The 119,090-nt window shown below is 50.4% G+C and overlaps 7 protein-coding genes across 9 annotated transcripts in view; 3 read left to right on the top strand and 4 right to left on the bottom strand.

Moving 5' to 3' along the window:
* Nucleotides 1-21,916: 21,916 nt before the first annotated feature.
* Nucleotides 21,917-39,959, bottom strand: SHPK (sedoheptulokinase). Of its 2 annotated transcripts, none has more exons than XM_040243732.1 (7): nt 39,558-39,959; nt 34,461-34,602; nt 29,031-29,214; nt 28,107-28,259; nt 26,366-26,541; nt 24,001-24,201; nt 21,917-22,675 (listed from the first exon to the last, which is right to left on the bottom strand). In XM_040243732.1, the coding sequence occupies exons 1-7, from the start codon at nt 39,831-39,833 to the stop codon at nt 22,263-22,265; spliced, it is 1,545 nt and encodes a 514-aa protein (XP_040099666.1). In that variant the 5' UTR covers nt 39,834-39,959; the 3' UTR covers nt 21,917-22,262. The 2 variants fall into 2 exon arrangements, with proteins under 2 accessions (XP_040099666.1, XP_040099667.1); XM_040243733.1 differs by lacking the exon at nt 39,558-39,959 and adding an exon at nt 36,984-37,325.
* Nucleotides 39,960-40,202: 243 nt separating this feature from the next.
* CTNS (cystinosin, lysosomal cystine transporter) lies at nt 40,203-58,526 on the top strand. Its single transcript, XM_040243734.1, has 12 exons — nt 40,203-40,310; nt 43,190-43,269; nt 46,920-46,998; nt 49,624-49,708; nt 51,861-51,964; nt 52,082-52,213; nt 53,128-53,227; nt 53,317-53,436; nt 54,448-54,618; nt 56,393-56,510; nt 57,110-57,224; nt 57,580-58,526. The coding sequence occupies exons 2-12, from the start codon at nt 43,209-43,211 to the stop codon at nt 57,626-57,628; spliced, it is 1,134 nt and encodes a 377-aa protein (XP_040099668.1). The 5' UTR covers nt 40,203-40,310; nt 43,190-43,208; the 3' UTR covers nt 57,629-58,526.
* A 909-nt stretch (nt 58,527-59,435) lies between these two features.
* Nucleotides 59,436-64,607, bottom strand: TAX1BP3 (Tax1 binding protein 3). Its single transcript, XM_040243735.1, has 4 exons — nt 64,460-64,607; nt 61,172-61,291; nt 60,673-60,750; nt 59,436-60,400 (listed from the first exon to the last, which is right to left on the bottom strand). The coding sequence occupies exons 1-4, from the start codon at nt 64,496-64,498 to the stop codon at nt 60,263-60,265; spliced, it is 375 nt and encodes a 124-aa protein (XP_040099669.1). The 5' UTR covers nt 64,499-64,607; the 3' UTR covers nt 59,436-60,262.
* Nucleotides 64,082-65,634, top strand: EMC6 (ER membrane protein complex subunit 6). Its single transcript, XM_040243736.1, has 2 exons — nt 64,082-64,877; nt 65,065-65,634. The coding sequence occupies exon 2, from the start codon at nt 65,111-65,113 to the stop codon at nt 65,441-65,443; it is 333 nt and encodes a 110-aa protein (XP_040099670.1). The 5' UTR covers nt 64,082-64,877; nt 65,065-65,110; the 3' UTR covers nt 65,444-65,634.
* A 2,232-nt stretch (nt 65,635-67,866) lies between these two features.
* On the bottom strand, nt 67,867-83,195 carry P2RX5 (purinergic receptor P2X 5). Of its 2 annotated transcripts, XM_040243729.1 has the most exons (13): nt 83,021-83,195; nt 79,195-79,345; nt 78,481-78,552; nt 78,133-78,208; nt 77,947-78,043; nt 77,603-77,683; nt 77,196-77,334; nt 76,580-76,716; nt 76,041-76,134; nt 75,862-75,927; nt 73,611-73,693; nt 72,546-72,707; nt 67,867-71,204 (listed from the first exon to the last, which is right to left on the bottom strand). In XM_040243729.1, exons 1-13 carry the CDS (start codon nt 83,155-83,157, stop codon nt 71,135-71,137), a joined length of 1,365 nt encoding a protein of 454 aa, XP_040099663.1. In that variant the 5' UTR covers nt 83,158-83,195; the 3' UTR covers nt 67,867-71,134. The 2 variants fall into 2 exon arrangements, with proteins under 2 accessions (XP_040099663.1, XP_040099664.1); XM_040243730.1 differs by lacking the exon at nt 72,546-72,707.
* A 6,203-nt stretch (nt 83,196-89,398) lies between these two features.
* The window catches only part of ITGAE (integrin subunit alpha E), a 61,921-nt gene continuing 32,229 nt past the window's right edge, over nt 89,399-119,090 (bottom strand). Inside the window, exons 13-31 of the mRNA XM_040244444.1 lie at nt 118,408-118,553; nt 117,891-118,031; nt 117,002-117,238; nt 115,873-116,003; nt 115,241-115,371; nt 113,143-113,306; nt 110,922-111,050; nt 108,874-108,947; nt 104,686-104,818; nt 103,043-103,141; nt 102,269-102,348; nt 101,382-101,459; nt 100,815-100,878; nt 100,623-100,730; nt 97,176-97,232; nt 96,759-96,854; nt 94,953-95,048; nt 91,992-92,102; nt 89,399-91,153 (exon numbers count right to left, since the gene is read on the bottom strand). Of these exons, the coding sequence (XP_040100378.1) occupies nt 91,058-91,153; nt 91,992-92,102; nt 94,953-95,048; nt 96,759-96,854; nt 97,176-97,232; nt 100,623-100,730; nt 100,815-100,878; nt 101,382-101,459; nt 102,269-102,348; nt 103,043-103,141; nt 104,686-104,818; nt 108,874-108,947; nt 110,922-111,050; nt 113,143-113,306; nt 115,241-115,371; nt 115,873-116,003; nt 117,002-117,238; nt 117,891-118,031; nt 118,408-118,553 (2,171 nt within the window). The 3' untranslated portion in view covers nt 89,399-91,057. The remainder of the gene's footprint in view (nt 91,154-91,991; nt 92,103-94,952; nt 95,049-96,758; nt 96,855-97,175; nt 97,233-100,622; nt 100,731-100,814; nt 100,879-101,381; nt 101,460-102,268; nt 102,349-103,042; nt 103,142-104,685; nt 104,819-108,873; nt 108,948-110,921; nt 111,051-113,142; nt 113,307-115,240; nt 115,372-115,872; nt 116,004-117,001; nt 117,239-117,890; nt 118,032-118,407; nt 118,554-119,090) is intronic.
* HASPIN (histone H3 associated protein kinase) lies at nt 97,157-100,393 on the top strand. Its single transcript, XM_040243725.1, has one exon. The coding sequence runs from the start codon at nt 97,437-97,439 to the stop codon at nt 99,780-99,782; it is 2,346 nt and encodes a 781-aa protein (XP_040099659.1). The 5' UTR covers nt 97,157-97,436; the 3' UTR covers nt 99,783-100,393.

Below are 119,090 nucleotides of genomic sequence, written 5' to 3'. Positions count from 1 at the left end.
GGCCTTAGGAAGCATCACTATGAACAAAGCTAGTGGAGGTGATGGAATTCCAGTTGAGCTATTTCAAATCCTAAAAGATGATGTTGTTAAAGTGTTGCACTCAATATGCCAGCAAATTTGGAAAACTCAGCAGTGACCACAGGACTAGAAACAGTCAGTTTTCATTCCAATCCTGAAGAAGGTTAATGTCAAAGAATTTTCAAACTGCCCCACAATTGCACTCATCTCACATGCTAGCAAAGTAATGCTCAAAATTCTCCAAGTTAGACTTCAACAGTACATGAACCAACAACTTCCAGATGTTAAAACTGAATTTAGAAAAGGCAGAGGAACCAGAGATCAAATTGCCAACATCTGTTGGATCATAGAAAAAGCAAGAGAGTTCCAGAAAAACATCTACTTCTGCTTTATTGATTATGCCAAAGCCTTTGGCTGTATAGATCACAACAAACTTGAAAATTCTTAAAGAGATGGCAATGCCAGATTACCTTACCTGCCTCCTGAGAAATCTGTATGCAGGTCAGGAAGCAACAGTTAAAACTGGACATGGAACAACAAACTGGTTCCAAACTGGGAAAGGAGTACGTCAAGGCTATATATTGTCACCCTGCTTATTTAACTTATATGCAGAGTACATCATGTGAAATGCCAGGCTGGATGAAGCACAAGCTGGAATCAAGATTGCCAGGAGAAATATCAATAACCTCATATACGCAGATGATACCACCCTTATGGCAGAAAGTGAAGAGGAACTAAAGAGCCTCTTGATGAAAGTGAAAGAAGAGAATGAAAAAGTTGGCTTAAAACTCAACATTCAAAAAACTAAGATCATGGCATCTGGTCCCATCACTTCATGGCAAATAGATGGGGAAGCAGTGACAGACTTTATTTTCTTGGGCTTCAAAATCACTGCAGATGGTGACTGCAGCCATGTAATTAAAAGATGCTTGCTCCTTGGAAGAAAAGCTATGACCAACCTAGACAGCATATTAAAAAGCAGAGACATTACTTTGCCAACAGATGTCCGTCTAGTCAAAGCTATGCAGTAGTTATGCATAGCTGCATGGATGTGAGAGTTGGACTGTAAAGAAAGCTGAGCACCGAAGAATTGATGCTTTCGAACTGTGGTGTTGGATAAGACTCTTGAGAGTCCCTTGGAGAGCAAGGAGATCCAACCAGTCCATTCTAAAGGAAATCAGTCCTGAATATTCATTGGAAGGACTGATGCTGAAGTTGAAACTCCAATACTTTGGCCACCTGATGCGAAGAAATGACTCATTGGAAAAGACCCTGATGCTGGGAAAGATTGAAGACTGGAGGAGAAGGGGACGACAGAGGATGAGATGGTTGGATGGCATCACCGACTAGATGGACATAAGTTTGAGCGAGCTCTGGAAGATGGTGATGGACAGGGAAGCCCAGTGTGCAGCAGTCCATGGGGTCACAAAGAATTGGACGTAACTGAGTGACTGAACGGAACTGAACTGGGGCTGAACATTTAGACTTTAAGTGATTCAGGGCTGATGGGCCTCGGACATCTGAAGCCCTGGAGTTATACTGGGAGCTGGTGCCAGCACCTATGGCTATAGTCTTGTGTCGATACTGTTCTCTACTCCCTAACCTCTGCTCCTACTCTTCCCCTCCCAGCTGAGCATCGCCACTCCCTGGTACCCAGTGATGTCCCACATCTCAGGGGCCTTGACCTCCACGGTGCCGCCACGTGCAGTGCTTTTTCCTCCTTCTCCTCTTGTCCAAACCCTGTCACCTCTCAGATGCCACCTCCCACTGATGCCACTTCCTCACGCCCCTGACTCTGCACTGATGATGCTCCCCTCCCCCTCCAGGGTGGCCCAGCTCCTTTCATCCATCCTCATGACCCTCTAAGCACCACGTCCCTGCAGTCTAGCGATTTCTACCTGTGGCTCTCCCCCCTGCCCTGTGAACTCCTGGGCAGCAAGCTTGCTTGATCCATCTCTTTCTGTAAAAAAGCTGTGCTGGGAAATGAGCAAGATCAGATACAGACCCTTCTAGCTCCCATTTCCAAAAGAAGTTAGAGGAATTTATGTTCCAGCAGCAGCTGGATTCTGGAAAAACAGCCACTGAAGGAATGGAAGGCTTCTTCAGCCTGCATGGTCAAGTAAAAGTTCAGGCAGTGAAAACTCAGAGCACGTGGCTGGACTGTGCCGATAGATCAGCTGTGATCTGATGCACAGATTCATACAGGAAAAAAGAAAGGCAGCCTCACCATTTCACAACCTGTGCGCAGGACAGACGCTGACTGTCGGCTCCATTCCCCTCCTGCCTGTTGTTTTGCATTCAGGAGGGCCTGAGTCTTTCTCTGATTCATCCATCAGGTAGAAACCTTGCTGCAGGAAGTATGCCTGGCCACATAAAGCCGCACTTCCAACCAACACCCACGTGTGCATCCCATCACTCAGCCTCCATCCACTGACACTACCAGGTGGCCAGCCCAGTGCTGGGGGCACAGAGAGGACCAAGACTCCATCAGAGACAGAAAGCAGGGGCTGGCTGGGGCAAGGGGAACCACAGGAGGGCCCGGAGTGCCGAAGACAGCATCGTGGAGGAGGTGACAGATGAGCTGGGCCTGGAAGTGAAACGAGGCTGGGCTGGGACTAGGGGAGAGGATGAGGAGCCACAGAGTAAGTGATGAAGAAGAAGCCAGTGGGGTCAGAACCAGATGGCTGTCGGCCTTGAATGCCAAGGAGCAGGATGTTATTGCTCAAATGGCAGGAAGCCATGAGAAGCTTCAGAAGCAGGGACACAAGTCACTGTCTGTGCTCCCGGAGACAACTTCCCATCAAGACCTGTTCGTAGTGTCGGGGAGCATATTGGCAATTAAAGCACAGGAGGCTAATGAGAATGAGAGTAGTTGATGATTTAAGCGCGTGCTATGCGAAGGAAAGCACTGCTCTAACCCTTCACGTGCACTCGTTCACTTTATTCTCACATCTCTAAGAGGTAAATGCTTTACAGATGAGGGAACTGAGGCACAGAGCAATTATATGACTCACCTGAGATATGCACAGTTAGGGAAACGTGGAACCTGGATTTGATCCCTGGCCCCAGAGCCTCTCCAGCACTCCACCACCCTTCCCAAAGGCTCAGGACGCTTTCTCAGCCATTAAACTCAGCCCCAGACCTCACACTAAGACCCAGAGGCCAATCAAACCTGGGCCTCCCAGTCCTGGGGCCAGATAGGTGGGAACAAGGCTCTTCCACTCAGCAGCCCCGATTCTGTAGCACCCTCCAGCTCAAAACAAGCATCCTACAAAGCTGAAAACCTCAAAACAAATACAAATAAGGCCCAGGCCATATGCCAGGCCTGGGTCTCCCAGGAATGTTTCCCCTTGGACAAGGCTGGCTATAGAACCAGGAATAGACCTGCTCCCCAACTAGCAGCTTTAACAGCCCAGCAAGAGAGCGCTCGTTAGCAGAAGCCACCACAAACCTTTCAATGATGTTGTTTTTTACAGCTTTGCCTGTTTCTCTGACTGGTCCCGATCTAACCAAATGCGGTAAGCATGAAGCAGCCCACACAGCGCTCCCAGTCAGTCAGCAAATTCTGAATCTGCCCCGCAGTGCTGCACCTGATTCCCTACTGGAAACCAACCTTCTCCCTGGACAGAGGGTGGGACAGGAACTAAAGGGTCAGTTGCTCTAGACTAGGAGGGTGAATCGGCTTCTCTGGCAGCTCAGATGGTAAAGAATCTACCTGCCATTCGGGAGACATGGATTTGATCCCTGGGTTGAGAAGATCCCCTTGAATGGGAAATGGCAACCCTCTACAGTATTCTTGCCTGGAGAATCCCATGGACAGAAGAGCCTGGCAGGCTACAGTCCATGGGGTCACAAAGAGTCAGACATGACTGAGCGGCTGACACATTTAAGAAGGTGAACAGGGACAAAATACTTGGCACTGCCAGGCCTGGGCTGTGCCCAGCACGGAGCCCCAGAGCCATGCACCTGTCAGAGTCAAACGCGCTACAGAGACGGGGGCATGTCCATGATTTAGGGGTGTTTGATGGAGATGGTGGTTCTGTTTAACACAAGATTCACAAACTCACCAATCTGGACTGAAGGGTGGTCTTGAGAAAATGACCCTCCCAGCAAAGACCTGGTTTGGCTTCAGGGTCTTTCTCAACTCCAGAGCCAGGAAGGACACTGCCCACCAGCCGGGACAAGCCTCCCTTCCTCTTTCCGCAGTCTAGGTGAGACATCCTGGAATATAGGTCTCCCCATCACCTCTCTGCCCAAAGCATTCCTCTGCATCTGGCCTCCCTGCAGGCCTCTGGGAGCCGGTCCAGGGCCCAACCCTGATCACACTCACCCCAGCATCCTACCTGAGTATTTCCTAAGAAGGGATGCAGAGCTGGGGACTTTGCAACCCATGGATGTAGAGCTGGAGGAACCCAACCAAAAACAGAGGTTAGACCAGAATCCAGGGCTCCTTCCTTCTGGCCCAGAATTCCTTTACTTCAGAGAGGACTACACACTGAATCCTCCAGACACAAACCAACTGCCAGCCTCTGCTGCAGCCAAAGCCTCTTGGCCCCAGGATGCCCCTGGCACAGATAATATCAGCCTCCATTGTCACTTACCAAGTGCTCACGACTAGCCAGGCCAAGTGCCCTACTGTGCCACAGCCTTTGAGGAAGCCACTGTTATCACCCTCAATTTTCAGATGAGCCGCCTAGAGGCTCATTGAATGACCCATAGTCACACAACTAGAAAAGGCACAGCCCAGCTTTAGACGGCTCACTGTGCCATTTCTGAAAGCAAATGTCTGCACTGGCCATCCCACTATAAAAGGGACTTACCAGCTGGACGCAGGCACACCCCAGACCCGGCAGGTGCGGCAAGCTTGAAGGCTGTTGTGATCCAAGGGAGAGCTGAGCTGGTATGGCGAGAAGAACCGCCCCTGCCCTGCCTCCGTGAGGGTCCTCGGCCCCTCCCCAGGCCACGGCTGCTTTGACTGGCAGGGACGGGCTGTGGGTATGCTCTGGCAATCAAAGAAAATGTTTCCAGCAACAGTAGCAGCTGCAGTTGCCGAGGTTCCGATTCCCAGAGGACCCCAAAGCCTTTCCCATCATTTTTGCCCTTTTTTCAGAAACCACTTAGCTGCTGCCCCTCCTCCAACCATGCCAGGGCTACAGTGCACTCAGCCACACACAGCCCAGAACCAGCTAGAGCTGGTGACTTCAGCTCTCAAGGAAGGAGGGAGGTGCTCAGGCCTCCCAGACCCACTAGCCTGGCAGACAGGGCGGTCTGGGGTAACAGCTCGACAAACAGCATGACCGGAGATCTCAAAGCCAGGGCTCTGACACTGCTCCATTTCCCAAGTGCGGACGGAAAGGAAAGGGTCGCGTCACCCATCACACAATCCTGACCTGGCAATCAGGGGCCTCCTGGTTTTGGGTGCTGCCTTTGCCACCAACCCTGAGTGACCCAGAGCCAGTCCCTGCCTCTCAAGGGCCTCTCATTCCCCATGTGCCCAAATCTGGGGTAGGAATGGCAGCAGGAGCACTTTTGGGTCCAGCCTTTCTCAACTGGAGTTCCTCCCGGAGCCACGGAACACAGAAAACGATGAGGGTTTATTTTCTGTTTCCTAGTATGACCCTAAAGGAACAGGAAAAAATTCATCATGTCCAATAGGGCTTAATTCCCTTCCAGAAACTGCCTGAGGAAAACCTCCAAGTTTTTCCCAGTGTGCATACCTTATAAGGTTGTATAAGTTTCCCTAGGGCTTCCCAGGTGGCGCAGTGGTAAAGAATCTGCCTGCCAACCCAGGAGACGTGGGTTCAGTTCCTGGGTTGGCAAGAGCCCCTGGAGTAGGAAATGGCAACCCACTAAAGTATTCTTACCTGGAGAATCCCATGGACAGAAGAGCCTGGAGGGCTACAGTCTATCGGGTTGTAAAGAGTCGGACACGACAGAATGCTCACGCAAAGTTTACACAGGCTGCAGCCCCAAAAGCCCGAGAAGCTGTCCTAGCAGCTACCCATGGGAACCCTACAGGACTCCAATAAGTTTCGGGGGAGACACAGCCTGAAAAGAGCAGCCACATGCCAGAAAGGTCCATTGCAACAAGCTCTGACCCCTGAGTCAGGATGGAAGCGCAGACACTACATGGGTCCTGCATGACTCTCTACAGTTTACCAAGAGTTCTTACCGACCCCTTGCCCAGGCCACGCCATAGCCCTACACGGCAGGAGTGTGGAGCTTGTCATACCCACGTTACAGACGAGAAATCTGTGACTTCTAGCAGTTAGATGACTGCCCAGGTCCCTGCCTTGGTCGGGCCAGGAAGCTGGGCCCATTCCACTATGCCCTACCACGTCCCCTGCTTGCACACTTTTTCATGTATATCACTTGATAGATGCTATTTTAACTTCAGTTTAAAAGAAACTTGGAACTAATAAGGACCTAGTATAGCACAAAGAACTATTCTCAGTACTAGTTAATGACCTATGTGGGAATAGAGTCTAAAAAAGAATGGATGGGACTTCCTTGACGGTCCAGTGGTTAAGAGTCTGCACTTCCAGCGCAGGAGATGCAGGTTCAATCCCTGGTCAGGGAACTAAGATCCCACATGCCACATGGTGCAGACAAAAAAATTAAATAAATGAATAAATCAATAAATAAGTGCGTACGTATGCATATAGAACTGATTCACTTTGCCCTACAGCAGGAAGCTAACACAACACTGAAAGTCAACTGTACTCCAATAAAAATTAATTTTTCAAACCTGAAACTTGGAATTCATTCTTTTGATAAAACATGTATGACATAAGTTACCATTTTAATAACTTTTAAGTGTACAGATCAGGAGTATTCAATACACTTCAGTATGGAGACTGTGATGGGCCGACACTGGATGAGGTACAGCCCTGGCTCACACACAGCCTGGGCCCAGCTGGGGTCCCAGCCGTGGGCAGCCCCCGGGCACAGGTGGGACACACCTGGGAAAGGGGCTGAGAACACTGGCCAGCCCAGGAGCAATGTTCAGGAAAGCGGGGGAGGGGAGGGAAAGGGTTACTCCTCTCCTCCAGGCCCGTCCCCTTAGTCTCCAAAGTGATTTCTGTCTCCGGTGAGGACAGCATGGTTCACTAAAGGTGTTCTCTTCGCAACAGAGGCACTGAAAGTTGGCAACATCCCGGAGCCTACGTGGTACTGTGCATGCTCCGAGAGCTGCAGGAGGAATCCCGCCCTTCTCTTCCTTCCCTGACAGTTCCTTCTCCACCTCCTTGGTCTCTTGTTGCCAAGCCCCTTCTTGCCACACAGGGACCCTTACCTCCTCCTTCTCTGAGATTCTCACCCCTCCAAGATCCCATCTGGTATTCCCAAGATAGTGACTCCACCTGGGGGTCCACCCCAGCCCTCTCCCCTGAGCTCTGTCCCTGCCTCCTGGAATCTCCAGGTGAAGACCCTGAGCACCTTCCCCTCACTACCTTCCAAGGTGGCCTCCACTCCCCCACCCTCCATATCCCCTTCCCTCCATGCTCCTGCCTGAAAGGGCACCATCTTCCTTCAGGTCACCAAGCCCAGCATCTTCGTCCTCTCCTCCTCTGCCCTCGCTGTCTGGGCTAAGGCAGAACATCTGAAAAAGAATGGATGGGACTTCCCTGGCGGTCCAGTGGTTAAGAGTCTGCGCTTCCAGTGCAGGAGATTCAGGTTCAATCCCTGGTCAGGAAACTAAGATCCCACATGCCACACGGTGCAGACAAAAAAAAAGTAAACATCATCCTGATCTTGCCCGCTCACCCAACAAGGCCCAACGCCTCCACCTGGCACCCTGAGTTCACAGCCCCAGTCCCCTCCACCACTGTGGTCCACCCCTCCTATCACCTAGACACACCTCCTCTCCAGCCATGCTAATGGTGCCTGCTCTCTGCTCAACACCCATCCCACTGGACCCAGGTGGCAGGTGAGACCTATAGATGCTGAGATTCTATCATTCAAATCCCACCTCCTCCAAAGGATGCTTTCCTGGGACTATTGGTGCATCTGATCACAGTGCCAACAATGAAGGCAGGCAGAGTGCCTGGCACTGGGATAAGCAATTTATATGCACTATCTCATCTGACCCTTGCAAAATTTCATGAGGTGAATACAACTTTGTGCCCACTTTATAGATGAAGCAATGAAGAGCAGACAGGCCGTGCAAACTGCCCAAGGACAGGGACAACTGTCTCCCCTGGAGCTTCCTAAAACTTGTACTGCACTTTAACTTCTCTGATGTTTGTATCTGACTTTGCAGATTTCAGTGGCTCCAGGGAGAGACAGTCTCTGACATCCATTTCCCTTCTCCAAGCTTAGCTCCATTCCTTTCCCAAAGGTGCGTGCTGGCCTGGCCGTATCTGAACAGCGCCTGCCCTGAGTGGTTCCACTAAAGCTCATAAGACAGCACTGGGACAAGACCTCAGGACTGAGCCTTGCCACCATCAGTGTGGTTTCTGAGTCATTATTTTGAAACACAATGTTCTTGGATCTATGTAATGATGTATCCATTAAAACTCCTTGTAAGTACATCATGTTTTTGTAAGGGCGCCCCCTCCAAGTTCCAGTCTGATGGGGACCAGAGGCAGCACAGAAAAGCGCTGGAGGTCTCACAGCACATGGTTGAGCCCAGTCTGGTGTGGCCTAGGCTAAAATTACCGGCATCCCTTATGGCCTCAGTTCTCTGTCCATGTTACCACCATGGGGCACGCTGACCCCGGCAGTGCAGTGGCTCAGTCATGTCTGACTCTTTGCAACCCCAGGGACTGCAGCATGCCAGGCTTCCCTGGCAATGGAAGACCCTAGCACTGGGAGACTAATATATTTTCTTCATTTACCTGAGTTCCTCTCAGATTCGAACCCAGACTTTCTGGCACAGCTAAAAACCAGCAAACTCCCCTGTGCTAAAAGAGCCTGTGTGCTAAAGTCCAGACCTGTCAGCCTGGCACCTCGGGAGGAGCCAGGTGGGAAGCAGGTGGTAGACCCTGCCCAGAAAGACTAGGGGAGGCACTACTGTAGGTGCCTATAATACCCAAGGTCAGTAACGACAGTACTAGTCTTGTCTCGAGCTTTCTAAATCCTGCCCTAAGATTTCTAAATCTCATCCTGATTTATGGGTCTTGCCTCCCAAAGTTTGAATGGCTTCAGGGTCCCAGATCCAGAGGGAAAACAGCAAACCAGGAAGAAAACGACCTTCTTTTCTGCATTTGGTCGGTGCGTGAATGTCCCCAGGGACCCTCATGAGTCAGCTCCCGTGGAGGATGGGGATCTGTGAGAGGGGTCTGCAGACACAGATGGAGCTGGCCATCAGAGCTCGGGAGGGAGCAGACACCTTTTTGGCTCCCCCCAACTGAGCCCTGCCCTGCAGAGCTGGGGCCCTGGGGAGCAACCAGAGCAGAGCGAGAAGCAAGAAGCGGTTGGAGGGTCAGGGATGAGGGCAGCAAATGGAGGCAGGAGGGAAGAGGCCCGGCTGCACCAGACGCCAGCTGCTTGAACTTAGGTGGTAGCTGAAGCTCCAGGCCTGCTTCTTCAGCCACAAAACAGATGAGAGCACCTGCCCAGCCTGCTTTCCGGGGTTTTGCTGGGGATTAGCGGGGATACGGATGTGAATGGGCTCTGTGAGCTGGTACAGCTCTGGGCAGCCCTGGGGGTTGTACATCTCATTATTTCAACCCGCATCTGCTGACTGCTAAGCTGCATCCGGCCATTAGCTTGAGGTAGTGACTAATTGTTTTCTGGTGGAAAAAAAAAAAAAGATTTCCTTAATGTTTCATGAGTCACGCAATGAACATCTCTAGGCCAAGAACATCTCAGTTTAGAGATGTAGCCTGCTCATCTAATCACGCCTGAGAAGCAGTCAGGCAGAACCGACCTTCCTTCCTGAAGCTCACTATGTGGTTTGTGAGCCCAGAGCGGTGAAGAGGGTGAATAAGATCATCTGTACCCTCCAGGAGGCTGGGATGGATAAGGAGGGAGACCTGCTGCTAGGCTCTCTCTGATGCTTACAGGGTGGGGCTCCCTGTAACCGACACAAGCCTGGGGCCAAGAGGTCATACCAAGAGCAAACACTGAGCAGTGTCCTGGAGGCTGTCGTGTGTGTGTGTGTGTGTGTGTGTGTGTGTGTTAGTTGCTCACTCATGTCCAGCTCTTTGTGACCCCATGGACTGTAGCCCGCCAGGCCCTTCTGTCCATGGGATTTCCCCGGGCAAGAATACTGAAGTGGGTTGCCATGCTCCCCTCCAGGGGAATCTTCCTGACCCAGAGATTGAACCTGGGTCTCCTGTATTGCAGGCAGATTATTTACCATCTGAGCCACTAGGGAAGCCCTGGATACGGTCGTCACCAGTGACAAATACGCTGCAGGGGGACTGCAGCAGTGACATCAGACAAGGCACAGGGCTCTGCCCTGTGAGGTGGACATCAGCCCAACTTCAGATGCAGGAGGAGGAGAAGGCAGAGAACACCTAATAGGGACCCTGCCAACAAGGGACTTTCTTGAGAAAAAAAAAGAAATACAGGGAACATGAAAGACACATAAACGTCATGTGCATGTAGCCAGAGGCCAGGGAGCCAGGTGGGGGAGGTGTGGCCCTGGGAAGGGAGGTGAGATCAGGAGAGCTGGCGTTCACTCCTCTGCCCCTGGCTGGTTCTGGACTCACCATCTCTCACAGGCTGTTTTCTTGGCCCCTCTAACTGGGACCCACCTCCTGTAATACCCAGCCTCCAATTCAGAGTCCATGCTGCTGGCTATTCTCCTAAAGCCGGAGAAGCCCCAGTCGGCCCCCTAACCCCGCTACAAGGAGAAAGTCCAAATCCTCAGTCCGGCAGCCACCACCCTTACCAACATTCCTAGCCACCACTCCCACGACACCCTTGCATTTGCCCTACAACCAGGTGACACAAGACAGTTCATCACACCCTGGTCTGGCCGATCCCTTGAATATAAATACATTTCCCTAGCCAGACCTCACTGCCTAGAATGCTGAAGAATGTGGGCTCTGGGTTTGGAATCCTAGCGTTGTGATCTTAGGTAAGTTACTTAACTTTTTGTGTCTCGGTTTCATCAGCTGTGAAACAGGGATAATATACTCACCTTCTAGGATTATCATGACGATCAAATGAGTTCAAGCAAGTAGAGTCTAGATTAGCTTCTAGTCCATCATAGGCACTCTAACTGGGGTTAGTATCGATGGACTGAAACTCTCTGAGGTTTGGTTCAATGTTGCTTACGTGAAGAATGAATTGCTCCTCCTCTGGGCATGTGGGTAAACCTGTTATGGCATTTATTTCATTCTCTAGTGATGAGAATTTGACAACACGTCACTGTGCCTGATAGAACCCCCAGTGCTGAGTAGACGATTCACCTGGGTCTATGCTGTTGATTTTTCAGGCACAGTCTCTACCATAGCTGTAGCGGTCAGGGAAAAGTAAGTGAAGCTGTGGTAACAAACAGCCCCCAAATCCCAGCAATATTAAACATCAAAGGTTTATTTCCTAGTCACACCTCGAGTCACTCACTGGGTGAGGACTGTACACCACATTGCCCTCACGTGGGACCCACGCCAGCAGAGCCTCCTCTCTCAGACACCCGGGATCACCTACAGCAAAGGGAAGGGAGTGTGGCAAATCTCAACACTTGTTCCAAAGGGCTTCTGCCTGGAAGTGACACACTTCAGGAGAGTCCGTTCCTAGGCAGGTTTATAAGAAGTCTGGGGTCCCTGAGGAGGAGAAAAGGTTCCAGAGCCCTTGAAAAGGAGAAAGGGGTGTGGGGCTCTCAAGGAGAAAAGGACAAAGGTTTATTTCTACATCACTTTGTCTTAGTCAATATAACAATGTATCTTGCTAGAGGACATGTTTCTCCTTAACAAGAGCCTTCTGACTAATCCTGTCATCTTGAAATGTATATGATGGGAGTGGGTCTGGTGAGACCTACACGTTGTTAATTTAAGATGTATGTTGTGGGAGTGGGTCTGGTAAAAGTATATAAGGCCTTGATAAGACTAGCTGGGGGCATTCTCCATCCCCCTTCCGATGTCTATGTCAGATTTCTCTGTCCCTTTTCACTGTAATAAAACTCTGCTATACAAAACTCTTGAGTGATCAAGCCTGGTCCCTTGTCCCGAAGCTAAATCTTCTTCTTCGGAGATCATGAATCCAACGTTGTTCAGCTTTCATCTTGGGGGCTCGTCCGGGATCTTCAGGACAAGGTAAGCACAGTCAGAGCTCTATTCTATCTGCTTTCTCAGTATACATGTTTTCTGCTTTACTTTACTAACTCTAAGGTGTGTTTGTGTGAATGAATGACACACCCTGCTTGAAGTAAGTGATGAGCCCTGCTCTGTGGTTTTGTGGTGGCTGGTAATGACTGAAGGCAGCCCCCAAAAGGGGAGCCATGTTGGGGGTTTCTACCGACCTGCCAAAGCTAAGAGACACCCAACCTCCCTGAGAGGGGAGTGGCCAGAAATGGGTGAAGTGTGTGTACTGAACTTTCCTTTTTTCGGTCACCTTTTCCTGGCCTCTTTGATCACTTCATAATTTTGTGGGGAATTAGAACTATTAACCTAATCTTTCAGATCATAGGCTTTCAAGGGACCTGTGATCCATGCCATTACAGTGTACTTTTACTTAGACCCCAAGCTTGGTAGTCACAGGGAATCCAGACTTGCTAGGAGCACGTTCAGGAATGAGGCAGAACTCTAGCTCCAGCAGCAGTCTCAGGGCAAGGCAGAGCTCTAGCTCCAGAATTGTTTCTCAGGCTAGAGGTCACTTCTGGCTGTCTGCCTCAGGGGCCAGCGCCCTGAAAGTGAGTCTGTCACGGCTTTGCCTCCGATCTATGTGAATAGAAGCATTGCTGGTGACCATGAGGTTTTTGAGGACCCAGATCAGGAATTGCAGGATCTGGTCAGATTGGAAGTGCAACGGGCTTCTTCTAATGGTAGTGCTAGCTCTTAGCAGACCGGAGAAGGCTCTCTGATGGCTTCTCTCTCAATTTCCTAGATACTCCTTTTGTGGGTGGAAATGACCTGGAAGGATTGGTCCTAGTAGCTTGAGGACAAAATTCACTTTTTCCTCACTGGCCAACCCTTTTAGCATCACATTACTGGCCTGGTGACACTCGGAAGGGACATCTTGCTTGCCGTTTATACCTTTATGACTCACCATTTCCACTGCAGTCAGGACTGTACTCAGGAACGAGCAAAGACACGTGTAAGAAGGATGCTTACCCTAGTAGTCCTAGCTTGGGAAACATTCCAGAAAACTACTCTTCTCCACCCCTGGTGGCATCAAAGGAAAAGGGCAAATCAAAGGTCTTGGTGGTAAGGAACTAAATCAATCTGGGATGCCATCTGCTCATCTCCTAATACTTGGTGCATCTCCACCCCGCCTCAGTGGTAGAACCAGGAGGGACTGGTAAGGCACCTGTGTCGGTAATGGACGGACTAAATCTGACCAGGGAAGGAAAGCTTTGATGGAAAGTCTGTCTACACCCCCATCCAGAGGAGGGAGGGAAGCCTCAGCGGAAATAAGCCATGGCTGTGGATGGCGTTTTTTCCTCTCTTACAGATGGGAGCTAGCAGTTCCAGAACCACTCCTTTAAAAATGTATTTTTTAAAAAAAACTGGGACAAGTTTGATTCCCAGAATTTTTTTTTTTAATTCACACCTGATCTTCTCCTGTGATACTGAATGGCCACTGTAGCCTTTGGAGGATGGGGAATGCTGGCCTGTTGAAGGATCTCAATTACAAAACTGTTTTACAATTAGACCAGTTCTGTAGAAAGTAATGAAAAGGACATCTTTTTTGGGTGTTAGTTCTAAAATATCTTGTAGGTCTTCATAAAACCGTTCAACTTCAGTTTCTTCAGCATTACTGGTTGGGGCATAGTAACTGTGATATTGAATGGTTTGCCTTGGAAATGAACAGAGATCATTCTGTCATTTTTGAGATTGCATCCAAGCACTGCATTTCGGACTCTTGTTGACCATAATAGCTACTCCATTTCTTCTGAGGGATTCCTGCCCGCAGTAGTAGATATAATGGTCATCTGAGTTAAATTCACCCATTCCAGTCCATTTTAGTTCACTGATTCCTAGAATGTAGATGTTCACCCTTGCCATCTCTTGTTTGACCACTTCCAATTTGCCTTGATTCATGGACCTGACATTCCAGGTTCCTATGCAATATTGCTCTTTACAGCATCGGATCTTGCTTCTATCACCAGTCACATCCACAGCTGGGTATTGTTTTTGCTTTGGCTCCATCCCTTCATTCTTTCTGGAGTTATTTCTCCACTGATCTCCAGTAGCATATTGGGCACCTAATGACCTGGGGAGTTCCTCTTTTGGTATCCTATTATTTTGCCTTTTCCTACCGTTCATGGGGTTCTCAAGGCAAGAATACTGAAGTGTCTTGCCATTCCCTTCTCCAGTGGACCACATTCTGTCAGGCCTCTCCACCATGACCTGCCCATCTTGGGTTGCCCAGCAGGCATGGCTTGGTTTCATTGAGTTAGACAAGGCTGTGGTCCTAGTGTGATTAGACTGACTAGTTTTCTGTGAGTATGGTTTCAGTGTGTCTGCCCTCTGATGCCCTCTTTTAGAACTAACACCCAAAAAAGATGTCCTTTTCATTATAGGAGACTGGAATGCAAAAGTAGGAAGTCAAGAAACACCTGAAGTAACAGGCAAATTTGGCCTTGGAATGCCTAATGAAGCAGGGCAAAGACTAATAGAGTTTTGCCAAGAAAATGCACTGGTCATAGCAAACACCCTCTTCCAACAACACAAGAGAAGGCTCTACACATGGACATCACCAGATGGTCAACATCGAAATCAGATTGATTATATTCTCTGCAGCAAAAGATGGAGAAGCTCTGTACAGTCAACGAAAACAAGACCAGGAGCCGACTGTGGCTCAGATCATGAAATCCTTATTACCAAATTCAGACTGAAATTGAAGAAAGCAGGGAAAACTGCTAGACCATTCAGGTATGACCTAAATCAAATCCCTTATGATTATACAGTGGAAGTGAGAAATAGATTTAAGGGCCTAGATCTGATAGATAGAGTGCCTGATGAACTATGGAATGAGGTTCGTGACATTGTACAGGAGACAGGGATCAAGACCATCCCCATGGAAAAGAAATGCAAAAAGCAAAATGGCTGTCTGGAGAGGCCTTAAAAATAGCTGTGAAAAGAAGAGAAGCGAAAAGCAAAGGAGAAAAGGAAAGATACAAGCATGTGAATGCAGAGTTCCAAAGAATAGCAAGAAGAGATAAGAAAGCCTTCTTCAGCGATCAATGCAAAGAAATAGAGGAAAAGAACAGAATGGGAAAGACTAGAGATCTCTTCAAGAAAATTAGAAATACCAAGGGAACATTTCATGCAAAGATGGGCTCGATAAAGGACAGAAATGGTCTGGACCTAACAGAAGCAGAAGATATTAAGAAGAGGTGGCAAGAATACACGGAAGAACTGTATAAAAAAGATCTTCACGACCCAGATAATCATGATGATGTGATCACTAATCTAGAGCCAGACGTCTTGGAATGTGAAGTCAAGTGGGCCTTAGAAAGCATCAATACGAACAAAGCTAGTGGAGGTGATGGAATTCCAGTTGAGCTGTTTCAAATCCTGAAAGATGATGCTGTGAAAGTGCTGCACTCAATGTGCCAGCAGATTTGGAAAACTCAGCAGTGGCCACAGGACTGGAAAAGGTCAGTTTTCATTCCAATTCCAAAGAAAGGCAATGCAAAAGAATGCTCAAACTACCACACAATTGCACTCATCTCACATGCTAGTAAAGTAATGCTCAAAATTCTCCAAGCCAGACTTCAGCAAATGTGAACTATGAACTCCCTGATGTTCAAGCTGGTTTTAGAAAAGGCAGAGGAACCAGAGATCAAATTGCCAACATCTGCTGGATCATGGAAAAAGCCAGAGAGTTCCAGAAAAACATCTATTTCTGCTTTATTGACTATGCCAAAGCCTTTGACTGTGTGGATCACATAAACTGGAAAATTCTGAAAGAGATGGGAATACCAGACCACCTAACCTGCCTCTTGAGACATCTGTATGCAGGTCAGGAAGCAACAGTTAGAACTGGACATGGAACAACAGACTGGTTCCAAATAGGAAAAGGAGTATGTCAAGGCTGTATATTGTCACCCTGCTTATTTAACTTCTATGCAGAGTACATCATGAGAAACACTGGACTGGAAGAAGCACAAGCTGGAATCAAGATTGCCAGGAGAAATATCAATAACCTCAGATATGCAGATGACATCACCCTTATGGCAGAAAGTGAAGAGGAGCTAAAAAGCCTCTTGATGAAAGTGAAAGAGGAGAGTGAAAAAGTTGGCTTAAAGCTCAACATTCAGAAAACGAAGATCATGGCATCTGGTCCCATCACTTCATGGGAAATAGATGTGGAAACAGTGTCAGACTTTATTTTTGGGGGACTCCAAAATCACTGCAGATGGTGACTGCAGCTATGAAATTAAAAGACGCTTACTCCTTGGAAGAAAAGTTATGACCAACCTAGATATCATATTCAAAAGCAGAGACATTACTTTGCCGACTAAGGTCCACCTAGTCAAGGCTATGGTTTTTCCTGTGGTCATGTATGGATGTGAGAGTTGGACTGTGAAGAAGGCTGAGTGCCGAAGAATTGATGCGTTTGAACTGTGGTGTTGAAGACTCTTGAGGGTCCCTTGGACTGCAAGGAGATCCAACCAGTCCATTCTGAAGGAGATCAACCCTGGGATTTCTTTGGAAGGAATGATGCTAAAGCTGAAACTCCAGTACTTTGGACACCTCATGCAAAGAGTTAACTCATTGGAAAAGACTCTGATGCTGGGAGGAATTGGGGGCAGGAGGAGAAGGGGATGACAGAGGATGAGATGGCTGGATGGCATCATGGACTCAATGGACATGAGTCTGAGTGAACTCCGGGAGATGGTGATGGACATGGAGGCCTGGCATGCTGCGATTCATGGGGTCGCAAAGAGTCGGACACGACTGAGTGACTGAACTGAACTGTAGAAAATAAGAAAAATGGGTAGAAGTGCCATATGTGTTGCTCTTCATCTCTCTGTGATACAGGCCAGACTTGTGTCCTAAGGGTGCAGATTTCGGTGTGAAAATTTCAGCTGCCTCCTGTTCTCTTACTTTGCTCCCAACTGAACAGGCTGAGAATCAGGGCAGCCTTTCGGGAGGGGTTGCCTCAGTCTAGGTAGAAATTCAAACAGTTCCAATTGTGGTCGAGACTATTTAGAGGGTCCAAAGGGTACCGAGAGGCCTTCAGAGGACTAACTTTACGACCTTATTGGAGAGATATAATGCATGTCTTGGGACTGACGCTGACTCCTGACTTGAGAGCCTGAGTTTTGGGGGAAGCTACTGTTTTTGGAGATGAATGGCTTGAACGTGAGACAGGGGAAAGAGGGTACATGAAACAGCCCTCCTCCCTACTGGGAGCCAAGCGGTTCCCATAAGTGTGCTAGACTGAGACTATAACATGGTTAAAGGAAGGTAACATCAGAGTCACTTTGTCAGATGTATTCTTGAAGGACTCAAGCGAGAGTGTGCTAGGATTTTAGACTATGCTAAGTTGGCTGACGTAGAACAGGGAGAGAAAGAAACTCCTGGTAAATTCCTAGACAGACTATGAGAGGTTCTCTGAAAGTTTACTAATGTTGATCCTGAAATTGCAGAAGGAGGAATAATAATAAAAGATAGATTTCTCACTCAGTTGGCTCCAGATATCTGCTGTAAGCTACTAAAACAGGCATTTGGACCAAATCAGTCTTTAGAAAGAGCTGTTGCAGCTGGCTCAGACAGTATATTATGGTAGAGAATACGAGGAGGAAAATAGGAGGAAAAAAAGAACCAGGCAAAAGACTGAAGCCCCCAACTAATGGCTGTTAGATCCACTCTGAAACAGCCTGAGAGAAATGCCCAGAGGAACCCAGGTGAAAAGGGACAGGCTTGTTATTACTGTGGAGAGGAGAGGCATCTGAGCGGGGTTGCCTTCAGGCTTCTAAGCAGCCCCTCAGCTCCATGTCCAGGCTGTAAAAGGCCACAGCTGAGAAGAGACTGCCTTCCGAGGCGTAGGCCCCAGCGGTCAGACTCTCAGGACAATCAAGACTGAACGTGCCCAGGGGTCCCCACACAAGTCCCTGTCCTAATAACACCTGAGGAGCCCTGGGTGTTAATAACTGTGGGGGACCAATCAGTCGGTTTTCTTTTGGACACTGGGGCAACTTTCTCTGTGCTCACTGACGCCCCTGGCCCACTTCCCTCCCAATCCACTACCACAATGGGACTGTCTGAATGAGCCAAACATTATTATTTCAGTTTTCCTTTAAGCTGAAACGGGGACTCTGTGCTGTTTTTTCATCGTGTCAGAGTCTCCCTCACCCTTTCTGGGTCCAGACCTCTGTTTTCATGAATATGGAACTCTCTCTTTTTAGCTGAACAAAATGTAAAAGTGTGGGCTGATGAAAAAACTGAGTTGAGCACAAAATACTGTTCCTATTGTTATCAAGCTCAATGACCCTCACTTATTTCCACATCAAAAGCAGTATCCACTAAAGCCCAAGGTTAAGGAATGGGCGAAATCTTACTGTAATGACTTCTCATGATGCAAGTGGGATCTTAAACTCTAAAGTTCAGAGTGACAATGGTCCACCTTTAAAGCTGCTGTAATTCAAGGGGTGTCAAAAGTTCTAGGAATAGAATATCATCTACACTGTTCCTGGAGACCCCAATCTTCAGAAAAAGTTGAAAAGGCTAATGACATTATTAAGAGGCATCTGCATAAGCTAACTCAAGAAACACAAGACAGTTGGTTTAAAGTTTTACCCATAGCTTTAATCAAGGCTTGAACTGCCCCAAGAAGGGGCTGTCTCTATGACAGACTGTTTTTGCACACAGATATTGTTATATATCCTGAAGCCTTAGAATTAACTACGTGACTCAGCTTTCAGCTTTTCAACATCCTCATCAATTGAAGGCTTCCCATGGTGGGTTTCTCTACTTCAGGGAAAGGACTTTCTTCAGCTCTGCAAATACCTTCACCAACAACAGTCATATGTGATGCTCTTCTTGATCTAAGATATCTAAGATTGCTGGGAGAAGTATCAATAACCTCAGATATGCAAATGATACCACCCTTATGGCAGAAAGTGAAGAGGAACTAAAGAGGCCCTTGATGAAAGTGAAAGAGGAGAGTGAAAAAGTTGGCTTAAAGCTCAATATTCAGAAAACGAAGATCATGGCATCTGGTCCCATCACTTCATGGCAAATAGATGGGGAAACAATGGAAACAGTGTCAGACTTTATTTTGGGGGGCTCCACAATCACTGCAGATGATGATTGCAGCCATGAAATTAAAAGATGCTTACTCCTTGGAAGGAAAGTTATGACCAACCTAAATAGCACATTAAAAAGCAGAGACATTACTTTGACAACAAAGGTCCATCTAGTCAAGGCTATGGTTTTTCCAGCAGTCATGTACAGATGTGAGAGTTGGACTGTGAAGAAAGCTGAGCGCCGAAGAATTGATACTTTTGAACTGTGGTGTTGGAGACGACTCTTGAGAGTCCCTTGGACTGCAAGGAGATCCAACCAGTCCATTCTGAAGGAGATCAACCCTGGGATTTCTTTGGAAGGAATGATGCTAAAGCTGAAACTCCAATACTTTGGCCACCTCATGCAAAGAGTTGACTCATTGGAAAAGACCCTGATGCTGAGAGGAATTGGGGGCAGGAGGAGAAGGGGATGACAGAGGATGAGATGGCTGGATGGCATCACGGACTCAATGGACATGAGTTTGAGTAAACTCCAGGAGTTGGTGATGGACAGGGAGGCTTGGCATGCTGTGATTCACGGGGTCGCAAAGAGTCGGACACGACTGAGCGACTGAACTGAACTGAACTGAACAATCCTAAGATGGACTGGTATAACGTATTGTACCTTAACTATGGACATAATGTGACTTTTAATTTTGATTATGTTTTAATTTGGTTTAATTACTCTTATGCCTTACATCTGTAACTGTAAAACGGGGTTTGTTTCTAACCGTCTGAAAGCTTTTAGGTTACAAAGGGTTGTTCAAGCTCCTACAAGTGCCACAACCTCCTCCAACTGTTACTTGAGGCCCCTGGATCAGAGACCCTCAATATGAGAGTTAGGAGAATATGTTGCCTCAACAATTTAGTGATGATGACCCTCAACAGCAGGAAGTAGTTATGGAATGAAAATGGTGCCCCTTTCCCTTGGCAACATAATTCTCCTAAAAGAAAAGAGGGGAATGAGAGTCAATTCCTAGGTAGGTTGATAAGTCTGGGGTCCCTGAGGAGGACAAAGGGGCCTGGGGCTCTCAAGGTAGGGGTCTGGAGTTCTCAAGGAGGAGAAAAAGACAAATGCTTTTTTCTTTAAGCCCAGAGCTGATGGTTACACAACAAAACAACTCATCTTGCTCAAGGATATGTTTTCCCTTAAACTCTGTACCAATGTATGATTCTGTACCATCATGACAACAATGTATCCTGCTTGAGGATATATTTCTCCTTCTTGAGAACTTTCTGACTAATCCTGTCATCTTAAAACATGTATTATGGGAGAGGGTCTGGTAAGATCTTTCTATTGTTAGTTCTAATCTTGATATCTTAAAATGTATATTGTGGAAGTGGGTCTACAAACTTGAGACATTCTTTCGGTTTATTGCAATAACCAAGTGAAAAAGCATATAACTCCCTTCCTAAGACTAGCAAGGGAGGCACTCTCCATCCCCTTTCTGATGTCTATTTCAGAAGATTTCTCTGTCCCTTTTCACTGTAATAAAACTCTGCTATACAAAGTCTCTTGAGTGATCAAGCCTGGTCCCTGGTCCCGAAGCTAAATCTTCTTTGGAGATCACTAAACTATCACTTCTGTTGATGTTTCACTGACAAACCAATCAGGTGGGAAAGTCCAAGCCTACTTTGTGCTTGATCAGGATGTTGACAAACAGCACTAATGACCTAGTTTCTCAGCTGAGGCTCCTCCTCCTTAGGCTGGTACCTCCTAAGCATGGGAGCAGAAGGGGTGGTCTATTACTGCACACTGGAGAAATGAGGCCCCGGCAGCTGTACCCAAACTGCTGCAGAGGCTCCAGGCCACCAGCAATAGAAATAGCAGCAGGACTGCTAGCTAACAAGCTTGGACTGTGCAAGGCTCAGCCCTGAGAGATACAGTGGACATGCAGAAAGGGGACAGAGAGTTTCAGTGCTTTGCAGGGTACCTATCCAGCTCCTGATCCTATATTTACAGTCTCCACCCAGAGAATCCTGGGAATGCAAGACAGGCTGCCTCCCTGACGTCGGCTCCTCCCGATGGACAGGGCTCTCTGCTATCCTTTGGTACATCCCGAGGTGCCTTCTCTCTCAAAATGGAAATTCCATGACTTTCCTGAGTGGTCTGCAGCCACTTGTCTCAGTAGAACTGTGGGGCAGGCAGGGCTTTGCATGGGACAACCCACAAATGATTCCCAGAGCCATGTCCAACTTCCCCAATCCAGTCCTGCAGCAGTGCCAGCCTGGGGCATCAGGACAAGGGGTTCTCTCTGCTTTCTCTCTGGCAGGAGCACACGCAGCTGCAACCCTCCCCTTGGAAGGCCTCCTGGGGACATGCAGGGGCAAAAACACATTGCTGCACAGACACACTCCTAGAAAAGCGTCTTTCTGCTATCTGGCCAGACTCTTGGAAACAATATGCCTGAATGGTGCGGCTATACATCATCTGTCCCCCTTGCTGGTCACGTCACCCACCTTTCCTTCCCTCTTCTGTGCCTTCAACCAGCTGTGTTGTGAGAACATAGGACGGGGTGTTCTTAGTTGGAGCCCACAACCACCAGATTATATTTGGTGTCTGAAGCCCACATTTATTTCGCCTACAGATGAATCACAGGTGACCCTGTTGACCAGGATGCTGGGTTACCATTCCTTTTCCTTCTCTCTTTCTCTTTCCTTCTTTCTTTCTCTACATTTGCAGCCAGCTCTCGGGTGAGTTTCAGAAGGCACTGATTTGGGATCTGGTTGATGATTCTTGGCTGCATTATGAGTGTGTGACTCTTGAGGCCCCAAGAACAAGCATTGCTTAAAAGCTGCCCACAGAGCTGTCCAGGAAAAGGATGACCCCCAAGATCGGGTCAGGGACGTTAATTAGATAAAATTTGCAACAGTCCTCTGGCCAACGAGTGTGCTAGGACTTCTGCTGGCTAAGGCTTCTCTGGAGCATGACCAGAGCGGCCCCCACAGCTGCGTCTACATCCTGTCCGTAGGACACTGGCAGAGGGAATGCCCTCTGCACCTCCTGCTTCAGCACTTCGTTCCTGGACAGTGCACTCCCACTGCCGATCACCCTCTCCACGCCCCACTCCTGGAGCTGCCCAAATGGAAGCATCGAGTGCAGGTTCTGAATGATGCCCCTGCACAGGGCCCGGGTCACGTGCCCCAGGGAGAGGTCAGAGGAGGAGATTCCGGTCACTGAGGCCAGCTGGTCTGGCAGGTGCCTCTCGCCCAGCACTGTTGGAGTGATGGTCAGGCAGGTGTCTCTCTGCTGGACAGCTGCCTGGATCATGCGTGAGTATACCGTGGATTCTTCAACCTCCAGGCCTGCCAGGGACAGAGAAGGTCGTGTGAGTTCAGGCACCCCTGTGAGTGCAGGCTATAGAGTTCCCAAGGGGGCAGGAATGGGTTGACATGCTGCCCTTCTTCACTGTAGGGGGCTGCTTCCTGGCTCAGAACTCACACAGTCTGGCTGGCTGTGCTCAGACCCAGACCCCAGCCAGCTCTCTCACTGCTCACCCCAACCCAGCCTTCAGGGAGAGAACTTACATGCTATGTGAGCCCTAACCATCCCGCAGCTGTGGGATGCTTGCTCCCAAGTGGGCCAAATGCATACACTGATCAGTAAGTATCATCACAGCTGCTAGTAGACTTATTAGTGGTGTCAGAGAAATCCCAGGACAACAGTCTAGCCTGCCCCTCAGCAAAGGTTGAGAACCATCAGTCTAGACCAGAGCTTGGAGTTCTGAATCACTCAAGGATCTTATTAAAATACAGCTTCTGGCTCAGTATGCCTGGGATGGGGCCTCAGCTTCTGCATTTGTCATCAGCTCCCAGAGGAAGCCAGTGCAGCTGGCCTGAGGACCATGCTTTTTGAGTAGAAGGTTCTAGATCAGTGCTTACCACCAGGTGAGAGCATCAGAATCACCTGGGGAACTTTTAAAGACATATTTTATTCACTTATTTGGCTGTGCCAGGTCTTAGTTGCAGCCCGTGGGATCTTCAATCTTTGCTGTGGTGTGCAAACTCTTAGTTGTGACAGCATGTGGGATCTAATTCCCTGACCAGGGATTGAACCTGGGTCCCCTGCACTGGGAGTGCAGAGTCTCAGACACTGGACCACCAAGGAAGTTCCACCTGAGGAACTTTTACAAAATTCCATGCTCAGGATCCCCCTTCCCCAAGTCAAATATTCACCATTTCTAGGGATAAAAATAGCGCTGAGAACCTCCAACCAAAAGCCACGGTAGAGTCTCGTCAGTAACACATTTAACTCCTATGTGCTGCAACTAAGACCCAGTGCAGCCAAATAAGTAAGGAAAAAAAGAAATAAGGCAAATCTCAAATACATGGGGCCCAGAGGCTTATTGACCCATAAAGTAACACAGTGGGGTGAGGGAGAGCTGGCAGACTATCAGGATACTCCGCAGTCAAGGTTAGGAGTAGTACTCTCAAAAGAGAGTAGGCAACGGCAGCTCAGAAGATGAGAGTAAAGAAGGCTGCCAGCTCAGATCCCTACAGAAGGAAGGAAGGTGCCAGAACCTGGTTCCGTCTGAGACTTGAATCTAGAAGTTTATTGCACATTCAGCACCAGGACACTGCCACAGAGACAGGACAAGCAGAGAACACACCCCTGAATGGACCACCCTTACCTAGATCTGCCATCCACTGGACCAGCATGTGGACAAACGTGGCCAGCACGTTGCCCCCATTGAGTGACGCTGCCACAGCCAGGTAAGTCCTGTCGAAGTATGGGAAGTAGGCAACTGGGGCTGCGGGGTCTGCAGTCTGCGCTGGCTGGAATCCTGAAGGCATGGAGGCTACCAGCTGAACCGAGGTGCTGATGTTGAGAACTGGGGTCCGAGGAAAGCAGAGGTTAGGCCTGTTGGGCTAACTCAGAGGCTACAAGTCACAGTGGGGCTGGGGAAGTGTGCCACAAATTTCTGGATACTCCTCCTTTCAGGAGGCAGAGACTAATTGAAATAAATCAACTGGACTTCCCAGGTGGCACTAGTGGTTTAAAAAAAAAAAAAAGCCTGCCTGCCAATACAGTAGACACAGGAGACAGGTTCCATCCCTGGGTCAGGAAGATCCCCTGGAGAAAGAAATAGAACCACCCACTCCAGTACCCTTGCCTGGAGAATCCCATGGACAGAGGACCCTGGAGGGCTACAGTCCATGGGGTCGCAAAGAGTCAGATGTGACTTAGCAACTAAACAACAACAAAGGATAGTACTGGTCAGTTTATAAACTAAAGTTTGAATTGTAATAGTTCTAACTGATGGAGGAAAAAAGATGTGATGACAAAGAAAACCCAAGTAAGATGAATGTATTCTCTGTTCCCCTTGATAACAAGGCAGGGCTCTCAAAGTGGGCCCACTCAGCCTGGTTGCCCTGAGGATCAAATGAAACATACACTCTGCCAACACCTTGCTGGGGCAGGCAGGCCCAAAGTCCAAGGTCTACTCCACCCCAGGAGGGGCAAATGACAGCCCCCAGACCATATCCAGCCTGGCCATCTGTTTTTATATGGCCTAGGAGCTAAGAGTGGCTTTTGTATATATATATCATTTTTAATGATAAGTTTATTGAGGTGTATTATAATTCAAATAAATTCACCATAAAATGCACCCTTTTCAAGTGTGCAGTTCTGTGCTTTCTAGTATATTCCTTTATGCACTGTTTATAGTACATACACAGGTAAACATCACTGTGATCTAATTTTAGGACATTTTTACCACTCTGGAAAGAAATCCCTTACGGTTTAGCAATCAACCCCCACTCCCAGCCCCTGACAACCATGAACCTTCTTTCTGTCTCTTTGAATTTGCCTATTCAACTCTGGACATTTCCCAGGAATGGAATCACACACTATGTGGCCTTTCACTTTCCTTCCCATGTTGTAGCATGTTACCTCTGTGGATATACCACATTTTAAAAATCCGCTTATCAGTTGATGAACATTTGGGTTGTTTCTATCTTTGGCTATTATGAATAAGGCTGCAGGGAAAAAATTGTGTACAAGTTTTTGTGTGGACACGTGTTTTCAAATCTCTTGGGTAAACACCAAGGAGAGGAATTGCTGGGTCATGGTAATTCCATGCTTAACTTTCGGAGAACTGTCAGACTGTTTTCCAAAGGGACTGCACCATTTTACAATCCCAGTGGGATATTCTTACCTTTTTAAATGGTTGAAAAGAAATGAAAAGAAGAAGACTATTTCATGAGACATGAAAATTTTATGAAATTCACATTTCAGCCTCTATAAATAAAGTTTTATTGGAACACAGCTACACTCACTCACTTATGCATTAGCTAAGGCTGCTTTTCTGCCCCAACAGCAGGTAAGTAGTTGTGGCAGAAACTAAATGGCCCACAAAGCCTGAAATATTTACTACCTGGCCCTTTACAGGAAAACTTTGCCAACCCCTGCCTTGGAGGGCAGCCTCTACCTCACTGTGACTCACACGAATACAGGAAAATCTGCACTTCTAATCAAATCCAAGAGAACTTGCATTGACACACACACAGTAACAAAAACCCTAATCTACTCATCTGTTTCCTTGGTCAGGGAGACACACAGAAACCAGCTAACTAGAGAGAGTCGTTTTCCTCACCTGGCCCTGGAAAAGAAAGGCACTGGCTGTGCTCAGGGCAGAGCTCTTCCTGCCAGACGATAAGCTCCCTGGGTAGGGGCTTCACCTGTAGGGATGATGGTGGGGTTTTTTGTTTGTTTGTTTTGTTTTTTATTGGACTAAGAGCCTGTGGGCTCTTAGTTGCAAGATGCAAGATCTAGTTCCTTGATCAGAGATCAAACCTGGGCCCCCTGTATGGAGAGCACGAAGTCTTAACCACTGGACCACCAGGGAAGTCCCGAAGGTATTTTTCATGTTTGCAGGACAACAGTCAAGAGGACATTGAGACGGCTGGCTATGTGTGCCCCTCAGACCCTCACACAGAGCTGAGGCTTATGAGGCCCCAGTAGAGACTAGAGGAGAGAACCAAAGAAAGACTTACCTGCATCGGTCTTTTGGGCCATGCAGGAATAGACGGAGGCCTGCAGATCACCCAAGGCCACGCCCACCTGTGTCCCCCTTGGGATCTCAAACCAGGCCTGCGAAGTTCTTCCTGCCACACTGCCAGGCTCCGCTACATCTGGGAGCAGCTGGACGGGAAAGCCGGCGGCCCTCAGTCTGCAAATCGAAAGTGGACAGCCTGTCTACCTGGTACTGGCTCTTCTGTCTCCTGTTGCTTCCAGGAAACTGAGCAAAGGAAAGTGCCTTGGGACACGCGTTCAAGAAGAGAGGGCAGAATCCAGTGTTGGTACAGATGGCCCTTTTGCCTTTGTTTAAATCCATGAGATGTCTTGAGTTTTTTAGAGTGAACACTGGCTTTCAAGAGCTTGGGATGGGCCTTCCAAGGAAGAACATAACCAGTTTAAGCAGAGGTGATCGGAAAGGATTGGCTAAGAAGCAGATCGGCATCTGGCCTCCTGTGTTTGAGGGGAGCACAAACACTCTGCGAAGGGGGGCAGTCAGAGTTTTAGAGCCAAGTCACAGTTGGTTAGCACAGGCCAAACCAAAGTCAAACCCATCAGTCTCCTGAATGCCAAATGTAGTCACCACTCAGGGTTAGTGAACATGGGGCTGTCAATTTCATAAAACATGCTAGAAAGTCCTTTACCTGAACTACCAGGCGCTTTTTGTTTTATTACAGAGCTCAGAATTGGGGACCTGGAGGAAGTGAATTTATGGACCTCTGGACCTGAAAAGGCAAATGATTGTTTCAAAAGAATTTAAAAGGTATCCCTCAAGCCTACTCCTTCCATTTCTTAACCGTACTTTTAAATATATTATGATAAAAATTAATTTTAAAAAAGAAAATGCATTTAAAATATTATCAAAAACAGTCAAATACCTATAATAAATTTAATAAAAGATGTAAAACTCTATGCATACAAGCTATTATTAAAAGAAATTAAATATTAAAAATAAATTAAATAAATGAAATGCTTTTAGAGGTGTGTGTCATAAAAAATATATATATATATATAAAATGGTGGTGGGAGGGATAGTTAGGGAGTTTGGGATGGACATGTACACACTGCTATATTTAAAATGGATAACTGGAGGACACACAGTTTTCACGGTCAGGAGCCTGCCGTGTACCCCCTTTGCCTGACAAAGCAATAAAGTTATTCTTTTCTACTTCAAAAAATAAATAAAATAAAATGGAAAAGCAACAAGGACCTACTGCACAGCACAGAGAACTCTGCTAAATGTTACGTAACAACCTAAATGGGAACATAATTTGAAGAAAAAATAGGTACATGTTTTTGTATAATTGAATTACTTTGTCACACACCTGAAACTAACACAACATTGTTAATCAACTATACCCCAATATAAAATAGAAAGTTAAAAAAAATAAGATAAAATAAAATTTAAAAATGAAAGTTGTTGTTTAGCATCTATGGGCTGGGTCTGGGATTCAGAAGGAACCGGGGAGTGCACCCCAGGCCCGGGCAATGGTGGAGGAGCAGGAGAGCTTGGCATGGTGGGCAGCACCCTTCCCCAAGGACTTCACTTACAGTCCGGCCCAACCATGCCCAGGGGCTGGAACAGGCTGGGGGCTGTTGGAACCTGATTCTTGGCCTCATGGAATCCTCCACTACTCCCAGATGGGAAAACCCCACTGAAGCTCCCACTTCAGAGATTCTACCTTTCAGCCTCAAGCCAGCTTGCAAGGGTATACTCACATCTCCAAGTTCCAGCTTTGGCTCCTGGTGTTGAAATAGCCCCAGCTAGCAGCATTTTGGTCGGACATCAAGGGTCTTGCCAAGCCGCACAGCATGGCAACCACATAGTCATGGATGGTGCCAGCTGTATCGTAGGACTTGAGGAACTCTGGGCTGTTTGTCACACCCAAAACAATTCAGCGTGGTTTAATATTGACTGAGAAGCACGAGCCGCAGCTAACTGAGGGCAGTGTGGACGAGACATGACATAACTGGGCAGCGACCAGAATCCCACAGGCTACAGTCCCCCACAGCCGAACTTCCCAAGGTGAGGACCTCCAAAAGCCTCCAAGCCGAGCTGGCCGGAGTCAGCCTTAGGGGAGGGTATTCATAGGAGGTCATATCATGCCTGGGAAAGCAGGACATCAACCATTCTTAGCAGTGCTGAGCCCACTATGAACCCATCATGTGACCATTGGCAACTCCCTTACCCTCTCTGGCCCCTTCTTTTCCCCTCTGGGTTAGAAGCAGATAACCAACAAGCCCCCTCTGCAAAATGAAGAAGCAGTGGTAGAGAAAGTCTAGGTCTTGAGACTGTACCCTGTGCAGGGCCACGCTCACTAAGGGACAGTCCAGTGTGGAGTGATGCTGACCGGCTAGAGGTACAGCTCCCTGGCCACTCTCCTGCATCAAAATCATAGTGCTTGGGCTCAGTTGTATGGAGCGTAGCCCTCCAGGGTCCTCTGTCCATGGGATTTTCCAGGCAAAAATGCTGGACTGGGTTGCTATGTCCTTCTCCAGGGGACCTTCCCTGACCCAGGGGTCAGACCCACGTCTCCTGTGCCTCCTGCACCGCAGGTGGATTCTTTGCCCACTGAGCCATCAGCTAGCCACTCTCATTCCCCTGAAAATCCATCATCCGATTCAAAGAACAGTCGTCCGTACCTATTTTTCAAAAGCCAGAAGATGGTTGCACAGCCAAACCCCGTGGCCACGCTGAGATGGGACTCCGGCTGGGGCAGAGAAGCCAGGAACTCGCTGCTACACCGGCCATCCTGCCACGTGACCAGGTGGCTCACAGCTCTAGGCTCGAACACAGGGGCGGCCTCTCCCTCTGTCCATGCACAGCCTGGAAGGAAGATGAGCAAAAAAGGAGAATAGGGCAACTGATGGGCAGCAGCATGTCCTTGAGACTACCCTGCTAGTGAGGTTACAGGACAGACTTTATCACCCAGGACAATGCTTTATTCACACACAGGGGTCCTAGCCAGGACCCAGAAGAGCAGGGAGTGGATGGTCCTAGAGATGGTTACAGTGAGTGAAGTCAGTCAGACACAGGACAAATATCATTTGACAGCGCTTATATGTGGAATCTTAAAAAAAAAAAATGGTACCCATGAACTTATTTACAAAACAGAAATAGAGTCACAGATGGAGAAAACAAATATGGTTACAGAGGAGGAGGGGAAGGGATAAATCGGGAGGTCGGGATGGACAAATACAAACTATTATATATAAAACCAATAACTGGGGACTTCCCTGGTGGTTCAGTGGCTAAGTCTCCATGCTCCCAAAGCAGGGGGCCTGGGTTTGATCCCCGGTCAGGGAACTAGATCCCACATGCGGAATTAAAGATTCTTCATACCACAACGAAGATCAGAGGTCCTGCGTGTCACAACAAAGACCCGGGACAGCCAAACAAATAAACAAGATTTTTATTTTTTAAAAATACATAACTAATAAGGACCTACTGTATAGCACAGGGAGCTCTACTCAAAACACTGTAATCAACTATATGGGAAAAGAATCCAAAAAAGAGTGGGTATCGGTATATGTATCACTGATTCACTTTGCTGCATATCTGAAACTAACACAGAATTGTAAATCAACTCTACTCCAATAAAAGTTATTTTTTAAAAAAAGAAAAAGAGCAGGGAGGTGGTCACAAATGTATGCACCTGAACCTTTTTAAGTTTCACCTGGAAAATAGGAGTAAGCGGGCAATGGGATGGCCCCCCCTTTAGGGTAATCTACCCTCAAAGTCACATTTCTGCCTAAAGCTGGGAGTCTAACCCCTGCACTGAAGCTGGACATCTGCAGCTTTTTTTTTTCAACCCTTTTATCTGCTTCCAACACTCTTTTGACCCTTTTTAAAAAACTTCTAGGACTATCATTTTTATTTTGTCTGTGTTATAAAACAGAGTTCTTACCATGTACCAGGGATTGTTCAAAGCATTTTCAAAATATTAATTTATTTAATCTACATATTTGCCTTACAACATATGTGTGATAAGAGCTCTAGAGCACAGGCTCAACAGTTGTGGCTCACAAACTTAGTTGCTTGGAGGCATGTGGAATATTCCCAGATCAGGGATCAAACCGGTGTCCAGGGAAACCCCCAGGAACAGTATTTTAAAAAACCAATTTTCCACCCCCTTTGCCAACTCTTGACATTCTCAAACTGATTTCTCACAATCCACTGAGAGGAGAAATGACTTCTCACTGTTATTTTCATCTGCATTTCCCTAATTAATAGTGACATCGAGCATCTTTTCAAGTGCTTATTAGCTATTTGTACTTTCTCTTCTAACATCTGCCTATTGGTTTCCTTTGCCTATTAGTCTACAGGGCCATTGGTCCTTTCTTTGTTACCCATTCTTCATAGGCCCCCAGCTTCATCCTTTGTCTACTATACACTGCTGAAAATTTTCTCCCTGCCTGCTGCTGGCCTTTTAGCTTGGTTTTATGATCCCCACTTGTCTCCTGCCATTACTGAGCCTGAAAATGGAATGTGGAAACTGGCATAACCACAGGTCTCTCAAAAGACACTAGTCATTCCCTGTCCTCTCCTCCAATGGGCTCGCCTGTGCCCTCATGGAGGCACTTAGCTCCCTGCTCGGGTTACTGGTGCCCGTCTGTGCCGACCACCTTGAGTGAGCCCTGGCAGAGGAGGGCTGAATCCCCATTCCTATGTCTCCCATGGGGCCCAGCAAGGAGCCTCAAGTATTGCAGATTCTGAAATCAAACCGAATTATGGCCACTGTTAAAAGCAGAACAACTTGATCTCAAATAGGATTTCACTCACTCCGCTAAGCGGGTTATCATCATGGTCAAATGGTGGCTCTCCTCCTTCCCATAAACAGAAACCAAACCAAGCAGGTGGGCGGGCGGGCTCCATGAAATATTAAGAAGCTCTCTCCACCCATATGGATGATGGTTTGTGTGGTTGTTACAGGGTCCAGGAGATGGGCAGAAGGGAAGGCGTGTGACCAGACCACAATCATTAGATCTCTGCTGTCCTCTCTGGGAAGGGTTTTAGTATTAAAAGGACGTTTATTCTCATTAATGCAAAATTAAGGAGTTTAAAAAGCTTTTACAACCTAGACTCTCCCCGAGAGGTCAGCACTAACACCATGACCAGCCTTTGGCTCTTGCTACTGATTGGAGCCAAGCAGCTCCCGCGGTCCCTGCTGGCCTGAAATGGGCAGACAATGGGAAAGGAGGAGGGGGAGGGCCTGGGCTGACTTCTGCGCTTATCCAGGCCCATCCTGGGGACTGATCAAAGGCTGCATCACCAGACCTCGGTCAAGCTGCTCAAAGGCAGGTTGCCACTCACTTGTCCCAGGGGAATCGGAATCACTGATTCTCCAGGCAAAGGAGGGGTGAATCCCATGTTCAGATCTTAACTACAATCCCTCCCCCAGTAGCCATCATCCTCTGCTTAAAACACTTGCAGTAAAATGTTGATATTTTTGAAGCTGGGTGATGGGTGTCTGTTGATTTATAACAACACTGTTCTCCCTACTTTTATGTCTATGTAGAACATATATATATATATATATAATTTTATTTATTTATTTATGGCTGTGCTGGGTCTTCATCGGAGCTTCCCTGATAGCTCAGTTGGTAAAGAATCTGCCTGCAATGCAGTATACCCTGGTTCAATTTCTGGGTTGGGGAGAGTCCCTGGAGAAGGGAAAGGCTACCCACTACATCACGGGTTTTTCTCCAGGTGCGGACAGCGGGGGCTGCTCTTCAGTACAGTGTATGGGCCTCTCATTGAGGTGGCTTCTCTTGTTGCAGAAGCACAGGCTCTAGGGCAGTGGACTCAGAAGTTGTGGCCCACGGGCTCGAGAGCACAGGCTCAGTAGTTGGGGTGCACAGGTTTAACTGTTTGGCAGCACGTGGGCTCTTCCCGAACCAGGAATCAAAACCATGTCTTCTGCATTGGCAGGTGGATTCTTTACCACTGAGCCACGTGGGAAGTCCTGAACATTTCAGAATTTTTAAAAATTTTTCTTCATGCTTGCCATAACAGAAACTCACAGCTTCCTCCAGGAGCCTGATCCTTCCTTCCTTGGACATTCTGTTGGGCTGTTCCTCCCTTCGTTGAGCTAGTGTATCCTTGTGTGGCTCTGGTCCTCCCAGAGACCTTTCAAAGTTCAGGTGTCTGAAGTCAGACAGACTTGGGTTTGAAAGCTGGAGTCACCACTTGCTGTCATGTGACCCTAAGCATATTATTTTATAATCTCTCTGAACCTCCACTTCTCATCTGCTCAAGAGGGACAATAATGTCACCTACATCATAAGGATGTTGGGAAAATTTGATGAGATCACACAGGTAACGCCCTTAGCTCCGCACCTGGCATGCAAAGTGCTCGTTGCTGTTTTGCTGGCTTAATTCCCCTCCTGGAGGCCAAACAGAACAAGCCACCCACATCTACACTGTGGCAGACCTTCTGAAATAAATACCCAACAAAATAATGCTTAGCAACGGTGCCCATGAAAAGGACGTGGAACTGAAAATTCACGAATATCTGTGATGATGTTAAACAACAAAAACCATGCTCAAATGCAGAAAAGTTTCCTCTGTGTCTTGATATCTCCTGCAGCTACACTAATCTCTTGGTGTTGGCACTGATGCTCCGAGATACTGGTACAAAGAAAGAGAAAGCTATGAAAAAAATCCACTCGACTGAATCCAACAGAGAATCAGAGAGGACTCACTCTTCACCCTCTCCCTGTTCATAATGTGTGAGTGGACAGTTCAATTTATTACATCTTTGAACAGGACAGGATGCTCACAAAACGCAAGAGGACAGCCTGACCCTTCACAGGGAGTCTTTGGCAGCACGTTTCTGGTTCCTGGTGAGACAGAAGATAGATGAGCCCCAGGCTGAGCAGCTGGAGTTTGTCCCCTGTAGACAGACACTCCAAGACGAAGATAAAAGCAGGAGCGAAGGGGAGCTGCACCCTGCTCAGATAAAAGGTTAATAAGAGGCCGAGACTTCCCTGACAATCCAGTGGTTCAGACTCCGTGCTTCCAATGCAGGGGGCACAGGTTTGACCCATGGGAACTAAGGTCTGGGAACTAAGATCCCACAATCCCACATGCCTTGTAGCCAGAAAAGAAAGAGAGAGACCACATATTTCTCATTCTTGAGGTCAAGGAGACCTTCCCAACTACACAAGCGTAAAACGGCTCCTCAGGGGTCAAAAAGGGAGAGAGTGCCACCCCATAGTAGGTGATGTCAGCATTCCCATAGGCCTCTTCCCTAGAATCCACCTCAGCTAAGAGATGAGCATGCACACAGGGGAGGACCCTGAGATAAACTAAACATGGCAAAGCAAGGTGATTGGCAGCCAGAGGAAACCAGAAGAAATGCCCCATATAAGTGATTCAAACTACCACAAGGGCACAACTCTTTCCCTGAGCCCAGCTGTGCATCTATCCACACATACCCTTTTTCCTCCTAGCAAACAATGTACTTGTTTCACTACTTTTTGTATCTTTGTGGAAATTCCTTTCTACAAAGCTGACAGACCAGGACCTTGTCCCTGGCTATGGGTCTCGGGGCTAGGATTCAGCTCTCTCACTGCCTCACTCTGACTTCAGTCTCTGGGCAGGGAACCAAATTCCTGCTTTCAGCCGTGCCACAGGCTGAGGCCATCGAAGACCACAGGGTGACTGCTTTTGCTTTGTTTTGTTTCAGTGTGGACCATTATTAAAGTCTTTATAGGGTTTCCCTGGTGGCTCTGTGATAAAGAATCTGCCTGCAATGCAGGAGACAAGGGTTCGATTCCTGGATCAAGAAGATCCCCTGGAGGAGGAAATGGCTACCCACTCCAGTATAATTGCCTGGAGAATTCCATGGACAGAGGAGCCTGGCAGGCTACAGTCCATGGGGTTGCAAAAGAGTCCAACAGGACTGAGCAACTAAACAACAACATTGAACTTGTTACAATATTGCTTCTGTTTAACACTGGGTTTTTTTGTCCTGGAGGCATGTGGGATCTTAGTCACAGAACAGGGATAGAACCCACGCCCACAGGGTGACTGTTAACAGAACATGATTGCCCCCAAGCCCAGCATACCTTGGCCTGTTTTCCAAAACACGACTCCATGCATCTGCCCTGACACGCCGATGCCACAGACCTTCCGTAGCTGCTGCCGGGGAAGGGCAGCAAGACACTCGTGGAGGGCCTGGATGATTCTCCTCACATCCTGTTCTTGCCCCTGGAAACAGAATAGGACATGCTGGGCAGAGGCACACACACTGGGAGGAGAGGAAGACAGAGGCGGCAGGGACTTCCTGCGTGGGGGCTGCCTAGCTAATTCCCCCGAGGTCACTTCCAGGACCTGCTGACTGGGCCTCAAGGGTGAAATGTGGGCCCGAGGGGTCTCCACCACCTCCTCCTGGAGTAGGAATGTGGTGGGTAAGGTTCCACTCCTCCCTTTACCAATGAGGGAGGGCTTGACCCAGGTTTGATCCCTGGGTCGGGAAGATCCCCTGGAGAAGGAAATGGCAACCAATTCCAGCATTCTTGCCTGGGAAATCCCATGGAAGCAGGAACCTGGTGGGCTACAATCCATGGGGTCGCAAAGAGTCAGACACGACTGAGCGACTTCACTTAGAGATGAGGAGCCACTGCAGCTCAAGTTCAACCAATGGCCAGACTCTGGCCCTTGCTGTGGAACAGTCTGAGCTGAGAAAAGTGCTGCCCTGCCCTACAGGCACTTACAGTCCAGCCGTGCTCTGTGCTGTGCTTAGTCACTCAGTCATGTCTGATTCTCTGCAACCTCATGGACTGCAGTCCGCCAGGCTCCTCTGTCCATGGGGATTCTCCAGGCAGGAATACTGGAGTGGATTGCATCCCCTCCTCCAGGGAAGCTTCCCAACCCAGGGATCATACCCAGGTCTCCTGCATCGCAGGTGGATTCTTTACCAACTGAGCCAACAGAGAAGCCCAAGAATACTGGAGTGGGTAGCCTACCCCTTCTTCAGGGGGTCTTCTGGACCCAGGAATTGAACTGGGATCTCCTGCATCACAGGTGGATTCTTTACCAGCTGAGCTACCAGGGAAGCCCTATAGTCCAGCAGGACAGGAAGGCACAAGAAAGATGCGCTGCAAGGGGAAATAAGGCAAGGTACCTGGAACGCTGGGGTAGAAAAAGGATGGAACACAGCAGGAAAGATGTAAACAAGAGAACTTTCCTAGGGACTTCCCTGGTGGTCCAGTGGCTAAGACTCCGAGCTCCCAATGCCAGGGGCTCAGGCTTCAGATCTAGTCAGGGAACTCTATCAAATTTGCCACAGCTAAGAGTTTGCATGCTGCAACTGAAGATCCCTCATGCCACAACCAAGATCTGGTGCAGACAAATAAATAAATAAAAATTGTAAAAATAAAAAAACTTGTAACTTATTTTTTAAAAGAAAGAGAAGAAAGGCTTCCTGGACTAAAGCACCTGACATGAGGTGCTAGTGGTTGCTTCTGATCACATTCAGGCAGGCATTTCCTGAATGTGCTGAGGGGGCCAGAATTTGCTCCACGGGCAGTGCAGGCCTCCCCTCCTTGGAGCTAGCACTTCGTCTGTCAGCTGGCCTTGGGCTGTGGCAGTTCTTGGCTCCAAACAGATATGACCAAAGGATTAGAAAGAAGGAAGGTGAGGAGGGGTAGGATGGAGCAAAGACTGAGCAGACAGCACAGAGCATTTTCTTGAGGAGGCAGCCCCACATCCTAACAAGCCTCTTTTTTTGGACTGAACCACTCGGCGTGGTGTGGTCAATTAACTAGTCAACCCTAAAGGAAATCAACCCTGAAAGTATTCATTGGAAGGACTGATGCTGAAGCTGAAACTCCAATACTTCGGTCACCTGATTCAAAGAACTGACTCCTTAGAAAAGACCCTGATGCTGGGGAAGATTGAAGGCAGGAGAAGAAGGCAACGACAGAGGGTGAGATGGCTGGATAGCATCACCGACTCAATGAACATGAGTTTGAGCAAGTTCTGGGAGTTGGTGATGGACAGGGAAGCCTGGTGTGCTGCAGTCCATGAAGTCGCAAAGAGTCGGACACAACTGAGCAACTGAACTGAACTGAACTCGGCATGAGGGATCTTATTTCTCAGACTAGAAATTGAACCCGTGCCTCCCGCAATGGAAGTTTGGAGTCTTAACTACTGGACTGCCAGGGAAGTCTCCTAACAAGACTCTTTATGCACAAGAGACTACAGGAGAACTGACTGGGCAGTAAAAGACAGGGCAGAAAGAGGCTGCATAGATGAGCATGATCCCCCAGGAGGGAAGAACTAAGACAGCAGGCAAAGGAAGAAGGAACCAGGGAAGAGACATTTGTTTACACCTGCCCTGTCCAACACAGCAGTGATTAGCCACACAAGGCCAGTCCACATTGAAAACTACACACCAAATTTCAGATTTAGTAAGAAAAAAAATAAAGCACAATCTCTCATTAATAATTTCATATTATTACATATTGAAATGATACATTTGGATACATTGGGTTACATAAAACAGGCAATGTAAATTAATTTCAGGGTTCCTTTTTACTGTTTTTTTAACGTGGCTGCCAGAAAACTGAAAACTACATGAGACTCACATTTCCATTGGACAGTGCTGGTTTACAGAGTTCCCATGTGGCTGTCAGATGGTGCATGAACCCAGAACAGAGAAGCTGTTCTCTATATGGGCCCAAAGTGGGTGAGCTGTGTGGATAGGGACAGCGGAGGAGGGGAACAGGCTGGATGGAGTGAAGACAAGGAGGCAGTCAGTGTACAGCGAGTTTTAGTGGTGAGTGTGACGGGGGAGTAGTTCTTGGACAGACAATGGGTACACCCACAGTGTAATAACACAGGTGCTGCCCCCATTCCTTGGTTCGGAATATCAAGTGGTCTAAATCCAGATCAAATCCTAGAGCTTCAGATTGGAGGGAAAAAAAAGAGCTTAAGAACTCATTCAACCCTCCTCCTCCCCACTCCTTTTACAGAGGGGAAAATGGAGGCCCAGAAAGGAAAAATTAATAGCACAGAAAGCGTTGCAGAGGGAATTTCCTGGCAATTCAGTGGTTAGGACTCAGCACTTTTACTGCTGTGGGCCTGGGTTTGATCCCTGGTCTGGGAAGTAAGATCCCACAAGCCATGCAGCACAGCCAAAGAAAAGGGGGTAGAAGGAGTTTCCCTCAAAAATCCAGCTATTTTAAATCTGCAAAGAGCTAAACGTCTGACCTTCCACATAGTTGCCAAATTTGGCCATGGAGTACACAATCCTTCTAAAGAGTAAGAAATGTGGACAGGAGGATGGAACAGAACTATCAGGGGTTTCTATAGATCAGTAGTTCTTACTCCAGGGATGATTTTTGTCCCCTAGGGGGCATTTAGCAATATGGAGATATTTGGGGGTGTTGCAGCTGGGGAGGAGGGTTCTACCAGCTTGCAATGGGTTAGAGGCCAGGGATGCTATTAAATAACCTACAACGTACAGGACAGCCCCTCACAACAAAGAATCATCCTGCCGTCTAGTATCAACAGTGCCAAGGTTGAGAAATCCTGCTCCAGGTGAAATTACAGTAGTGCTGTTTGTCCCAGAGCGCAGCACACATGCAGAGGATGCAAGGGAGGCGCTATTATGAACATCTCCTAAGCCCCTCCTTAGGCAGGTGTGGAGCACTGGGTGTGCCTGTAAACAGAGAACAGCATGCTGAACACTGGAGGAAGTGGGGAATGTGGCCCTACGTCTAGAGCCAAGAAGTAGCACTATCTCAAGAGAAAAACGGCGCTGCCTAAAACCCACTTCCTGGTTTCTTGGCTCTGCTGCTCACCCCAATGGGGTCCAAGCTGACGTTGCCTCCATGTCAAGGTCCATGAAGTGAGATAACGATACTAAAATGCCCTGATGCTCCAACCAAACTAATTTTGAAAGACTCTGTGAAAATGTGCTCCTGAAATCTTTATCCTCTGAAGTGCTTCTGAGCAAGATGGACTCTGGGGACTCCCCTGGAAGCCCTGTGGTTAGAACTCTACACTTTCACTGAGGAGGGCCTGGGTTTGAACCCTGGTTGGGGAACTAAGATCCAACATGATGCAAAATGCAGCCAAAAAAAAAAAAGATGGAGTGTGAACCCTAAAGAACTGAGACCAGTTATGCAGCAAGAGCTTGTGAAAAACAAAGTTCTTGGGAATGGGGTTTGGCTCAGAAAATCGAGCTTTGTGGCCGGCAGTGGCCATAGAGGTTATCTATTTCAATTATAAGAACAAGCAGAGATCCAGAAAGTCATGAGGTTACAAAGAAAGTTCCTTGATATTAATTTCTATTATCAAAGAATTGAACATTGAGCTACCTTTTTCAGGGAATTAATGGACTCCATCTCTGAGGATTAACATCCTTTCTGCACCCACCTCTTACAACTGAGCACACTGTGGTGAAATTCTCAATTTCTATCTCATAGCTGGCAACCTACTCCAGTACTCTTGCCTAGAGAATCCCATGGACAGAGGAGCCTGGTAGGCTACAGTTCACGGGGTCGCAAAGAGTCGGACACAACTGAGCGGCTTCACTTAGTCACTTAGTCACTTAGCTTTCACAAGACACTAGTTTTTGTGCAGAAATATCAATCTGAACTTCTCAATGTCAACCTGTCCTAATGTCTTTCCTCCAAGCTCTCTCAGCCTTTGGGGTCAAGGAACTTTTGCTAGCCAAATGTTTGAGTTCCTCCACCCACAATCTATAGCTGTGGGATGAGAGAGGGGCAGGTTACACCTGGTTTTGCATCTGATTTCTCAAGGAAAACCCAGACACTGCCCTAGGAAACAAACTGAATCCTGAATTTGAGGACACGGGGCAGATGTGAGGAGCAGAGAGCCACAAGAATGAGAAGGTGGCCTGAGATCACTCCATAAGCAGGAGAGCAATTTTCCCGCAGGTCAGGGTACAGAAGGTGAAGGGCAGAGAGCACGGGGATCTAGCGCCAAGGGCAAGGCTTCCAAAGAAGGCTCAAGAGTGGCTAGATCGGTGCCAGCAGGTGGGAAAGCTCCTGGGAGCAGAGCTATCGAATCGAGGGAGTTGCATCAGGCAAGCAGAGATCAGGCAGGCTGGAGCAGTCAGGGAGACGTCATTGAGGAGGGAGAGGGTGTCCGGAGGCTCCCGGAGGCGGTGCGGCTCCAGGGAGCTGCCTCACCTGGGGCCCCGCCGCCGCGCTCTGGGCCGCCGTCTCGGCGTGCGCAGCCCGAGCACAGCTCGCCAGTACCACGAACCCGGAAGGGTCGCCGGGTGCGGCCTCCACCAGGGCCGCCTTCACAGACGTGGTGCCCAGGTCGATGCCGAGAGTGACAGATCGTGCAGCCATGACAGCGTCCGCGCCAGCACCCTTCACCCTGGACCTAGGCGCCGAGGCGGGCCCTCGCCTGCCAATCTTTCCAGCCACGCCCAACACACAGAATTCTCGTCTTCCCATTGGTTGAGGAGGGCTGAGTTCTTCGCATTCCGCTCGACGGGCCCCAGTTACAGGCGGAGCCGCGGGGAAGACGGGACCTAGAGCCCCCGCTCCGCAAGGCAGGGCGTGCAATGTTGGCCGAGGCTTCAGCTTCGCTCTCCAAAGTATCTCGGAGTTCCCGGACAGGCCCTGGAAGATTCGAGAGCCCTTGTGGCCCTAACAGTGACTTAGCCCTCCCATATACCGGAGTCCCCATCCCTGCCGAGTTGCCTGAGCCCCTCCGCTCCTCACCAACCCCCAGGCGTCTCAGAGGCCCAGGAAAACTACAGCTCCCAGGTTGCATCGCGCCGAGGCCCGTAGTCCGCGAATCAGGCGGCTCGGGTCAGGTGACTTCTGCCCAGCCCTCACGGTATGTCAAGCCGGTCCCGGGAAGCGGGTACAGTCCGAGACGACTGCCTCGTTCCATCTGGTCGGTGCCCTGAGCCTAGAGGACCTCAGGTGAGAGCCGACGCGGCCCCGACAGCCTCCCGCGCCTTCCCCGCCTCATATCCCAGGCGGACCCCCTCAGGTCCAGAGACTGGCACAGCAAGTCAGTTGGGCAGCCTGCCGAGCATCCAGCCTCCCCCAGCCGCGCCAGGGTTCCTTCACCGACCACCAGTCCCGGCCTCTCGGTACCGGACAGCCCCCGGGTTGAAGGGCTCTGGTAGTAGCGAGCGGAGACAGGGGACACCGGGCTGCCAGGATGGTTTGGGAGGCTCCGTTCCAGTGCAGGTTAGCGCCTCTTCCCCGCCTTCTGCTTAGCTGTCGCTTGAATCCGGTGGCAGAATTTGCAGATGGCTTTCCAGAGGGGAGACACTGAGAGGACAGACCACTTCAGAAACTCTTTTTGAGGTGCTGAGCACCGGCCTGGGCTCCAAGGGGAGTGGGGCGGACGAAACCCCCCTCCGTTTTCCGGGGCTTTCAGTCTGGAGGAAGCGAGGACTACTGGGCCCTGCCTCTTTCAACAATGTTGAGGAAAATAACAACGTAGGCCTTGTGAGAGCTTGCTAAGTGCCCTCGACAAGGGTTGTATTTATCAATACTTTAGAACATTGTTTCTCAACCTTTTTTTCTTACCAACCTCTCCCTCTTGAAATTGTAATACTGCTTATAAAAGGGCTATGGACTTCCCAGGTGGCTAGTGGTAAAGATTCCACCTGCCAATGCAAGAGACACAGGAAACGTGGGTTCAGTCCCTGAGTGGGAAAGATCCCTTGGAGGAGGAAATGGCAACCCACTCCAGTATTCTTGCCTGAGTAATCCCATGGACAGAGGCAGGCTACAGACAGTCCATGGGGGTGGCAAAGAGTCAGACACAGCTGAGAATGAGCATGCATGCATGCATGAAGGGGCCACAAATTGTGCTTCATTTTTCATCTACATCCTGTGATTTAGTTTCCACTGCCCCTGTTTTTACTTTAGGAAATTGGAGCTTGAGGCGGTCAAGTAATGCCCCAAAGTGGCACAACTAATAAATGGGGAGCTCGGGTTCAAACCTGTGCAGTCACTCTCCAGGACACACGTTCCTTGCCATTCTCTGTTACTTCTCCAAGAGAAGACGATCTAGGGAGTTCCAGATGGTGGAACAGGCAACAGAATTAACCGGATACCTGACCAAGTGAAGCTGCCTCAGGAGACCCCTGACCCCAGGGAGCCCTGGGGAGGGGATTGGGAGTGGGAGACTTCTTGAAGCAGGTGGCATCTGGGGGAAGCCTAGAATATAGAACTTACATAGGAAGAGCAGCATGCCACACAGAGCCCATCATGATGAAATTCTCCATTTCTACTTTGTAGCATTTGGAAGAGACTAGTTTTTGTGTAATTATTAACTTGATCTTTTTCGAACATTTTATTCTACCACATATCTCTCAAGGTCTCTATCTCTCCTGTTGTCTTTCCTCCCACGTGAGTCAGCCTTTGGGACCAGGGAACTTTTGTTGTCCAAGAATTTGAGGTCCTCAGTCTACATTCCACTCCTGTGGAATGAAGGAGGAGCCAGTTAGGCCTGATTCTGCACGTCTGAGTCCTCAAAGAAAAACCAGAATCTGCCCTGGGGGACAGACTAAACCCTGAGCTTGAGGACATCAGCAGGTGTGGAAAGAAGAGAGTGGCAAGAAGAGGTTGGGCGGAGGGGTCATTCCATATAGACCAGAGAGCAATTTCCTGCAGGTCAGCGTACAGAAAGCAGAGGAGAAGGGAGCATGGGAATGCAGGGCCAAGGACAAGGCACCCAGCAGAGGCCAGAGTGGGGAGACGGGTGCTGGAAGGTGGGAAAGCTTCTGTACACTACAGCAGCATGTAAAAACCAAGTTATGGATGTTTACGCTGATCTGCCCCATCCTGACCTTTGGTTCACCTCTCATGCGTGGGGGTTATGGGTACACAGCAACCCATCTCCTTCACTTAACCGATAAACTGCTCCAGGACTGATCTGGGGTTTGTTCCACACCAGGTCCCCTTTGTCAATGATCCCTGCTGGTCCCAGAAAAGTGACACCTGTCAAATGAAAAAGTCCTAATCAAGAGTCTGTTGGTGGCATTAACCTATAGACGCTTCTCCCAGGACAGGAAATAAAGTTAATTTCCTTAAGGTTTGGGGGCTTCCCTGGTGGCTCAGTGGTAAAGAATTTGCCTGCCAATGCAGGAGACTGGGGTTCGATCCCTGATCCAGGAAGATCCCACATGCTGCAGAGCAACTAAGCCTGTGTAACACATCTATTGAGCCTGTACTCTAGAGCCCAAGAATTAAAACTGTTGAGCCCACGTGCTGCAACTACCAAAGCCTTCGCACCCTCGAGTCTGTTCTCCACAAGAAAAGCCCCCATAATGAGAAGCCTGCACACCGCAACAAGAGCGTAGCTCCCACTCACTGCAACTAGCAGAGAAAAACCAGCACAGCCAAAAATAAATAAAGCTATTTAAAGAAAAAAAATTTCCTTAAAGTTTACAGGTTCATGGATATCTGACTACAGTTTTTTAATATCTTCTGAAAAATAAAAGAACCCCTAGCCAATAAGGCTGCATCTTTCTTTCTGTTGTCTAGGTTGCACAAAACAGTTGAAGAGGATAAAATTCAGCATTTGTCCACTTCCTCAGGGTAGGGCCTTACACAACCCACTGAGCCTCTCAGAGCCCATTTCCCCACATATCAAAGAAAGATGGATCCTCTCTGGGGTCCTCTTTTCCAAGCTGGTGATGCAAAGCCTGTGAGGTCACAGGTGTGAAGTGAAAGTCCTTTATGAACTGTCCATGCATGGTTCCAGGTGGCTTATTGCCCACTTGTTGCTAGGCAGATCGACTTTAACCTGAACTTCTCTTCCTCTTTGTGTTTCTTCCTAGTTTATCGAAATCAAGGAACATGATAAGGAGGTGGCTGGTTATTTTTATCCTTTTTCCCCTGCAGCTCATAGAGATATGTGGTAAGTCTAGAAATGGGTTATCTGCTGTGTAGAGGGAAATGGAGGAGGTAGCCTTACTTATTTGCAGCCAAAGGTTTAGGACCATCCAGGCAGCATGTGTCCATCTGCTCTTGGCTAGGTGGCCACCCAGGTAGCAGAACAGACCGAGGTCTGGAGTCCAGGAGTTTTACAGGGAGCCAGATGGTTCACAAATAATTGACTTTCTGCCCCGGGGGCACTTTTCCCTTTTCTGTATCACCAATGTCAAACTGTGGAGCTCCAAAAATCTGGAATAATGTCTGTAGAGAAGAGCTTGTGTTCCACCCCATGGACCTCACAGAGTGACCTATGGGTCCTGGGAGATGCTGCAGAAGCAGCTGAGGTGGCCACCTTGTTACCTGGTTCTGCCAAGCAAAGACACATGAGGAGCCTGCTCAGCATCCCCTGGTAAGATGACAGAGCCCTTCCCTTAGAGAAAGAGAAACTGGGCTCAGCAGGGCTAGGGGCCTTACAGAATCTGGGCTGGTTGTCGAAAAACACATCAGGGTGTGTGTATCCTTATGAGGCGTGACCTTCAGAGCAGGGCCTTTTAAAGGCCTGTATCATACCATCAATTTTCCATCGCCCAAACATTGCTGAATTTCTTTCCATGAAAGCTGTGTAAAGCCTCCAAGGACACCAGGCCCATTATTTTTATCATCTGGCTGTTGTCAAAAACCATATATAGAGACGTCCCCGGCAGCCCAGTGGTAAGAATGCACACTTCCATACAGGGGGCATGGGTTCGATCCCTGGTTGGAGAACTAAGATCCTGCATGCCACTCAGTGAGGCCAAAAAAATCAAAATAATTTTTTTTTAAGTACATCTTGGAAGTTCCCTGGTGGTTAGGACTCCCTACTTTCACAACCAGGTCCCTGGGTTCAGTTCCCAGTTGGAGAACTAAGATTCCATCAGCTTCACAGTGTGGCAAAAAAAAAAATCAAATACATCTTAAAACCCCCAACCAAAGTTTCCAAATTAACCTTGCACAAACTATGCAAACCCTTGTCAAAGCTTGCCAAGAACTATGCAAAGTGGTTCCACTGCTAGTCATTTGGACTCTTGAGTCTCTGAGCAAACACTGGTCATCTGATCAGCTCTTCCAAGTTTGTTAAACAATCAGTCATGTTACTTTGCAGTCACACCTTGTGGGGAATTGCTTGTGGGGAAGCAATTTCTGAGAAGAGGTTTCTTCCAAGAAAGAAAGAACACCATGGAGCCTGGTATTCTTCAGTACAGATGCTAGAGCCCCAACTCCAGACCTGCTGGGTCATATTCTCTGGGATTAAGGCCCAAAGTGTGCATGCATGCACCTTGGCTTGCTTTAAATAAAGTTCCATTAGTCATGCTAATTCATTGCCCTTGGAAAGAACAAGTTTAGCTGCTACTACTTGATTATACAGAGGGCTAACAAGTCCAGAGAGGGTAGAAGTCTCTCCCAAAGTCACACAGCCACCAAGCAACGAGACTGGGACCCCTGCTGCATTGTGTCACTGAGTCTTTTATCCTAAATGTCATAAAGGAATAGTCAGAAACTACCATAAAATCGAGGAGTTAGAATTGGGTTTCTGACTTCATTCTGCCCTGCCTGTCTTGTCTTTGCTTTGGGGAGTGGTCAGGGAGGTGACTCAGTGGAAAAGGCTGATGCTGGGGAAGACTGAGGGCCGCAGAGGAAGGGGGCAACAGAGGATAAGATGGCTCTATGGCATCATTGACTCAGTGGACATGATTTTGGGCAAACTCCAGGAGGTGGTGCAGGACAGGGAAGCCTGGTGTGCTGCAGTCCATGGGGTCGCAAAGAGTGAGACAGGGCTGAGGGACTGAACAACAGAGAGGGCCTACGGTGAGCTCACTCACCTTCAGTGTGTTTTGCCCCTGCTGGCTGTGGGTGGACCCTGGAAGTGCTGCCACCTAGTGGCAAGGACCTGAGCCCTGCACCCGAAGCTGCCCTAGGTTTGCATCCTGCCCCTACCATTTCTGAGCTGTGTGGACGCGACACTTCCCCTCTTGCGATTCTCTGTTTTCTTCTGTCTGCAGTAGGCGTCATGTTGCCCACCTCTCACTGGTGTAGTAATTAGAGAACGGCAGTGGCTGGTGTGAAGTGGGAGAGATGCCAACGAGGATTCATTTTTAAAAAGCAAAGGCTCTTCTTGGAGGAGCCTTCAGGGAGTCTCATTTGATTATTCCAATGTGGTATCCAAAGCCTCCTGCCCCGGAGCAGACTCTAAAATGTGCTTTTCTAGGATACTATGTGATGCCAGCTTCCTAACTGCCTCCCATCTTGGGCTAAAAGGCGTCCTTTGAGGACAGAGCCTGCACCTGCATCCACACGTGGGGCTGGCAGGGAGAAGGTGGCTCAGGTAGAGTCTGAGAGGCCCCAGGTCCCAGAGCCAGGCCCCAGAGTGTGAGTTTCAGGCTGGCCAGTTCCCTTGTGAGAGATGAGTTTACTCTTCCTTTTCCCTGCCTCTTCCCCATTTCCCCCCTCCCCTCCTCTGCCACTGGCCCAGGTGTCTAGCCAGAGGAAGAGAAACTGCCAGGGAGGAGTATTGAGAAGGAGCTAAGACAGTGGAGGTCAAATTAGGGAACTTTTAAATTCCTTCTCAACCTGAGCATCTAAAATTTCATTTCTTCATCTTCTGCCTTTGAGGGGTCTGGGGAGGGGAAGACCTGGGCCTCACCTGCAGCCACAGCCTCCGGAAGGAACCGGAGCTCATCAAATGGAGCACCTGCTTTCTTCTGTGGGCCCCCTTCCCAGCCCAGTCTAGATTCCCGATCACACCTTAGGCTGTGAGTCACCCTGAAGTCTCTCAGGTGAGGGAAGTGAAGTAGACACACCTGGGGTGGGGGCAGGGATGGGGCAGTGCGGCCCAGAGAACAAAGGAAGAGTCCAAGAGAAGGTAACTCCTGTGGCCAACTGCCCTGGAGTGTTTGGCCTCCCAAACCTGCTTCCTCCTTCACCCCAGCAGCCTATCTGTCTACCTCTTCCTGAGTGAACATCTTAATGCCAAGGAGAAATCTCCGGTAGTGAAACTGTGTTATCAGTCTCCCCCAGGTCCCCAGCAGGGTCAGCCTCCAGAAGGGGATCAGTGAATGGGGTGAGCTGGGCTTTTACAGGGAACCAAAGGCGGTTTTTTAGAAAGAAGTTAACTGGGCCACAGGTGTCTCTCTGAAACTACAGGAAGGGGCAGGACTGGTTCTGCAGGGCCATTTTAGCTCCACGAACAGAGGAAACCCTTGTGCTTTCCATCTGAAGAGGTGGTTTAAGTCCACGTGTTCTAATCCCAGATCATGGCTGAATTCCTTTGGGACCAATTTTTGGGCTCCGTGGTTTCTATTTCTGGGTGACTCCTGCAGACCATTAGAGCTCATCTGTCGGGGAGGAATAAGCTCCAGCATCTCCTGGTCAGGCCTGTGTCTCCCTCTGTCTCTAGCAGGAGAAGGAGAAAGTGCATAAAGAGGGCATTTCCCGCCCAGTCACTTAATTAGCATCTCAGAACCTCGGGAGTCTTCGCCTGGGGGATAGAGGTGGTTATGAAGCATAAGTTCAAGTGTCAGGGCCCCTCCTCCCAGTGTCTTGTGAGCCTGAGCTCTCAGTTGTAACGACTCATGTTATTGATTTGGGTTGTTCCAGAGTCAACAGTTGATTTCTCTGTACCTCCCATCGTGAAGCTGGAAAACGGAAGCTCCACCAGCGTCAGCATCTCCCTCCCGTAAGTTTCCCAGGCCCAGCTCTGTCCTCGGCCCAGCCCGTTTGCCCCAAGGCTGGTCAGGGCTGACCCCTGCTCACTATATTCATATTTTAAGTGTGATGCCCTTGCCTCTTCACATTAAGACAAGCCAGGGAAAGACAGGCATCGGCCCTGGGCTGCAGATTGAGGTCCCAAGGTCTCTCTCTACCCCCACAACTGATGAAACCTTGTTTCTGGTGGGAAGGGGAAGATACATGAGCCTTTTTCTTAGCTCCTTGAGTGACCAGCAGTTGATGCTGGTCCTTTGCAAGGCTCTAAATATTTGAAGAGAGTCCTGAAGATTGCTAGTGGAGGTGATGGAATTCCAGTTGAGCTATTTCCAAATCCTAAAAGATGATGTGAAAGTGCTGCACTCAATATGCCAGCAAATTTGGAAAACTCAGCAGTGGCCACAGGACTAGACAAGGTCAGTTTTCATTCCAATCCCAAAGAAAGGCAATGCCAAAGAATGTTCAAACTACTGCACAATTGCACTCATCACACACACTAGCAAAGCAATGCTCAAAATTCTCCAAGCCAGGCTTCAACAGTATGTGAACCATGAACTTCCAGATGTTCAAGCTGGATTTAGAAAAGGCAGAGGATCCAGAGATCAAATTGCCAACATCCATTGGATCCCTGAAAAAGCAAGAGAGTTTCAGAAAAACATCTACTTCTGCTTTATTGACAATGCCAAAGCCTTTGACTGTGTGGATCACAACAAACTCTGAAAAATTCTTAAAGAGATGGGAATACCAGACCACCTGACCTGTCTCCTGAGAAATCTGGAGGTCAGGAAGCAACAGTTAGAACTAGACATGGAACAACAGACTGGCTTCAAATTGGGAAAGGAGTACGTCAAGGCTGTATATTGTCACCCTGCTTATTTAACTTATAAATGCAAAGTACATCATGCGAAATGCTGGGTTGGATGAAGCACAAGCTGGGATCAAGATTGCGGGAGAAATATCAGTAACCTCAGATATGCAAATGACACCACCCTTACGGCAGAAAGTGAAGAATTAAAGAGCCTCTTGATGAAAGTGAAAGAGGAGAGTGAAAAAGTTGGCTTAAAGCTCAGCACTCAGAAAACTAAGATCATGGCATTCAGTCTCATCACTTCATGGCAAATAGATGGGGAAACAATAGAAACAGTGACAGAGTTTATTTTCTTGGGCTCCAAAATCACTGCAGATGGTGACTGCTGCCATGAAATTAAAAGATGCTTGCTTCTTGGAAGAAAAGCTGTGACCAACCTAGACAGCATATTAAAAAGCAGAGACATTACTTTGCTAACAAAAGTCCAGATATCTAGTCAAAGCTATGGTTTTTCCAGTAGTCATGTATGGATGTGAGAGTTGGACTATAAAGAAAGCTGAGCACTGAAGAATTGATGCTTTTGAACTGTGGTGTCGGAGAAGACACTTGAGAGTCCCTTGGACTGCAAGGAGATCTAACCAGTCCATCCTAAACGAAATCAGTCCTGAATATTCTTTGGAAGGACTGATGCTGAAGCTGAAACTCCAATACTTTGGCCACCTGATGCAAAGAACTGACTCATTGGAAAAGACACTGATGCTGGGAGAGATTGAAGGCAAAAGGAGAAGCGGACGGCAGAGGATGAGATGGTTGGATGGCATCACCTACTCGATGAACATAAGTTTGAGTAAGCTCTGGGAGTTGGTGATGGACAGAGAAGCCTGGTATGCTGCAGTCCGTGGGGTCGCAAAGAGTCGGACACGACTGAGCGACTGAACTGATTGGCTGACTGACTGAAGGTTGGGAGAAGGAGCCGAATTACTTGGCAGCACTTTCTGAGATGACATCCAGCTCCCTTGGGTGGATCCCACTGTGCAGCGCTCCCAGTCAGCCTTATCTGAGAGTCTCTCCAGCTGCTCTCTGCTGGTTCCCGCACAAGGGTGCCCACCTAATCCAGATTGTGCCAGAGAGCCCACCTCCTTTTTACCCTTCCCTGCTTTCCCCAGCTTGTGCCGTCCAGCCATGAGGATGCCCCAAGATGAAGATCTGGAACCCTAGTGGGTTTTTTTTTCTCCCCTCTTTACCCTTCTCCCTTTTCCTCACCTCTCCTAGGATGTCTGATCTTAAACCAGAGTTTTGGGACCATGGCGTCCTAAAAGACCTGCATCCCATCCCCAGATACTGCCACTTCTGCACACTGACACCTTGTAAACACAACACATCATCCCCCTTAGCACAGAATCCTTGAGCAGCCTCCCACCCCCTTCCAGATTAACTCCAGGCCTCTAAGCCCAGACTTGAGCCCGACAGGCTGCTCCCACTCCGACATGTCTCGTCCCTTTCTGGGGATACTGCCTGGCCCTTCTCAGAAGTCTTTCCCGGGAAAGCAAATGCCATGGTCCTGTCGGCCTCGGAACACCTTGTGTGGCATTCACAGACTATTTCCCACCAGCTGTGTTCTCACTTGGCCAAAGGGACCCCACCTCTCAAACCCCCAGGGCTAAGCACATAGCCCTATGTCACCCTAACTGCCTGAGATATGCCAGGCCCACCACAAAATCCAGAGGGCAGGTTGAGACCTCAAGGAGTCCAGCTTCTCAGCAGTAACCAGACTCTTGTCTTCCACAGGCGCCCTTTAAATGCAACCTTGGTAATCACTTTTGAAATCACATTTCGTTCAAAGAATGTTACTATCCTTCAGCTCCCTGATGAAGTAAGTAATGAATCTTAACAGAATGGGTAGAAAATGACTAGATAACAAAACACATTTTAACTAAGTGCTTGTGGAAGTAGGCCAGCTTGTTTTTATACGGGGGGCTGCCCCTGACCTGTTATTCTAGAAATCTCTGATTTGGGGCTTTGTTAGTCTCTTTGACGCTGGATGTTTTATGCTGTCAAGATGGAATTAGGAAGATGATGGTAAAAAATGTGAGGCAGAAATGGTTCTGAGAATGTAGAAGAAATTCTTAAGATGATTTTTTTAAGACCTTGCTCCTCAAAGAGCATCCATGGATCAGCAGCATTATCTCTGCTCTAAAACTGTTTTTAAATTTTATTTTAATGGAAATATAGTTGATTTACAGTGTTGTGTTAGTTTCAGGTGTATGTACAGCAAAGTGATTGTTATATATACACACAAATATATATTCCCTTATATATATTCTTTTTCAGATCCTTTTCCCTTATAGGTTATTACAAAATATTGAATATAGTTCCCTGTGTTATCCAGTAGGCCCTGGTTGGTTATATATTTTATATATAATACAATACTGTGCATATGTTAATCCCAGACTCCTAATCTGTCTCTCCCCCTTAAAACCTTTTAGAAATACCCCATCACAGACCTACTGATTAAAAATCTGCATATGAGTAAGAGTCCCCAGATGATTTGGGTCCACATTAAAGTTTGCAAAGTTCCCTTCTGGGATTCCATTGGTTGAGTGTCTGGAAAAACCAGTGCCAGAGGCTGTCTGGCATAATAGTAATAGCTATTTATAGCCTTTATACATTTATATTCTAATAAACACTGCTTCCACCTAACGGAGGATTCGAGCCAATTACCAGGCAACTTGATTTTTTTTTAAAATCAGTAGGGAGGGAAAAAAAAACAGATGAGAGATAAACACAGGAATGAAGATGAACACTGAATGAAGTGGTAGCCCTGAGGCTCAGCAGAACGCCCTGAGTGGTTGTAGAAATGGGCTGCAAATCAGCTCTGAGCCCCTGAGCAAGCCAACAGTATTGACACATGATCAGATACAGGGCAGATGCCTAGTTCCAGAAGGGTCTTGGTGGCCACTTAGAAACAGACAATGTTGCCAGCAAAACCTGCTAAAAGTAAGAATTGATGAGGATAGGAAAATAAGAGCCGAGAGCTCTTATTGTGAAAATGAAGCTCACAAGACAAGACACTGGCCACGAATTGGATCCCAGGCTTTGCAGCAGCCACTTGCACCATTTCAATTGTCCTGCCAAAGCCCCCTGATTTCAGGGGTTAAGAGCCAACATACATGTTCAGGCATCCCTGAAGAAGCCACTGCAACCCAGTGAGCCACATCTTCATGGAGCCCACGACACCAGTGGAAGGTGGGGCCCGGGCATGATCCAGGGAACAGAGAGATGGGAGTAGGGGGACAGTGTGATCCAGGGAAGGTCTCATCCCGCTCCCTGCCTCACTCAGAATTCGAGACCGTCAGGAGGCATGATGGGGAGGCCAGATATTACAGGCAGGCCTCCAGTTTGTTACAGCAGAGCTTTCGACGGACATTGGACAGAAATGAGAGTAAAGGTGTGCTCCCTGCAGTGTCTGCTGTGTTGCATCTCTTTTGGTTTGTCTCTTGGCAGCCAGGCTGGGCGTGGGGCAGACATCTCTCTGTGGATCTGGAAAAGCCGTCCACAGTAGAGGAAGTCGAGTTAATAACAGTCATCGCAGGGTAGTAGTGACGGTAAACAGTTCACCGCTTGCCGTGTCGGTGCCGTAAGCTTTACGGACATCGTGTCGTTCAGAGTCACCCTGTAAGGTAGGCTCTTGTGTTATCCCCTTTTACAGATGAGCAAACTGAGATCAGAGCTCAAATAACTTGTCCAAAATCAAATACCTAATGAGAGGAAGAGAGCCCTCCCACCTTCCCTCAGAGATAAGCCAGGGGAGGGAGGGCCCTTCTGCTCATGACGTCTAACACTGGAGTAGGGAGAATTCCGGTTGGCCGATTGGCCCAACATTTCTCCCTCCTGTTAGGAAGCTCCTAAAAGGCAGGGGCTTGTGTGACCTGTCCCTCCATTCCCTAGTGAATAGCTTGGAGCTGGATGTTCACTAAAGGTCCCAATAACTATGGAGCTCTGGGCCTGATTCAGTTTTCTAACAGGTTGTAGTGCCTCCCGGAACAACAAATTCCTCTTTCCGAGTGACATCTCAAAGTGTTGGACAAGTTACCACTTATCTGCATGGAAATCATTCCAACCAGACCAGGTAGGACGGCCTCCACCGGCGGGGGCCCTAAATGATGAGGAGGGAGCCAGTGCCGGCGCGTGGGGTTTCTTCCCGACACCCAGCCCCAGCTCACCCCGGCCCCCACATTCTCTCCAGCCCAAGGATTCGCTTCTTGGTGATCCACAGCAACATTGTCAGCATCATAAACCAGGTGATCGGCTGGATCTACTTTGTGGCCTGGTCAGTCTCCTTCTACCCTCAGGTGATCACCAACTGGAGGCGTAAAAGGTAACCCATGGAGCTGTACAAGCAGCTTCACTTGGGGCCAGTAGGTCAGGCATACCAACAAAGCTGTAGGCAGCCTGCGTTCCGACTTAACCCTCTGCTCGTCTGTCTTCCTACCCACCCGCCCCCACCCCTGCCTTTTGTTTTTATTTTATTTTATTTATTTTGGCTCCCCTAGGTCTTTGTTGCTGCACTGGGCTTCTCTCCAGTTGCGGCGAGCGGGAGCTACTCTCTGTTGTGGTGCTTGGGCTTCTCAAGTTGCTGAGCACAGGCTCTAGAGCTGGGTCTTCAGCAGCTGTGGCCCATGAGCTTAGTCACTCCTGGGCATGTGGAATCTTCCTGGACCAGGGATCGAACCCATGTCCCCTGTACTGGCAGGCAGATCCTCATCCACTGTACTACCAGGGAAGCTCCTGCCCTTTCTTAAAAGTGGTCTGATGTGAAAGTTCTAAGAGCCCACATAACAGTTGCAGTGCTGGGCATTTGGTCTTTTGCCCAGTTCAGCCCCTCTCTCTGAAAGCAACCAAATGGGGCTTCTCAGTTGAGATGGAGAAGGAGCTGGGGGTGGCGGGGGGGTCCACCCACAGCTGCTGTGCTCCTGGTCCCTGCGGCCCTGGAGGAGTTCGTGTTAAGTTGGAGAAGAAAGTTGGCCCACCTTGATTTTAAAGACCCAGGCATCAGGCACAAGGCCAACAAGGCGTGTGGGCCTCTGAGGGGCTGCTGAGCTGGGAGCCAGGGTGGGAGGCACTTCATCTCTGCAGGAGGCCTCCAGACAGCCCCAGGAGGAGGAGGGGGTCAGATGGCGTGGGGTGGGCATGGAGGGACTGAGGACTGTGCTCTCCTTGGGGAGCTCTGTGTCCTCCGGGCCCCCAGGCTCCCCCCCAACCCTGCTTTGTCTCCCCATCCCTCTCCCCCAGTGTCGTGGGTCTGAGCTTCGACTTTGTGGCCCTCAACCTGATGGGGTTCATGGCCTACAGCGTGTTCAACATCGGCCTCTTCTGGGTGCCTTCCATCAAGGTACAGCCCTGCCCGCCCCTGCAGCCCCACCAAGCTGGCCGGCAGCCAGGCCGCCCCTCACCCCCCAGCTTCTCCCCACCCCCACACAGGAGCAGTTTCTCCTCAAATACCCCAACGGCGTGAACCCCGTGGACAGCAACGACGTCTTCTTCAGCCTGCATGCGGTGGCCCTCACCCTGGTTGTCATAGTGCAGTGCCTCCTGTATGAGGTGAGCTGCGACCCTGGCACCTGCTGCAGCCTGCGCTGCCCAGGCCCCACCTGCCCTTTTACACAGGACACGGAAGCCCCCTGGAAGGGAAATGTGTCCGTCCACTCACATCTGCTTCCTGGATCATAGACCAGACGACCCCATGCTGGGCCCTGTGAGCCCAAACCCTGGGGCGCCCCCAGGTCTGCGGTGAGGGACACAGAGGGAGGCAGTGACGACCCAGCAGGCTGAGAGCTGAGTGGGCAGGGAGAACACAGGCAGTTGGTAGGCCCCACGACTCAGCAGGGAGGAGGGGGATGGAGGGCGCTGAATTGTGGTCCATGGGATGAATAATGTTCTGTGGTGATGGGGAAGAGGGCCAGGGTGGACCACCCCTGCAGGGGGACAGACCTGTGAAGCCCAGGGAGCAGCTAGAGGAACCATGAGCAGGTGGGTGTGGCCAGGATGGCCACGTAGGGAGCAGGAGGGGGAGTCTGGGCACAGCTGTGTCGCTGGAGGACCACCATCCACTGTCTCAGCAGGGAGGGACGGTGTTAGTTAGCATGTGTTTCAGGGCATCATTGATGCCGCTATTCTCTTTCACTTCCCCGTGGGTGCACCACTTCCCCCCGGGAATTCTCTTCCCACCTGCAAGGTCAGCCAGGGTTGCTCAGCCCCAACCTTCACGAACCTTCTGGATTTTCTTACCCTTTGCTGAGAAGGTTATATGAGGGAGGCCTGCTTTGGGGAATGGTACATGGGTGGAGGAGAGATTCCAGAGTTGAGCAGGCTCCCTCGGGTGGCTGAAGGAGCCTGGGCTGCAGTGAGGTGCCAGGCCTCCAACGTGATGGGGGCCAGGTCCTCACATCCTTCACTGCTGGTGGATTCTGAGAGGGACCCAGTTCTACAGCATGGGAACAAGAAGCAAAAGGGCTCTGCTAAGTCCAAGAAGGATGGAACCAGAAGCGCTCTCCACACCCCACCCCCACCGCACCCATGTCCCTCCCCTCCCCCTCCCCTTCTAATCCCCAGCGAGGCAACCAGCGTGTGTCCTGGCCAGCCATCAGCTTCCTGGTGCTCTCCTGGCTCTTCACGCTCATCGCCCTGATCATGGCTGCGGTCGGGGCAACAACGTGGCTGCAGTTTCTCTTCTGCTTCTCCTACATCAAGCTGGCAGTGACGCTGGTCAAGTATTTTCCACAGGTACCTCCGAGGTCTGCCCGCCTTTTCCCATGGCTGTTAGCATGAGAGGGACACGGGTCTCTTGGGGGCAGCTTCTGACTGGGGCAAGGAGATGTGGGTTGGAAAGCTACTAGGAGAAGGCCAGCGAGCCCAGCAGGAGTGGGACATCACACCAAGCCAGCCATGACCTCTGCCTGCTCCTCCCTGGGCCCAGGAATCCCATGGGGAAGTTGCTGGCACTTCTCTGACGCACACTCACCTCTTGAGAGTCAGGGGTCATGTAGGTCACTCTCGTCTCTCTCCTTTGCCACCTTTCTAATGACTTCAGTCTTGCCCGCCACCCTACCACCGCTGCCCATGACCACCAACTGATGTCCCTGACAAGCCACAGCAGGATACTGGGGAGATGAGCTGGGAGGAGGCAGCCCACCAGCACCCAGGGTCCTCCTTGTGGGCCCTCACACACTCCCTCGAGTGCTCAAGACAGTCCTACTCAGACTCAGGGACTGAGAGTCATACACAGCTCCTGCCACAGCCAGAATGGCCTAGGACCAGTTCAGGTATGAAAGAACTGACAACCACAGGCTCTACTCATGAATCTGGGACCTCCTTTAACTCACTTCCCCAGCACAGGGAACCTTTTGTTCCAGGGACTCAGGAAGGAGAACGTTTTGGCCAGAGTCAGGGCCAGTCCCCTGGAGGGCATGGGAACAGAGCCATACCCTTAAGGATCAGCAGGACTCCGTCCCATGGACCGGGCAGGAGGGGCCACCCCAGGCCAGTGCATTCTGCACAAAGGCACTGTCAGAGGAGGCCTTGCTGGTGGAGCAGTGTGAAGCTAGGAAGGTGGGATTGGGGCCCAGGGGGCTTGGGAAGGAGGCTTCAGAGTAGGGGAAGGGCCTGGGGTAAGTAGGGCCTCAGTCCTGAGTGTGGGAAGCCTTGGGCCTGGGAAACCTGGGAGGCAGGAGCCTCAGTTGGAGATGTCTAGGACCATCCAGGACTGGAGAGGTGGCAGCAAGCGTGAAAGACAGTGGGAGAGGGCCAAGGAGGGGACCTGACAGGTGGCTGGCTGGGAGAAGATCACTTCAGAGGCCAGGCCGTCCCTCGGGTGGTGAAAAGAGCGGTCACACAGAGAAGCCCAGAAGGGGCTGGTGTTGGAGGAAAGGTGTGGGGCCCTGATACCTGGAAGAGAAGTGATGTCCAAGTGGACTGGACCTGGGAAGCCCAAGGTGGAAGCCCTAGTCTCAGCAGGGCTGGGGAAGGAGTTAAGTCCACCCTATAGGTGGGAAAACTGAGGCTAGGAGAACTCAAATCACTCTCCCAAAGTAACACAGCTCCCAGGGTGAAGCTGGGATTCCAAAGTAGATCATCGGACCTCCCAGGCTGTGTTCATAAGCCCAACAGGAAGTCCAGGCTGAGTTTGGGGAGAATCTCCATTTGAAGGTGAGAAGAAACAAATCAGAGTTGCCTGAAAGCCAGGATATACGGAAGGATGAAGAAAATGGAGAGACAGCATCCACACACACCCCTCTTCCTCCTCCCATCGCCCTGGCTGGAGTGGGGAGTTAGGAGCGGGGGCCAGGGAGGAGAGCTCTGTTCGCTTGGCTCACAGAGGAAACCCCAGGACCCGCCCAGACTGTGCCTGCAGCTCCGAGTCCAAAGGTCATTGTGTTTGGGGGGCTGAGGTCCAAACAGAGGAGTGGGAGGCATGAGAGCCACTCTTGTTTGGACATAGTCACAAGGTGCAGGAGGCCGCCGCTCAGCCCCCTCACCGCCCTCTGTCTGTCTGGCCCAGGCCTACATGAACTTTCGCTACAAAAGCACCGAGGGCTGGAGCATTGGTAACGTGCTTCTGGACTTCACTGGGGGCAGCTTCAGCCTCCTCCAAATGTTCCTGCAGTCCTACAACAATGGTGAGTCAGCCAGCAGGCTGCTGCCCACCTGGACGGCTGGAGGCGCAGGGCGGTGGGAGCAGGGCTTCCTGGGAACCACCCCTCCCCCACTCTGGAATCCTAGCCAGTCCCAGGCCCCTGGGTGAGGCTCACCTAGGGGGCATTTCTAAATTTACTTGGCTGCGTCCTTCCCAGGTGGTGCAATGGTAAAATATCAGCCCGCGCTGCAGGAGACCTGGGTTTGATCCCTGGGTGGGGACGATCCCCTGGAGGAGGAAATGGCAACCCACTCCAGTATTCTTGCCTGGGAAATCCCATGGACAGAGAAGCCTGGTGGGCTACAGTCCATGGCGTCTCAAGACAGACACAACTGAGCACATAGCATGGTGTGTGATCTTAGTTCCCTAACCAGGGATTGAACCTGCATTCCCTGCACTGGAAGGTGGATTCTTAACCACTGGACTGACTACCAGGGGATTTGACAGCTAGAGGATTTGTGGTTTCCTGGGCAAAGGAGGGAACCCCCACTCCACCAACTCCCTGAAGCCCCACTTGCTCCAGCTGTTTGAGAAGCAGCCACCCTAAAACCACAACCCATCCCGTCCCCTCTGGCTGTTTAGACCAATGGACACTGATCTTCGGAGACCCGACCAAGTTTGGCCTCGGCATCTTCTCCATCGTCTTCGATGTTGTCTTCTTCATCCAGCACTTTTGCTTGTACAGAAAGAAACCAGGGTATGACCAGCTGAACTAGCTCCCTGGGAACCAGTGGAAAGAGCCCAGGCCCAGGCCCTGGTGGGGAAGTTTCCATCAGGAAGGCTGGAGAAGCGGTCTGGAGAGCTGGGCTGGCTCCGTGCGGAGAAGCACTCTCTTCCTCAGGGCCAGACGCCTTAAACTTGAGCCACCCTGCCTTCATCTTGGACTCTCCCAGGCCAGGGAGGACCCTCCCTCTGGGATAGGCACCCTGACTGTGTGCAGAGATTAACAGCTGGTGACCCCTCCTGGTCTCCCCAGAGGCCTGTTGCCCCGGGCCTTTCCGGTCGGGCGCCTGGCCCTCCTGCATCTTGATGCTACATCTGTTTTCTTTAAGGCTTCAGGCAGCACACAGGGCTTCTGGCAGCCGTCCCAGGCGGGACTGAGCACTGAGCTTGGAGCTGAAGGCCTTGCCCCGCCGCCCAAGCAACCAGTGTTTCTGGGAGCGGCTTGAAGGACTGACCTGGCAGCTGGGAGAGTCAAGGGAGCCTTGCTGCCACTGCTGTGTTCAGAGACCAAGCAGCCAGGTGCTGTGCCCGATAGACCCGCAGGTGTTGGTGTTGGTGGCAGAGGGGCCAGGACTTCGGAGTTAGGCGCTGGGGCGCCGCCTCTGAAGGCTGTGTTCTCTGAGCACTCACTGTGCGGACACATCCTACATCCGGGTGGCCCAAGCCAGGCTCTCGTAAAGAACCAGTATTTCCAAACCTTGAGGTGCCCAACAGATTGGTTCGGAACTGAGCTCACATCCAGCTCTCTCCAGATCGTCATCACACTAACGCGCCATTTGGGATTTTTCAGAGGGATGCTTCGGAAGTGAGTGGCTTACTTTCCTCTGCCTCTGCCTACCTCCACTTTCCCATATTCAGGCCCCGCACGCGCTCCTTGCCCTGAGTTTGGAGGACAGGACACACACGTAAACACATACACACACACCAGTCTGTGCCTTGCTGCTAAGTCACTTCAGTTGTGTCCGACTCTGTGCATTAGAGGCATGTTAGACCTGCCCAGTGGTGAGAGCAGCCCCTTCCCTCACTTTCCCAGACTCCGACCTGAGACTCCCCAACTTGCGGCTGTTCCAGAGCCTCAAAGGACTTGAGACCACCTCACACACTCCTTGTGGGCCCAGCCTGATCCCAGAGCTCCTTCCTTCCCACCCCAAGCAGTCGTCCTGCCTCTGGCAGGAGGGGAGGTAGATGTGCCTTGTCCATACCTCAAGCTTGTCGATCCATGAGATGAACGAGGGGCTTCTGTCCTCAATTAAACCTGATTCATTTCCTCTCTGCACACTGAGCATTTGCCAGATGCAGGAGGCAGGTGTGTTGGCTTCCGAACCAAGTCCTTGGGGCTTAGGGAGACAGCCTCAGTCATTCCACCGTAAGGAAGTGCATGGGATTTCGAAGTTCACCAATCCCAAAATGGCTGTGTGCCAACCCAGTGTATCACCAGGGGAGCCCTGCTGGGCGGCACTGTTGGATGCTCAGGGCCAGGCTGGTCCCACAGGGACCGTTTGCATGACCAAAGGCGTGGCAGTCCGGCTGTGTGGCCGTAAGCAAGGGCTAGATGCGTTCTTTAAGGGTATGTGGGAGAAGGGGCGGGGAGGGGGTGGTAAATCTCCCAGGTTCTTCCTCTAGCCAGCCGTACTAAGTGTCAAAGAATTTAGGGACTTGTTTCTCTAAAGCAGAAAGTGCAGCCTGACCAAGCCCACATGCCTGATTTATTTGGGCCACCCAGTGTGTGGTTGGGTAACACACGTTAAAGATGGGAGATTGCAAAAATCTGACTTGCCTGGGCTAGGTGGGTCCATGAGTGGCGGCAATTCCCAAAGTCAGTATTGCAACCAGTCCTGGGCCAGGCAGAAGGCACAGTGCCCCCCAGCTCACTCCCATACCATCAAACCACAGCCTGCGTCCCTGGCATGGATAAACCAAGTTCTTTTATGTCTCAGGGGGTGCGCGTCTGCCCTTGGTGTCCATGAGGCCCCTTCCTGATGGGAGCTGAGGCTACACAGGGGTAGTGGGGGTCTCCCTGGCCCAGTTCTAGTGAAGGGACTCTCAGACATTGCCACAGAGCAGCCCTGGCCCAGTACAGCATCAGTGGGTTTGCGAATAGATGGGCTCCATCCATGGCCAAAGCCCTCTGACAATTCACCCCCAAATATCCCTCCCCCGTGTCTCAGCAAAGACCCCTGATGAATGAATTCCAGCACTGTTTATTGGGCACAGGATGTAGGGCAGCTTCCCACTGCCCCATTTCCACAGTAACCAAAGTCAGGCCAATGCCCTCACTAACAGTAGCTCCCACGTGTGAATTAGTAAGCTTAAATTCCAAAGTTGAACTGGCACCTCCAAAGAGTGAGATAAAAAACACTTTGTATCAAAGCTGTGATTAAAAAAATAGAAAAGTTAAACCCATAGGCATAGAGAAAAATGGCAATCCTGAAAACTGCCCTGAAATGTTACCCTCATCTAAATCCTGTAAGCCAGTGAACCCTGGGGGAGGCCAGCGCCCCTTGGGGGGTGGGGGTGAAATGGGGTGACTTAGGAGCCTGCCTGGCCTCCATCCAGGCAGACCTTCGTAGTGTCTCTGGCAGTGAATCGAGTCCCCTCGGGGGGATGCAGGGAAAAGCGTGGGGCACAGGCACTGTGGAGCTGAGAAACGGGGGCAGGGCCAAGCCCTGTGCTTCTCAGCTGTGTGGTGCTATCAGGAAGTGGGGCCCCTGATCACCTGGGCACTACTGTGGCCAGGCAGCAGGGTCTGGGGGCTGAGACTGGCCACTGCAGGCTGACTGTGACTCGGCTCCAGGCCCTGTTGCCAGTCCTCAGCATCCAAAGGGGAGAAATGGTCCCAGAGCCTTGGGCCAGTAGGGGGAGAGGGGATCAGGCCGGGCCAGGTATCCGCTCTTGCCCTTCTGAGCGGGGACCCAGCAATGAGCAGAAGCCAGGATGAGAGGCAGACAGAGCATGGAAGTGGTGTCACTGTACACGGGGTGGGCAGGCACAAGTCGGGGACCCTGGCAGCTGCTAGGACAGCATGGACTGCTGCACCGCCTTCTGCAGCGACTGCCGCGTAACCAGCAGACGCACCACCTCCTCTGAGCGCTTGGTGAGCCGCTTCCGGGCCTGGTCGTGTGTGACCATGGTCATGTCCCAGCCGTTGACCTGGCCCAGGGAGAGAACACAGCCCACTTCAGGTCGCTGCCTTCCGGAATCTGAAAATAGGACTGGCTTTGGGGGGCCTGGGTCACCCAAGCTGCTGTCCCTGGGCTGGGCACGTGCTCACACACACACGAGGGATCCAGCACAGGTTCCTAAACTACTTCGGTGTGTCTCCCAGGTGCCCAGGGGAGGTAGGCAGGGGCGGCCCCACCACCCCCAAGGGCTTTACACCCTCCGGCACAAGCCTTGTTTTCCTCTTTCGGGACACTGGTTACCTGCATGATCTTGTCCCCGATCTGCAGCCCAGCAATTTCCGCAGGGCCTCCTTCGGATACCCGTGTGACGTAAATGCCCTGGGAAGAGGCAGCCCACGTCAATCCCTGGGGGTCACTGGACTGGCCTCCTAGCCATAGAGCAAAGCCCAGCAGAGCATACTCCTAGCCATCTATCCCACACCCTGGCCATGCTAAGACACCCAAGGGGGAAGTAGGGCAGCCCCACGGATGCTCCAACCCCTGCTGGCCACCTGAGCTCCATCTGAGCAGGCCTTCCTAGTGCTGGGAGGGCTGGGAGGCCTACTCTCCCCCACCCCACCCCTAGTTACTCCCATCAGATCATCTCTTGGACCTTCCTTTTTTTTCTTGGACCTTCTTAAGAGAGGACCATTTGAGAGAGATGAGGTCTGCTCCTTCCACAAAGGCCCAGGAAGCAAAGAGCCACTATCTCAGGCCTCTGTGCCCCACAGAGAGGTCCCCAGATCCTAGTCCAGCTCACCTTGTCTGTCTTATCTTCTGAGAAAGGGTTCTGGGAGGGATCCTGGTCAATTCCACCTCCAATGCTGAAGCCCAGAATTAAGTTCTCACCTTGACGCAGCTTGTGAATTTCAACTCTTTGCTGGCAAAGATGAAAAAAACGAGTTGGGGATGAGCAGGTATGGAGAGCAAATGGGGTCTGTGACCCGTGCAGCAGCCTCAGGCGGCTGGGTAGCCATGTCCTGGGGGAAGGGCCCAGGGCCTCCTGCAGGAATCTAGCTGGTCACCAGGAATCTAGCTGGTCACGAGGCTGGGAGGCTGGGGGATTGAGACAGAACTCAGCCATACCAGTCCACCCCCACAACCCTCCGTCCCAACCTCTCCCAGCTTCCTCTGCCTCAGGCACCAGCCTTCCTCACACATGTTAAGCCAGGCTGCTGTGGCTGCTCCGGATGGGCTCCTGTGTCTCAAGGGAGGGACCACACAGGGCAGGAGTGGTCGGGCCCTGAAAAAAAATGCAGGCACCTGGCTGAGCCAGTTCAGATTGCTGAGCCAGCCCTGTCCAGGGCAAGCCAGGAGATGCTTCAGGAAAAGCAGAGACCGGACTTGCACAGAAAGGAGGAAGGGCTGTCCTGGCCAAAGGAACAGGAGCAGAGGCTTGAAGGTGCTGTGGATACATGTCCACGAGACCGGAGTGTACAGTGCAGGACAGGAACTGGGAGGTGAAATGAGGCTGAGCCCAGATCAAGAAGGCTGGGAGGACAGGAGGGAGGGAGCATCTCCCTAAGCCTCAGGCCCTGACTTGTGCAGTGTAGGAAGCGGAGAAGGGATCTAGAGCTCTCCCACCATACTCTGAGGTTGGGGGTTCCCATCTGTGCCAAGCTTCTTTCAAAGTCCTCAGCAGGCACCTCCGGTCACCAGATGCTGGGAGCCAGACCAGACAGCCCCACCTCCAAAGTTGAGTCTTAACAGGAAGAAGGAAAAAAGCAAAAGGTGACTGGATCTCGACCAGAGGGGCTTCAGGAAGGAGGTACCATTAGCACCAGGCCTTGGACTGACCAGGAGTTTGGCCACTTGATCTTGATTCTGGGCCCACTGGAGCTCTTAGGAGTTGGGGAGGGCTGGGTGATGGTAGATGGTGGTCAAATTTGATGCTAGAACAACCACTCAGGCAGAAGGGGAACAGATGTCTCACCAAGGTGGGATATAGAGGCCAGGGGACAAGAGCCACTAAGAAAGTGAGATCCACAGATTCCAGGGACTTCGCTGGTGGCCCAGTGGTTAAAACTCCTCACTCACAATGCAGGGAGTCCCGGTCAGGAAACTGGATTCTACAGGTCACAACTAAGAGCCCACATGTTGCAACTAAGACCACGCGCAGCCAAATTTAAAATAAAATGAAAAAACAGACTCCAGACTACTTGTGGCAGAAAAGCATCAAGGGAAGCACCGGGCTGACCACCTGGCCTGGCTGAACACCACCTCCCAGATGGGGACCCCAGAGGGGAAGGAGCATGTTGAGCTGGAGAGCCAGGAGCGCTCCAGGCAGGGGTCCAGAAAGCAGACCAGCCTACAAAGCCAGAGTTCAGAGGAGAAGCCAAAATGTTCACTACACGGGAGAGGGCATGGGGTAGGGAGGAGCTGCTTCCACCCCATCCTGGATCCAAGACACAAGAGGGAGAGGCCAGACCCCACCCACCGTGTTCAGACATGTTCCTAGTATGAGAAGAATTGGAAGGCCAAGGTCCTAAAGCTTTGAGGAAGGCCCAGGGACCAGCCATGACATGTGAGAAAGGGGTTGTAGGAAGCGTGACACCTGTGGCCCATTGGACCTAGGTCCTCGTGCCCAAACGTGTGCGCTCCTCCAGGCCCACCTCCACCTCCTCTGACATACACCTTTGCACACCTTTGACACTCTCCAAGGTCAGAAAAAAGTACAGGCTCTAAGCCTGGGAGAGAAGTTCCCGTCACTGATTTGCTAGGCAAGGTCAAGCAGGTTACTGCCCCTCTATGCTTTCCCACCTACGCCCATTTTTTTCCCCCCCAGCTAAGGAGCAAACTTGACCCTTTCTCTTTAGGGCAGCTAGAGAGCTGGGAAAAGAGGCTGGTGCAGCCAGGGTGAAGCTGAGGACTGCTGTCAACAGGTCCTGGAGCTGGTGCTCTAAGCTCACCCTCAAATGTCAGCTTTATCAGTGGCTCCCTGGTCACACCATCTAACTGCAGGAGTCCCCAGCACTGCCATCTGAAATACTGTAGCCAGTCCCAGGCCCCAGGGTTGGGACTTCCACCCAACCTGCTCCCTGCCCAGAAGGCATTTCTTCTCAGCGAACCTGGTTCCTTTCTGAGGGCTTCTTTGCACAACTAGGCATGACCAGACTTCTCTCCCAGGGACGGGGGAGCCTGGTGGGCTGCCGTCTATGGGGTCGCACAGAGTCGGACACGACTGAAGAGACTTAGCAGCAGCAGCAGGCTTCTCTCTAGGTCTCAGTTTCCCCACCTCAGCCACAGAATGGGGCCTGCAGGTCCCATCCGGCTGTGGCATTAACATCCGGCTCTAATGTCCCCGCCTGCCTTTACCTATTCTAATAGTACTTGGCACCAGAGACGATCCAAGGGAGGAGAGGAGGGCCTGAGCGGACCCCAAAAGGTCTCCTCAGGCCCCAGGTGCCAGCTAGGGGATCTGGACTTTGCCTCAAGGGCTGGGAATCCAGGGAAAGTTCGATCAGGATCGAGCCCGTTGCATGAACCTTCACTCTGGCCCGGGCGGCGGTGGGTCCGAGAAGGAAGGGCTGCACAGGAAGGGTGAGGGTCTGGCTGCTACGCTGGCCCCGGCCACCTCCACCCCACCAAGCCTCCCTCTGGGCGGCGGCGCCGGCTAGAGCGGAGGAAGCACTTCCTCATTCCAGAGGCTGCGACTCATAGACGTCGGGGCCGGCGCCCGGCCCTCGCGGCTGCCCAGCTGGGGACACAGATCCAGGAAAGGGGCGCTTTTCCAGACTCCCACAGCCGGAGCTTTTCTCCTCAATCTTCCCTGCCCCCGGCTGGCTGAGAGAAGTACAAAGCGCCAGCAGTAATACGCGGGGTCTGGCCTGGATCCTGGCTCTTCAGGAGGTTTCTGGGTCCCAGGCACTCCTGTTGCATGGCTGGGGAAGACCGCGGCCCGGCTCAGGCAGAGCGGGAATCGGAGCTCTGGCTGCAAGTTTGCAAGAGCCCCGCTCGACGCTCTGTCAACCTGTTTGGGGTGTCAGTTTACCTATCTGCAAAGTGGGGGCAAGCCAAGACGAGGAGGAGCCCGCGCGAGCGCACTCACCACCACGGCGGTGACGGGCTGGCCCGGGACGTAGGACATCTCGACCCCAAACTTGGTAACCAAGCGTAGTTTAGAGAAGCCCTCAGCGAAAATCCTCGCGGCCGCGCCCTCTCTTGGTTAACAAAGGCGGCCCAACCAGGCCCGCCCCCTTATGAATAGTTAAGAAGTCTCCGGCCAATCACCGACCGGAGCGCTGTTCGGCTTTCGGAAGTCACGGCGTGTGCGCAGAAAATCAGGGAGCGGGTGGAGCGTACGCGGGGCTACCACTGCGCATGCGTCGCAAGGCTGGCACCGGGTCCAGGCGCCTGCGCAGCCTGGGCCGTCCCAGCATCCTCCAGCGCAAGATGGCGTCGCGGGGATCCGTACCCGAGGCTTTCTGAGGGAACGTCGAGTGACCGCGTCCGCGGCTGGGTTCCAGGTAACTGAGCGAGTCTGGGCGGGAAATGCAGGTGTACCGCCGGCACCCCGAGCTCTCAGCCTTCTCAGCATCTTTCGAAGGTCCGAGACCGAGGGGTGCGGGGTCTCGGCGGCCCCAGGGGGAGGGGCGGCGTGAACCCAAACTCGCCATGCTCGGGGCGCCACTTGTAACTTGGTTCTCTCCGCAGCGCCGCGTTGCTCCACGAGAAATCAGGCTGAGCCCGGGAGGGTGCGATGGCCGCTGTGGTGGCCAAGCGGGAAGGGCCGCCGTTCATCAGCGAGGCCGCTGTGCGGGGCAACGCCGCAGTCCTGGATTACTGCCGGACCTCGGTGTCGGCTTTGTCGGGGGCCACGGCCGGCATCCTCGGCCTCACTGGCCTCTACGGCTTCATCTTCTACCTGCTCGCCTCCATCTTGCTCTCCCTGCTTTTAATTCTCAAGGCGGGAAGGAGGTGGAACAAATATTTTAAGTCGCGAAGACCTCTCTTTACAGGGGGTCTCATCGGAGGCCTCTTCACCTACGTCCTGTTCTGGACATTCCTCTACGGCATGGTGCACGTCTACTGAAACGGGGGCAGGGGATGACTTTTTTTAAAAAACCAGATCGGGAGGACTGTTGCCAGAAATTAACACCGGGTAGATTTACCTAGTTTTTAAATTGTTGGAATCGCTGCTTGTTCTGTAAAGTTATAAATAATTTATATCTGAAGACGAAGAGCCTGTACAGTTCTTCAGATTAAATGAAGCGTGAGACCCTTTGTGGAGTGTTTTTCCCAACTCTCTTAGTGCATAGCCCCTGGCTGTCAGGGGGTGCAGAATCGCTGATACTGACTGGGAGAACTGGGACTGGGGCCTTAGCTTTCTGTCTTGATTCCTTACATTTACGCATAGGGCCACCCAGAGAGAGGATGAGGACCTAAACAAGGAGAGAACTTACCGTTAACATCCTGAGAACTAGTAACAGTTACAGTGTCTCCTACAGGGACAGAGGAGCCGGTCAAGCTACAGTCCATGGGGTCGCAGAAGAATCGACTTGGCAACAACAAATATGCCAGGCATTGTACCTTGTACCGTCTACACTTGTTACTTTTCTACACTTGTTATTTTACACTTGTAACTCAGTTGCTAGGTGCTGAGTTCCTCAGTCATGTACCACTCTTTGGAACCTCATGGGCTGTAGTCCACCAGGCTCCTCTATTCATGGAGTTTTCCAGACAAGAATAGTGAAGCAGGTTGCCGTTTCCTTCTCCAGGAGATCTTCCCGATGCAGGGATCCAACCCAGGTCTCTTGCGACTCCTGCATTCACAGGCAGGTTCTTTATCACTGTGCGTGTTGCCTCCCTGTGGGGGAATCATCACCGGTCCCCAATAGGTGGAGATAGTCTTATCACTGTACTCAACCAGGACTGCTACCTGATGTCACAAATAGATTATGATAAGAACTATGAAGAGAGTAAAGAGGAGCCCCAAACCTAGTCCAGATTATTGGAGGGGGTTGGGGGTGGGCGTGGGGTAGCTTCCTTGAAGAAATAACATTACAGTTGAGACTCAAAATTGTGGAGAAGGGGCTTACATGCAAGAAAGTTCATGTGTGAGGGCGATTGGGAAGGAAGGTCTTTGGCCTGGGTCTGCAGTTAAGAGGCTATGAGGTAGGCCACAGTGGGGAGTTCTGCTTTCAAACCAAACTTGGGTCTGCCCACCCATGGGCGCACAATACAGCTAATCTGCTGACGCTGTTTATCACAGGCAAGAAGCAAGGAGACCAGGCAGCTAGTGCTCAAAAGGCCTAGAACTGCCCACCAGCTTTCAGGGAGAGGTTTTTTTGAAATAGGATGGAGAGGGTTTCAGGGTGCGTTATTAACTTGAGGACATTCTTCTGATTGGTTGTTCTTGAAGTGACCGGGAGTCAACACCATCAACCAAATGGTTATAACCCATCTGGGGTCTATGTGCTTATGGGCAGGATGCAGTTAACTTCCCCCTGGTGAGGGTTTCCGTATCTGCTTAACAGCTCAAAAAACATGGCTCAAAATATTATCTATAGCCCCTGGGAAGAGTCTAAAGGTCCTGGACTTAGTTATTATTGGCCTAACTATTGTTATTGTCTTGACTGTTTTCATTTCTTTCTGCATTTTCTCACTTCTCTGATGAAATTAATTCTTTGGAACTCAGGGAAGGCTCAGAGGCAGAAGTTTCTACAGACAGGAAGCAGGTAGAGAACAGTCTGTCCTGGGAAGGCCACATAGGCTCTTGCTCAATTACAGTTTGACCTTTATACTAACATATAAGGGGGAGCCTTTGAAAGTTTTAGTTAGAAGTGATGTGATCAGATTGGAAGTTTTAGAAAAAGAATCAGTTTTTGATCAGAAGGGGACCTGAAAGCTTGAAGCCAAGTCCCCTTTCACAGATAATAGGTGGCCTGTGACCAACAGCGGAGGCCCAGGCCTCCTGAATCCCATTTGGGTTCTGTACCAGATGCTTTCACATGAAGCTAAGAAGTGGCTAAGGCGATAGCTTTGCCCGTGTCTCCCAGGGACCACCTCTTAACTCTCAGTGGGGAGGGGTCGGTCCTGACACTGAGTAAGAGGGAAGCAGAGTGAGTCCTACTGGTGAGTAAATCAGTGATCTGATTTACTTAACCTTTCCTCTGTTGCTGGACAGGAAGATTGTTTGAGATGCTCACTTTTATAAAAAAATAAAATACAGCAGAGCATGTCTGTATCATTTTGAGGGAGTTTAATCTACTAGAGCAGAAGCTAAAAACCTGATTTTAAATGCTAAGTACCAGTTTTATCAGTGCCCTCCTGGTCCTTTAATGTTAGCGCATTTAAGAAGTTTCCTTACTTTAGTCTGAATTTCTCTGCAAAGACAGGAAGGACGGTAATACGTTGCTCACTGTTCCTTGTGTCTGCCTCTTTTGGTCATGTCTTTACATTTTCCTCTAAAACATGGGATGTCCATGAAAATACGAAAGATAAAAAAAGAGCACATTTAAAGTTAACACCTTTTTATTGTCTTATAGCCAAATTAAAATGTCAGAGAATGCATGTATTGGGCAAGACCCAGAAAATGCTTGCCATCCTCCCTGCTTTAATTCTGCGAACGGGCCTAAGGGGGAAGAACTGGAAGAAAGGTGTCTTTTGTAGAGAGCATTCTTGGCTCCCCTGGAGAATATGCTCTGAGGAAAGTTGTACCACTTGGGGAGGAGAGGAGCAGGTTGGAACCAAGTAGACCAGACATCCAAGATGCCTCTCCACGTGGGGTGAGGTAAGGACTTCCTGGGGCACTCAGAGACACCTGGAGGAAGTCACATTCCCCGTTTATGACTGGTCCCCCAGGGGGCCAGCTAGCCATTGAGAGAGGAACTGATGGGGTTGAGCGGGGAGCAGAAGGGCATCCATCATGGATCATTCCTGATGACCCTGCATCAGGAGTAAGGGCACTCTGCTCTTTCAGTGGCTGGTCCCCATCATGTCACACCAATAGCACTTAATTTAAAACTTCCCTGTTGGCCAGCATCATGGTACTGCAAAGGCATGGAGTAAGTCTGATTGTCAGGAAGACATTAGGCAGATGGCTTTTAGGCCAAGGCTTGAACATAACCATAGACATTTCCTGTGATACTGAGATGTCAGCATGGACAGATCTGAGAGGCTGGCGTGGTCATCTTCCTGTGCCGAGGGAAAGGGGCTTTCCCAAGTGTGAAAAGCACTCAGACTTCTGCGCCTCTTCTTCCCCCTTCAGAGGCAAGATTATGCGGATGGTGGGGAGAACTGTGCAAAAGCCAGGGAACTGGCTATGTGTGACTATCCAGAAGCTGTGATGGGCGTCACAGGGCCATCTGTGCATGGGGCTCCTGACATCTAGTGGGGAAGCCACCAGGAAGGTTTTGCTGGACTTAAAGAAACAAGTCCTCTATAGCAGGAGGTTTAAAGGGGCAACCCTTAAAAGCAGTGAATGCCCACGTGATGAGACCGTCACAGAAGCTGCTCCAGGCACACTGTTCATCCAGTTCTCGCTAAGTCCTCCTCATGTGTTTTCTACGTGTGGGTCCCTGACCTGGATGCTTCCCCTTCACCTGGTTAGCCTGCTACTAACCTTTCAGATTTCAGCTCACATGTCACTTCCTTGTGGAAACCGAGGCACGCCTCACTGAGGACTCTCGAAGCATCCCGTCCTGTTTGTGACTGGTGTGTGACCCCTAGACACTGGGCACCTGGGAGCAGAGGCCGTTTCTGTGCCGCTCGCCACTGCCATCAGCATTTGTCCAACACACGACACGAGACGCACTCAATAATATTTACTGGCTGGATGAATAACTGTAGGAAGACATTTCCATTCCGGTATAAAACAAGTAGCACAACTGTCTGCAAATTATGTGGCTGCTGCCAAGCGATTCCAAAAACAGGTTAAAGGAAACTAGACCAACTTGTAAGCGGCTGGGACCCCTGCCCTTTGAACTCCCTTCCAGACATACAAATAACACGTTGTGTTATTAAATCCAAGGGTTTGCCTTAGAGAGGAAGGAGACACCACAGCAGATCACCTGCGTTTCTCACTTTGTTGTCAGAGCAGTTTGGGCTTACTGACAGGTCGCCTGGCAGCCCAGGGGGAGGAGCTGCTTGCTCTCCAGGGGGTCCTGTTCTGGGGACCACGCCCCTCTGACCCTCTCCTCAAAGGCCCCAGCGGAAGGGGGCTTACTGCCCACTCTGGGCAGAGGAGAGCCAGGGTCCTCACAGAGAGAATGCTTCCTGGAGGCAGGGCAAGTGCTCAGACAGCACCCGGGCTCGCGGGGAGACAGGCAGCACTGCAGGCCTTGGCCGCCGGGTGGTTCCAACAACAGTGATGGAGCTCTAGGCCCTTCCCCTTGCGCAGGGGCTCCCCAGCCCAGCACATTCCATCACATCCAACAGCAGGGACTTGGTCTGACTGCAGGTGGCGATGTTCATTTCCTGAGGGAAGACATGAGTCACCCAGTGGATTCTCAGCAAGCCTGGTGAGCCACTTGGAATTGGTAGCACAGGTTGCCTCAGAGAACAGGGGTGGAAGAGAAGCTTTTCACTTCCTGTTCCTCTGTAACTCTTAAATTTTGAATCATTTAAGTATGACCTACTTAAAATAATTTCAATGAATTGAGCCTAATGTCACTTTCCCAGGGCAGGGAAGGAGGGAATCTGCTTGCTCTCGAGCTAACGAGTGTCAGTGTGACCCGGAAATGGACACCGCCCACCAAAGTGGGCCTTTTCAGAGCCAGGCCTTGCATATCCCCTCACGCACTGCTTCTCAGCATTCCACATGCACATGGATCACCTGGGAACCCTGTTGGAAGGCAGGTTCTGATCTGGGGGATGAGGGAGGGGCCTGAGACTGCATTTCTAACAAGCCCCTAGGTGATGCCAGTGCTGCGAGTCCACGGACCACACGTTGAGTAGCAGTGCTTTACAGCGACTGAGGGAGGGGGTCAAGGACCAGCTTACTTAAAACTGTTTCCACTTGACACTGAGCACCATCCATCATCTCATTATCCCTACAGATGGGGCCTTAGAGAGAGGAAGGGAAGCCGAGCAGGGAAAAACAAGCCCAACAGAACAGCAAGGGCCCAACCACACAGGCAAGCACATCTCCCATCGAGGGGAGACGCTGTCCCCCGGGCTTCCCGAGGCCCTCCTCCTCCTCCCATGGCTGGCTGCCTCCTCACAGGTCCAGTCCTTTAGTCCTTTCCTGGTTGCCTCCTTGGCCACCTTTAAATTTCACCCCTGGGGGCAAGACCAAATGTCCGCTTGGGTGTTGACCAAGGCCTTTCTCTGAGGAGCCATCATTTGCTCTGAGGATTTCAGAGCTAATGGTACAGGTCTCAGCTAGCGGCTGGAGTCAGGCCAGAGTCTGGGGCCCAGCTGTCACGTCCATCAGCTCCGAAGGGAATTAGATGAGTGCTCCCCTCTCTGAGGGCCAGGTCAGTGTCTCATTCAAGCATCTTTTGGACAGGGCTCAGCCCACAGCCGGCATCTGAAGCTGCTTACCACATGGATGAATGAGCAACTGGATGTGCTTTAGGGCCTCTTCTGCATGAGCCACTGTGTGTACTGGGAGGCCCCCCCCTCCCCACACACGTAACAAGAAGCTAGTAGCAAGATCCCAAAGTGCAGGAGAGGTGCCCTCCCTGGAAGCCTGGTCCCGTGTGGACGACGACGGGACTCTTCCCACTTCAGAGGTGTGGACACTTCTGCTCCCAAATCTGCTCTCAGCCAACATCTCTGGCTACGCCTCCACGGTCTGCAGGCTCTGCAGCTGCTCCACATTCACCTTTCCATTCCCCTGGTGGCGGGACCTGTGTGGGCAGGTGGGGGCACACAGGACGGCTGGGGCAGGGATGGTCTCCCTCAGGGCAGACTCGGCCCGCAGAAGCTTCTGGCAGGCAGCGCTGCAGACGGTGAGCGCTGGCAGAGAGCACAGTCTGATGCTGGGGCTGAGGCCTCTGGAGCTGCACCAGCAATGAGCAGCAACCACCTCGGGGTGGGGGCCCTCCTGAGCCCCGCCCCCCCACCCGCAGCAACAGGTGAGGCTTGCCAAGACCAGTCTTCCCTCTCGCACATGAGTGCAGGCAAGCACCCAGGAAGTGGCACTCAGCTCAGGGAGCATGTGGGAGGGCTGCTGGCACAGGCCTACCCGGCAGGTCCCCCAGCTTCTCCCTCTCTTTTCCCACGCCTCTCCCTACTTGCCTCCCCTCTCGTCCTGGCTCACTTCTCTCTCTCCCCCTGCCCATGCTCAACTTCCCACTGGAGGCTGCCCATCACTGAGTCAGCAGAGAATGAACGCTCAAGGCAGATGGCACCCAGCCCGGGTCAGTGAACCCCTCTGACACAGTTGACAGGAGAGTCAGGGAACCCTGCTCACTGAGCCAGAGGGGCCCCTGTGTCCAACACCCCTGGATCAAAGGGTAATCAAGCCCAGAAAGGGCCAGGCGCCTGCCCAGGGGCACATAGTGAGGCAGAAGCAAAGCAAGGCCCAGGGCTGCCTCCCTTGCCAGGCTGCCTGAGGCAGCATTCCAGGGAAGGGTGGCCTGCAGGCCACCTGTCAACACAACCACCGCCATCCTGAGGCTTGGGCAGCTCCAGAATGTCCACATCAGAGAGGAGCTTAGGGGAGGCAGCCCTGACAGGAGTAGAGGAAGGAAGGGCTCAGTAAGGTCAAATAACCTGATGGAGGACTGGATTCTAGGAGCACACTGCCCAGGTTCAAGTCCCAACTCTGCCATTTACTAGCCGTGTGACTGAAGCAAGTTACTTGACCTTTCTGTGTCTCACTTTCCTCGTTAGTGAAATAGGGACTGTTAGTGTCCATCTCATTAGGGTGCTGAAATGAGCTCCCAGGGCTCCGTGCAGTGCCCAGCAGAGGAAGCCCGAGTGCATGTTAGTGCATTGCTGCTGTAGCGCTGGGGCAGCATGGCAGCAGACAGGTCCGTGGTCACCGGGGGTTGGGGGGTGACGGGTCGTGGAGGAGCTAAAGCGCCAACCACCAGCACCCCTCCTCCCAGAGCCCAGCTTGGATGGGCTCCGTGAGGTCCCCGGCACCCTGCCTTGTGGCCAGCTCACCCAGAGCTGGGAGCGCAGTGGCAGCTGGGCCATCTCCACAGGCCTCCTTCCTGGCCCTTGGCTGGGCAGCCCCTCACCTGGCAGGCTGGGGGAGCTGCCCACACACACAGCCGTTCTCCTTCTGGGCGCTGCCTTCATCCTGCACCTCTGGCTGCTCTGGCTGCTCCGCCAGCCCCTCTGCGTCCAGGGCCACGCTCTGCTGTGAGGATTCTGCCATTTGGGCGAGGACCTCTAGGTCCCTGGGCAGGACATGACCTGTTAACCCTGGCCCGGAGGCCCTGGGCGTGACCCCCTCCCTGGGACTGGCGTGCCACTTGCCCTGCAGGGGGCACCCCTCTTCCTCCAGCAGCTCTGCAGGGTGGCAGGTGCGGTCAGGGCTCAGGGCTCAGCCTGAGAACCAGGGCTAGGGGTCAGTCCAGGTAGAGGAGGCAGGCTGGCCCCCTGTCCCATCCCAGGGTGTGGTGAGACTGAGGGAGCACCCAGTGCCTATCCCAAGCCCACCAGCTGCAATTCCCCATTCCCATCCCATTCCTCCAGAAAGCCTCCCCCAAGGCCTAGGCCAGAGCCCCTTGCCCCGTCCTGTCTGCCCAGCTCTCAGGACTTCCCACTCACACTGTAGTCCGCTCTTCTGAATACACACACACAAACCCCACTGAGTCCACTGCCCAAGAGAGCCTGGAAACAGGCCTCTGTAGTGAGGGGTAAGGGGGACTCCATTTATTTTTCCTTCCTTTACCACTCCAGCTTCCCTCAACCCCAGACCCCCAGGACCACCAAGTCCAAGAATCCTAAAATTACAGGTGCTGGAAGACACTATGTAAACCAACACTCCTGTCTCACACAGAGAGAAACTGAGGCCCAAGGAGGCCTGGGGAGACAGTGGCAGAGCCAGGCCTGAAAACCAGGTCTCCTTCCCGTGGCCTTTGGTGGCCTGCTGGCTGCTCCGAAGCAGAATCCAGTTCTGTAGAGCTGGTACTGAGAACATTCCACCTTCCCCAGCCCTTTCAAGACAGCTCCCAGCATTCAGCCCTGCCTCTACCCCACAAACATCAACAGAAAACCAGGGTCAGGGTTCTGAGCCATGGAGGGAAACACCGACCTAGTGGGCTCCCCTAGGGCCACTGGGAGGAAGCATAACTGACCTCACTTCCTCGTATTTCTTGTCGCGATAAAAGTGGCTCTTTTTGATGAAGTAGATGAGTACCAGGTCACAGAAGAAAGACCCCTGTAAAAGAGTGGAGGTCCCTGACTCAGTGCGCCAGGCCACTTGACACCAATAGATAAGGGCGCTGAGCTCAGAGGCTCCTTTGTCCAAGGCCACAAAGCCAGCCCACGGTGCAGCCAGTTAGCCTGTGGTCCATCTGATCTGTCAGGCCAAGCACTTCCGCACTACCTTGACCCCTTGGAATCACATCTTCAGCCATTGTTTGCTCAGCGCTCACCAGTGCCAGGCACTGCCCTTGGGGTACAGGGAGAGGTAAGAATGACACCCTTGGGGGCCCCCCCCCCCCCCGCCGCCTCAGGTGCAGGAGACAAGCATGTAAGTGATGAGCGACCTGTCCCATGATGGGAAGAGAAGCAGGGAGAAGATGGAACTTTCCTCAGCCTGGGAGGGTCCTCTGGGCCGAGTCTTGAGTCTGAATTGGATTTTATTTAAGACAGAAGGAAAAAAGCTCAGCAAAGAACCAGCTTGTCATGCCTGGGAACCCGGGCAGGACATCACATGGATTGGAGGGTATCTGAACAAGGACACCACAGCAGGGGCCAAGGAAAGAGGACAGGGCCTGGGCTAACCCAGCAGACCCACTGACACCTGAACATGAGCTCTTCAGACCAGACCGGATGGTGCAAATACCGGTCTCCTCCACCAGAGGACAACTCCACCCAGAGAACAGGCGGAGCGGGTGGGAGAGGCCTGAGGGACAGTCCCACAGGTGAGCCTGGTTCTCTGACCCTGGGCACTGGACACCTTTTCTTTTTTCCCCTCCAGATGGCAAAAGGGTTATCAATGCATTGTTCCATAGAGAGCACTCCTCCCACCCCCACCCAGCCTCTGCCACTTTTCCTGTTATCTTCATCCCACAGTATGTCCCCAGATGCCCATGTTCTGATATATGCACATCATAAGAAAGAGGCCTGAACATGGCCCCTCTCTACATATGCACACATACAGGGCTCCCCAACAATACTGTCTGCAGTCAAAGAGTCATTTGGGGCCCACTTTCATCCACTGACCCATCTCTCAGGAGCATGGCCTCGTTGAGTCCTGTTAAAGGACATGGTGTTTCTGGTCTCAATAAAAAGTCAGTCCCAGGTCCTCCTGCCGGAGAGGGCAATGGCACCCCACTCCAGTACCCTTCCCTGGAAAATCCCATGGACAGAGGGCCCTGGTAGGCTGAAGTCCATGGGGTTGCTGAGGGTTGACACGACTGAGCGGCTTCACTTTCACTTTTCACTTTCATGCACTGGAGAAGGAAATGGCAACCCACTCCAGTGTTCTTGCCTGGAGAATCCCAGGGACGGCAGAGCCTGGTGGGCTGCTGTTTATGGGGTCGCACAGTCAGACACGATTGAAGTGACTTAGCAGCAGCAGGTCCTCCTGGAAGCCTCCAGGAGAGCTGTTGTGACCTCCTGGGCAGAGGAACCAGGGACAAAGCTGCCAGAAATCTCAATAAGGGGCTCACTGGGGTGGATGCAAGCCACTCACCGATAACTCCCTTGTCTTTAAAAAACTTCCAGAAAAAAACAAAGGGGCATGAAAGGTCAGGAATAAGCCTTTCCCTGCCCTCCAGTGCTACGTCCCCTCCTGTGGCCCCTCTGCCCAGCTGAAGTTCAGAACAGACCCGAGGAAGGACCACAGCCCGACTTTCCCTGCCTCTCATCTTTTTAGTCCCTGTGATTCACAACTCGGGGCAGTCTGGCAATGCCTGCAGACATTTTTGGCCAGCACAACTGTGGGGGAAGTTGCTTTTGACACCTCATGGGGAGAGGCTAGGGATGCTGTTAAACACTCTACAACGCACACGATCGCCCCACAAAAAAAGTTATCTGGCCCAAAATATAAATGGGGCCAGGGCTGAGAAGCCCTGTATATCGCCGGATCTGCCTCTTTTTAGTGGAAGTGGAGTCAAGGCTGTGGAGGATTCCGGAGAACCCCCAGCTGCCGAGCCACAGGCAGAAGCCTCTAGCTCTGGAAAGAGAATCTTAGGCAGGCACTGACACGCGGGGGCCACCAGAGAGGTGTGAAGTCCCAGGAAGCCCTCTTCAGCCCCGTCCCACACTGACCTCCCCAGCTCTGATTTCTTCTGGAGCGCTGGGACAGCTCCCTCCCCTGGGCAGTGCCCCCTCCCCCTGCGGTGCTCAGAGGGTCAGGGGGAGGGGAGAGGTACTCACCACTCCCATGAGTGCCACTCCTGAGCCCACATTGATGATCGTGGGGATGATGTTGAACTTGCCGGCCTGGAGCAGGGAGACAGGGTGAGGCGCAGCGGGGTTCCCAGGGGCTCCACCAGAGCCAGCCCGGACACCCCCACATGGCCCACCCTCCTGGAAGGGGAGCCTCACCCACACACCTTGCCATTCACCATCACATCAAAGCGGATCCCGTAGGCTTTAAACAGCGTGCGGAACTCCACCCCAGCTGCATCTCGGTAGTACTTGGCAAACCTGGGGGAGACACGGCCCAGCCTGCCTAGGCCTTTCCTGTTTTCAGTGCAGGCTCGGCTGCCTTGGAGATTTGTAAACCCACCCACCCTGGCACCTTGGCTCTCAGCAACCCCAGGAAAGGCTGGAGACCCTCTTGCTTATGCAACATTAAAGGTTCGTTCAGATCTTTGAAGTTCTTGCCAGACAGTCCCCAAAGGGTGAAGGCTTTCCCACCACTGCTGGACCAACCTGGGGCCACCAGGCACTGATGGACCTGACCCAGCCCTCTGCTCCAGGGCAAGTCCAGAGCCATGAGAGGTCCTTCTTTCCCAGAGGCACCCTGGCTGCCTCCCTGCACCTCCCACTCTGACACCCAGCCCCAGGAAGGGGTGTCATAGCGCTGGCACCCAGGGAAGGACAGGAAATGTGGACAGGGTCATAAGGTGGCAGGCTTAGCGCCAGTTACCTGAAGTTGTACCCAGAAGAGATAGAGTTTCCTGAAAATCTGTTGTCCAGACGGTTAAAGTAATAGCGAGGGTAACATTCAGAAGGCGCTTTATCAAGATCACAGTCCCATTCAATCTGAATTCCTATCACACCGCCCTTGATGCAAAAGAGACATGAATCAAGGCACAGAACTTTCTGGAAGTGGGCAGAAGTCACAGGCCAGCTCGTCATGGAGAGTTCGGGTAAGGGCTCAGCTCCACTGCAGCATCCTTCCAGGAGGATGGTGGAAGGCCCAGGGTTCACCTTTCTGGAGTGGCTGAGAAAAATGCATCACCCACAGCCCACATCTCCTGCTCCATGCCCCAGGGAGAAGGGAATGACCAGAGCGAGCCCCTACTGTGGCACTGGCAGCTCACAGCAGAGGACTTAGAACCAAACGCAGGTGCGAGTGTGCCCCTCAGCAAGTGCAGCATGGCTGACTGCATCACAGCCAGTGCTGAAAGAGCAGGTCCCTGGGCAGGTTACTGCAGGGCCAGCTCCTCCTGTGGGTCCTCCTCCACCCCGCCTCCTCATTGCAGAGCCCAAGCCCACAGCCCTCGGTCCCGGGGAGGGCTCCCTGAGCACATACCACCCACCTGCACCGCTATCTCCTGGAAGTTGCTCCCTGTCCAGCTGACCACAGAGCCCAGTCGGAAGATGGGGCAGTAGGGGTTCTCGGGGCTAAACTTACAGGACTTCAGGAAAGTTCTGTCTGTGGTGTCCAGCACATTGGTCCTGGATGGAGGCCATGAAGAGCCAGGGGAATAAAGGTGAGACTTGCTGTTCCCAAGCCAGAAACGGCCTGAACCAGGAGTCACCGGACCCCTCGCCCAGCCCAGACTGAGCCCTTGACTTAGCCCTACCCCAGTCCTGATTACTTCCTCCACCCCAGCATCCTCCAGTAAGAGTCCTGCTGCCACAGCAGAGGAAAAGGTGCCTCTTCAATGCCCAGTGGTTCATTTACACATAGCGTCACACACTCCATGCACACGGGCCCACGTACTTGGAGAAGTTGAATTTGGGGAAACGAATGAAGTTCTTTATGTAAACAGTGAAGTCTTTAGCTTCGCCCAGGAGTGGCTTCCTGAAAACAAAGGCAGGACAGCCTGTTCAGGGGGCCCTGCCCACTTCATGCTGAGGCTGAAGGCTGCCTGGCCCTGGGTGCCCCAAAGCCTTTGCAAAGGACAGTTAATTCAATCATGTTGGCCTGGTCGCTGGGCCTTTGTGGGGTGTCCCAGCTCCTCCCCCAGAATGAGGACTCTGAATCAACGTGTCTCCACCCTCAGGCTGGGACCCACTGCCCAGGACTGGGTGACTCCTCAGGGTCCCAAGGTTATAGCCACTCACGTTGGCCTGGCTCTTGTCTCCACCGGGCACCAGGCGAAGATCTCACAGGTGCCCTTCTGTGCGCTCCCCTCCCGCAGGCAGCGGCCGGTCCTCACTCCTGCAGGGGGAGGGGGACAAGGATAGTGCCAGGAACCTCCCAGCTCCGGCCCCTCCCCGACTCCCAGCCCTGGCCGCTCCAGGCCTCACCATTTCCAGCCGCAACAGGCTCCCCAGGAGGGCAGTCGCTGTCCTCAGAGCACAGGGCATCGGGAACACTTGCACTCTGCCAGGTGAGAGAGCGCCTGGGCGGGGGTACCCCTTCTCAGATCCAGGTCCCACCCCAAGGGGAGGACAGGGGCTCCTCCCCTGCCTGGGGCCACACACACCTTGGGAACCTGCTTCTCCCCTGAACCGTGCAGGCATGCACACCGGTACACACATTCCCCTGGGGGCCCTGGGAAGGGGTAGAAACCCCTGCTTCAGGAGAGAGGTGGGCCCCAAGCACTGCCTGCACCTCTCCCATCCCCACTCCCTGCTCTCAGCACCAAAACACACCTCAGCACAGGTTTCCTGCCGCTGGTTGGGGGTCACGACCAGGTTGGTGATTACGAAGAAGACGTTCTCTCCCTGAGAAACCAGAGTGGGGTTGAGGAGCCCCTTCCTGCCATCTGGGGTCCCTCCTTCCCAGAGCTGCCTGGCAGGTGGTAGGGACTGCATGGGTACTGAAAACGCTGGGGCCACAAAATCAGTGGACCCCACCCATGTGCCCACTGGGCTCAGAGTCCCTGACCAGGTGTCCTTAGATGGGTCTCTTTCACACCCACAACCCCAAACCATGCTGACCTCAGCCCCCAGGGTCCAAGCTGAGCTCCAGGAGGAGAGAGAAGGGGCAGTGAGGACAGCCCAGCCCTGGCCCGGGAACTGAGACCAGGCCAGGGAACTGCTGCCAGGGGCAGTGGCCAACATAAGATGGGGCTCTTGGTGTCAGACCTTCCAACTCCCACGGACATGGAAGGTCTCTGGGTCCCACTTGGTCTCAACAAGCTCAGGGTTTGTTGCAAACAGAGCAGCCCCATAAGGCACAGTCGAGGAGTATAGGGGTTTGGTGCGGGGGGAAGGACCTGGGCAGAGTCTGCAAACCTTGCAGCCGTCACAGGTCAAGGGAGACATTGAGTGGAGGCCCCTGAGTCCCCAAGTAACTTCCCATATGACCCGTCCAGAGCCAGACCCTGCCGGCCTGGGTCCCCCTGTGCTGGGTGGGACTCAGACCTGGGGTGGGATGACGTAGTCAGCGACATCCCAGAGCCGCTCCCCAAGCTCCGAGGTGTTGGTGAAAGTCACGCCCTTGACTTTGGTGATGATGGTGCTCTGCAGGGACGTGTCCGTGTCTTGGTAACACTTCTTCACCAGGAACACCCAACTGCAGGGAGGGGCGAGCAGGTGGGCATCAGCCTCGTGTTGCCCTCAGGAAGTCTCCCCAGACCCCAGGGCGCAGAGAGCGCAGGCTTGGGGCTCTACCCTTCCCACCCACTCCTGGGCAGGAGCCACAACTCCCACTGCTGCCTGAAAGCCAGCCCTGCAAACAGTGGAGGAGACAAGCAGCCCCAGAAGGGAGAGGCTGCTGCTGTCAGGGACCAGGGCCCTGCAGCCCGCTCACCCCCACTTGTCACATGACCTCGGGCAAGCCAGTGAACTCTGGGGGCCAACACAGGGCTAACGGCACCTCCCTCCAATTAAGGGGCATGGGACACAACCTAGAACTAATCATGAGGAGACCTCAGACAGATCCAAACTGAGGGGACTCTACAAAACTAGAGCGCAAAATCCTCACTCTGAGGCTTCTCTGGTGGTCCAGTGGTTAAGAATCTGCCTTGCAATACAGGAGACACTGGTTCAATCCCTGGTCCAGGAGGATCCCACATGCCACGGGACAATCAGGCCCAAGCACCACAATGGCCTAGAGCCTGAGCTCCACAACAGGAGAAGCCCCCGCAATAAGAGGCCCGAGCACAACCAGGGAGTAGCCGGTGTGCAGCAGTGAAGACCCAAGGCAGCCAAAAGTAAGTAAACAATTTTTTTTTAAAATCCTATACTCTGACACCCAAAACACAAGCAACAAATGGAAAAAAATAGAGAAAAATAATGGACTTGGTCAAAATTAAGAACTTTTTTTGTGCATCAAAGGACACTATCAACAAAGTGAAAAGACAACCCATAGAATGGGAGAAAATATTTGTGAGTCACATATCTGATGAGGGTCTAGTACCCAGAATATACAAAGTCTTAACAACTCAATGGTAAAAAAGACAAATAAACCAATTTAAATATGGGCTAAGGATGTGAACTGGAAGATCATCTGGAGAAGGAAATGGCAACCCACTCCAGTATTCTTGCCTGGAGAATCCAATGGACAGAGGAGCCTGGCAGGCTATGGTGCATAGGGTCTCAAAGAGTCAGACACGACTGAAGCAACTTAGCACCCAAGGATGTGAAGAGACATTTCTTCAAGAAAGACACACAAATGGCCAATATGCCCCTGAAAAGATGCTTAACATCTTTAGTCATCAGGGAAATGCAAATAGAAACCACAATGAGATAATACTTCACACCCAATAAGATGGCTGTAGTCCAAAAAATAGAAAATAACAAGCATTGGTGAGGATGCAGAGAAACTGGGGCTTGCCATTGGGAATGTACAGCTGAATAGGTGCTGTGGAAAGCAGATGGATAGTTGCTCAAAAGGTCACCATGTGACCCAGCAATTCCATTCCCAAGTATGTAAGACAATGGAAAATGTATGTCCACACAAAAACTGACACGTGAATGTTCTTGGCAGAATTATTCATAATAGGCAGAAAGTAAAAACAATCCAAATGTCCAACAGATGAATGCATAAGCAAATGTGGTGTCTGCATACAAGAGATATTATTCAGCCCCTGGAATGATTCACTGACACAGGCTCCAACATGGATAAACCTTGAAAACATGATGCTAAGTGAAAGAAGCCAGACAAAAAAGGCCACATGTTGTAATGATTTGATTCATATGAAAAGTCCAGAATGGGCAAATCTATAGAGACAAAAAGCAGTTGCCAAGGGATGGGGGTAGGGGAGAACTGCAACTGACTGTAAATAGACACAATCTATTTTGAGGGTGATGGAAACATTCTAGAATTAGATAATGGTGCTGGCTGTACAACACTGTGAATGTCCTAAAACCACTGAATTGTATAACTTAAAAAGGCTAAAATGATGAATTACATGCTATATGAATTTCACCTCAATTTTAAAATGGTTTTAAAAAGATCCTGTACTCTAAAAAATGTCAGAGTCACAGATACAAAGACAGACTCGGGAGTGATTCCAGAGTAAAGGAGACAAGACAACTGAATACAAGGCATGATTTCAGATTTTCTTTTCCTATAAAGGTAACTTAGGGGACAATTTACAAAAGGTCTGTTGCTTAGGTGATAATATTATTTCAATGTTAATTTCTAAATTCTCATGCCTGCAACCTATTCAACAGAAAAAATTGCATATATATATACACACACACAGAGAAACAGGTAAGGACAACACAAATAAAGTACAATGTTAACATTTGGGGGAATCAAGGTGAAAGGCACTAAGAACGTCTGCAGTACTCTTAAAACTTTTCTGTAAGTACAAATTAATCAAAATATAAATATATATTTTTTTAATAAGATGGGACATGTAAATTGCTTAGTACAGTGAGTACCAGGCACAGAGGAGAAGTTCAATGAACACATCAACTTATTACTGATGTTACTGTTAATTAAAGATTGTGCAGGTGAACCCCTTCGGTAAAGCTGGAAACACTGAGGCTGGGAGAGGGCGGGAAGCCGCCTTCTGGAGGTCCCACAGGACGCCCTGCCCCTCAGGGGTGCCAGGAAGAGTTCTCTGTACAGCAGGCACCAACCAGGACCCTTCCACCCTCATCTCTGGGAGCAGAGCTGGCATGGCCCATCTCCAAGGGCCTCTGAGAGGGTTGAGACCTTTGAGCCAAACAGCTGTTTTAGTGGGGACACACTGGGCCCGGCCTGGGCACAGACATTCAGCAACAACATCCACTCGTTCCCTTCACATCTGGTTCCCTAAGCAGTTCAGGGATGGCAGGCAGGCCCGGCCCTCAGGGCATTCCCAGAATGGCAGGGAGTCAGCACAGGCACTAAACAAATGATCCCCTGAATGAGCACATAATCACACTGTGGGATTTCTGGGGAGGAGCCTGTGAGAAGCCAGATGTGAAAGGGACCCCTGGCTGAGGAGCAGCACCAAGAAGAAGCCTCCACGTGGAGACAACCAGATGCCTCAGGGATGAAGCCCTCCCATGGGAGCAAGGTGAGGTCAGGGCTGCCCTCCCAAAGGGGCAGGAAGTAGGAGGGACTCCACAGCATTACTGAGGGAGTAACAGAGGCACATCTCCTCTCCACCTGTCCCCTCCCTGCTTGGGGTCGAGGGCTCGGAACCCCGGGCTGACCCCAAGGAGCTGCCCTCTCAGTTGATGGTGCCGGCTCCTGCGGGGTGGGAGAGGTGGGTGCCAGAGAGGATCGAGGGATCCCAGCAGGACCCCCAGCCCTGGCTGGGGCGAGCTGACCAGCAGGGAGTTAAGGGACACGCCAGGCTCATGAGTTGCCCCAGCCCCAAGCCTGGCACTGAGCTCAGTGATTATAAATAACCTACCCAGTGCCATGGCCATTCCAGACCAGGCCCAGGGAGGCGGCAGGGACAGCTGAAGCCCAGCGCCCTGCATCCTCAACCCCTGCCCAAAGCCCTAACGCTGGGGCCCCAGCCCTGAGGAAGGAGCTGACCACGGAAAGCCTGAGAAATGAAAGGACCCAGGAACCCCTGGCACATCTCATCACCTCCTGAGCCGGTGGGGGAGTCGAGGCCTCCTTCCTTAGACCCCACCCTTAACACCCAAGGGTACAAGAAGGGCCCCCTCCAGAAGCAGAGTCCCAGACCCCAGTCACAGGGCACCCCAGGCGCCCACACACCAATTCCCAAGCTCCGGAGGCCGCCGCTGCCGCCCCCGGCTGACCCTGCCCTCTCCCCAAAGCCCCCAGAGAACTCACACCACCAGGTAGGTCAGGATGGAGACCTGCAGCAGCCGGTAGAGCAGGCCCACCTTCTTGTTCTTGGCGATGACGTACTTCTCGGTCTTGTAGTCGAAGAGCGACTGGTAGAGCCCCTTGCAGCCCGCCTGCCCCATGGCTCCGGCTCACCTGGCCGGCGACCACGCGGCCGCACGTGTGGCGCATGGAGCCGCCCTCGCCCGCCCGCCCCCCGGCTCCCAGCTTGGGCCCCGCGGCCGCCGGGTGCACGGCTCAACGCGCGGGGGCCGGCTGCTGGCGAGGCTGCGGCAGCGCCGCCGGAGGCCAGGCGGGGACCTCGGACCGCGACCTTGCCGCCTCCTCCCCTGACAGTGACAGTGACAGCGCCGGCCCGCCGCCCGGCGGCGGGCCTCCCGGCAACCGCCGCGCGGGAGGGACGCGCTGAGAGCGGCTTCTGTGGAAGCAACCCCCGCTCTTTCCGCCTCCCAAAGAAACCCCGGGGCTTCCTCCTATTGAATAGACGGGGAAACTGAGGCCCCCGGGGCGGCGGTGGGGGCGGGAACCTACAGCACAGGAAGTGCGGGCGGGCAGGATAAAGAGCAAGCTGGGGGAGACTAGACTTGTCAGACCCTCGGCTTCCGCCTCGGCTGGAACGAGGTGCGTGTTCCTACTGCAGCAGCTGCGGCCGGTTTAAAGCCCGCACTCCCCGGGAGTCGGCGGCCAGGACAGGGAGGGGTGGGGTGGGGTGGGGCGGGAGACAGGCCACCGAGGCCTGGGATCTTAAAATATGCCTGGAGAGAGGGCGGGCGCCAACTGTTTGAAATGTTCCCAAGGCAAGAGAGGGGACCTAATCTAAGCTGCTAAATCTGTCATCCTCACAACACGCGAGATTAAATTGGAGGTGGTGAGAGCGGAGAGGACACCTCTGAAAAGATCAGGTTTGGACCCTGGGGCAGCCAGAGAGCGCCTCGGGGTCCTGGGCGAGTTTCGAGTGCATGTGTGTGGGGGGCTGTGCACGCTGTGTTTTCTGCATCTCAGGTATTACCATCCTGCAGTCTGACCGGAAGCCGCCCTGCCCCTCTCCATGGCCTGGCCCTCACACACCAATGAGAAGTCCCTTCCCTGAACCACAGGCTCTGGGAGTCAGAAGCTGAAAGGGACCCTAAACTTCACCAGGTGTGATCTTCTCTCAAAGTAAACGCCCCAGGGCAGCAGGTCTCCAGTTTTAGTGAGCCTGGGCATCATTTGGAAGAAAAATGCAAATTCCTGGGCACTGTGCCTAATATTGTCATTCCCTTAAGACTTGGATGGAGCCTGGGAATCTGTATTTTGCCCTCAAACTGCCATTTCGGAAGCACTCATTTTTGCATCTGTTCATCAGTTTCAACTCAAATGCCAGTTCCTTTAAAAAAAAAAAAAGGGTGGGGTGCCTGTTCTTACTACCACTCACTAAAGCAGCCTCCACCCCACCTACTTTCTATCCCATTCTTATTCCCTTAGAGGCCCTGTCACTCATTTACTTATTGCTTGTGTCCCCCATTTACTTATTGCTTGTGTGCCCCTCTAAGACCATAAGCTCCAGGAGGACAGGGACCTTGCGTTTAGGCATCTCTGCACCCTACGGCCACTGCTGTGCCTGCCATAAAATAAGTCAATGTTTGTTGAGTGAATTCAGGCCTGATTTTTTTAAACCCAGAGAGGATTCCAGCTGCTGCTCCAGTTATGACTGGGGATTTTGGAAGTTGACATCATCCTGGCAGAAAGGCTTAGGAATTGTCACCAGGCCTCCCTCTCTCCCTCGGGGCCTATCAGCTGGTGCAGTGGTAAAGAATCCACCTGCCTCTGCAGGAGATGCAGATGTGGGTTCGATCCCTGGGCTGGGAAGGTCCCCTGGAGAAGGAAATGGCAGCCCACTCCAGTATTCTTGCCTGGAGAATCCCATGGACAGAGGAGCCATGGGGTCTCGAAGAGTCAGACATGACTGAGGATGCACCATGTGCTCCCTCCCTCTCCTGCCAGCCTCTCCCTTAGCCCTCCCTCACATGGCTCTCCGACAACCTGCTCATTTGCCCTCCAGTGTGGGCAGCCCCTCCTGATCTCCCCATGGCCCAGCCAAAGCCAGGCTGCAGTTTCTGAAAAAACTCCCTAGAGGCTTCAGAGATGTGAGGGATGTCCAGAGGGGAAAGGGCTCTTCTCAGAGGTGAGGCCAGACTCTTCCTGTGGGCGCCCTCACAGCTTCTTAAGCTAAAGCCAGACCCATTAGTGGGTCATATTCACACACACAAAAGAAACCATTAGAGTGTGTTTAAGGAAGTATGGGTAGACAGTTTTGTGAAACTTCTCTTTGAAGTATGTGTGTGCATATGACATTATGACGTGTAATGCATTTCTTCCTGTGGGTCAAGGTCAAAACGTGAAAAATACTTCCCTTGAGCTGCAAACCCAAGTATCTGCAACCTACCTCCATGTGGCTGGGGCTGGCTCACCACCCCAAGTTCAGATCTAATTCCCATTGTACCCCAAGCAGGAAAAGAGGTTTTAGCTTTTTGCGTTGGCATTACTAGAAGTCCAAGTCCAGGGATGCTTCCAAAACCAAGATGAATTCAACACTTGAGTGAAAACTGCCTGCAGTCTTTGATTGATAGTTTCCCAGTCTCTACCTAAACCCATCTCACCAGGCACCCTGTTCAAATGATCTTCGCCACCATTACTGTTTGAATGTTTATCAGCTTAGCGAATAGTTAAGTCAGCGGTCAGCGTGAACAGTCAAAGCCCCTTCCTCTCTCCTCCCCCAAATCATCCATGTCATGCTTCACTGTAACGAGTGTCGTCCACCTGAAGGAAAGGAACTGGCCGTGAAGGGACTGCCCAGGCTCATCTGGCTCGTAAGGCTGTCTCGGACGACCTAAGGTAACTGCAGTGAAGTGATGGGGAATTGTAAAATAAACTCAGAATGTATTCTCCAAAAAATTAAAGGAAGCACGAGAGGAAACACAAACTGCATAAAACAATCTGGTCCTTGGAGGAGGTTACTTATACCTAACAAACAAGGTTTCATTTCCTATCCCAGAGGAGAGGAGGGCTCAAGCAAGGGCTGAGACAGGAGATCTCAGTCTGTCTCAGGACACAAAAGGAAGTCATCCCAAGGCAAGGAGAGCCCTTGCTTCAGAGCCCGGAGGATGCTGGATGACCTGGAAGGGACAAGAGTGGAAAAGGCATGGTGGCATGGAAAGGGTTTCACAAAGCAATTTATCCTTTAAGTCTTCTTGTGCTCTGGAGAGTCCTGCGATGACAAACACGTTCCATTAATAGACATTAGTGGTCCGTTTAAGAAACAGCAGATATATTATTCATGTTGCTTCAAAGAGTCAACAGAAAGAAGGAAGCCCATCTCTGTGGGAAGCATTTCTGAGTCCATCAGCACCCTGGTGACCTGTCATAATTGATGGGCTATTCCTCATTACTCAGTTCTCAGAATGTGACCTGGGGAAAAACTCCACTGAGGTGGCACTTAAAAAGAATAAACTGTCAAATGCTGGTCCACTTGGTACTGAAAAGGATAAAGGCTCAAACTCAAGTCAACCAAACCTAAGTGACGCCAGCTCGAACATGGTACATGGTAGAGAAAGCTGATCTCGCTCCTGCTCCCTGCAGGGGTTTCCCCACAACCTGCATGCAGCCACCCTGGTCCATCCCCTCCTCTCTCGCCTTGAGTTCCCAGGGCTGTAGTGATGAACCCGCAGCAAGTGGGACATCCTCCTGTGAACCCTGAGAGTGGGTGTGGCTTCCGCAGCTCCTGCGCTCAGTCCTTCCAAGCCTCTTCCTCTTTATTGCAGTCACTGTCCCCGCCTGCCTTTCTGGCCTGACAAGCCCATTAAGCACACCAGCTTCAGGGGGGTTGGCTGTCAGTTTCATCACATCCTGCACTTTCCAACCCCCAGGCCTTTGCTCAGGCCGGTCTCTCCTCAGCACCCCGTGGCTTCAAGATTCCGATTACAGAGGTCTGTCTCCTTCACCAAGGCTTCCTGGATCCTTCTCCTTCTCTGAATTCCCAAAGGACAGGATCCACGCTTCCGGGAGTTACAGCTGATTGCTATCTCATCTGTCTATGAGGGAGGGAAAGGCTTTACCACTTCTGCCCCACCTGCCTATAATGATCCAGGAGAGAAGTCGGAGGGTGGGAGAGGGACAGAGGGCGGAGGGAAAGTTGATTCCTGATCATCCTGCCTGTACCCATTAGCCTGCACATTTGAAGTGTCAAGAGTACAGTGACTAAGCCTTTATTTTGAGTGTATATTCTTGAAGATTTCAACAGAGATCATTCTGCTAGAGCATTATGTTAAATTTGTCTCCTGAAGCAACTTCTTAGTCATCAAGACTCCGAGTCTGTGCTATCCATTGACAAAGTGTAAACAGATGAACAAACTCTGATCTAACTAGTGTCTCACAGGGTGTGGCTCTTGCATCAGAGATCACTCAGAGAGCTTGCCGGAAAAGCTGATTCCCAAGACCAGAGCATCAGCACCTTCAGCATCCCACCTGCAGCCTGGGAACTTGAAGAGCTGAGCGCCACCTGTGCCTCTTCCCCAGCAAAGCCTGTAAACCTCCACTCCACCAACCTACACCTTGCCCATCTGTAATTGAGCTTTTGTGGAAAAACATTAGACCTGGAGGTTCTTCCTTAAACTAGTTTTAAGGCCTCAGGCAAGTTGTTTCCTCCTCCATGAAACAGCTAATGGACCCTGGGGTGACTCTGAGATGAGCTGCCAAAGTACAGAGCCTGGGGTAGAACAGATGTTCTTATTAAATGGACCAGAATATACGGAGAAGGTCTGTGAAGCTGGATGGAGAAACTGTTCCACATTTATTTTTACTACTCTTTATCTGAAATCTAACGTTTCCTTCAATCACGAATGCAGACAACAAACCACAGGAGTGTCAGTAGTACCTGTATCTTTTTTTGTTTTTTGGCAATACCTATATCTTAATACCAAAAGAAATTATATTTTCCCATCACATTATAGGTATGCCTTAAAAAAAACATTTTAAGCTCATCACTACTTCAAAAGTAGTACAGTTATTAGAACTGTTGCTTTAATACATTTGTAAGTACATTGAATAAGTACATGTGAATATTACAAAAGCACAGAATATGGTCTGGAAGATACGTGCCAGGCCAGTTTGCCTCAGCTCTAAGGAGGGTCACAAGACGGGGCGAGGTCACGACCAGGGCAGTTTCACTTTCCACTCTGATCCTACTATGAGAATGAATATGTATTCAGTAATATTGATACTTACGTAGTTTTTGAAATGTCCTTCCACTGATCAAAATAAAGTCAACTGGAGTTGGGAACTGTCTCTTTAGGTGCATCCAGCTACCTTCTGAATTCTTGAGAGTTGAAACAACTGCTCTTCCTGGAGTGACTAAGAGTCCCTTGATTCCATTTACTGGAGCTGTTCTTAAAGTAACAGTAAAATTCTGGCACTATTACAAGGTTATAATTAGGGCTAGGAGACCCCAAAATACCTAAACCCTGATCTTAACCAAATATCCCTGCTTGTATGGATATTAGAGAAAATGCATGGAATAACACACTAGTGCAGATCATTTTAGACTGCTGGGCTTGACTGAATGGAATCAAAATCTAACTGGGCCTAAATAGTCTGACCAATTTATTGCAGATCAATCCCTGAGATGGGAAGATCCCCAGAAGGGAAAGGCTACCCACTCCAGTATTCTGGCCTGGAGAATTCCATGGACTGTATGGTCCATGGGGTCACAAAGAGTCGGACACGACTGAGCAACTTTCACTTTGACTTTCACATCTGCTTATTTCATCCCTCCATGATCAAATTCAAAGTTCAGATGTTATCATAAGAGAACAAGGTTATCTGAATGAGCACTCACAGGCCTGTAACGGGGAAATGAAAACACAGAAACTGGAGGGGCACTTCTCCCATGCTAGTGTCCAGCTGGCCCCTTCTGAGAGCTTTTCTGGCCAGGACAGTGGCCTTGTGGCATGACCCACTGTCCTTGGATCTGTGCAAGCTCTGGCATGTCCTGCTCCCGGGCAGAGGGTCAACAGGAAATGGGAAAGGTCTGGCACTAGACAGGCATCTCTTGGAAGACAAGGTTACAGCCCAAGTCACAGCCCATGAATTTATACAATGCAACCATGTCTCCATTTCAGTCTCCTCCTCACGGACTGATCCCTTATGAAGTCTCCTGGCTACAACATTGGTCTAATCCAGTCATAGCCCAGTCAGTCAATAGCTTATAGGCAGTCAATGTAAGACTTGACTGTTATAATCACAGTGGGATCTTATTTGCAATGAACAAGCATAAAAGCAGAAACTGCAAGTCACCTGTAATAATGAAAACCTGGACACACAACAGAGAAATATCTAAGCAAATTTACTTTCTTTTCCTTCAAAGGCATACCTCAGAGTGCAAGTTTGGTTCCAGACACCATGACAAAGCAAATATCATAATAAAATGAGTCATACAGATTTTGGTTTCCCAGTACATATAAAAGTTACGTCAGGACTTCAGTGGTTAAGAATCCGTCTTGTAATGCAAAAGACACTGGGTTCAATCCCTGGTCCAGAAAGATTCCACATGCTGAGGTAACTAAACCCATGTGCCACAACTACTGAGCCCCTGCTCTACAGCCCATGAGCTGCAGCTACTGCAGCCTGCGTGCCCTAAGGCCTGTGCCCTGCAACAAGAGAAGCCGAAGCAGTAAGAAGCACGTGCACTCAACTAGAGAGCAGTCCTCGCTGGCTGCAACTAGAGAAAGCCCACAAGCAGCAACAAAGAGTCAGCACAGCCAAAAAAAAAATTTTTTTTTAAGTCAGGCACAGAGTTAAGTTCTTAGACCCCCGTAAGTCCTAGTTAGAGAAATAATGATGGGAAAAAGTATATATATCAGAAAGACTCCAAATTACCATTATATGCAGACAGGACTTTGAAGTCAATGGAAAAGCTATGAAGAAACAGAGTCCAGGGACTTCCCTGGCGGCCCAGCGTTTAGGACTCAGCCCTTTCTCTGTGAGGATTCAATCCCTGGTTGCAGAACTGCGATCCCATAAGCCTCACAGCTCAGACAAAGACAAACAAAAAGAAATAATGAAAGCACGTGAATTAGATAAAGAACACAGAGGGATCGCAGGACTGCTTTCTACATTACATACTCCTGCTTCGCTTGTTTGCGATGATATTTATTGCCCATGAAAACTGTGCCACTGCACGGCTGAAAGTGGAGATGCAGTGAGGTTTTAACAGCATGGGGCATATAAATAAAATAAGGATACCAAGAGCAAAGTCAGCTGTAATGAGGCCCTAATCTCAGTGTCCCCAACTCCCTGGCCAGGTTCCACCTCCCCCTGTGGACAAGCATGTCTCTCATTGAGACACGAAGGTCCCGGAGCAAGTCACTCAGCAGGAAGCCAGGCGAGGACCCGCACAGGATGTTAAGCAGACACTACAGAACAAAGTCCTGGTCTCCTCTCCCTCCTTGTTCCTGTTTTGGTAACCCCTGTTTTTCTACTTTTTACTTTTGTTCTGGGGGGTGCTTTTTCATGGCCTGATTTGAAATAACAGACTGCATCCTTCGATCATAAAAATGCCAGACTAGGAACTGCTTCCGACCACTGTCCCTGACAAAGATGTACTTCATGGAACACTATTTTGGAAGATGTTAACAGAAATGGCATGAAAAAAGTCCTCTTAGGCAAGTAAGCCTGAGAGATGCTGTATAACCTCCTCTGGGGCAGGGCAGGGGGTATCACAAGGTATATCATATTTGCATATTAAAGGCACTTCTGTAAAGAAAATAGTTTACCTTTATTTACCACCAAATGTTTCCCAGGTTTCTTTTCTGCACAATGCACAGGCACTTTGGGGACAATGTATGGTTAAAAACACTCCACAAACAACTTGTTAGATTCCGCACTTGGTTGTCCTAAAGGAAAGGTCGTCTGTACAACCTAAAAGGAAGGTCTCTAGAAGCTTCAGGACTTGCTGACACTCTCTTCGGATGGATGAGAAAGCTGCTCCTAATTATCTTCTTCCAGCAGACTCTGTGATTTTAGCTGGTCCTTTCTTATGCTCTCCAAGTTCAGCTCTCTGTATTTTCTTTTAAAAAAGCCACACTAAAACAAAGGGAGGGAAGACCAATTACAGGCCTAAGCTATCCATCTGCTTTAAATACCGCCTTCCCACAAGCATTCTCTGTGTTCAGTCCCCAGTCAGAACTGGTCTTCCACCTTCCTCTGAACCCCCACCCCACTTTCACCTTTTTAATTTAACTAATTCTGCTAAGTACGATCGTTTCAGCTGTACTGGATCTATTTATGTAAAAGATAGAAAGAGATCAAGTACAGCCCCCCTACACATCAAGAAACTCACAATTTAGTGGGAAGAGAAATAATGACAACACAGTATAACCACTGCTTCTTGGAAGGGTTTCTATAGGGCAGTTCAAGGGAAAAGCATAAAGGTCAGTTCAGAGGACTCAGGAATCTCTGGGCTGAGTTTTAAGGGAAGAGTGAGAGCAAATTATGAAGGAAAGGGCTTGGGAGGCGAGTGTAGAGAGCCTCACTACAAACACAGAGACAAAGCTATTCAGTTCAGTGTGTTGAGAAAAAAAGCAAGACTCGAGGGTAGAGAGAGTAGAGGCAGACATTAGATGCCTTGAATAGCAGTGAAAGAGTTTGAACATTAAATCAGGAGAAGGAAAGAAAAGGATTTAAATAGGAAAGGAACATCAGGTCCCTTTTAGGAAAATATCTCTGTATTCCAATTCTTCAATTAGATCTTGATCTTTTTCAGACAGAAACTGTCTTGATCCATTTGCCTCAACAGGTGTGTGGTTGAAGGAAGAAGGAAAAGGGATCACAAGGCTAGGGTAGCTGCTCAAGGTCGAGGGCTGGCTCTCTAAGCAGAATTCTGCCCAACACCAGAACCTTCATGAACGTGGGGGGAACTGACCTTGACTAGGATGACTATAATCACGATCAAAACCAGAAGGCCCCCGACACTGCTTTTAATGATGAGAGACAGAGAATACGCCTCCTCATCTTTCAGGAAGATGACAGTGATCTGCAACGAAACACAGAGATCACCCTGTAAGTTGTGAAGCAAAATGAGGTAAAAATTCCACATTATTTTAAGAAGCGAAATATGAGAACTTGGCAACATACCGTGTATTGATCAAGACTGACAGCAGTAAAGCAAAAAGCTAAACCTTTCCTGATGCAGTATTTTAAACTATCTAATGAGATTTCTGGTTTCTGGTTCCACATGTAAGGGGCTTGGAAGTCACCACTCCATGCTAACAAGGAAAAAGGTGACCAGACTGGAAAATCAACAACTTTTCTTGGATCCCTAAGAGAGGGGAGGACATCAGGCAAACCTGCTGCCACCAAGAGCAGAGGGACAGACAGACAGATGGACACAGAGAGCAGAGGCTCACTACCTCCAGGGAAGGAAATCCTGAACTGCAACGGATGGGACTGCTGTAAGCACAACAGTGATGATTCTGGGGCTACAAACTCCAGAGAACCCAGCCACTGGGGTGAGGTTTACTCCAGGAGCTTGACCAGGTTCCCACACTCAATGCTGGAGAAAAAACCCTTCATGCTTCCGGCAGGGGGAGCGGAAAAGGAACCACTTTGAAATAAGCCAAAGAACTCTGATCTGAACAAGGACTGGGCTCAGGGGAAACTAGTTAACCCTAGCCTAACCTGCTGGATATAATGAGAGCCTAACTGTTCTGGGGGAAGGGAAGTGCCCAACTCAAGCCCACTCTAGCCATCCTGTCCCAACTAAGGGGGCTGAAAAACACAGAGATGGTGAGAAAGTTCACAGGCCAGGGGCCCAGGCTCATTAAAAGACTGAGACCTAATCACAGAACCACAGAGCACCTCCCCTCCCCCACAGCTCACTACATTAATGAAGATCTGTCTACAGAAGTTCCTTTTACCTGGTTTAGCATTTCCAGCTATCAAAAGAAAATTATCGGGTATACCAAAAGGCAAAAAAAACAAAATTTGAAGAAAGAGAGTAAGCACCAGAACCAGATACGGCAAGAATGTCAGAATTATCAGGCTGGCAATTTAAAACAACCACGATGAATATGCTAAGGGCTCCAAAGGATAGAACAGACAGCGCACAAGAAGAAAGAGCAGACGGGCAATGTAAGCAGAGAGATGGAGACCCTAAGAAAGAACCAGAAAGAAATACTAGAGATGAACAGCTGCTGTGACAGGAACAAAGAATGCCTTCAATGCACTCGGTAAACTGGACATGGCTGAGGAAAGAATCTCTGAGCTAGACAGAGCAACAGAATGTTCGAAAAACAAAGAGAACAAAAACTGGAGGTGGGGTGGGGGGAGGAATAAACCAGAGGGACAGGAAAGTGATCTGATGACCAAAATACTTTGTACAAACTATTCTGGTCTCTTATCTAGCAGTCCGCCAGGAGACTGTGACCTTCTGGTGGTGTGTGTGTGAGAGAGAGAGTCTGAACCAGGCACAGGTTCAGTCCCTGGTCGGGGAACTAAGAGCCCACATGCCATGTGCCGGGGGCCCGAAAAACGAGAAAAAGAAAGAAAAGGGAAGCCATGTGAAGAAAAACTCCTTTTGCTACTGACCTCTTGGCTTCCTATTCTGTATTCTGCCATGTGAAAATGTACTGCTGGGAGAGGTGGCGACTTTGGGCCAGCCACAAGGGAAGGTATCACCAGCACATAGTCAGGAGAGCCCAAGGTTTGAAGGAGCCCGGCCACTAACACTGGTCTGCCTCCACCCCCAGATAAACACAAAAGGCCTTTAAGGCACATTAGCAGGAGGTTTTTTGGTGGTTTTTTTTTTTTTTTTTTTGCAGCTGAAATGCACTTAAAACTTAGCTTCGGGTACTGAATTTTAAAAAAGGAAAATCATCATGGGGACTCTACAATAAAAGCATCAGTAAGTAAAGGGGGAACATTTATACATAAATAAATGACTTAAGAATGTGCATATAAGACACTGTTAACAGGAACTCTCTTGGGGAGGAGGGAATCCAGGGTGTGGGAGACAGGGAGTGAAGGAATCACTATTTTTCATTTGGGATCTTTGCATAAGACTTGAATTTTCTTGCTTTTCTGTTGCTGTTGTTGTTTTTTTTAATCTGTGCAATGATATAATGGGAACACTTCTCTTTCTTCCACATCATTTTCTGTATCAGACATACTCAAAAATAAACAGAAATGATATTTCTGACATGTCTAGAGAACTGTGCCTTTCCCCTCCTCCAGGGAGGAAAGCAGAGGAGCTAATGTTGAGCAATCCACTCTCACTCTCTTGACACTCAGGCTTCACTAAAGAGCTCACAGATGGACCATTTCTGGCGCTAGCAGCCACCTAGGGCAAGTGTCAACAAGAACGACAGTCTTCAGCCCACAGACCACAAAGGTCAAAGGTCAGTCTGACTTGCAGTCACATGTAAAACCTCTGCAAAACAAATCCAAGGGTTCCAGGACTTAGTTTAAGACTTATAAGAGAATTCTGTGCTCATGAGTATTATAACCGTGGGCCACTGTAACTAAACACTGGTGTCACACACTAGGAAGCGAGTTAATACATATAATTAAAAAACTTCTCAACTAGGAAACAAAAAAAATTTTTCAAATCAAAGTATATATAGATAGGTGTTGATTCCAGCCTAGTTGTAACAACTGAGTCTTCCTCTGCTTAGGCCTCTTATTCAGTTGCCTCATTTCAGAGACAGAAAATCTTAGGCAGAAGCTGAGTAACTCAAGGTCATGGAGACAGCGGGTTGCAGAGTCAAGAGCAGAGGTGATAAGACTGAAACAGGAAGAGGGCAATAGCAAGTGCCTATTTGTACAAGGGCGCTAAAGCCAGGCACAGGCTGCCCAGGACAGCACCCAGAAAACAGCCAGGGATTACCTTAGTTCTGTGGTTCTCTGTGTTGAGCCCCTCATACAGAGATTTGTTGAAAGATATTTCACCAAGGATCTGCAGCTCAGTCACATCTCTTAGTAACTATAAGATGGGAGAGAAAAAAAAGAAACATATTTTAGACATGGACCTACGTTTTTCGGGGGGGGGTTAACTTTTTTTAGAATTGGAGTATAGTTGATTTAAAATAGACTTCTAAAACAAATGGACTTACAATTCCTGGACAGCATCATCCCTTACGTTTCTGTTTTTTGGTTGAGGCATTGTGGGATCTTAGTTCCCTGACCAGGGATCGAACCTATACCCCCTGCATTGGAGGGCAAAATCTCACCAACTGGACTGCCAGGGAAACCGCCCCTCCCCTCTCATCTTTCCCTTTAAATGTGTTCCTTCTCCAGTATTCCTCAAGTCTAAAGAATGGCCTCAGCAACCACTAAGTTTCCCAAGCCAGAAACCTAGTTAAACCTCAACTTCTTTTCCCTTACCCTTAACCTCACACCACACTCCCATCCCCAAGTCAGTTCTTAATGATTCCTTTTTTTTCTTTTTTCAGTCTCTCTTAACACCTGTCCCTTTTCCTCCACTCTCACTGCTACTTCTTTAGCTCAGATCCATCATTCTCACCTGGATCATCACAAGATGTTAAACTTGACTTTAGTTCCTACTTTTGAATGAGTGTTAAGGGAAAGTCTCGCTAAGAAGGTAACATGTGAATTAAATATAAGAAAAAAGCACAAACATGAAGATCTAGGAGAAAAGCTGTCTTATGCAGAAGGAACAGCAAGTACAAAGGTCCAGTGGCTAGAACAATATCAGCAAGCTAGAGTCTAAGAAGCAGGGAAGACGAAAGTATTAGGAGATGGAGGAGAAAGCGGAAACCAGATCATAGGATGCCTGGGACACCACTGAAAAAGACAAATTTTAGTCTAAGTGTATACAATTTTTTTTAAAAAGCAGATAAGTGGTATAGTGTTTGCTTTTTAAAAATAGCTGTTCCATGTAGAATGTCGGTGAAGGGCATGGCAAAAGCACAGGCAAGAAAAGCAGAGAGGAGGCTACCACAGTGAATCCAGCAAGAGGTGGTGACCTGAACAACAGCAGCAGTGGAGACACACAGAAGTGAATGGATTTAGAACATATCTGGGGGTGGGTAGAATGACAGAGTTTGCTGCTGGAACAGATAAGCGGATGTAAGAAAAAGGATCGGACTTCCCTGGTGGTCCAGTGGCTAAGACTCAGAGCTCCCAAAGCAGGGAACATGGGTTGGATCCCTGGTCAGGGAACTAGATCCTGCAAGCCACAACTAAGACTTGGCGCAGCCAAATAAGTAAATAAATATTAGGAAAAAAAAATTTAAGGAAAAGGAGTCGCCACAAGGAATTCCTAGAATCCCTAGTAAGTCAGCAGTGTAAGGGTACCCCAGATGGCTCAGAGGTAAAGAATCCGCCTGCCAATGCTGGGGCAGCAGGAGACGCGGGTTCCATCCCTGGGTCGTGAAGATCCCCTGGAGGAGGAAACGGCAACCCACTCCAGTATTCTTGTCAGGATAATCCAATGGACAGAGGAGCCTGGTGGGCTGCAGTCCGCCGGAACGCAGAGTCGGCCACCCCTGAGCACGCAAGCAACTGCTAAGTTACCCTAGTTAGTTACCCTGAGAGAGTGAGCAAGCAACAGTCTGGAGCAGAAAGTGGATCAACAGTCCTGTTTTGGACACGTTATATTTGGAGATGCTATTAATATTATCGTTTCCAGGGAAGATGCCAGAGAAACGAGGATTAATCAAATCCTAAGTACCTGCTTTGGCTGATTCAAGGAGAGCTCTGCAGCCACGGTTACATTTTCTTTATCCGAGGTGACCTTACAGCTCACTGAATGCCATTCTTCCACAAGCTGAAAGAGGATGGGTGTTAATTACCACGATCTATTTATGGGGTGGAAAAGCTGGCAATTTTAACACTTAGCACACAGACAACCTCAAGGTCGAGGAATAAAGGGTGTGAGCAGTTTCTGCCTTCATTTGGTTCCAGCAAAGCCGCAACCCTGGCAAAAGTGAGCCGGTGAAGAGGCTAAGGGACGCCTCAGGAACGTTCGGCCTGTGCTTTCAGGGAAACCTCGCAAAGTACAATCCCGGCGTCTCACAGCACCCGCTTCAGGCCCTCCTCTCTCCCCCCATGACCCCCTCCCTCCGGTCTTTGGGATGACTGCGCTCACCTGAACCAGATCGCTCCCACAAACTCGCTCGTGAGCCTGAGTGCACACGGTGTGGGCCTGAAACGACAACCGCCCCAGTCCATCGCCGCAGCACAATGAAAAAGCCAAACCGCCATAGTTACCCGCCCCCTCCCACTTCTCGCGAGATCCGTCGTGATTGCGCGGACGCCCGGGCGCTAGGACCCGGCGGGCAGGCCCGTCCGCGTCTCGAGGAAGTCTCGCGGTGCTGTTAGCATTTGAACTGCCTGGCGGGTGCAGGCCATGGCGGCGTCACTCCCGCTACCCGCGAGTGGGCTCTTCCGAACGTACGGGGCAGCCGGCGGCGGGAGGCCGCGGCGGCGGCCGGGCCTGGCAGCCGTACAGTGGTTCCCTCCGCAGGACCGGAAGCGTTTCTTCAGCAGCAGTAGCAGTGACGCCAGCAGTGGCGGCCCCTCGCAGTCTGTCGTCTCCGACGATCCTGACGACCCCGACTTCCCCGGCAGCCCGGTGGGTCAGCAGCGGAGGCGCGCTCGCGCCCGACTCGCCAAGGGCCGGCCGAGTCAGATCGCGACCCCGAGACGCCTGAGGCTGCGATCGCGGTGCCCGCGGAAGTGCAGCACCCCCTGCGGCCCGCTAGGACCGCCGTCCTTTCCCAACAGCAACCCGGGCTGCCTGAGCCCGGACCTCAGTGTGTGCGGCCAGCCCAGGGACGGCGGCGAGCTGGGCACCAGTGCCTCCCTGTTCAGCTCTCTGGCCTCTCCCGGCCCCGGGTTCCCTGCGCCAGAAGACAGCATCTGTACCGACCCTTCCACCTTTCTGGATGCAGCCTCAGAAGCTCCGAGCAACTTCCACCTCCCAGAAGCCTCCCTGGACCAGGCACCCCTCCCCTGTTCCCAGGACGCAGCGACAGGAGGAGGCAGGCTCACCAAGTTGGCCCACCAAGCCCAGGCCAGCCTCAGGTCAGCTCTCTTTAGCTTTTTGGACTCAGGAAATCCTGAGGATTCCGAGCTTAGGACAGATGGGAAGAATTTGCAGGAGTTCTGCCATGACAGGGAACTGGTGGGGAGGAGGCAGGAGAGCCCAGGTTTATCAGGCAGAGGTAAGAAGAGGGCCACAGACCAGGACTCTTGTCGAGAGATTGAGTCTCAAGGGTCTGTCCAGATAGACTACGGGGAGGCCCGTGGGTGCAAGGGCGGAATCGCACCTGGGAAAAACAACTGGCCTGAGAGAACCAGGCTAAGCCGAAAAAGGAAGCATCGAGGGACAACAGAAACCTCCCTCCTCCATCACTGCCAGGTTACAAAAGGCCAAAAGATGGAAGACGGTTCATGTGTCACCCAGGACCTGACTCTTTTACAGAATGCCTGCTCTTGGACCAAAACCAGAGCCTCCTTCAGTTTCCACAAGAAGAAGATCGTGACAGCTGTGTCTGAAGTGTGCAGCTGCAACACCCTGGCCAGTTCTCTGTGTGAGTCCCTCACATCAGAATATTCACACCACCCTGTTCAGAACAGAACAAGCTGTGCTCTGTCCCCCCGGCACTCCTCCTCTATGTATTTGCTAACCCCCTTAAAGACACAGCAGGTCACAGACAAAAAGACATCTGATGCAGAAAAGCTTTATGGAGAATGCAATCAGGTGGGTCCTATCCCCTTCAGCGACTATCTCTCCGAAGAAAAACTGGAATGCTGTGAGAAGATTGGAGAAGGGGTGTTTGGTGAGGTGTTTCAAACAGTTGCTAACCGCACACCTGTAGCCCTAAAAATCATTGCTATCGAAGGACAGGACTTAGTCAATGGAGCTCACCAGAAAACTTTTGAGGAAATCCTGCCAGAAATCATCATCTCCAAAGAGCTGAGCCTCTTGTCTGATGAGACATGCAACCGCACAGAAGGCTTCATTGGGCTGAACTCGGTACACTGCGTTCAAGGATCTTACCCTCCCTTGCTCCTCCAAGCCTGGGATCACTATCACTCAACCAAAGGGTCTGCAAACGACCGGCCTGACTTTTTCGGGGAAGACCAGCTCTTCATCGTGCTGGAATTTGAGTTTGGAGGGATCGACCTAGAGCAAATGAGAAAGAAGCTGTCCTCCATTGCCACTGCCAAGAGCATTCTGCACCAGATCACTGCCTCCCTCGCCGTGGCTGAGGCCTCACTGCACTTTGAGCACCGAGACTTGCACTGGGGGAACGTGCTCTTAAAGAAGACCAGCCTCAAAGAGCTCCACTATACCCTCAATGGGAAGACAAGCTCCGTCCCCACCCGAGGTCTGCAAGTCAACATCATCGACTACACCCTGTCCCGCTTGGAGCGGGATGGGATTGTGGTTTTTTGTGATATCTCCGGGGACGAGGACCTGTTTACGGGACAAGGCGACTACCAGTTTGAGATCTATAGGCTGATGAGGAAAGAAAACAACAACTGCTGGGGTGAATACCACCCTTACAACAACGTGCTCTGGCTACATTACCTCACAGATAAGATCCTGAATCAGATGACCTTCAAGTCCAAACATAACACCCCCGCCTTGAAGCGAATGAAGAAACAGATCCAGCATTTCTATCAGACTATGCTGAACTTCAGCTCTGCCACGGACCTGCTGTGCCAGCACAGTCTGTTTAAGTAAGCCGGGGGTACTGACCACCCCCAAAGGAGAGGGCGTGGAACTAGAAGCCCCTGATTCTGTTTTTAATCTCTGTCCCCACAGCAGGGTGGGATTCCTGCTCTTACAAGTTTCCAATCAGCTGTTCAAACAAGAATTTTGTTTCCAAGTGGAAACTGACATGTTTAAACTTAACAAATATTCTTTAAAAATAAACTATATGTGAGAACATCGTTTACAACTGAAAAGCCCTTTTTCTGTCAGCAGACTTCATTTTGTAAATTCCTTTCCACAGTTTCCTTTTTGAACCTCCACACTTGATGTAGCCTGGACAGAAAAGAAGAAAATCAGGAACACCCAAGGCCTCAGCTGTCATACTGCTAAGAGCCTGTTGCTGTAGGTGTCATAAGGCTGGCTTTGGGAACCACACTACAGATGAGTCAACTAAGAGCAAAGAGGCTGTACCACAGCAGAGTCCCAGGCGTACAGACTGGGAGACAAGAAGAAAAGAAGAAGGTAGCCTGTTTATAGGAAGAAGGGCCACATGTTTATCAGTCTCATTTGCCAATCACAGAGAAGCAGAATTTATCCATGATTTTCAAAGGGAAAATAAATGTCTCCATGGCTACTAAAAAGGTTGAATTTTGTTTACTTTTTTCATCAAGGGAAGAAAAATTGAAATGTCAGTTTGGGCTGAGTAGTTAATATTCCTTATGAATATGACTTGGGTAATTTACTCCTAAAATGCATTCCCAGGTTAACTCATCTTTTTTCTACTCCTTTTTCTAGAGTTCTAGTTTTTATACCTTTGAGAATCCATAGCCACTCTGGAAAGAGATGTGATACAGAACCGCCTCTATGTACCTGAGTCTTGGTCAGGTTCGTCACTGTTAGGAACTGGAAACCTTGTAATTTAACTGGAACACAAATTTGCAACTGGAACTCAGCTCCAAAGAGGTTCTCCCCATGTACCTACAAGATAAAATCCAAGCGGAAAGTCACGGCTGGTGTTGTTCTGCCACCTGTTGGCTTTGCGATGATGAGCAGAGCACTTACGTTGAAGAGGAACTCTTTGTGGTGGGAAGACCCCTGGCTTGTGTTCATGTACATCACTGAGGGTCTGCAGTTGAGAGGACATGGGTTAGGCCTCAGGGCCCCTTTCTCATTTTAAATAAACCTCAGTGCTATCAATTGGACATACTACAAGGGCCCCTGATTCTTAAGAGAGATCAAAGTTGAATAGCAAAATGTTGAGCAGTGGTGGGGCAGTTGGGATCAGGTTAGAATATTTGAATTCAGTCCCTTCAGGCTGGTTCTGTATCTGATTATCATTCCTCAGGGGGGCCTTACTTTTTGTCTTCCTTTCTTCCTAATTCCTTAAGTCCTCTCTTCCTTCCTTAGCATCCCATCAGTTCCCTTTGGTATCAAGACCTGTTGGCACTGTTCCTTCTTTGATTACAGCCACAGGGTTTCTAGGACCTAACAGTGCCCTAGAGATCGGTGGGAGTCTGGATTCTAAGCAGCCTCCTCTCAGGGAAAGGCAATGCCCACATCCACCCTGACCACTAGACCCACCCACAAAAGAAAACGCCTGAAGGTGTGGGGCCCCCCGGAAGTACTTACTTGGGAAGAACCGCAATGAAGGCATGTTTGATTTGAAGGCTGTGAGTTTTATTGACCAAAGACCTTCTTTCATTGGAACTAGGAAATTAAGAGTGTCAGTTTATAGCACCCCTGCTTTGTACACATGGCTGCTGCTTACCTTGGCTTCCCAGGATCACTGGGGGTTAGATAGAAAAGACTCTTGGAGATAAACAGAGTGCAGAAGACTCTGCACTGGAAGACCAGACTTGGAGAAACACTGATTTTAAAAGAGTTTCTCCAGGACTTCTCTGCCAGTCCAGTGGTTAAGACTCCACGCTCCCAATTCAGGGGGCACAGGTTCAGTTCCTGGTCAGGGAACTAGAATCCTGCATGTTGCACAGTATGGCAAAAAAGACAGTTTCTCAGCCTTGACAATATTGACATTTAGGGCCAGGAAAGTCTTTATGAGTGGCTATTCTGTATATTGTAGGATGTTAACATCCCAGGTCTCTACCCACTAGATGTCAATAACACCCCCACCAAAGTCATGCCAATCAAAACTGCCTTCAGGCGCTGCCCCTGGGAGCAGAATTACCCCTGTTTGAGAACTTTGCCAACTGTGTACCCTACCCCAAACATAGAGGTTTTGCAGAAGACAGAGCATCTCTGAGGTTAGATGAACCAAAATGAGCTCTCCAGTGCAAAACTCAAGTCTACCAGACTATACCATAGTTTTACCTTGTCAATAAAGGAACATTTTAAATATCTCTGATAACAAGGCAAAGCCAGATCACTGCAGGGACACAGGTGCCTTCCTGGGGCTCCCTGAGGCTTCCCTTCTGGGGCAGTGAGGAGTCATAGCTCTGATGCACACGAGTGGGAGGGAGCCTTTTTGCAGGACCACAGCCCAGGCTCCCTTGACTTACTTGGTGACCATCACAGTGATGTTGGCTGTCCTGTTTGGAAAGGCACTCTCCTCCAGCTGCCAAACTAACGAAAAGTTTGCCTAGTTAAACAAAAAAAGGTGGATTGATTCTCGTTTATTCCACTCACAATTCAAACTGCTTCCTACTAACTAAACAGACCTGGAAAATGTAATTCAATACTCCATGCTTCTGTAGCACAGGATGCTTCGAGGTCCCATTATTCCACGTAATACAGTGTCAAGATGGGGTGAGCAGGGCAGACAGCATTATTCCCCTTTCACAGCCAAGGAAGCTGCTCGAGAGGTCCGCAGCACAGAGATCATCAGTGGCAGGTCAAGGCCTCCCCTCAGGGCTAATAACCTTCCAGGCGACCCCCAGCTTGGCTCTGCTGTACAGGGGTGAGCCCACCTTGTCTCTGTGACTGTACCCTCACCTCCACTGCTCCCTACTTCCAGAGCACACTGGGCAGCTTTACGCTCTGTTACAGATGACGGTGTAGTCAAGGAAAGTATGGAAATTGCAACTGGGAGATTCTAATGAGCCTGGGAAGTAGAAAACACCAACCCTAGGGTAGTGAGAAGAGTCAGCTAATCAAAACAGACTCACAGGACTTCCTTGGTGGTCCAGTGGCTAAGACGCTGAGCTCCCAATGCAGGGGGGCCGGGATTCCATCCCTGGTCAGAGAACTAGATCCCACGTGCCGCAACTCAAAGATCCTGCATGCCACAACTAAGACCCAGAGCAGCCAAATAAAAAAAAGAAAAACAGACTCACAGATGACCTCTTGAGGATGGGGTGATCAATCTCACACTTCATGACCAGGACAGAAGCAGTCGGCCTAGGGTCACCACACTGAATGTCTGCAGAAGGAGGCTGTTAACACAAAAGACGTGGTTTTGAAAAGGCAAAAAAAAAAAAAAAAAGGTCCAGTTTCCTCACAACAACATGCCAGACACCCTGCCAGGAGCTGGGGATGCAAATAAACCAGTCTTTGTCCTCGTCTCCACAAGTTGAGCAGAAGGGCTCGGTACTAGATGGTTGAAGAATTTAAACACAAGGCTTCAGGAGGGGTCCTGTGAGAGTGGCACAGAAACAAGCAGTGGAGAAAGATGAGGTCCAACCAGGAGGAATCAGTCTTCCTGGGGAGGGAGGCGTTTGAACTGCACCTTGGACCAGTGGAAGGCCCCCTGCATTGCCACGCAGGCTTTTTCAGCCATGGTTCCTCATCTGGACCACTGGATATGGAAAATGACTGAGTGGCCACTGTTTTCTTAAGGGTCTAGTTCCATTCTAGATGCTTAGGAGATTGTGGCATGTAACGGATGCTGTCCTAGCTCAACAGCCTCGGACCACCAGGGACACACCCATAATAAGACAGAGCCAGGTTTGTTGAGAGGAAAACTGCACTGTGGTGTATCTCACCAAACAAAGGAAAAGATAGTTATTAAAGGATTCTGGGGAAAGAGTTTGGGGAACTATAAACAAAGCAGTGTTTTATAGGCTCAAAATAAAGCAGGGATGGGACTTCCCTCATGGTCCAGTGGTTAAGACTTCGCCTTCCAATGCAGGGGGTGCAGGTTTGATCCCTGGTCAGGGAGCCAAGATCCCACATCCCTTGCAGCCAAACAACCAAAACATAAAACAGAAGCAATATTGCAACAAATTCTATAAAGACTTTAAAAATGGTCCACGTGAAAACAAAGAATATCCTTTAAAAAAAAAAAAAAAAGCCAGGGCTATGTGTAAAAGGGCCACTCAACATCAATTCTGGGCTGCAAAGTGGACCCAAAGACCCACTTTGTTGGAAACTATTCAGGTGAATGTGAAAAGCTGTGTGGAGAAACATATCTGAAGTTTCAAGTCTCAGATGGAAAATGAGAATGCTTCTCTTTGTCAAAACAGTTTAGATTCTCCAGGCAACAGTAAGATGGTTTCATAATTACAGATATAACTTCAAACAGCAAAGTTTCTGATTGCCTATGATTTTAGAGAGCAAAATTTCTCAGTGTTACAATATTTTACAGCTGCTGGGTGTCCTTGGGAGAAATACTGTTTTCTGGTATCTTACAGCTGGCTTTCAGTCTGTGCTCCCAGGCTGATGAAAGGTGGAGCAGACTTTTACTTTCCAGTCAAGCTAATTATAGATTATTTCTCTCTCAGAACTCTAGGTAAGAAAGGCTGCAGGCAGAAAGAGTGATTGGGTGGCAAAATAGCACCATTGATGTTTAAGGCAGAGAATGATATGACTGAATCCATGGCTTATTATTGGATTAGAGGGGATTTGTCTAGTTAATAATCATTTATTGAATGGACGAGGATGCGGCAGGAGACAGAGTTAGGAGGTTTCCATAACCAAGCAGAGATACAGGAAGGGAAAGTCATGAGCCATGTGGTTCCAAAACTGCTGTCATAGTTACCTTCTGTATCCTCTTAAACTGCAGGTTTCTGGGGAAATTCAAAGCCACATTCGTCATGTAGGAATCTTCCCCAGAGTTAGTCAGGCTAATGTTCATTGTCAGCTCCTTTGTGAGACCCACCACCAATTCCTGCCTGCACAGGGTAGGCAAAGAGATAAATGTTACCAGTTTATTTAATCTGTGAAAACCTCAGTGCAGTGCAACAGCACCTTCTTAACTTCTTAGATAATATTGCCTAAAGGATACATTTAGCCTAGATCTTCTTCCCCACAACAGAAGCAAGCACCTGGACTACCATACCCACCTCAGTTGCTGTGTGACATGACCATTTATTTAGTGTTTGGCATGTGTTGGGGACTGTGTTAAAAGTTTCACACTCTCTGCTAATCCTCGTGATAACTCTGTGAAATTGTATGGTTACTCTCTGTGCTGCAGTGACGGAAACAGAAGCCAGGGGAGGCTCACTCACTTGCCTGAGGTCCCACAGCCCCGAAAGAAAGTTGGGAGAATCAGATCTACATCCTCTTTCTACCACCAACTCACTGTGACCCCAGGCAATGTACTTTGAGACACAAATTCATCCATTTCACATATATTTATGGGAGATTTTGTGCCAGACACTGTGACCCCCAGGCAGTCTACTTTGAGACACAAATTCATCCATTTCACGTACATTTATGGGGGACTTTGTGCCAGACACCCCACCCAACGCAGGAGAAACCATGCAGGGGACAGACGCTGCCTCCACCCCTGCCTTGGCCTGAGCTTTCCCACCACAAAACCACCCCAGCCCTTCCAGATTACAGGTTGTGAGTTAAGACATGAGTCTGTTCAGCATGGAGAAGAGAAGATGTGGGGATGGGTGAGGGCTTCCTTCACACTGAGGCACCATGGGGTCCCGGAGTGCACAACCACTCTCAGTAATTGAGACCTACAGGGAAACACATTGACAACACGAAGAAAGCTTTCTAACCGTCTGAAAGGTCTTAAAATAGAATGTGCTGCTCTGGGGAGTAATGTGACCTGTGTCTTATTGAGTCATTTTTGTTTTTTATCACAGCTGAGAGGAGGATAGTGGGCAGTGACAGAGCCTGTGTGGGGATCCATCTGGGAGATGACACAGGCCTGAAATAAGACAGCAGCAGCGGCGATGGGCTGGCGTGCTGCGGTTCATGGAGTTGCAAAGAGTCGGACACGACTGAGCGACTGAGCTAACTAACTAAGTGGCGATGGAGAGGGTGATAAGGCCGTGCTTCCAAGCAGAGCACAAAAGAGACAGGAGCTGGGGACTCCCCTGCCAGTTCAATGGTTAAGGCTCAGTGCTTCCAGTGCAGAGGGTGTTGGTTCGATCCCTCATCAGGGAACTAGATCCTACATGCCATGAGCATGGCCAAAAACTAAAAAACTTTTTTTAAAAAGAGTCGAGGATGTGTCCTGAGTTTCTGTTTCAGAGTTTCCAGCCTGGATGACCCAGTGGGGCTAGCTGTGATGGAGAGAACACAGCGGGAGACCAGAGGGTGGAAACTGACCAGATGAGTTCAGTCCGGGACGTGATGAAAAGCGCTCAGAGGACAGGAAGGCAGGGACGCTGAAATGTCAGTTGGGTGTCTTGTCTCAGAGCCCAACAGAGAGATCTGAGAGTCACTGGAATATGTACAGGGATTCTTAACTCGAGGTCCAGGGACAGTTTCAGAGTTCCCTGAATGTAAACGCTTTATGTTTGCAAGTGTGATCTTCTAAAGACAAGTGTCTATAGTTTACCTTCAATTCTTCAGGAGATTCACATCCACAAAAAGGTCAAACCACTGAGGCATTTGGATGCTAAGGATTAGGCTCAATACTTTGGAAAAAAGGCGAGACTGCCAGCTGTGGACACTAGGGGGTGATGTAGGGCCAGCTGTTTCACAGTCTATTCCACAAGGACGTGGCTGGGAGGGCTTTAGGGGCTATAATGAATTCCCAGTTAGAAACAAGTCTTCCTGTTAGGCTGGAAGCACTCAAAAGCCTTGACTTGGCTCCTGCATGACTGAGACGAGCAGAGCTAAGCTATCTGCATCTGAAACACAAGTCCTGAACTGTCTATGAAAAGGTTTCTCAGGCCTCAGAACAGAGCTCTTCTTCGGAGATGCCAACTCAGCAAACCGGCCATCAATGCCATGTTCCGCACACAGCACCAGGTGTGCGGGGAAGGAGCATTTTAAGACCACCACACGTCCAAAACCAAACTCATGCAGCCCACTCCACTATTCATGCCTGGGGAATCCCATGGACGGAGGAGCCTGGCGGGGCACAGTCCATGGGGTTGCAAAAGAATCAGACAGGACTTAACGAAACAACAGCAAATCATAATAACAACAGAAACGACAGACAATTACAAGGGAAATGGGAAGGAAATCCAAAAAAGAGGAGATACGTGTATATGTACAGCTGAGTCACTTGGCTGTACAGTAGAAACTAACACAACAATATATGGAAACTATACTCCAATAAAAAAAATTTTTTTTTAATTACCAAGCTCATGACCTCTCCTCCCCACCTTGCCTTCCAAACCCATTCTTCCGAAAGCTTTCCCAATTCAGTTCTTGGCATCAGTATCGTTCTAGAATTCAGTGTGGTTCAACAGAACTTCTGAAGTAATGGAAATGACCTATTATATATCTGTGCTGCTCAAAACCACTAGCCATTATGTGGGTACTGAGATGTGCCTAGGGCAACTAAGGAACTAAAGTCTTCTTTAATTTTAATTCATTTCAATTTAAATAACCACATGTGACCAGAGGCTATTGTGTTGGACAGCACAGTTCTGGATGCTCGGGCCGGAACCCTGAAAGACTTCTTAGACCCCTCTCTCACACTTCCCACATCCAATCTGTCATCCAATCCTGCGGGCTCTAACTTCAAAATATAACCACCTTCATTGCTACCACTCTGGCCCAAGTCATATCATGTCTCACCCGAGTTATCACAATAGCTCCCTACTGTCGCCCCGCCTCCACCTCTGCTCCTACAGTCTATTTTCAACACAGCAGCAAGAATGATCCTACTGGGACTTCCCTGCTGGTCCAGGGGTTAAGAATCCACCTTCCAATGTAGGTGACGTGGGTTTGACCCCTAGTCAGGGAACTAAGATCCCACATGGTGTGGGGGCACTAGAGAGCCCTAGCGCAGCCACAAAGACAGCAGTGTGTAGGGGAGAGCAGCCCCCCCACACACACACAAAGAATGATCCTCTGAAAGTGCATGGTCATGGCATTCCTCTGACTTCCCGGCTCATCGTAAGAGTCCTCATGGAAATGGAGCCACATATGATTTTTCCTCCCCTCACATGGCAACATCGACTCAATGGACATGAGTTTGAGCAACCTCCGGGAGATAGTGAAGAACAAGGAAGGCTGGCATGCTTCAGTCCATGGGGTCGCAAAGAATCAGACAAGACTTAGCCACTGAATAACACCCCCCCTTCAATTCACTCTGGTGTCCTGCCCTCTTCCTCCCACCTCCAAGCGCCCAGCTCAGGGCCCTGACAGGTGCTCTTCCTTCAGACACCCACAGAGTTCATTCCCCCACCTCGCTTCCATGAGCCTAAACATCACCTTCTCCATGAGCCCTTCCCGGACCACTCTATTTGAAACCGCAACCCCAACCACATCCCCGGCACTTCCCTCCCACCTTCCCTGTCTTCTTTTTCATCATAGTACATCTTTTCAACACATTGACTTACATATTATCTTCTCTCCCTAAGCAAAATTGTGAAAGTGAAAAAGGGGCTTCCCGTATCTCCCAGCACCTCGAATGCTGGGCACAGAGGAGGTGCTCCCTAAGCATGTAAGGAATTAAGTAATTTGGTAAAGCGTTGAGCCAGGAAAGAGGTTATCTTTAAGTGAGGGGGTCCTAGGAGTGAGGGACCCCGGGTTATGGAAAGAAGTCTGGGTGTAAGCCCATCCAGTGATCATGGGACCCTACGCAGGCCTGCAACTGCTGACTCTTCCCAAATTTATAACATAAGAATACAAATCTGTCTAGCCTCCCTCATTGGGTGGCTGGGGAAGCAACGATACAATTAGTGCAAAAGCCCTTTGTGGGCTGCGAGGGAAAGGAGGAAGCGAGTGATCCTGGTGAGGGGTTTGCCTCGTAAGCCTTCAGGAGGTGAGCTAACGGCAGAAACCATGACAACTGGATTCAACTCACTGAGAGATGGTGGTGGCCAACTGTAACTCCGCGACACAAAACAGCTTATTCTTGCAGTTCTTCTCATAGGGCAGCTGTAAGCAGAAAGAGAGGGGCAGGATCAGCCCAGGGACCCCGCCATCCCCCGTGGCCTTGCTTCATGATCTTCTCCCTAGGACATGTGTGTCCCTTCTGCTGACTCTGAGAAGTGTAGGTGAGGCTGACGGGCTGAGGTTGTGTCCACATGGCTGTGAGAGGTGTGACTATGCTATACCTTGATCTGTCAGGCATGGGGGTGTGCTTGGTCCTACAACACAGGTACCATGCATCAGGCCACTGGCCAAGGTCAAAAAGAGGGTGACCTTTGTGAAATGGCGGGAGCAGCTGTCACTTGCATATTATGCTAATTAAGTAGCAATACTCACAGCTCACTACTCTGAACTTTTAGGGGTGGGTGAAACCATATGAAGAAAAGCCTCCTTAGTCTTCTTAAGTAGAGCAGGAACAGCAGGGGACAAATTGGGGGGAATACCTAACCAAATATTGTCAAGTTCAGTCCTGTGAGCTCTTCTACTCCCAAGGCTAGTCTTCTCTGTAGGTTAAATATTCCGCCTTGCCGTCTTGCCTACACCAAACAAATTCAGAAATCACAGTGGGCCCAAAAGGTCCGTGTAAGATTGAAAAGTTCCAGCTCACGTTGCAAAGTCATGTTTTCTAAAGGAGCAGGTCTATTTTTTATTATGAAGGAGACACAGCCAGCTCCCTACCTGGGGAATCACTGCATTTATCTTCCCAGCAGCCAGTGACCATCACAGTAGCTTTATGCAAGGACTGACTGTTTCCATGATTGGAGCTACAGTGAGAGCCCAGAGCAAGAAAGAAAACCTTTCACTGCCCAGAGAAGGAAGATGCAGATTGCAGAAGTCAGAGCTTGGGGCCCTATCTGACTGGGTCAACAATTGAGGGATTTTGTTTGTTTGTTTGTTTTACTTTTAATATAGCCAAGCAGCTTGTTCTCTTTCAGTAGGATTAAAACATCCTCAGCTCCCAGCTAGAGCTCATTCTCTGGAAAAATCTATGTGCTTGCTGCTGCTGCTGCTCAGTGGCGTCCGACTCTGCGGCCTCATGGCCTGTAGCCTGCCAGGCTCCTCTGTCCATGGGATTCTCCAGCGAGAATACCAGAGTGGGATGCTATTTCCTTCTCCAAGGGATCTTCCCGACCCAGGGACTGAACCCACATCTCTTGCATCTCTTGCACTGGCAAGCAGATTCTTTAGCACTGTGCCGCCTGGGAAGCCCATCTCTGTGCCTAAACACCAAATAATTGCCCCTCACCCATTTCCTCAGTGGGATAATTTTTTTTTTAAATCTCTTTGCCAAAGCATCAAAGTAATTATTGTTTAAGATAAGAATCCTGAATGGATGTTAAACAGGATACATCATGGGTCAGCAGGTAAAGAATCCGCCTGCAATACAGAAGGCACAGGAGATGCAGGTTCCTGATCCCTGGGTCAGAAAGATCCCCTGGAGGAGGGCATGGCAACGCACTCCAGCATTCTTATCTGAAAAAATCCATGGACAGAGGCACCTGGCAGGCTATAGTCCATGAGGTCACGAAGCATAGTATACAACTGAGTGACTAAGCACATGAAAATGTAATCTCAAAGCATCTCCTCATAATATACTTATTAATTATAAAGGGAACTAGCCCCAGTATGACTTTCTGTGTACAGGGCAGGTGGGCTCCAGTCCAGTCCCCACACAGGCCTTCCACCACACCATTATCAGAGACCTGTGCCAAGTATCCATATGCTTCATTAAATATGTAGCAGGCACCTTTTGTGAACAGAAAAGAACCAGCCTTGGGAGTCATTTGGAGACCTGTATTACCCACCAGTGAGGTCCTGGGCAAATTAACACCATCTCAGGAACTCTATTATCCCCGTCTGTGCAGGGAGGGTCCTAAACGTTGTCTGAAGACCCTCCCAACTTTAATATTCTTTGAAGATAAGGGAGCAGGGACTTTTACAGGGGTGGCACCTGGGAGAGTCTGGTCCTAGCCAAGTCACCTGGAAGATGGCGGAGGGTTCAGCGTAGAAGTCCAGGATTGGTTGGGGTTGGTCCATCCGGCCCTCAGGGGTCTGGAGGTGGTAGCTGACCTTGACAGTGATGTTGGAGAAGCAGTCCTCCTGACACAGCTGCACAGTCTCCAAGGAATGTGAGGTTGGAGTTGGATGTGGGGGAGAAGATGACAAAAAAAATACTTTTAACTTTGATGTGGTCACAATATTAAAGAATGAAAGGGATTAAGCTAGGAGTCCTAAGCCTCTTCCAAGTAAGCCAGGCTGCCAAGAGCATTGGGAAAACCTCCGTTGATCTGCCACGGCCTCAGGCCTCCTAACTCCTTCTGGTTCCTGCTTCAGTCACAGAGGGGTTCTGGCCAGCAGGAGTTAAACGCCAGCTTGGACTTAGAGGACAAAGGGGAGCCGAGAAGAGGAAGAGTTGTGGTCTCAGCTCTGTTTACAAAGATCTTTCTTGAAGCGGCACAGAGGACATATTGCTGCTGCTAAGTCGCTTCAGTTGTGTCCGACTCTGTGCGATCCCATAGACGACTCTCCCATCCCTGGGATTCTCTAGGCAAGAACACTGGAGTGGGTTGCCATTTCCTTCTCCAGTGTATGAAAGTGAAAAGTCAAAGTGAAGTCGTTCAGTCGTGTCTGACTCTTCACGACCCCATGGACTGCAGCCTTACCAGGCTCCTTTGTCCATGGGATTTTCCAGGCAAGTGTACTGGAGTGGGGTGCCATCGCCTTCTCCAGAGGACATATTAGGAAAATAAAAACTAGACCAGAACTTCCCTGGAGGGCCCGTGGTTAAGACTCCATGCCTCCAATACAAAGGTCATGGGTTCATTCCCTGGTGGGGGGACAGCCAAAACAAATGAACAGAAGAACCCTGAAGACCAGGAGATGGCCTGGGATGCCACTTGCCATTCTCTTTATTTATTGAGACTTTTTGCCAGGTGGGAGCTTTGAACACCTGAGAACAGGTGAGCAAGCGTCTTGGCTGGAAAAGGTAGCTATGCTTATCTTTAGGGAAGCCACAGACTTACTAGAAGTCTTAATCCATTTAACAACCAAACAGATGTTGGAACAGATGTGTAGTCTGAAGCATAATTTATGCATTTATTGGAATACATGACCGTTTGAGGTCCACAGTTTGGGGTGCTGGCAGACTCGGAGTCCTGACAAATGCACTTTTTTCATGTTCCAGACACCTCTGTCAGGAGTAAACTTTTGTAAATGACCACTTTTGTCTATTTCTACTTTGCCTCACTCAGGTTTTCTAATACCGTCTCACATAAGGGCCTTCTGCCCCACTGTGGTTATCAGGTGGGGGAGGGAGCTCTGTTATTTCCAGTGTATTACCAAGAAAAATGGCAGCAATTAGAGGATTTCCCTTTTTGTCCAGTTTCTAGGAAACTCAGAGATTTATTTAGTGTTCAGTCTCTGTAGATTGCTTTAACCTGGTTTTCTGGTACCATAACCCCCATCTCCCACACCATCATGTGATTCTTGATCTATTATGATTTTTTAGTTGCCTCATTTGTGTGTGTGGATCCCTGTACTTCACTCCATGCACCTCAGTTCTTTTCTCAACAATACAGACCCCCTCTGGGAACTTCCCTGGCAGTCCAGTGGTTAAGACTCCCAGCTTTCACTGCAAGGGACACAGGTTCGATCCCTGGTCAGGGAACTAAGATCCCACATGCCACACAGCACAGCCAAAATAAAATAAAATAGATAACCAACAACCTATTGTATAGCACAGCACAGGGAACTCTGCTTAATATTCTGTAATAATCTAAATGGGAACAGATACGTGTGTATGTATAACTGAATCATTTTGCTACACACCTGAAACTAAAACAACACTGTTAATCAACTATGTGTGCACGCTCAGTCGTGTCTGGCTCTGTGCGACCCCGTGGACTCTAGCTCCCAGGCTCCTCTGTCCAGGGGATTCTCCAGCAAGAATACTGGAGTGGGTTGCCACTTCCTTCTCCAGGAGATCTTTCCAAAGACCCAGGAATGGAACCCACATCTCCCGCATCTCCTGCATTAGCAGGCAGATTCTTTAGTGCTGTGCTACCTGAGAAACCCCTGTTAGTCAACTATACTCCCGTATAAAATAAAAATTAAAAAAAAAAAAAAACAATGAAACAAAGAAACCTTAAAAAAAAAAAAAAAAGACAGACCCCTCTGGACTCTTGGAAACTCCTCCACTCACATGTCCATCTGTAGGGATGAGCAAGAAGGACTCACAGAGACGGGACCCCCTGCCCCACTCCCTAAGGGAGCTCTGATCCATCCTCTTATCTGAATGCTGCAGCCGTTTCCTCTGCTTCACCACATCCACGTCCAACGTGAAGTTCAGAGAGGTCTCACCAAGGCCTGGGAATGAAGATCAGATCTTTCTGATTGGGCCACGGAGGTCAAACTCCAGACCGAGGGCCCTCCCATGAGCCCCTCCTGAGTGGTGTCCCCCACATGGGCACTTCCCCAAGTTTCTTCTTCATTTCAAAGTTACTTTTCTCATGTCTTCTGTCCCCTGGTTAGGGTCCCTCAGTGCCCCAGACCCAAACCTGGGGCAGAATATCCCCAGGGCTAAGTCAGTCTTCCCTATGGGAAGAGGGCTTTTAGAGAGGAGGCTGGGATTGAGGGGGAAAATATTGAGGAGGAAAAGTTCAAGGAAGGGGGAGAGAGAGACCATACAGTAAAACCTGAGGATAGCAGAGCTGGAAGAACCTTGTGAATTACCTGGGCCAACTCCCTAACTGTAGAGAACAAAAACGGGGGCCCCAGGTACCCTGGTGGCTCAGTGGTAGAGAATCTGCCTGCCAGTGCAGGAGACAGGAGTTCAATCTCTGGTCCAGGAAGATCCCACATGCCGTGGAGCAACTAAGCCTGTGTGGTACAACTATTGAGCCAAGTCTGAGTGCCCTAAAGCCTGTGCTCTGCAACAGGAGAAGCCACCACAATGAGAAGGCCACACACCACAGCTAGAGAATAGCCCCCACTCGCTGCAACTAGAGAAACCCGCATGGCAATGAAAACCCAGCACAGCCAAAAATATATAAAATCAATAAATATTAAACAAAACAAAATACCAGGCACAGAAAGTGAAGGACACCTGCCCAGTGTCACATGACCACCCAGCAGATGCAGTTCAGGCTCTGTGGCCCAAACCTTCCAGCCTGTACAGCTGGAAACGACAGGGCTGCCCTTCTCTAATGACCAGACTTGATCCTGGACTCCTGCGGTAAAGCCAGGCCACCTGGGAGCGCGCTTTCTGACCTGCAGGAGGTAGAGCAACTTCTCGGGGATGGTGACTGAGAGATGAAGCCCTGGGGACTGTTGCTGAGGGTTTATGCTGGAGGAGACCTCTTGGGTTGGCAGGAAGTACCTGGGCTGTGAAAGTCATGCCTACCATCTGCCTTCCAGAAGGTCTCCCAACCAGCACCAGCCAAGGGGGTGGGAAGGGAAGCCAGGCCTCCAGCAGATTATCCAATCCCCCTAGACTAGGGAAAAGGCAGAGGGAGGGAAGGGGAGAAGATGTAATCAGAGAGAAAGAGGAGAGGCACCTACACACACACAGGTGTGGGCACAGCAGCTGGAGATGGAGAAGGGCCTGCCTTTTTCCAAGTCTTCTTTCAGAAACCCAACCCTTCAACCCGAGGACAGGATCCAATGCCCCTCTTCCCAAGAGGGTCAGAAAGACTCCTTCAGAATGTGGACTGAACAACAGGTCACCCTTTTCTGGGGCGGTTCCCATTAAACTGAACCTAAAGTCAAAGGAACACCAAAGAACTGATACTTTCAAAATGTAGTGTTGGAAGAGACTCTTGAGAGTCTCTTGGACTGCAAGGAGATCAAACCAGTCAATCCTAAAGGAAATCAACCCTGAATATTCATTGGAAAGACTGACACTGAAGCTGAAGCACCAATACTTTGGCCACCTGATGTGAAGGACTGACTCATTGGAAAAGACCCTGATGCCAGGAAAGATTGAGGGCAGGAGAAGAATGGGGCAGCAGTGGATGAGATGATTAGATAGAATCACCCACTCAATGGACATGAATCTGAGCAAACTCTAGGAGATGGTGAAGGACAGGGCAGCCTGGTGTGCTGCAGCCCATGGGGTCAAAAAGAGTCGGATACGACTTAGCGTCTGAACAACAACAGCAACAGGTCAAAGGAACTAAAATCTAATAGAGGGATTTCATAACACCCCACCCTTACCCAGCCCTCTTTCTCTGTCCCCTCCCCCACTGAAGCCAACAAAGAGTGACCAGAGCACTGGACGGGTCAGCTAGGCTGCCTGTTACCTGATTCAGCAGCTAGGGTCGCAGAGTTGATTTCAAAACACAAACACACATTCACGCTGCTGCTGAAGCCAATGGGCAGTGCCTTGGGAGTGAAATTCATGGACACCTTCAGATGAACCACAGGTCTTGAGCTAAGTAAGACAGCAAAGGGGCACATGAGAAGTGACCACAGGACTTCGGCATCAGTGTCTGGCTCTCTCATTCATTCAGTGAGTATTTACTGAACATCTCTCATAGGCCAAGTGCTCTTCTGAGTCCTCAGAATATAGCAGAGAAAGAGACAAGCCGTGTTCTAGTGGGAAAACAGACAACTATCAAATAAACATGAAAAAACAGGAAAAGCCTCTGTGCAGGAAAAGGTATGTTAAAAACAAAATAGGAGAAGGTAATAGAGACTAGGGGCTACTGTGAAGTAGGTGCATTGTTATTCCCATTTATAGATGAGAAAACTGGAACTTAGAGATTCTGCCCAAGCACACACAAGTTCAAGCTTAGATTCAAACCCAATTCGATGGAGCCGATGCTCTTAAACAGCACACTCCCTCCCTCCCATCAGTGCCTGGTGTCTTCTTGGGGTCATTTAGGGTAGGGCAACGGGGTGAAGCTGCTCAGAAGGCAGGACAGACCCCTACCGGAGTACAGCCGCCCGGCCCAGCGCACCCACGGTGATGTCAGCAAGGCCATCGTCGTTGAAATCTAAGCCACCGGCCACCGAGGTGCCGAAGTACTGGAGTCCTGGGGCCACCGCCAAGGCTCTGATCCTCTGTGGGGGAGAAACACAGGATGTCAGGGAGAGAAGGGGTTTCCTTTCAGTTTTATTCAGTCAACAGATTGGTCCACTCCAGGGACACTGAGGCACTGGAAAGAAAAAGTAAGTTTCTCCCAGGGGAAATGGCATTCGAACAGAGGCTTGAAGGGGGTGGGGCTTGATCGAGAGGGTAAGGAGGGCAGGGGGTGGGGAAACAGCCAGGGGTCAGTGCAGTGGGAAAGGGGAGACCGGGCGCCAGGAGGCCTGATTTGGGGCTGGGGGGTGTCTACAGAATTACACTTCAGAACCCCACTGCAGACTCAGGGTAGAAGATGAGGTAGGAGTCAGGGTGTAGTGATGGGGATGGAGAGGAGGGGCTGGATTTGGAAGATGGTAAGATCTTCAGGACGCAGAGGCTGACAGGCTGAGCTGGGGGTCTATGGTTAGTCCAGGTTTCTGCTGTGAGCGGTGGAGGGATGGGGCCCAGAGGAGCAGCAGGTATCAGGGAAGAGGGTGCTTTCCGTGGGGCATCCTGGGAGTGAGATGCTGGAGGCCATTCAGGGGAGGGGCGCAGGAGCAGCTGGACACACAGGACTGAAGCTTGGACAGAAACGGCAGCTGGAGGTGGGTGGCAGTGCCCATAAAAGACATGGTGTGGAATTTGGCAATGGAGCCCAGGGGGGTGAGGGTTATGCAATGGGGTGGGGCGGGGGGCCGTGTGGGGGCAGGAGCCAGAGAAGGGACAGAGAGAGAGGAAAGAGGATCTGGGGCAGGTCCAAGGTCAGGAATGCCAAAGAAGGAGACAGTCATAGGTCAGGAAAGAAGATGGATATTGCCACAACCTCTAGCCCCACTGGAAGGATGTGGAGGTGAGAACCTCCCAGTGACTTCTGTCCCCCAGGCCCTCTCAACCCCCTGGGAACTGCCTGACACTTAGGACTGGACCTAGCTCGGGTCTCAGGCCCTCATATCTGGGGAAGATCAAAAGTGCCAGAGTAAAGGCAAGAGGTCACCTGTGGCTGGTTGGCAGAGAGGTCAGCCAGCTGGTTGGCAGAGCGTCCATTGTAGATGTACACACTGCCGAAGCCTGCACCATTGTCTGCCTCAAAGTCCTCCAAGGGGGCCCCAATGGCCACGTCTGTGAGCTCATCCTGACTGATATCCCCCACTGTTGCCATGGCAAAGCCAAATCGGGCATAAGTTAGCCTGGGGTGCCCACTCAGCATGCGTGCCAAGGAGAAGGAGCCATCCTGTAAGGCAGAGAGGCAGCTCAGCCCTCAAGACAAAGAGGCAGCGAGGTCCCACCCCACTGCCACCCCGAGAGGCAGGCTCAAAGACTCATTGATTCTGACTCTCCAGCCGGGAGTCTGAGGCTCAGAAAAGGCAAGAGACCTTTTCAAGTTTACATAGTGAGTGACTGATGAAGCTGGGGTCCTGCTGCCTTGCAGTCCAGGACCCAGAGCTGCACCCCTCGCTCCCACAATCGGGGCACTGCACTGGCGATCAGGAGGCCTGGCTTCTTGGCTTGGCTCCATCACACACTGGCTCTGTAAACCGGGGAAAGTCTCAAACATCACTGAGCCTCAGCTTCCTCATCTGTAAAATGGAGTGACAGCCACCTCCCACAGTTACTGTGAGAAACATGAGATTACAGATAAAACATGCTTTGTCAACTGTGCAGCTATGTGGAATCTCACCATCATCAACATGAGATGGTAGGGTGGGGAAAGTAAGAAAGAGGGGGCGGGGAGCAGCCGCCCCACCAGGCTGCCATCCACCCTGAGCTCCCCATCACCGCCCTCCCGTGCCAGGCAGGGCCAGGGCACCTCCAGCCTCTGTCACCTCAGCCCCAGGCTGAGTGGCCACAGCCTTAGCCACCTTGTGAAGACGGAGATCTCTAACCTGCTTGTTGACACGGTACATGTAGACTCTGCCCTCCTCTCCTTGAATGTGGTAAAACGGGGCCGCCACCAGCAGCAAGTCTGTGATGCCATCCATGTCAACATCCACAGGGCACAGCTCAGAGCCAAAATAGGACCCCAACTACAGGCCACGGGAATTGCAGCTCACGGGGAGTGCCAGGGACCCCCCACCCCCACTGCCACCACGACCACCAGCCCCCTTGGCAAGGCTAGACCCCCGCTCATGTTTTTCCTGCATCATCCAATTTGGGTCAGACCAGGTCAGTATGTTCTCCAGAATAACATAGGAGGCTGGGTGAACGGCTGGATCCCCCACGATGGGGAAAACCAGCTGGCACTCAGGCACACAGAGCTGGGGCCAAGGCTGAGTTCTGCTCAGACACGGTCCCCCACCCTCTGTGTGCCCTGGAGCCCACTCCTTTCCCTCTGGGGTCTCTGGATCCCCATCTATAATAATGGTGTGTGTGTGGGGGGCGCATTCCTTCTCTAACAGGTACCTGCTCGCCCTCCAGCACTGCCATGAAGTTGTTGGTCTCTCTGCCCACCTTCTGGAGCTCAAACACAGCCCCCCGCTGCTTGTGCCGCGGGGCCCCCGCCACAAAGGAGAGGCCACGGGCCTTGTGCAGCACGGCCACCGAGTAACCTGCCAGGTGGGGTGGTGAAATTGTGATCAGGACCTCCCGCTGGGCTACTCTTTTTCTCCTCTACCTTCTCAGTCAGGCCTTCCAAGTAGCTTGGGCAGCGGGGCAAAACTGGAGATACTATCTCATCCTCTTAAAAAGCATCAGTGGTGGCTCCCACTTACCCATGTACTCCGCCACACAGAATTGATATACACACATTACCACACATATAGTTTCACTCAAAATGCTCTCCACACACGTGCACCACCCACGCTCATCACAAACGCAATATATGAAGAAGGCTGAGGACCGGGTGAAGGCTCACTCATCACTGTTACTAATGGAGAGGCCCTGCCTCCCTAGGCAGCGGCCCAGGACCTGGCACTTTGGTACCAGCCTCAGCGTCCATCCCTCAGTCCACATGAACAACCAGGGCCCTCTCCAGCTAGGAATCCTACTACAGCCTGCGTCCCTACTCAGGCCCCGCCCCCACCCTGGCAGCCTCCAGGTCCCGCCCCTCACCCAGGTAGCCTCCGGGCCCCGCCCCTCACCCAGGT

Source organism: Oryx dammah, unplaced genomic scaffold (assembly GCF_014754425.2).
Source record: "Oryx dammah isolate SB20612 unplaced genomic scaffold, SCBI_Odam_1.1 HiC_scaffold_8, whole genome shotgun sequence".
NCBI lineage: Eukaryota > Metazoa > Chordata > Mammalia > Artiodactyla > Bovidae > Oryx > Oryx dammah.
Note: the sequence above shows the minus strand (reverse complement) of the source record. Positions and strands in the feature narration are given on the sequence as shown.

Coding starts and splice junctions, on each gene's coding strand:
- TAX1BP3 (XM_040243735.1), bottom strand. CDS start 64,498: ATGTCCTACGTCCCGGGCCAGCCCGTCACCGCCGTGGTG. Junction 61,292..64,459: donor AGCCCGTCACCGCCGTGGTG/GTGAGTGCGCTC, acceptor CATCTTTGCCAG/CAAAGAGTTGAAATTCACAA. Junction 60,401..60,672: donor TCGGGGACAAGATCATGCAG/GTAACCAGTGTC, acceptor TCCCTGGGCCAG/GTCAACGGCTGGGACATGAC.
- CTNS (XM_040243734.1), top strand. CDS start 43,209: ATGATAAGGAGGTGGCTGGTTATTTTTATCCTTTTTCCCCTGCAGCTC. Junction 51,965..52,081: donor AATCATTCCAACCAGACCAG/GTAGGACGGCCT, acceptor CATTCTCTCCAG/CCCAAGGATTCGCTTCTTGG. Junction 56,511..57,109: donor CCTGCAGTCCTACAACAATG/GTGAGTCAGCCA, acceptor CTGGCTGTTTAG/ACCAATGGACACTGATCTTC.
- SHPK (XM_040243732.1), bottom strand. CDS start 39,833: ATGGGAAGACGAGAATTCTGTGTGTTGGGCGTGGCTGGAAAGATTGGC. Junction 34,603..39,557: donor GCGCGGCGGCGGGGCCCCAG/GTGAGGCAGCTC, acceptor TTCTGTTTCCAG/GGGCAAGAACAGGATGTGAG. Junction 22,676..24,000: donor CCAGTGGATGGCAGATCTAG/GTAAGGGTGGTC, acceptor TGTCCCTGGCAG/GCCTGGAGGTTGAAGAATCC.
- EMC6 (XM_040243736.1), top strand. CDS start 65,111: ATGGCCGCTGTGGTGGCCAAGCGGGAAGGGCCGCCGTTCATCAGCGAG.
- P2RX5 (XM_040243729.1), bottom strand. CDS start 83,157: ATGGGGCAGGCGGGCTGCAAGGGGCTCTACCAGTCGCTCTTCGACTAC. Junction 78,044..78,132: donor GCCTGTTGCGGCTGGAAATG/GTGAGGCCTGGA, acceptor CTCCCCCTGCAG/GAGTGAGGACCGGCCGCTGC. Junction 76,135..76,579: donor TCTTCTGGGTACAACTTCAG/GTAACTGGCGCT, acceptor TGTCTCCCCCAG/GTTTGCCAAGTACTACCGAG.
- HASPIN (XM_040243725.1), top strand. CDS start 97,437: ATGGCGGCGTCACTCCCGCTACCCGCGAGTGGGCTCTTCCGAACGTAC.